Raw genomic sequence first — 123,902 nt, forward strand, 5'->3', positions numbered from 1 at the left:
AGAAGGCAGCCAGTGTGGTGCGGGGGGGAGGGGGGGGGATCACGGTTTGTATCCCATCTATCCCAGTACTTTGACAAGAATGATGTTCAGCTTTTCCATTAAACATACTGTTTCTCAACCAAGCACACTATTTATGCTCCTAGACTACAAAATACTGTTTGTATAGCTAAAACTCCAATCTCCAAGCGGGGTCCTCACTATCCATTCATGGCGAGCTGCCAGTGAGGCTGTGCATGTGATCCTCAGACTGGGAGTATATAACCCAGACATGATGGCCTACTTTGTCCAGGTTTTATGCACAGAACCACACAGCCAAAGAAGAAACTTACAGCAGTGAAGCTTGGAGTAATGTCTCACGCTGTATGTAATAGTTTTATATGATTGATGGGTAGCATATGGTTAGAAAATGTATTGATTCACCCCCCCAAAAAAAATCAATAAATATGCATGCAGCACTTATTTTGTAGAGAACATGCAATGTTTTAATGAATAGTTTTGTCTCATATATGATTTAAAGATGGTATGTGGGTTGTGGTTAACATTCAGAACACTTGCTTATAGTATCATTTACACTTGAATATAATATTGTGCTGCGTAAAGTAAAGTGAAATGCACATGGGATTTACGGCTTACTGTACATCCTGAGAGAACAGTGGAACTTCCAAGCTGATATTATCAACGAGACTTGGCATGGACGTCATGATTTTCACAGTAGGCTAACAAAGAGACCAAACTCAACATGAGGAGTGGATCAGATTCACACTGCGATGTTTTCCGACTCCAGCTGTGCTTGAAGAGGGACTTAAGTCAAAATCTTTAGAACAAGCATCATATTCAGGTGCGGCCGGGGTCTCGTGTTGGATCCTTGCTGATATGGAGCGATAGCACACACACACACATACACACACACACACACGTATAGACTTACAGTCGCCCCTGTATGTACACGTCGGCAGTCACTCCATGTGAACACACGCAGAAAGACCCACGTGGTCAGCCATAAGATCCAATCACAGAACAAATATTGTCCGACAGGTTACTACCCTGGAGCACAGCAAAAGGCCTGTGATTTTAATGGGCTTGTGTTTTGGGGAATAATTGACACTTTAGAACCACTATGATGAAAGAGAAAACAGATAACAAGGAGTGCTCCGTGTGCATTATACAACTTGTGTCCTGACAAACTCTATTGACGGAACAGAGATTAATGAGTCTAAACATTGTGAGTTTGCGAGGTGTGTTGCTTAACCGTACTTCGAATGGATTCATAAAATCTTGCTGTATCATCCCTTGCCCATAGTAAGACTGCAGATATAATGTATACTGTATGTGGTGAATTTATGTTAGATCTATACTAATTCAACTTTTTAAACCAACAAGAAAAACTGTTTAATTACAAGTTGATCGCTTCAAAATAATGAATTGCTTAGGTTTCAAGTGAAATATTTCAAACAGACTACAGTATCAGGAAGGGATATGGCTTTGACTCCATGACACGAGGGAAGACAACAATGTCTGCTTTGCCGGGAGTTATCAGGAGCTGCAGGGTCCTCCCTAGGCTCTCTGAGTCCAAAAATGAGAGCGATATATCAAGCCGGGAGGGAAGGGAGGTAACGATGAAGGGAGGTTGCAGGGAGGGCTGTTAGCCAAGGTCCAGGTTCACTACCTCTACTGTTTGCCTTGGCCTGCTCACAAGAACATCATGGGGATCAACAAATCTGCAGAACGTTACTTTGCTGGCAATTAGCACTATCTGGTCTGCTCTTAAGAATCAAGCTGTCCAAATATCATGTTTAAAATATGCTGTTTTGGAGTCAAACGTCTTCTCATAATGCCATAAAAATGTGCTGAAAGTCAGGAGATTAGCAACTTTGTCTCTTTGCTATGTCTGGGGTTTTTGAACATAAACTCACAGACGTTTTGGCTCAGCACTTCTGTCCTGGTTTCCATAGCTTAAACCACAATCTGTTTAATCCAGGAGAGCTTTGTCCAATAACAAGGTCATATCTTTTTTTGTCAGAATCATTGCACTTTTTTGTGAGGAATCAAAAGAGTATGAACATATCCCACCACAATCCATAATCACAGTTCCACTGTTAATTTTTATTCCCACAATCCCTGTGGAAATCTGGGAAAAAAAAAAAAAAAAAGGTTTCTAAGCACAGTAATTTTAGATTGTTAATCCAAATTAAACAGGTTTCTCATTGACAAACAAGATATATTGCTCGACAGTGGATGCAAATTTCTAAAACTGCCTTTAGGGAGAGCGGGACAAACCTTTAAATAAGCAATTAATTGTTTCCAAGATGGCTGATGCTGTGAGGTGTTTTTTACTGCACTTGGTGGGTGGATGATAGTGTCTATATTTGGGGTTGCTAATTTAAAGAACAGTGACCCCTGTCGAGTTTTACTCTCCCAGATGTAAAATAAATCTAGGTAGCTTCTTTCAGGATGCTAATTTATGTGTCCCCGCTGGCAGCTTAAACTCTGCTCCCTTTTGAGTTGGCAACACCACCAGCTGGCGTGCCCTCACTCCTGCTGAAAGCAACATTGTCTGTGAAGCTTTGAAAATGCATTTCTAGTTTAAGAACCTGTCCCTGATCCTGACAGAAATGCATGCATATCGGGTCCAGCTTAAGTATTTTCCTAATGTGTCTTTACAAGCATAAAGACGGTCTTTGTCTTTTACACTGGAGGCTTCACGAAACAAGGTCTTTATGCTATAGTCGCTAATCAGTGGGTCATCTGCCTATCTTACCAACTTGGTTCAAAACCAGCCCCAGTCATGTGCTACTTTCTTGGTACTCTTTTGTGATTGCGATTAAGATTATTTTCCCAGAAAGTGAAAAAAGTAGTTCTTGTTTTAACGCATATGCATCCTTCCACAATAAAAGCTTGTGACATATAAAGGTCTTGACTTGAAATATAGTTTTTGAGAATGCAGTCTCAGTGAATATGGCAGGGCAATCTCTAACTATGTGTGTATAGAGTTGGCCCATTAGGCAAGATTGGAAAATGCTAAGGGAAAAAATTTAATTCAATCTGGAAAAATATTGCTTTCAATATGATTGTTTTTATGAAGTCTTGAACTGGAGAAGCTCACATTGATTCAAATAGTAGCAATGCCATTATGTTATTTTGATCAGTTTTTGGATATAGTTATTACATAGGGCAAATGTAGCTTATATATCAAGTTATTGTCTGCAAACTGTAGGGTTATTTAGGTTGTTTTATGATGACTGTTGTGTAATTAATTCATTACTATTATTTTTATTTCTGTTGAATGACTTATTTACAAGATTTGTATTTTTTGGTAAGGTATTTCGGATTATATTGTATTTATTTGTAGTTTGTTAGGCATATAAATAAAGTATCTTCTACTCTAATGAAGTACATTCTACTAAATTGTGTAACATGATATTTTAGAAATGGTGAAAAACTATTTCATTTGATTGTAAATGGCCGGTGGAGGGGGCACCACATAAAATCTGGCCTCAGGCGACTTTGTACCTATATACCACATTCACTGCGGTTTTACAATCAAGTAAGCCGGTGTGGCTTTGCCTCTTCTCACACTCGCATAAACAAGCTTTGTTTTCAAGCTGTTGTAAAAAATGATATTTCTGTGCTGTAATTTCATACAGCAAAATCCATACAAACATAATATTTAGCTTTAGTTATCACAGCTGCGTTTTAGAAGGAGATTAGTAAGATATTGTATTCCACTCTCAGGTATTGTATTTGTCTTTCATTGCACCCTAACTTAAAAATTGAAAGCAGCCCAGGTTAGCTTGTCTTGTTTAACGGTGGCTTTTGATTAGCAATAAAACATAACATCGAGCAAAATATCTTTGAAGAAAAAATAACTAATAACTGTAATTGTAAAGGATTACTACATTCGGAAACTTAAATACCAATGATGTCTACATCATCAAACAGTGTGTGTGCTTCTTTTGTCAGTGACTCACCTCTGTTCGCATGAGAACCACAGGAAGTAATGCAGTACCCTGCCTATTGGATTAAACACTAATACCAAGAACCTTATGCCATTCTTTTTTTTTTCTTCTCTGTATTGCTACTACAGGGCTAAATTAAATACCAGGCAGATTTATTAGCTGTATAAAGTCAAAATAATTACACAGTCAGGTACAAAAGTACATCATTGAGCCTCAAACCCTTCTGGGAAATGATACTCAAGCATTTCGAAAAAACAATCAACCCAAAATACTTTCATATGGTCTTACCACTTAACTCACTGGCTCACATTTCAAAGTCTATATTAAACGAAGTAAAAACAAAGAAAGACAAAGAAAACAGATTCAGATTTCTAAGATCTACAAGATGTCCCACGTGGATTCACGGAGGATTGAAGCAGCAATTACCTCCAAGAATAGCAGTAATTATACAAACTAAGTCATGTCTCACTAAAGGAAGTATGCCACTTTATGATAGATTCTTCCACACCGAGTCAGAGCTTTGAAAACTGGGTGGAAATACTCTGAGGCCACTAAAGTAAGGGAGTTTAATATCCTTTACCTGGGCTGATGATGACTTAGTCTGCTTCCCTAAAGCAAGAGTTTATCTGAGCCAGAGACCTCTCATGTTTCATGTATCTAAATAAACATCAGAGTTTCTTTCTTTGACAAGTTGATAGCCACAAAATAAGACAGTGACAGTGACAATAAGTCGACAAGAAAACATAGAATAACTCTTCACACCTAAAATGTATGTATATGAAGAGGGAGAATATTTTCAGAAGGACAATTTGAAAGTAGCTCGACCAGAATATCTAATAAAACCATGAAAAGAATGGTGTCCAATGGCTGGTCACAGTGGATGATTGGGCGAATATTTGGCATACCTGTTTGTAATTACTTTGACAGACAACAGCTTAAAAAGTCCAGACGGTCATTAAGGGGACCCTGTACTTCCACACCATCGCTAATGTGTCCAAATTTAGAAGAAAGGCCTTGTTATTTCTTGAAATCAAATAGAAGTATCAGTCTAACGTCTGAAAAGTACAATTCTCAAACAGAAAACTGTATCTCAAACAGACGATCGAGTGGGATGTGCTCGAACCAGCATTTAGTAAAAACATCCAGAGAACAAGTGGGAGCTTTAAACACTGCGTGATTGTTTGGAAGCTTTTTGTCCTCAGGCAGCTGCAGTAGGGGAGCATCTACTTAACACAGATGTATGCATGTCTAAACAGGCCTTGTCCTATCTAATGTTATGCTAGTATTCTTCTCGACAAGTCTGCAAAACACTGAAAGGTTAAGAAGACCCAAACCGTTGTGGATGTTTGGCTTATCCTTTCCTTGGAATGTTCTTGTTTCTTCAGCGATTTCACAAACCAGAACAGAATATATGGAGGTCCATATGAGGGTGATATCATGAGGTAACACTTATTTACTGAAGATGTTTAATTATTTTAGCTGAAATTGCATCTTGGTCTGTGAGGCAGGAGGTATCCATACTATGCAATGTGTATATCGCGGAATGTTGCTAACCTGGCCTCCATCTATGTCATCTTCAGCTTTAACTGAGGAGAGTGTGACGTTAATGGATACATGACATGAGAGGACAGCGACTGACAGCAGTGGGAAGCCATATCTCGGCAGTATCAGTATGAAAAGCAAACGTATCACCGCGCGTGCGTGCCATGGGGCTGGAACAGCAAAGAGAACAATCGACAAAGAGTAAACAAAACAACAAAGGACATCATACCACAGAAAACCGCCGTGATTGAAGTCGTTGGCAGGAGGTTTCTTTGTGAAGTGAAACAAACAAGTTCATGAACTAAAAAGATAATGATTTTTTATTGACTCATCCCACGTAATGCTTTCAGGGTGATCAATTAGATGAATGTAGGTCATGATACAGCATTAATATGGATTAACATGAAGAGGAAACGTATTTTAACAACATGCGTAAACACCACACTCCAACCTTGATCTTGTTTTTACATTTTGAAACTGTGTCTTATCGTAAAAGAAATGTTTAAGCGCATACCTGCATGTCTCCACGTTTTAGATCGGTATCAACAAACAATTTTATCTCGCCTCGCCCCCACCCCTGTTCTTTTCAAGATCCATTTCTTCTTTGACCCGCATCAGTCAGTAAATCTCTCATCACTGTGCAGTACAGTAGCTATGTGAAAGAAAAAGAGAAGGCGGGGGTGGAGGAATGGATGGAGCAAGAGCTCAGAGGTCCGCAAGAGTGATGAAGGCTGTCCACACCTGTCTGAGATTACTGCCGTCATGTTTACAGGAAACCAGTTTGACTCGCCGTTCAGACATGTGGCTCACAAACACTTGAGGTAAACAGTCTGGAGCAGCCTAATTTCTCATAGCACCTTTTCTTTTTTTTTCTTTTTTTCAGGTTGTCTCATCCTGGTATTCCCACACATTCATCACCCATATGAGGGTGAAGTCAACAGTACAATAAAAGTACTAACGTCTGATCTGTCCTTCCTTACCTTTTGATCCATCTATCTATCTATCTATCGATCTATCTATCTATCTATCTATCGGTCTGAAGAGAGAAGTGAAACCCTTCCATATTCTTCCACCTGTAAATCACTACTGAACCACGCTGTGCTTCACATTAAGCCAAGTGTTTTATTCAAAAGTCATTTATTGTTCTGTAAGCAGAAATTTAAAAAAAAAAATGTTTGTTTTAATTTGTGAAATGATCCATTTTTATTTTGATGGAAACACAATACTAGTTGTTTAGGCTATAAAATATCGTTTTCAGGATCAAAATATCAGTTACTAAACTCCACTTGTATACCCGCTCATTCCCTACACTGTGTTTCCTACATTGTACACATGAAAGGGACTATATGTCATTTTTCTATTACTGCATGTTTAACACTATGTGAAGATCGCACGTCTTCATTTATCAAAAGGTCTCCTGGAGGCATTTTGAATCTTGTTCCTCAGAGGTGGAAAGAAATGGCATACAAGACACAGATATGATATCCTTTATCCATCAATAAAACTATACCTGGAATTGATAACAATCACAACACATCTTTACTCTTTGTCGACAGCCACTATATCTGATTTATTGGTCATCTTCTACTTATTGGTCTGTTAGCCATGCAGTGTGTATCTCATAGTATTATAACTCATATGTATTGATAATATTTAAAAGAAAATAGTTTGCCAACATTGTCTTTATAACTCTTATGTATAGCACTGTGCTAACTGATATTTTCAGATCATGGAACGTGCAGGGTTTAACTTGCTGTAAAAGACAAAAAGAGTTACTCTAATTGGCAAAAACCGCAGCATTTTGTTGAAATCCCCGGTGAGCCCAGTGCAGCGTTAGCAGAAAAAGGAGGGAGTTGAAAACAAAAAAGGCAAAGCAAAGGCCTCAAAGCCGGGAAAAGACAACGAAACTGATTTACTAAGACCCGGTGAAGAGCGTGCTAAATTGCGCGATATTACAAACAGATCGCTTTTTCAGTTTGTATGCGTTTTGCAGGTGATCAACCAAGCGTCACACCGCGAGTGACATCCCAAGTAAACAGGAGTATTCAAATCAAGGTTATGCATGCTATAAGCCCTTTTTACACATGAACAGAAATCTGCTGGGGACAATACCGCTTCCAAATTCATTTGCCTATGTTCGCCATGGAGCGATTGATATCAGGGTAGAGTGCAGAGGAACCACAAGCACAAAAATGAGATGCAGTGGACACGGACAGGATGGTCAAGAAAGTTATGAAATGTATTGCACTGTTACAAAAAGTTTATCTAAATTGTCAAACAAAGAAAAATGCAATATGTAAGATGATACATAGCTCACGTCTGCTGAAAACTGAGCTGATTTGCACCTTTTCTTTAAATGCATTCCAAACACACACACTCACAAAACTCGCAAGTATTTCCAGGCAATATAAATCATTTTAAGGGTTGTTCATTAACATATTGGCCCAAATTCCTCCCAGTATTTCATGAAAATGTGGAACCCACGGCCGATATTCTATATTCTTGAAGGCAAAGATGGTAAACATTATTGGATGCTACCTTGCGTGTCTGTTAGATGTGATCCTCAGTGCGCGATGTGCATCAGCTTCCCCACGCGCGCATGCAATATGAAGTTTACTGTATTTTTTTAAACATGCAAACCTTTAGCAGGGCACAAAATAGTGTGAAATAAGTGTGTATTCCTTCAAGTACATTCTGCATTCTACCTTCGCTTTAAGTTGACGTAGTATAGAATTTATATCTCAGTTGGTGGGACACTATACAGAATAATGTAATTTCGTTAAATCTGTGAGCGGACTCCATTTTTGGTGCACTTAATGAAACAAATTGAGAGTTATTACTTTCTTAATATCATCCTAATACAGAAAATAACAGAAAACAAAACATGTTTCTGTCGTCTAACCTTAACAGTTATGGTTATAGACATTACCGACATATCATACCCGATAATAATCCAAAACGTCTTCACGATCGATATGTCAGTATGACTTCAGAAACACCCTCGTTTCGTGAACAATTGAACTGCATCTAAGTTTGAGACACCCACCCGTGAGTTGCTTTGTGAACTGTTGAAAAACATGCAGCGATGATAAATGAGAGCATTTCAGATTGTCGCTTTAAATATTGACTTTCTTCCCTTTGGCTATGATTTGAGTTTTCCCTCAACTGATTTCTGATTTATCTTCGATTGAAATTCCCCTCCTCAGTATACCATTTGACATATAAATACATGATTTATTTCCCCACTGTGCTTACTCTATTCGGATAATAACATCAGAAAAATGTCTACAGTATGAGATAAAAAATGTAAGACGAGTGCCATTTTGTTGCAGCTGAGAGCACTACACTGACTGTTAAGAGGTTAATTTGTCTCTATCTGATGGCAGCGTTTTCTGTTTGGAGAGGATTTAAAGATGCTAGGCACTCTTGATTTGCTATTTCATTCAAAGGATTGATTGGAGCTCAGTCAACAGTGATTCAAGAGTTGCCTTCCAATGTAAGTGTCATGATGATTGTTATTATTGTTTTTAGCTGCCACACAAGCCAAGGGCAGTGATGACACAGTGTAAAAGTATAAAATGAATCACCAAATGTTCTGTTCACCTCTGGTTTGACAAACATTTATGTCTGTGTGTGTGTGTGTGTGTGTGTGTGTTCATATATAGGCATACTAGATGGGCCTATAATTCAAATAATGATATACTAAGATGTGTCAACTAGATGTGTCAATGTGAGTACTCTCACCTCATATCACCAAGGTTATGGGTTCAAATCTGGGCCAGGTTTTTTCTGTGCAGAGTTTACAGGTGCTGCCTGTGCGTGAAAAATTTTTCCAGAGGTAGACCGGTTTCCTCCCACAATCTAGAAATATACACATGAGGTCGATTGGTAACCGAGACTTGCTCATAGGTGACGATGTGTGGTTGTATTTTCCTTTGTGTTTGCGCTGGTGGACTGATGACCCGTCCAGGGTGTTTCCCTCAGTGGTGTCAGTGGGCTATCCATCCCAATCAAGATTGCATGTGGCCCTGATCAAAACCTGCACTGTATGAACGAATAATACCAAGTTGGATTGTGCCAATATGAAATTACACAGGCTGCTTCATTCACCTGATTTTAAATAAATGTATAAATGGATGTGTAAGAAGAAGCACGAAGCAGTCCAATAATCAGGACACATAACTGCTAGAAAATGTAAAAAAAAAGAAACACATGAATTGACTGATTACAGTGAAATTTTAGGCCAAATAATAGAAGTACCGTTAAGTTAGGCGTGACAGCGAGACTTCCAGACCAGCGTTTTCATGGAGCCTCCGAAAAGAAAGCAGATACGGGTCCTCTATTTTCAAAAAGTCTATTGATCAGTGTTCTGCTGCTCTCATATACGTGATTTATGTGTTACTGCTCAAATTGTTTTGTTTCATTTTTAAAGTCTTTGTGAGGAGGTAAAGCACTTTGTGCTACAGAACCGTATGAAAAGTGCTATACAAATATAGCTTGATTCGATTTACTTCATGCGGCTTAAAAAATGTTTTCATTCAAAACTATTAAATTTGTGTCATTTTAAACAAAGTGTTGTCTTTTGCTCAACCGAACTGAAAGAGAAACACAATCGCACAAACAGCAGCATATCCACCCTGGGCACATTAATCACTTTACTGACAGATGCGTGTTTCTTGGTTACTGCCACTGCAGGTTACCCTTAAATATACGTTTCAACGCCACTGGACTCTAGGCGTGCCAACAATATTATCAAAGCCTGTTCATTCAATTCTTTTGTGAAAATATGTCCAAAAGGAAACCGGAAAAAAAAAATTGATGCGAGCTGTCTGTTGAGGTTGATCCATCTCACTGGTATCGGCTGTTTTCATCAAGAAAAAAGTGACAGCAACAAAGCAGAAAAAAAACCCAGAAGAAGGGAGGGTTAAAAAAAAAGAAAAAGAGAGAGAGTGTAATACATAGTATCTTGTACCGCCTAAAGCACTACATCTCCTGGGAGAGGTTACTGCTGACAGCAAGACATAAAGATAGAAAGAGAACGACCGAAAAAGGCGAGAGGGAAGTTTGAAAAAGGTAATCACCTGATACAAACAGGAGAGGTATGGCGACGGGAGGGTTGCAGTATTTAGAAATGTCATTTCTAAATTTCCAATTTCACTTAATTAGTCATCCTAAGTCAACCCCAGTGGCCTAAAAGATGAGCCGCTAAACACCTTTTACCAAGTGGTCAGTCAATGTTATTCATAAAGAGCCCTCTTTTAGAAGGACAAACATTTTGATTTTAAAATGTGTTCAAATGAGGCGCTCGCCACCGGAAAATGTTTTGACTCGGTAACAATCAATAGCTTAAATCTAATGTCACGTGGTCATACAATAATGTCTTCCCACAGACTGCAAAATAAATAAATTATATAGGTTCTAAGTTTAAGATGTTAAACCGGTCTGATTCCTTAAGAGGAATGTAATCATGAGTTTCAACTGCACTCCAGGTTCAGGGGCATTTCAATTTGCTTTGATTAGAAAAGTCTTAAGCATTGTACTCATCTCATTTCTGCCCTGTCCTCACAATTTATTTATTTCAGTTTCTTTCCAAACAAAGTTGCATTTTTTGGGGTTATTTCCTACTGCAACAGATCGCAATACCTTGAGTTGTCTTTAAAATCTGTCATGCCGTTCCCAGTCATATTAAATGCATCTAACCTACAGCCACTGTACATCTTAAGACTTCTAAATTCCTTTTGTCATCTTAATATGAACAATAAAAAACAAATCCAAGTTCCCCCCCCCCAACTTCACAAACAAATTGTTTTGTTTCCTGAAGGCATAAATGTGCAAAGATGGAACAAAAACACCAAGGGATTATTTTTTTTCATCATTGACATGATGAAACACAAAGAAGACGTACATTCCTGAGCAAGAGCCAGGATAAGAGGAACACTTGTAACCCATTTGTCAAAGAACGTTTTAGGATTCTGTTGCTTGGGTATTGGCTGGACCAGGGAGAAGACACTTGCTCAAACATCTGGCAACTCAGCAGTTTAGTACATATCTCCTTGTAAATACATCTTAAAGTTATGTGAAAGAATCAGAAACTGGCAGAGACACGTGTTTTGTGACCCCGTGTATGGAGTTTAGCTGGAAGGTATTGCTTCAGCTTGTTCGTTCCTTTCGAATGGGGCCGCCTGTTCATCTACAACAAACGCCTTGCTTATTGGGTTGGTTTCCAACTTTGACATGAGTTCATATACCACTGGCTGCATGTTGCGCAGTGGATCTGGATTATACTGCGTGCATGCTTCATCGATGTGCAGGATTTTCTTGATGGCTTCCCATCTGTTCACATCCAAGGTGTCCTGAGACACTCAGCTGGCTTGATGACAAAACATGCACGTGGCTGGATGTTCATACAATGATATGTAGATCATAGTACCCCGGAATTGCTCCAGTTCTTTACTAGTGAGGTTAAGGGGTTTGTCAGGGTTCCACTGTATAGCATACAGATTTGGCTACTGACATTAATTCAAGGATATCTTCAGGTGGAAAAAAAAAAAAAAAAGAAGCATCTTATTGATAGAAAGATAGACTATCTTGTGTTCATGGGAGGCTTAACTGCCATCATATGGTTGTAAATCCCTACATATATTTTTTTTCACCAACTTATTGCTATTCAACCGCATAAAAAAGTAGTTCCGATCCTACCTTTTACAATCACTGTGTGACATGCCGCGTTGCCCCATGAAATGGTCGTCCAAACACCACAATTTAATCCACAAATTTGTGGCACATAAATGTATCCCGTGGCATTTTCAAAAGATATAAAGGCAAAAAGAAATCAAAAGGGACAGTGTCAGGGCCACAAATGTGGTTTGTTGCCCGTGGGCAACATTATGCTGTCGCCCCTTGAGGAGATGCTGTTTGGCTTCCAGGGAGGGTTCTGGATTTAGTGGTGTTGTTCAGGGCTTTGCCTAGAGTGGTGGTGAATAGGGTGGGAAAAAGCAGTGTCCTTTCACTTTCCGCACTCGAGAAGGTTCACGTTTCAAACCAGCGACCTTCCTATTACAAGATCACTTTTCTAAGTGCCACCACTGCTGTGAAAATATTCACTAATATAATGGAGTGCTTTAATTCCCCTCTAAATCTCTTTCACTAGGTATTTTATAATCTGTTTAAGTAAATGTTAATAGCTTAGAAGGCTTCAGCCTTCTCAGATACTAAAATAGCTCTTTCCATCTTTAGGAATAAACCACTCAAGTCTTTACTCTTAAATGTGTTTTTTTGAGCTTTGAGACGGCAACAGGTTCTGAGGAATGAGAGCAACTGGTTTTAGTTTCCGCTGCACGTTGTGAGATGACACTGGCAGATTGACGCTGACTGACTGAGCCTCAGGGAGACGACCAAAGGGTGTGAACCAGTGAGAGGTGGCGTGCGTGAGTGTATCTGTTTGAGCATGCGTCTCTAGTGACACAAGCACAGATGTGTGTCAGATTGACGGAGCATTCTTGTCCATCAAAACGGTTGGTTATCCTTGTCTCGAAGCCCGTCAAACTTGATTTCCCATTTTTTCTTTACAGAATGCTTGTTTCTCAAAATTCATATCTCATTGGAACTGTACAAATTCAATGACTTATTTTAATTCATATTTTTGGTTACAGATGAATATTCCTTTAATTTTCCGTCTCCCTATCAGTAAGACCATTGTGAGTCTGCATTTTTAGCAAACCATCGCTAACTAATGCAATGGAAGTCTGATTTGTATTTTTCTTGGGCTGTTTTAGTTACTGTGGTACAAACAATTTAAAAAATATAGACTGCTGAGAGACGGTGTTGTGATTTGAAAAAGTCAAAAAAAAAAAAACAACTTTGCCTTGACATGTTTGTACCAAGACAAAGCCTACCACAAGGAAACTAAAGCTTTGTTCTTGTGCCAAATCTCTCAGGTAAGTATGCATGCACACTTAAACATAAACAGACCTTGAACAGGCCCAAATACAGACACAAGTCAATGTGGCGACACGGATCAAAGATCAGAGGCTGATCCGCTGCAGAACGCTCAACCATTTGAAAAGCAGGAGAACAAAAGTGATAAACTCCGTCCTAACAACAGAGGAGAAGTAGTAACAATATGGAAAAGACATCAGTCAAACAGACATTAACCATCTGTGGTGTATTTGTCCATCTTTATAAAACAGATGTGGATATATAAGTGGTGGACACATTTGGAGGAACAAGCATATCTGGGAGTGCTCTGCAGAGAGACTAATCATACCTGAACAAACATGGACATGTATTATAAACCGGCGTGAAGTTAAAGGGCTTGAAATACAAAAAGGTTTGTGCGCTGACATGATGTTTGGTGGAAAAAGAAAAGGCACAAACAAGTAGCATGAAAGTTAAACGTGACTACAATGTAAAATGAGCCCCAATGGGTGAGAAAGCTACCCTGTATGCCTAATGTCTTATGACTGGCCACTGACTCGGTACGTCGATAGCCAAAAGAGAAAATTGACTGAATTGAGCATTACACCCAAAGATCCAGACATGTCAAAACAAAACTAAACTAAACTAAATAAAACAAACTCCTTCAAAATATTCTATGAATAAAATTATTCAGGTATACATATATATATATATATATATATATATAAATGTTTTGGAGCCTCATAAGGATATAGATCTCAATCACATTTTATAGGATGTATATGAATATATGAGACATATTAAAGCTGTTAGATCATTGCAATTCTGAATTTGTCAACACAACAGACTGTGTGTGTGTGTGTGTGTGTGTGTGTGTGTATATATATATATACACTCACATACTCCCACACAATCATGCTTGGACATACACCTTGCCCAGAGCCGGAGTGGTCCAATTATAGAGAGGGCCCAAAGTCCTGCTACGTCTGAATGAGGAGGGAGAGGATTAGGAGTTGGGAAGGAGGGAGGGCAGAAGTAAACTGGCAAGCAAGTGGCTGACAGACCCTTCAAGCAACAGCCTGAGCTGCTTGCCTGTGCTGGCACAGCTTGTGTGTGTGTGTGTGTGTGTGTGCGCGTGTGTGTGTGTGTGTGTGTGTGTGTTTGCGGTTGCCTCATCATGGCCACTTGTCATATTCTGCTTCCTATGCTCTCTCCTGCCAGACCTACATTTATTTGGGCTTTCTCGGTCACCAAGGTTCAGGAAAGTGGCAGTTAGATGAAAGCTGTCTCTATGTCAGCTTGTGCAAACCATGGCTGGCTGTCCCAGAGCCGTACATGAATGATACGAGAAGGGATAGACTCTGATTGAGCTTTGCTTTTTTTTTTTTTTTTTTGTCACCATTAATGTGTGCTATCAATACAATACACATTTAATTTGACAGGGTTTCCTTTGACAGATGTTATTTATTGTTACTTGATTTACGGTGTCTGAAGTTACGGACACAAGTAATCTTGATTGAAAATGGGTCCACGCCCTGCCGTCTGAGTTCAACCGAACCAATTTCTTAGAGAGCAAACCACATTACGGTTGCTGCATTTTAAACATACTCACATGCATGTGGCCGGTGCAAAGGCTATCGCTTTATTTCCCCTCCTCAATCACATACTCTTCAACACAAGCAAGTGCGCGCACACACACACACACACACACACACACACACACACACACACACACACTTGCACACAAACCTATAGTTTATTTATTAATTTTTTCTTACAAGCTGTGCAGAGAACAGATGGCCAGTTTCACGGGCGTGTTTGTGAACTCTTGTGGTTGGGTCAATCAAACCGTTTTATGGGGCAAATAGAAGGAGAGAGGCAGTGATGGAGGGACAACATGAAAGGGGTGCACGCTTATAAAGGTAGAGGACAAAGCACAAACAAATAGGACTGTGTTGCTCTGCTGTGTGCCGGCCCCGCAGACTCTAAACAAACACATTGTGTTCATAATATGAATTCTAGCGAGTTTAAAGCAACACAAACACTTTATGTGCTTCCGAATAGTCCCTCCTTTCTCCTTTCCTATCCACTTTTCCTTAACCCCCGGAAGTGTTTAAGTGATAAGGAACGTTGTCTATAAGCTAAGGAAAGGAGGCTCAATGCTTCCTTTATAACCTCCTTTAGCCTAGGAAACACTGATGCATCCTTTACCAAAGGAGACGAGATAATGCTGCCCCACAATTCCTTGCGTTGAACTAGGAAGTAGTTACAATTACCCACGTTTCCGTTTGTGATAAATGTAAACAGTTGGAAAACTGAAGTCCTGGTACCTAAAGCAGCAGTTAGCCAGTTTGAGATGTGTAACGCTGTCTTAATGTTGTTAGTTTAACTCAGCCATTTTGTTTCTGCCTCTTCTCTTCTTCTTGTTTTCCTTCACCGGGTCTTGCTGTTGGAAGGACTTGACTCATAAATAAATGATTAACTCAGATCAAAATAACATGTATGTCAAGATGTGACTTCCAAATAACTGATGGAGTTTCAGCTTAAATCAGTGAGTTGATCAGTCGTCAGACTGACCCGCATGTAGCTGCTCAGCTGATGTGTCACAACAACACAACCATATGTACACTATTAAAATTAGATAGGAGCGGCAATCAAAAACACTTAAATAAAAAAAAAAGAAGGTATACTTATGTGTTGTTACTTTTCCAAGTAACTAGTATTTTCAGTTTAAAGGGGACGTGATGTTTAAAATGTATTATACTGTATAATGTGGTTTTTGGCTTTCCTCTTGGCTCTTAAGCTTCTAAAATGAATGACAGAACCAGTATTTTGTGAGCTGCCTCAGAATAAAACCATGAGCTGTTCCATGCTGGTAAAAAAAAAATAAAAAATGAGCGAGAGTGACTGTCACTCGTGTCAGGATAACTTGCATCACACCTCTGAGAAAAATGTGGTATGTGAATTAACTTTATTTATGACAGAAATCATCCAGCAACTCAGGGCAAAAGCCAATGCCGTGCCGACTCGCTTAGTTAGTCCAGAAAATCTATGCAAACAATTTAATGTTATAATAATATTATGTTCTATTTTTGATTAGTGAAATGTAAATTAAAATATTAAATGTAAAATGACAATAGCTTTCACACTAACTTGTTGAAAATCTATTTAAAAAGATCACTTTGGAAATACCCTTGCATTAGTGTGTACTGTGTGTGTTTGAATGTTTTTAGTAGCAACTGTATCATCACTCAGCACGTTGTGCTTCAGCCTGTACTATCTGATAAAAACTTGTTTTTTATCAGATAGTACAGGCTGAAGGGTCAAATGCTATGGGTGCCATGGCCTCCAAGGGTGCCACAAAATTGGGAAAAAAATTTCCATTCAATAAAATTGTATTAAAACTAGTTATTACTATTAACTCTTGAAATGGAAAAGACCACATTGATTCAACTGTAACACAATGCCTGCCCCCTATATTATTACCATTATTAATACTCCATAACTTCATCGCGTCTGCTAATCAACATTTAATTTCAATGACAATAAGGTTGTATCTAAGATAATATGCACATCAGAAAAAAAAACATTGTATATTATACATGCCTATCACAATATGTATCTATTGGGTTTTTCAGGTTTTTTTCTAGGAATCCTAATTTTCATAGAACAGCTGTGACACGCCTCGCTTCCGATGCATGTTTGAGATTTATAAGTCCAATGTGTGCAAATGCTGGGCCATCAACAATAATATGAAAACAAAAAAATATATATATATACGTATCTTATTCAGCTTTGTATATACTTATTTTGGTTACTTTTTATATGTAGTTAATGCTTAGTGTAAATGTAGTTTTTGTACCGAGTTGTTGTGGGCTAACTGTGTGGTTATTTAAAATGTTTGATGTTGATTGTTGTATGTATAATTTATTACAATTATCGTAATTTATTCACATATGTCCAGGATATGTATTGTGTGACAAGGGTATTTATATACTATTTCAGATTTTTCTTTATGTATTTATTTCTAATTTGTTAAGCATCTAAATAAAGTATATTCTACTCTCATAAAATATCTTCTGCTAAACTGGGTGAGATGTTTTCTTAGAAATAAAGACAATGGTAAAAACAATGCTATTCGATTTATGTATTTATTTATTTTTGTATGTAGAACATCAACTTTTGCTATGGGTGACACATTGTGTAGATTTGTATTTTTATTTGGTTAACAGCACTTTGTATATGAAAGTAGATGATAATGAAGCCTCTTTCCCGTTTCTGTATCTGGGTCTGACTCAAGGTCAAACATATAAGTTTGCACCATTGCTTGCAGTCCTGCAGCCATATTTTCTGATTTGCTGATTGCATTGGAGATGGTAATGTATATTAAGGTTAAAGTTATTCTGGTAAGATTTATCCTTTCATGCTTTGGATGTAGCATACTAACATCTCATGAAGACATGCAGGACTGCAATGGCTGCTTAAGGCCTTGTCCACATGAGAAAAAATAGTATTTTTTCTCCCGTCGTCCTTAAAACAAATGCCCCCCCCCACGCGTCACACTATGAACGTGGATCAAAACAATTTAGTACATATGCCAAGCCTTTAGTTGGCGCTGTAATTTTGCCACAGAAAACACAAAAACGTCGAAGGCATGGAGAGAACACTCCAGTGTTCAAGAAATCCAACATATCGCCTTATTAAACCGACAAGCATCAGTAGCTTCCGCAGCGCGACCTGGAGCGGGATGTTGTTGTTGTTAAGTGAGGTTGCGAAGAGGGTCGCAGGGTTATCGAGTGGAGACATGGGGTGATGACATCATTGTCTTCCGCAACTGTGCGTCTTGCCCATCCACACCTCAAAGCCGAGACGGCTTTTTTTAAAAAAATTCCTCCACTCTGGAACCCATTTTCAAAAAAAAAATGTTTTGGGGCTCCTAAAACGCCGTGTGGACGATCGGCCAAAAGCGACACAAATACAGGAAACAGCGTTCTCGTGTGGACGGGCCTTTAAAAAAAGAGGCAAAATATGTCACCTCTAAGTAATTAGTAAAGTAACTCCGATGCTTAGATCCAATAGTCTGGCCATAATTTGGGCAAAGTTGCGAACCACAAGGGATCTTATCTTTCACGTACCGTCTCGCAAGACTCAGACCGCAAAAACTGCCTTTGCTACAAGGTACATGTCTCAATGATAATGATGTTTTGGCTCCATATCTAGCAGGGGGCGTGTGGTGCATGCAGACCCAAGTGGACTCCTTGAAGATATTTACAAGTTAACTGCAGAAAACAAACCGGGGACAGCATCAAAATACCACAACATATTACTCTTTTATTTTAGTATCCCAGCTTTCTCCCGGTAAAATAAGATCCCCCCCCCCCCCTTAAAATATTGATGAATCAGCATTTAGAACAATATTTTTAAATCAGGAAAGGAAGAATGTGAACATAAGGTGGGAAATAGATTTTGTTGAGATGGAGAATACCTTTTAGAGTATTTTGTGGTTAATAGATCGACAGTTTGGATTGGAGTATACCTTTTGGTGAGAATCCAGCGGTACTGCCTGACATCAAGGAGAACTTGCTGTTCACCAAGTAATGAAAGCTTTCTGTAGCAGTGCAGTTCTGTTCTGTCCTTTTTAGAAAGGTCAATTTAAATTTGGCCTTTGTTATTTGAATGACAATAGCTTGTTAACGCTAACTCTGTCTCTGCATGTGCATTTCCATACTTTCAAACTTTGAGACCACCATGAGAAAGAAAGTGCAATTATTGTACACAGTTTGAAAATGTACCAGGGGATATAGGTCTTGTTTTAAATTGTGGTGCCCAGCACCTTATATTAGGATAATGACAAGCATAGCATGACTAAGCAGACGAGATACCCCGTGAGACCTAATCTAACAAACCTTAGCTAAACAATTCTCCCATATTTTGACCTTGTTATAATATCCATGTGGTGTTTTCATATGCAAGAGGATGCATCATGGGCATAAGCAGGCTATCCCATGGATGGGAGATGAGGAGAAAGATGACAGTCTCAACATATAAATTCAGTGAGCCACGGATTTGCACAGCCAGAGAACCAGTCCTGTCAAACTGAAGGCCAAATGTTTTTGTTTTCCGTAACAGCAATTTAAAAAAAAAAGTTTGAAATGTAAACTAAAGTATATGGACTTGAGTGCACTAGAGGACTGGCAATATTGCATATCTCATAGAGAAGAAAGATATTGCATAATTTCATTAAAAAAAGAGCTCATTTTACATTTTCTTTCCCACTTCAATCATTATTAGAAAACACATTTTTCATTAAAGAAAATATATACAAACTTAAAACCTAACAACCAAGTAACCAATGCCACTTGGGATCTGCCTTCATGATATGTTTTGTTTATGCAATGCTCATTGTTCATAATCCAGTATTGTCCTTTTCAGTTTTGTATACAGTCCATTTACACCTCATTTTATTCCTGGATGTACTTCTTGAAGTACATCTAGTCTGAGAAATGTGTGTAACCTCTCCCATCGAGAAGATGTGTGGGTTCTTACCCTGATTTCCCGTCATATCTTTCTTGCTTATGACTAACATTATTCTAACTTGATAGTTTTCATTCTGTTGGACAATTTTCCATAGTTATAGGACCAAACACCTATATCCATATCAAAATATTTGTCTTAATTCTTTACTTACACCCCTCCCTACCAAAAAAAAAAGACTTTTCTTTGACATTTCCTTAAGATATGCAAATGATCCGCATTAAAATAGTTTGTTTTGTTAAAGTACAATAATAAACAATTCTCTCTAAATTTGTGAGTTTTTCATCTGTAACTTCCATTTAAAGCTTGTTTTCTTTTACAATATAGTTGTTGATTTGTAACATGAATTCAATCCTTTATAAAGTGATGATACTATGTTTCTTTCATTATCTGCTTTACTTACAGTTTAAGTTACATCATTTAACTATGGAAAATTGTGACTCGATGTCTCTCTTGTAATAGTCCCTAAGTTGATGATATCTGTAAAAATCAGGTTTTCCTAAATAATGTGTCGTTCTCAAATTTTCAAAACTCTGGAGCTGCCTGTCTTTTATCAGGCAACACAAAGTTGTTATTCCCTTAACAGCACACTGCTTAAAGGCTTTTTTAAATCTTGCAGTTTTAAATTATTTAACATACACTATCCATTTCAGTATTTTAACTTCTTTCTGACTGTTATTTGTTTGGACTATTTAACATCACAGTACTGATGTGTAAACTCTTATTGGGTTCATTACAAGTCTATGTTCCTCATATAGTTCATAATCTCCAATCACACTTTAAATGAGAATTTAATGTAATTAATTTTCTCCATTTTTCCACTTTGCTGTGTAATATGATTTACACCAACAATATATAGGTCTTAATTGAGCAGCATTGAAGTTGACCCATTGGTAGACCCATGTTACCTTTGTATTTGGGGAGCTGGACTGTCTTGTACTTTACTCTAAGCCCCCCATATAAACCTAGAAATCCTATCATTTTGTATTTCAGTACCAGTGACATCTCAAAATACTTACTATATCGTCTTTGTGTTGCACTACTTTTCTTAAAACAGCCAAAACATTTGAGTCAGAATATTACAAAACACTGGGTCAATATTTTTACACGATATTTGGACTGAGTCAGAATTGGTATTGTATTAGTGCTCCTTTTCTAATGTTTTGCAGAGTGATATAAAGCTGATTATACATTGACATTAGGGCAACTTTAGTGTGATACAGACAAATTAGTCATTTGTAACCAGTGGCATTATTTAATTGTATAGTCATGAAGCTGTATATATTGAATCGATGCAAAAACGGTATATCACCTCTCAAATCTTTGAGATTTTTTAAAGCAATATTTTTTATCCCATTGGGTCAACGCTGCCAAGATTTGGCAAGGGTACTTATACCAGTTACAGTATCTAGAAACTGCAGGAAAGCAGAGAAAGAGTGCTTTAGGCTTATATGAGTCAATAAGGTTGTCCCTAGGACTTTTGCAGTATTTCAGTTCAATCAAGCAAAAGTTTCACCATCTTCCCACGCATACGTAACATGCACGGTCAGACACAATAATTTATTCTACTGCCAGACAGTGAAAGTTTAAGTTGTTTTTAAAAAAAGGAGCTTGAACATTCACCCACTGTCCATTTTTCAACAATCAACCTGCAAGAAAAATCAAAAGTAGTCATTATATATATATATATATATATATATATATATATATATATATATATATATATATGTGTGTATTCATTAATTAGTGGTCAGCTGAGTTATATATTCCATATATATTCCATAATCTTGAAAATCAAGATTATAACAAGTAAAACAAGAGTTTCAACAAGAAGTCACATTGTCTACAGAGAACTTTATTGTCACAATATGTCTGTTTTGTGTGCAACCAGTCCCTAGTCTTGACATAAATGCGTTTCTAGTGTTTTAACGTGCTGTTTGAATGCAACCTAGGATGAGTCAGTCGCACAAGGAGGAACACTGTTAATTGGCTCTCTGTCAGTTACAGATGAAGTATCCTAGCCAATTAGTGTGACATGTTTTTCATTCTTTTCCAAAAAAGAGAAAAGTGCGATCCATTCCTGTGTGAAGTGTATAATAGAATAGATTAGAATACAATTTGTAGACTCTATCACAAAACGTAAGTCATTTTGTGGTCCATCAAATCTTGTTAAGTGTTGTGTTTCTTTTCTTTATTTTTTTTTTAACTTACGGTATTGACACACAGTATCTATATTTGTAAACTTAGTTGTTGGTTTTTCTTTTAGCTTAATTTGATTGATTTTGTCATGTCTAATTTATTGTTTACATTTGTCATGGTACAGGTGAGCTTTTATGTTTTGGCCCCTGAGTTGTATTCAAAATAAATTCAACACAAACAAATAGCAACCATTAGATTTTATTTTAATTAGTCAAAAGAATAATTATTACAAAATCAGCCATTAAGTTTTGTTGCCATACATATTTTGTTGTATATCGTGTTTCATGGTTTTAGGGCAAAACAAATTTGGTTTTTTGTGTCCATCCCAAAACTGTGGGTGTCTAAACAAAAAGAAAATTGATAGAGATGGTGCGTTCTAATGCTTTCTGGACTACTAAATACTACATTGTGACATTTAGATTTTGCTTCTTAACAGTAATATATTTCCTTTTCTCCTTGACATTTTTGCTGATGCTTCTAATTTACTTTCTTGCTTTGTTAAAAAGTTGTGTTTTTTCTTTTAAGGAAATAGCTTCTTTTCAATGGTGATGGTTTTCACTTGTACCTGTACATGTACTTGCACCTGACTCACCTCTCTCCAAACGTCACTAAATGTTCTTGTTTATGCCCCCGGTAGTTGACACATTGCTTCAATCTGCACCTCTAAACTGAGCACCAGTGTACTCTAAACTCTGAAATAATATCTATTATCCTCTTATAAGTTTTTTTCTATTATAATATAATATTTAATATTCAAATATTAGATGCTTATTTGTTATCTGCGGGCCTCCTATAGCTCAGTCCCAAGACCTCAGTATGTCACAGTCACAGATAAATTGGTGATGGAACAAGCATGATTGTCAATACTTATATCAAAATCAGCATTTCCACACCAAAGGATATTTTATTATTCAACGGATTCTGCAGATATCATTCCTCAGCATTTTAGAAAGTAAATTCATCCAAATTCCTCCCCTCTGCCCCGGCATCTGAACGCATCAGGATGAGTCAGACAATAATGAACCAATCAGAGACTGCCTATCAAAACATTCATACCACATGGTATCAATTGACCAATCACGTTGCTAGTTACTGGGCATAATACTAAACTGGTAGTCAGTTACAAGTTGTGTACTCAAGCCGATAATTCGCTATATTTTGGCGAAAAAATTAATTTAAGCAAAATTAGACGGTTACTAGTAGTAATGGCCATTATACACATATTTTAGACGGCTTTGAGCAAGCCGTCTGCTATTTTGTCGGCCATCTTTTCCGAAAATTGACCGTCCCGAGTGAGGTCGCTACAAGCTTCAGCGGGAGGAAAGTCTCATATGGGGCTTTTTTCCGTAAAATGGGAGATATTTGTGATCCAGATGGTGTCAGTTGATATGTGAACATCAATAAACTCTCTACTCTCTCTACTTTCGGCCCACATATGCCGAGGTAACTGTTTGCTAACCAACCACCAAATGAAAGATGAGTCCAAAAATGGGAATTTTATAAACGTTTAAAGAAAAAAGAAAACGCAACTTATTACAGACTCTGCATCTGTTTACAGCTCATTTTAAATTGTTCTCTTTATTTTGTACTCACAATGTACCGCAGTCTAGTGTTTGGCTGTGGAGTGTGCTTGTCAGAACTAATGCGTGCTGAAAGCTTTCTTGCAGATTGTCTCTCTGAAGAATGTGTCTATGGGGAAAACACTCGAGGAAGACAATCCCACTGAGGCCGCCTTGCAGATACTTACTTGGCGACACTAGCTGTCCTGCTCTTAGGAATAAGCACAGGTGGCACATTTACAAAAAGTTTTCTTCAATTGCAATTTCTGATCAAAGTTTTATGACTTTGTGGCAAGCACAGACCGAGAGAGAGAGAGAGCTGATCTCTCATAACAAGGACACAATGCAGTGATGAGCAAAGATCGAAATCCAAAGAATAACAAAGGTCGGTAAGGTAGTAAATAGCCCTGAAGTTTTATGATCCCGGAGGGCTAAATTTACTAAATGGAAGCTCTTGCAGCAATACACGGTGTCTGGGAAATTGCTTCCTTTGAGACGTGATGGCTGCAAATGTCACTGTCCTCGTGGGGCTCACGTCCTCACTCAGCGGGAAGAACCTGCCACTGGCTTCAGGTCAGACCTCGGTGGAGATGACCTCTCTGTGTTCGACTGCTGCTGCTCCTCCTCATATTCCCCATTTGTCTTTTTCTCTTTTTGTCCACTTTCATCACAATTTTTTTTTTTTCCTTTATAACTTGCTCGGGCCTTGCACCCCCCCCCCCCCCCCCCCCCCCCCCAATTCCTTATCTTGCACACTATTTTCTCATATACTTACGGTTCACTCTGCCCTTCTTTGTCCTTGTTGCCATGGCTACTGCCATCTTCAAATGAGGTGGGCAGGCATAAGGACTGATGGAAGATACAGAGGTGTGTGATACTCTTGTCATTCATCATTTACATTCTCTCTCTCTCTCTCTCCTAAAATCTTTATCTCTTACCACAGAGGAATATCATGCCAAACAAGTGCCTTATATTTGGTGAAGCAGTGCCACGCAGACATGTTTTCCATCAGCTGGATTACCAAAGTTTTGCATCCAAAACTTCTCTGTTGAGAAAAATACTGCATAAAGACGTTTATCGGTGATGTTGATGGGATACGGTCCGTGAATAATGTGAGGATTTATTTCTCTGAGGTGACACGAGAAAGTGAGCGAAAGATCAAATATGGATAAACAAAGATTTGTAAGATGTGTGTAAAAGTAAGAAAGATATGCAGCAGAGGATCAACAAGAAAGAGGAAAGGGGCCGCATTCATACAGAGTGTGATGCAGATCAAAGTGTCGGTGGTACGCAAGCAAGGAGAGACGGGAAAGAAAGACACGCACACATCATGCTTGTGTTTTCTGGTGCCACGTAAGGAGTGAGGCCTGTGAAAAGAAGGGGCAGTGATCAAAGGAAAGATGAAGCGATGGAGGAGGCAAGGGGAAGACGCGGGGTGGAGTGGGAGGTACAGTCGGAGCCACAGGACCTGTGTGCGCGGCAACTTTATTGTTCCTTGTGCTATCTTTATGGGAATGTTTTCCTTTTATGATGATCTTCCCTATTTTTTTTTGCCTGGCAGATGCATGCATGCACCCAACAAACACACACACACACACACACACACACACACACAAACTGTCACCACCTTTCATTCCAGTTGTGCATCTGCCGGGCAGGGGAAGCTCCACAGCCATAAAAGACGTGGTCAAACTGTGCCTCACAGCTTTTTAGTTGTTATTCCCACCACGGAATATCTACATTCAAAATACGGTCATCTGATGTTCAGACGCGTTGCTGCCTCCCTGCATTACCCCATGCGCCGTGTTCGCCTAACTAATGAATAGGAGTGGTGGAGGCCAGAACGAGGAAACAGCAGGAAAGTTTAAATACACATGACTCCCGTGCAGAAGCAGAGGAAGTTATTTACATAATGCCCCTCTTATTACCCGCCTTCCTGCCAGCTTGCACTTTTATGTGTTGGGCTTGTGGGTGAGAAGAAGAGAAAAACGTGTGCAAAGATCGTGATTTCCTGCTCAGTGGTCCAGTGGCTAATAAGATATTAATTTGAAAAGGTTGACTCTCATGGATTTGGACTGCATACATAAAAAGGAGCAATAGGGAGCATGTTCCTTCTACTTCTTTCCTCATTTCTCTTTGTTTTAATACTTTGATTAACGCCTTACATTGTTGAAATGTGAAACCAAATCAAATATGTGGGGGCAGATGAGTCACAGCAGTAAAGAAAACAACCCACGCATTTATGTTGACAATAGTTAAACCACATTAACAGTAAATGCACAGTGTTTTATTGTTATGGGCCATAAACTATTTACGGCCCTATTTGAGTGAGGCTGTTGACTTTCACCTGTGATAACCCGCATATGTATTTCCTTGTTCCCAGGAATATATCCGAGAGTTTCTGTCTACTTATAGCTTCCTAAAAACATACAGAATAATATAAGTACCTTTTTGTGACTAAATTGTCATTAATGGCTATTGTAGGGAAAATGAACCGCTTATACAAACATATTCACTCTTTTCACTGCCTTTGCTCATTTTGTCTCACATTAAATTATACAGCCTTGCTTCAAGGGAGACATAGCTGTCAAAGTGTTCCTTTAAAAGAAAGATTTATTTATTCCTTGCATTTGGGATTACTGCAGCTTTCTGTTTGATACAATATTTCAGAATTGTGCTGAGCTCGTATTTTCTCATCTATGTGTGTGTGTAACCACACACACTGTATATCCGTATATCACAGTGAAGTTTGCACCAACAATTCAGACAATAGTTTTACTGATGGTCCAACAAAGGTGGCCTCATTAAATAGTAAAACCAGTAAATACGACGAGGTACTTACTAAAATCTAATTATACAAATAAGCACAAGCAGTTCAACATTTAAGTTTAATAATTTGGCGATGCTGGCTGACCAGGCACGGGCTCACTTTAGCTTGACCTTCTGGAGCGTTTGCAGCAACATCCACATCAGGTTCATCACAATTAGGTTATTGTGAGTACTATTTCCTTCTGAAATCCGGCTAGCATGTCTGAAAAGACCATTTAACCAGGTTTCTAATGATTACACATACAGTCTAATCAGGTTGTGTCCTAGTAATGACATTTACAGTGCACGCAACACCCCCAGTCTCTTGGGTAACTGAGTTAAAAACAGAGCTCTCACTAGTTATAAATAGAAAAAAAAAAAAAAGCTAAAATAGATACAGTGATTTACATTATTTGTGTCACATATGATGATCCACCGCCATCACCAAACCCAATCCACCTTGAGTCACTACATACTGACTGTGGCTCACCCGAGAGGCACCACCGCCCAAGCAACTGAACACCTTGTACGTTTACATACAGGCAGGGGAGAACATAACTCACAAAGGTCACGGAGGGGCCGGCAGCCTTGGCCAAGAGGTTAGAAGGCTCCAGTGTTGCTGAGAATCTCTTTAACTCTGTATGAATGACGCACAGCTCGCGGACTATCTGTGTAGCGGAGCGGCTGAATTTTGGTATTGTGTGGAGTGAGAATCAAGTATGAGACAGCAGTTATAGAGAGGCCAATAATCATTGATCAACTGGGCTTTTAGGCTTACCCGGGTGACTTCATTCCTCATTTTAAAGTCAACCAAAGCTGTGGAATTTTCCTTTATTCTTAATTTTAGGGCCCATCATTGTTCAGATTGCAATGTTTTCACTGGTAAATCAGAAAACACAAATATGACTATCATGTTTTATATTGCGCTTTTCAGATAATATAAGCTTATTACGTGTGTGTGTGTGTGTGTGTGTGTGTGTGTGTGTGTGCGTGTGTGCGTGCCTGCCTGTGTTTTTCTTTCTTTTTCTTTTTGTCTTTTTGTTGAACAGCCACAACACTCGTTGGCCATACCTAAAAAAGGACTCGGAGTAGGTGACAGGGATGAAGTAGGATAAGGGGGGAGCTCGGTGAAAGAGAGTGAGCGAGGTGTGAGATAAAAGGAAAGGATGGGAGGAATGCAAGAGGGAAGAGGAAAGGTGATATGGTGGGCTGGGGAGTCGACAGATTGATGGATGGCTTTGCTGCAGATGGATACTGAGCAGAAACAGAGCTGCAAAAACACACTTAATCGCACACACATATGCTCACACATTGCAGTGCATTTATCCACTCACGCACACACACCCACACACACACACCCACACACACACACGCGCACGCACACACGCGCACGCACACACGCGCACACACGCAAGTCCTGAAAGGACTTGCAAAATGATGCTGCTTACACATGAGAAAACAATTACAATGGCACATAAACAGCAACACCAATCCAACAGAGGCATTCTGGAGTGCATCTTTAACCCATAATGTTTCATTTTTGCCCTTCCCCAACACACACAAACACACACGTACACACTATTAATGTGCATCATACAGCACGGGGCAGTGCACTGACTAATAACTGTAAACAAGTATCACCATGGGGCCTATCACACGGCCCAGTAATGGTTATTACCATCATCACTCTTCGTATGATTATCTAAACCTGCTACATAGCTGGAGCATCGCTCCAAGACCAAATGTTCCATCGGTGTTGTAGAAATACACCAGTTCCCTCCCTTTTTTCACTTATTTACGTCCCAAGCACATCTGCTCACAAGGTGTCGCCGCCTTGCAAGCTGCGTTAAAAGTTTCAAGCTGATCCTCTGTCAAGGACACAAAATATAACACTTGGTTTCGTGTATCTACAACAAGCAGTGACTTACTTGACACAGTGGGAATGGTCCCATCTGGTGATGTGTTGTATGGCACAGTGGTGGCAAACTGCACAAGCTGAGTGTACAATAACCACATAGGGAGCAACTGCTCGAATGTGGTGGAGAAGTGTGAACACTAACTGAACTGAAGTCAACTGTGAAACGCTCTACGGCGCCTGATATGAGACCAAATAAGAGCTGCAATCTGTTTCCACTAAAACACATAAGCTGTTATTGGTCCGTATTTATAAAAATCTTTTCTTTTTTTTTTTTTTTTTGGTCTTCAAAGACGTGTCATTGCCTTATTGCATTTGTTCACACGATGAAGCTGTAAGCACAGAGGAAATAAGTATTTTTCTTCTTAAATAGGTCATCCTGAAAATTATAAGCTTATTCTTATTTCCTCTTTTTTTTTAAGGGTTTTCAGATGATAGGTTCAAATCTCCCTTTTGAACGTTTTTTTGATATAATGTATCCGGGTGGATTAATAGTTCTCTAGTACATGGACTAGAAATACTTTATTAATCCCAGAAGAAAATTCTCGAAACCAATGGGTGGGGCTGCCATGTAAGGCGGCACTCAATCCAATGGAAGCGGTTTGGGGTTCAGTGCCTTGCTCAAGGACACTTCAACATATCCACAGGGGGGTTGAGAATCGATCCTGCAACATACTGATGGAGGGACGACCACTGTCCCAAATGGTTGTATCATTACTTATGTTATTTGGTTGCAAAAGGTACATTAATATATGATTATTATATTGACTTATCATGAGTCTTACGACAGTTACTTTGCTCTCAATCGTCCAGGAATTTGTAGTATTATTTATGTTAAATATTTAGATACTGATACACTAACACTTGACTAAAAGAGCCATGATACGCAGAAAGTAGCCGACATTGTTGTCACATTTTTGTTGTTCAAATAAGATGCCTCATTCAATCTTGCTCATCATAAAGGAAAGTCTATTATTGGTTCAAAGTAGCAGTTTTAGCATAACGATGATGCTGGCAAAATTTAAAAAAGGTCTTTATAGGAAAATAATGGTGTTGAACAAGAACAAAATACACACATGTGCCAAATGAATCTATGCTAATTAAAAAGAAGATGTGTTTAGTGGTGTGTGCTTGAGATGTACGTGTGTTGAATTGAATCTTCTTCAACTTATGTGGGTGATACATATATTAATAAACTCTGACAAAAATAAAACACATCCACACACAAGTTGGGATGCACATATTCACTGTGCCAACTATTCCAAGTGCTAAATTAAAACTGAAGAGAATTACAGCGACGTAAGGAAAATAAACAAGCACAGCAATGATGCACAGTGTCACGTTTCGCAGTGTATACTGCTGTGTTTGTTTTTGTGTGTGTGTGTGGGCGTGTGTGTGGGCGTGTGTGCGTAGGTGGAGCGGACGGCGTAGGAGGCTCACCTGAAAGAGATGATTGAGGCCACTATATAGGAACCGGGTTTCCAGGCTCTCATCGCCAGATCGTCTCGTTTACCCCCGCGGTACTTTGACTCGGCCCCTCGAGCCTTATTGTAAAGCCAATTGTTTATCGTATACTACGGTATTTTGAGTAATCTGTGTAACTCCCCTCCTGTGCAGTCCCGGTGTGCGCCGCGCTGTCCAGCTCGGGAGATCGCTGTCCGGTGACGTCAACCTCCGCCTTCACGCCACTCTCCGAGGATTGTCCGCCCGCTGGAGAGATCGCCTAAATAAACTCTTTTCTTAAACTCAGCTTCCTCGTCCTGTCGGCGCCTGAATCCTCCTTACACCTTACATGACAGAACGATCTGGCCAAGATGGATTCAGCCGACCCGGAAGTCCTCCAGCGCGCCATATCCTCCCACGGCAATCTCTTGTCCCAACATCAGACGTTCCTCCGGGAGATTGGGACAACGTTAAATGAACTGACCGCCAAGATGTCACTCCTCACCAGCCGCCTGGACGGGCTCGCCGTCGGTCAGCAACATCCCGGTGACGCGGCTGCGGCTGTGGCTCCTCCCCCCGGGACAATACCGCCGACCGCCACCAGGGAGCCGCAGATGCCCACCCCGGAACGTTATTCTGGGGAACTGGGAGGTTGTGGCCGTTTCCTCCTCCAGTGTGAACTAGTGTTCAAGCAGCAGCCGGCTACTTACTCCACCGATGACTCTCGTGTTGCTTATTTAATTGGATTATTGTCTGGTAAAGCGGCAAAATGGGTGACGGCATTGTGGGAACGGGCATCACCCATATGTAGATCAAGCACTCGGTTGATGGAGGAGATGAGGCAGGTCTTCGATCATCCTCTCCAGGGCAAGGAAGCAGCTCGACGTCTGATGTCTCTCTCCCAGCAATCACGGTCGGTTGCTGAATATGCTGTTGATTTTCGGATCTACGCAGCGGAGAGTGGCTGGAATGATCCATCGCTCCAAGGAGTGTTCCTTCAGGGGCTCTCCGACGAGGTTCATGATGAAGTGGCAGCCCGGGACGACACGACCAATTTGGAGGAGCTCATCTCCTTGGCGGTCCGGATAGATAATCGACTCCGGTACCGTCGCAAGAACCAGAGGAGCCGTCAGCCCCCTCTTCGTCCTGGAACCCTGGTGGCCACCCCTGGTAACTCTATTCTCTCCCATCCAGCTCTTCCGGCCCCAGAGGGTCCCGGGGAACCGATGCAGCTCGGGAGAGCCCGCCTGTCCCCCGCAGAGAGGAAGCGCAGGTTCGATGCCCGTCTCTGTCTGTACTGTGGGGAGGTGGGACACCAACGAGCCACCTGTCCCCATCAGCCAAAAGCCTAGGCTCATCAGGATTGGAGGTGGTCCTGATGAGCCATAACCCCAGCCCTCAGCCTTCGGCTCCCTCACGCCTCCAACTCCAAGCCTCCCTTGTTGGTGACAAGGGCAGTTTCCCCCTGCAGGCCTTGGTAGATTCTGGGGCGGATGACAATTTTTTGGATCGGGAGTTTGCGGTCAAGGCTGGCCTCACCTTGGAGCCTCTTTCAAACCCCTGGACCGTGAGTGCCCTGGACGGCAGGAGGTTGGCTAACCTCACTCATCGCACCGTCCCTCTCCGTCTTCTGGTCTCTGGGAACCACAGTGAGGAGATTAGGTTCCTGGTCCTGTCATCGCCCCACGTTCCGTTGATCCTGGGTCTCCCCTGGCTGAAGAGACATAACCCCCACATTAACTGGAACCTGAACACCATTTCTAGTTGGGGTACATTTTGCCATACCCACTGCCTCCAATCAGCTCCAGGGCGCCCCCTGACACCCCCCTCCACAGACCAGGAGGAGATCGACCTGGGTTCCGTCCCTCCTGAATATCACCATCTGAGAGAGGTGTTCAGTAAACAGCAGGCTACCTCCCTTCCCCCCCACCGACCATATGACTGTGCCATTGAGCTTCTTCCAGGGGCGCCTCTTCCCTCTAGCCGTTTGTATAATGTGTCCCGTCCAGAGAGAGAAGCCATGGAGAAGTACATTCACGAGTCCCTCGCCGCGGGTCTGATCCGCCCCTCATCTTCACCCTTGGGAGCCGGGTTCTTTTTTGTGGCTAAAAAGGACGGTACATTACGGCCATGCATTGACTTCCGAGGTCTCAACAACATCACGGTGAAGAACAAGTACCCCCTGCCGCTCATGGACTCCGCCTTTCAGCCGCTCCATGGCGCCACAGTGTTCTCCAAGCTGGACCTCCGGAACGCTTATCACCTCATTCGGGTCCGTGAAGGTGATGAGTGGAAGACGGCGTTTAAGACTCCCCTCGGACACTTCGAGTACTTAGTGATGCCGTTTGGACTCACAAACGCACCCGCAGTGTTCCAGCATTTAGTCAACGACGTGTTGAGGGACATGCTGAACAGGTTCATTTTTGTTTATCTGGATGACATCTTGATCTTCTCTCACAACCAGGAGGAGCATGTTCTACACGTTCAAGCAGTTCTACAGCGGCTTCTGGAGAACCGGCTGTTCGTGAAAGCAGAGAAGTGTGTCTTCCATGCGACCTCTGTGAGTTTCTTGGGTTACATCATTGAACGGGGACAGGTGAAGGCGGACCCGGACAAGGTCCAAGCGGTGGTGGACTGGCCCAGACCGATGACCCGTAAGCAGTTGCAGCGGTTCCTGGGGTTCGCTAACTTTTACCGGAGGTTCATCAGAGACTACAGCAAGGTCGCAACCCCCCTCACTCGACTCACATCCACCTCAACCTCTTTTCTGTGGACACCGGCGGCCGAACAGGCGTTCAGCACGCTTAAGCAACTGTTTACCCAGGCTCCGGTGCTGTGCCATCCCGACCCCCTAAGACAGTTTATTGTGGAGGTCGACGCCTCGGACTCTGGCGTGGGAGCAATATTATCCCAGCGTGCCGAGGATTCTAGAGTGCACCCCTGCGCCTTCTTTTCAAGACGCCTCACTCCTGCTGAACAAAATTATGACGTTGGTAACCGAGAGTTGTTGGCGGTGGTGCTGGCGTTGGAGGAGTGGAGGCACTGGTTGGAGGGTGCTTCCCAACCTTTCGTGGTCTGGACGGACCATAAGAATCTCTCTTACCTTCAGACCGCGAAAAGGCTAAACTCTCGGCAGGCGCGCTGGGCGTTGTTTCTGGGACGGTTTAACTTTACTCTCACTTACAGGCCAGGGTCCAGAAACACAAAGCCTGACGCCTTGTCCCGGCAGACCACCGTCGAGAAGACTGAAGTGGAGCCAGAGAACATCCTCCCCTCCACCTGCATGGTCGCGTCCTCTTCCTGGGACATCGAGAGTCAGGTCAGACGTGCTCAACTCACCCAGCCCGACCCGGGTAACGGTCCGACTAACTCTCTCTTTGTCCCTGAGCCTATGAGGTCCAAGGTTCTTCAGTGGGGGCACTCTTCCCGGTTAACCTGCCATCCCGGTTTCCAACGAACACTTTCCTTCCTGAGACAACGTTTCTGGTGGCCCTCCATGTCTCAGGACACCCGAACCTTTGTGGCTGCCTGTGCCGTCTGTGCCCGAAGCAAGGCATCTCACCAACCTCCTGCGGGGCTGCTCCGCCCATTACCCATCCCTAGTCGACCCTGGTCCCATATTGCCGTGGACTTTGTTACTGGTCTCCCCCCGTCCGACGGGAACACGGTAATAATGACTATTGTTGACCGCTTCTCCAAGTCTGTGCACTTTGTCCCTCTCCCGAAATTGCCCTCAGCGATGGAGACAGCGGATCGGATGGTCAGGGATGTGTACCGACTGCACGGGATCCCCCTCGATGTGGTGTCTGACCGTGGCCCGCAGTTCACGTCTCAGGTATGGAAGGCTTTCTGTAAGGCTCTTGGAACATCTCCCAGCCTCTCCTCAGGGTACCACCCTCAAACCAATGGTCAGACGGAGAGGACCAACCAGGACCTGGAGACTGCACTGCGGTGCATGACGGCTCGACTTCCATCGTCCTGGAGCTCCCAGTTGCCTTGGGTGGAGTACGCCCACAATTCCCTCACCTGCTCAGCCACTGGTATGTCCCCGTTTATGGTGGCCCTGGGTTACCAACCCCCCCTGTTCCCCACCCAGGAGGAGGATGTTGCTGTGCCCTCAGTGCAGGCCCACCTTAGACGCTGCCGACGGGTTTGGAGGGAGGCTAGGGCCGCCCTGGTCCGATCATCGGCCCGAAACAAAAGACTGGCTGACCGTCGGAGGGCTCCTGCCCCCTCATATCGCCCTGGACAGAAGGTATGGCTCTCCTCCCGTGACCTCCCACTCCAGGTGGAGTCTCGCAAGCTGGCGCCTCGATTCATCGGGCCGTTTGAGATTGAGGAGATCATCAATCCGGCGGTGGTGAGGCTGAAGTTGCCAGCATCCCTAAAGATTCATCCCTCATTCCACGTCTCCCTGGTGAAACCGGTTCACTCTAGCCCTCTTAGCCCCACCACAGAGCCCCCGCCACCCCCCCTGCTCATCGATAACCATCCTGCCTTCACAGTTAACAAGATCTTGGACGTTCGTCGCCGGGGTCGGGGATTCCAGTTCCTGGTGGATTGGGAGGGTTATGGGCCTGAAGAGCGGTCGTGGGTGCCGAGGGGCCACATTCTGGATAGGAGTCTGTTGGTCGACTTCTACCGGGAGCATCCGGAGAAGCCTGGTAGGACGCCAGGAGGCGTCCGTTGAGGGGGGGGTCATGTCACGTTTCGCAGTGTATACTGCTGTGTTTGTTTTTGTGTGTGTGTGTGGGCGTGTGTGTGGGCGTGTGTGCGTAGGTGGAGCGGACGGCGTAGGAGGCTCACCTGAAAGAGATGATTGAGGCCACTATATAGGAACCGGGTTTCCAGGCTCTCATCGCCAGATCGTCTCGTTTACCCCCGCGGTACTTTGACTCGGCCCCTCGAGCCTTATTGTAAAGCCAATTGTTTATCGTATACTACGGTATTTTGAGTAATCTGTGTAACTCCCCTCCTGTGCAGTCCCGGTGTGCGCCGCGCTGTCCAGCTCGGGAGATCGCTGTCCGGTGACGTCAACCTCCGCCTTCACGCCACTCTCCGAGGATTGTCCGCCCGCTGGAGAGATCGCCTAAATAAACTCTTTTCTTAAACTCAGCTTCCTCGTCCTGTCGGCGCCTGAATCCTCCTTACACCTTACATGACAGCACAGTGTCATTAAAAACTCATTACTACCGCTGCCACAGCAATCTCTTAATTCTTGTCACTCATAAACCACATGGGTGTCACATACCACCCATTGCCATGAACATTACATAGAGTAATTCAGTACTGCAGCGAAACCAATGTGGTTAGGGGGGTTAGCATAGGTTAGTTAGCTGTTGACCAAGATGCTCTTATATTGAAGGGCAACATGTGTGTGCAGCTTTGCCAAGAGTGGCTCATTTTGAGGAAATTATCATATATCCTTTTTCAGCAAGAGTCGAAATAGTTTGGCAATCTATTTTCCCGTGTCACAATGTTCTTGTAAATAGATTCAAGGCACATGAGCAGCTCCGATCTACAGTTTCGTTATTCAGGTGTTTCGCCTATCTGACGTAAGCATCTTCTACAAATCATGCTTGATCAAACTTCACAGGAGTTTCACACTCAACAAAGCACAATTGGATGGAAATGTCACATGAGAACAAATGCTTTTGAAACCATTTTCTGTAGATTGCAGCAACCACAAGCTTTGCAAAACAGTCAAATTATGGTTCTTTGGTCTTTTGGGGGTTTTGATTGTACAGTGGACCAGGGGCAAAAATATATTACAAATACAATAATCATCGTACCACAGACAACGTGGTGATAAGATAGGAAGCAGCGTGCCTCCCCTACATGAAGTATCCCCTGCTGGAGCCTTCTGGTAACTGCTTCTACAGGTACCATAGGTTTGACATAACAAAGACATAAAACACTAGAGACATAAAGGATAGAAACAACAGAGCAAAACCTACTGTGGTCTAACTGTATTACTGTAGAATTGTAAGCATATCATCTCTGAAATCACAAGAATTCAAATCAATCCAATAGAATGTTTTCCAGCGAGGCATTTATTTATGTTTTCCCAGCTCCCTGAGATGAATGTATTTTTAAAATGTTGCACTCTGGGAGCCGTTCTTAAGAAGTGCTTTTTCCCCGAGACTCTCGTAAACGAAAAGCCATAATGCGACACACGGTTGCAGTTTTGAAATGAAAACGTGTAAACAGTCCTGAGCTCAAGGTACCAAGCCGATTTTGCTTCAGGGTGCTTTTAGATTGCCTGTACTAGAAACAATGGATCCAGACTACTTTGCAGGATGCATTGTTTTTATGTCACACTTAGTAAAGCTATCAGTACACTGTTGTTTTTTTTTCTTGATGAACATTTAATTTTAAGCATGACACTGTCAGTGTGGCTTGTTCTACCGCAGATACGACATGAATGAAACCTCCCATCAAGCCTCACTGAAATGCTTTCATCTCTGTCACAGCTTTGGATCATTCGAGCTTTAATGACAAAATTAATGTCCCTTTGGCCATGAAGACCCAGAAAAACTCATTCACTGCAAATTAATTACCAAACACAACAGTAGACAGTTTATGAGAATACTAATTATGGAAACGTCTGCATGCATACATAACAACATTTTTATGATTGCTAAAGCTGCACAGCTCTGCCATTATGCAGCTAATGCACAGTTTTGTCCTTTTTATGTTGACTGTTGGTGAACATTTTGTCCCTACAATAAAGTGAGTGTCAATTACAGGAATGCTGTCTCTCTGGGTCGGATTCATGCACGTTGGAACTCCAGTGGTTCTGCCTGGCAAACCTTGGCCTTTAGTGTCGTTCATCTGGTTCAGCTTCTTTGAGGTAAGTTCGTGGGAAGAACTCATGGAAATGTAGCAACGGCTATGAGCAGGACATGACACACAACATTACATACACAAAGTATTGCCTCGCGCTCACTGAACTCTTCTGCTTCGCTCAGCAAATAATTTCCTAACTATTTAAAATGCAATTCTTCTACATTTTCCTGGACACCTCGAATGTCCTGTTCTCTCTCTCTCGTTAACTGGACTGCCAGAGGTTTCCTGGAAATAACCTCCCACAGAGTGAGGATTATGAAATCAAGGACATATTTAATATCCAATAGTCATTTTGTTGTTGTTGCTATACATGATTTATTATGTACAGATGTCATCAACATGTTTCTGATTTTGTTTTATTTTTATTTTTATTTGTATTGATTATAAAATATATAGTCCTCAGCCAATGTTTCAGTGTCGAATTGACACTGTGCCAAAAATGTCTTAAATATACTTGTTTTGTGTTGTCTTGTTTTTATACTTGGAATTGTCTAGTCCTGCATGAAATAGACTATACTAAATAAACTTTGACTGGACAGATGGTAACATGCCTTAAACATGTGACCGTACTTTGAATATTCCACAAAATACAGTAGATTAAAAATGTTTTAGTCTACTCAAGTATAACAAAATGAGTATGATACATTTGCTATTAACGTCCATTTTCTCCCACTTATCTGTTTCCGGGTCGCGGCGGTAGCAGTCTGAGCACTGTCACCCTGATCACATGGCACCGATTAAGGACTTTTCCTGCGGGTGGTGAGCCCACGGGAAGGTGACGCCCAGCGTCGGACATGTACCGACGACCTTGAGATTGCGAGTCTCATGCTCTACCAACTGAGCTAGCCGGGGGTAGCTATTAACATATATTTATTTGTTTAAAATAAATCAACTTTAGACTTAAATTGAACCTGAAGAAATTCCCATCCACAGCTATTGTCATTGTTGCAATGTATCCAAACATTGCGGTTCTCCCTTCCTTCACTTTGTAATGGATTAAAATGCCAAGTGAACCAGAAAATACACTTACTCAGGATGATGAATAACAATAGTTTTTACTTGACATAAATACACAAGATAAAATTAATTGCATATATGAGCAAGCCCCTGAGAGGCCCAGAAACACCAAAAACCAATTACTGGACAACAGTGGAAAAACTAAACATGTGGGCTGTTTGTTTTTGTCTAATGAGATGTGTAAGTACTCATATTGCACATGCATATATGTTAAAGATTTACAGCAATAAATGAGCAGCTACATGGGCACAGAGAGTTGCAATGTATAGTCAATGCTATATAATGCACCAAAGGACATGTTCAGCAAATCATTTCGTTTTAGATTCCAGGTTGAAGTAAGGTAGGCACCATAAAAAAGGCTATACGCCGTGCAGTAGTAAAAACTTGAATTATATAATGTAATCTTTTCAACTTGAACTATAATTAAAGGTCAGGCAAGCATTATTGGCAGTGGATTAAAATAATTTGGGAATGAAAGGCTGGTGCGACTTTACAAGTCCATTTTAATCTAATAACACATTACTTGACTCATAATCACTAAAGTAAAAAAAAAATTAAAAATTAAGAAGTACCGTAAATTCAGGACTATTGAGTGCACCTGAATATAAGCTGCACCCAACAAATTTAACAAGGAAAAAAGAAAAGTCAAAGCACGTGAAAAAAGTAGTGGCTTATAGTCCAGAAATTACGGTAAATCAGTTATAAGAACTTACACAGTAGTTGCTCAGCAGGAACCCCTATTCCATGCAAACTCAAAGTTGTTTCCCACTGAAAAATAGTAGTAGTTGTAAAAATAGTACAAAAGTTATAAATAATAACTAAGAGCTAATAGTGTAAGCCTCCATTACTGAATATTCAGGTCAGCCATAATGGTGGAGAGTTCATTATTTTTTCAAGTGGTCCACACTGTGGAAATTTGAGATCCACTATTTGAGACCATCATACTGCTTTTTTCATCATCTATGTCCTAAACTATTTCAACCAACCTGCTGTTTGTTAAATGGGTCTGACAGGACTGGAATTTTGCATTTCAAAACCTCTTCTTTTTGAGACTTTGACAGATGTTTTTCTGATGAAAAAGGCTATATAGCATTGCTATCAAATATTTCTATGATAGTCATTCTTTCAATCATTTGTCGCACCAAGAACATACGCTATAGAAAAAAAAAAACCTGACATTTCTTGGTCTTATCACTTAGTTTATGATTGTAATTTCTTCAACCCAAAAGGACAAAACAAGTAAAAAAAAAAAAAGAGACTCGTCGGTGCATGCTTTTGCAGTAGTTTTCATCATTGACCATATATAAAGTATGATAAATGCCTCCTGGTTAGTAATGTTAGCTTATCAAACAAATTTGACAGACAATATCTATGATGGACAAAGCATATCTGCAGACTATTACACTGCAGCTGTTGGAGTCAGTTTCAGACCACCTGTGGCCATTTGAAAAAGAGAAACACATGAAGGCTTTAGTTACGGTGCACACAAGCTGTGAAGAAGGTGCTTACTGCTTTTGTGGAATCATGTGCAGAAGAGTTTTTGTTAGTCTACATTCCATTGTGTGATATTTTCAGGGTGAACACACCTGTGCATACACACTTCTTTATCTGTTTGTTTGATTGATTATCCAGCAGCCTCTCAACACCTTTATACTTTCCTATCGATCACTTTTTTTTTCTCCCCCCTCTCACAGCCAGAAATGCATGTGTACACAAGCTATGTAGGGGGTGAAGGAGGCCCTGCTCATGGCAAATTAGCCACCTGTGGGCAAGCCAAGTGGTGTGTAAATACCCAGAGGAGAAAAGAGATGAACCATGCTGCCCCATCCGCCATAATCTACGAAGACACGTAATCCAAACAGTCACCCAGAGAGTGGAGCATTCTCCATCACTCCGAGATTGACAGAAATAGTTTTGAAGAAGTTAGATGATATCACTGTGGAAATTTCCAATGAATAGCCTCGTGCACGCACGCACGCACACACACACACACTCAACTAAGAGTTCAAGTTGTTGAAGTTCGAAGAAATTGGAGGCACTCATATGCACATTAAACAAAAGCTACTTTTTATTCATTAATCCTTGCATCACTATTCTACAACAAGATATGGGCTGCACTGGACTGTACTACTGAATACAGTACACTTGAATACAGTAATTTGAGCTGTACATCTGTTAAAATAACTAGGTGGAAATGAGAAGTGAGTTGGATTACAATTTTCCTGTGGAAAAAGGCCTGAGCATAACCCCCACCCTAATCCGTTTACTCACACAAATGTTACGAATAGGCACAGCTGCACTTCAAATGGTACTTGAAAGGTGATTGGTGGAGGGGAGGGAAAAAAAAACAACAACAACAAGCAATTTGCATTTTTCAAGCACTGCTCTGGCAGGTGGAGTGCTAATGAACAATCCTATGATCCATTAATCGGGATCTCGTTTTCACATGGCTGTCATTGCAGAGTGGCACTTGAGTTTGTGTAGCTCCATCAGAAGGGCTAATGGAGACAATGGCACCAATCAGTCCAAAACAAATAGTTTTTTTCTCCCATTCAAATCATCACAAGCAAGTCGGGTGGGTAAATGTATCACGTAAGTGGCCTCCAGTGGTTGGTCCGCTCAATGGTTAACACAAGCAGGAGAGACCAAAAGTGTGCCATAATCCAGTTTTCGGGACCAATGTGGCCAATAAGTGGATACTCTGATGTGCATTACTACTAAAAACATGATGATTGATTTGATCTTCTTGTAGAATTTTTATTTTTTTATTTTTTTGGCATATCAATATATCTCTCATGCATCATATATATGGAACCAAATGCAGTACCTTATTCCTCCTGTCTAACTCTACAAACTCTCCCGGTTCCTCGGTGCTAGTAGCCCTCCCTTCTCCCTTCTTCTGAGAAAGCATGCTGACAATCAGACCAAACCGTGTCTATTCTCTACCTATTGTGTAGGCCAACTTTTAGCTGGTGTTGGGAATCGAGGCGTCAGATATTATTACAAGGGGAGCCGACAATGGCAGATGCGAGTGAGCAGGCACTCACATCAGTGTCTTGTTGCTTAGCGTAAACGGAGAGCGCAGTGACTCATTATCCTCGACATGATCTCTGTTAGGTAACTTCTAGTCAAAAGAGGTGAGTGAAAGATCGTAAAAAAAAATGTAGATTGCGGTTATCTTAAACAGCGGTGGCCTAGAATATTGGTAATCGTGTTTGTAACCCAAAACCTTTCCTGGTTTTGAATACCACTGACTGGTCATTGGTCACCACTGAGCGTGGCTCTTAACCCCCACCTGCTCAGGTTGCATCAAGAAAGGCATCTGGCGTAAAACATGTGAATAAACAAGATGCTCTCTGTGATAAGTGTTCTTCTTGGTTTGTTTGTTTTTTCTGTCTTGCAAACACACCATTTACCCAAATCATGCTACCAAGGCAGAGGACCATCTATATTTATATCTATTTATCAACTCCAGTTGTTAACCTTAGCAATGTTGTCAATCTTAACCAAGTTAATCTCTAAGTGGAAGTAACAAATGAATTTGGAATCATTTTAAAATATCAAAGGTTGTCAGTCTGATGACAGCATAGTAAACAACTATTAATGTGAACAAACTAAGCTAATACTGCAATTGCACCACAATGTGCTTCACATGGATTTCACCCTCACATAGTGAGCTATATATTTATGTCAGAACCATAATATAAACACAGTAGGGGGTACATCCTAATTAGTCATCATGGGGCGCTGTTACCTGTGCAGCCATAAATGATTTATACTCCTTGTAAATATTAATACCAGTGAAATTATCACAGTAATCATCACATAGTCCAGTTTTTCAGACTACCATTATTCTGATACATTTACATTTTATGAGTCTTGTGGAGGAAACGGATGCCAGTGATCAAAATAATTGTAAAAGTGTGAAGGCTCCTTACACATTAACAAACAACATGGAAAATCTACCATGAACCAATGGGTGCTCATCCAATTTCCCTATTTCGTAATTAAAACAACGCAAATTCCCTGTGTGAACAGACCAGATTTTCTGCATCAGTATCTCTCTTCACCATTCTGTAAAAAAATACTTGAAGGGGTAGTTATGCATCGCCTCAAAATAATGCACAGTGATATGCAAAATTGCACCAATCTAGTCAGGGGACAAAAGAGGAGACAAAGCAGATGTCAAACTCTGTTTCCCTGAACAGAGACCGCGGGGTGGCACGTAGTGAGACACTCTTTGTGTGTGTGTGTGTGTGTGTGTGTGTGTGTGTGTGTGTGTGTGTGTGTGTGTGTGTGTGTGTGTGTGTGTGTGTGTGTGTGTGTGTGTGTGTGTGTGTGTGTGTGTTGGTGTTTTGAAAGGCGCTTAAATGTGTAAGCACATGTGCACAAACACATATCAATGTACTGAGATATTTGTGTGTATGTGTATCTGCTACATCAGTACTGTCCACCCCAACCCAACCCGCCAAAGCACACACACACGCACACACACGAACACAGACACTCACACACACACACACACACACACACACACACACACACACACACACACACACACACGCACACACATACACACACACACACAGAGGGCTTGATACCTTATGCATGAGGGAGAGAGGGTGTCTGGTGTTACTGTGGGGCCCTAAGCCGGTTAATGACGCCGGGCACCAGAAGCCCCACAGATGGCTAATCTAACCATTGTCTTCCCTACCCAGCCCCTTCAAGCAAACTCCCATCCCAGCGGCCCCCCATGCAGCATGCTACTGTTTACCCTATTCCAACTAATTCTAATCCTGTTTAGCAACATTCTCAGAAATTTGAATGACCCCCTCCCAATACCCTCTCCCCTCTTGATTCCCTCTCTCCTCTCTTTTGTCTTTTCAGATGATAAAATGGGGGATGCCTGGTTGAAGAAGGGTCATGGTTATACTCACTTCTGTATTAGGAGAGATAGGTCCACTGGGGAAGTAAGGGGAAAGAATGAAAACATAGCAGAGGGTGGGAAGACCTTGGAATGTTCTGGGTTTCTGTCAAGCAAAAGTTCATGCCCCAGCTAATTAATGATTATTCTTCATAGTTCTTGCATTGACTAATATGCAGAGATGATGGATATGGTGCTGACATTACTGGCCTCCTGATTCTGCTTGTGGAGCCTCCCTTTCTCCTTAATCATATTGTCTGTTACTGCAAGCTGACTGTCAATCCGGGCCCCAACCGGCTGACTGATACTCCCAGAATTCCTTTTCCCTATGTCTGTAGGGAGGTTTCTGAATGTGAAGAGGACGCTGTGTATGACATTAAAAAAAAAAGAATTCCACTCATAAGCCGATCAATCCTTTATGTACATGTATATGACAAGACAAACGCGCACAGATGCATGCATACACAAACAGGCACACTTGCCTGCCTGTAACCTCTACCGAAGCAGGAATGTCACAAAGCAGCCTACAGAGGATCAGTGGATTGGGCCTGCATGCTCGCGTTGCCTTTTTGCTTGTCTTTTCACTTTTGTTTTCATACATATCAAAGCATTTTGAAGCTCTTTTGCTCACTGTGCTAATATGACACACTGCCATTTATACTGATTTGAATAAGTGGATAAGGGGCACAAAGGCCCACAGAGAATAGGGAATGACTTGAAACTCTTTCATCGCCCGTTGAAAAGGACATTGTTACTGTCCGACCTCACCGCCGAGTTCCAGAGGCATTTCAGCGGCGTGCAGAGATTACGGGCGACGAAAGAATCCATTTAACACGTTTTGTTTTGTATCTCTATCTTTTCTTCTCTTCCTATTTGTTCAGCAGTTGGCATATGAAAAGCAGGAATTACGCACAAATGGGACCGCTGTCTATCTGTTGCACCTCAGTATTGGCACAGCACAACTTCAAAGGCTATTGGAGAGCTTTGAAGTGCAGCTTGAAGAGAGACACCTGCTTTTTTTTTTTATTGTGTCGTTATAATTGTCCAACACACTGATACTTAACACCGAGCCAAATGACAAGCTTGAATTCTGGGTCACAAAATTCAATGACATCGAGTGGCGTGGTGGAGAGAAGATCACAAAGGGCACCAAATGATACCTTCCTTTGTTGATGCTAAGGACACTTCCCCTCTTGGGAGTTCATATTTTACTTGACCTTTAGATATTTCAGTCCTACCACTCTGAGCAAGTGTGAGCATACAGCTTTTCAGCAATTCTACATGGGTCCAAAAACGTTGTAGTCAAAGTTCATTGCCCCAAATCCAGCTTTTCCTTGATTTTCAGCCATTTAAATATTTGATCACATGAGCTGCATTCAGAATCTGCTGTGTCTGTGTGAGCTGGACTGTCTCTGCCCTCACATGTCCATCTTGGGAAGAGGAAGAAGTACTTCCTCTCATGGTGCCATGCTGGCAGAGCTGCCTAATTGTGGAAGGGTCAAAGGGAGAGCTTACCTTGATTGGGATTGACTAAACCCCTGATGACACTACATAGGGTTTGATTTCTGATTGGCTCATTGTAGCAACACACTTTTAACAAAATGAAAGAAGCCAGGGAGAGAGATGACAGACTTTCTTCACTTCTGGGTTGTCATTCCCAGATATGGGGACACATATTTACTTTTGAAAAACCATTAGAAAGTGAATTTTGCATACAATGACCCCTTTAATAAAGTTTTTAAAGCTTTTTTCCCCCCTTTTCTTATGATGTTAATCAACTTATGATACAGAGCATGAATATAACATTTGAAGTGATCAACTACTGTGCTTGGGCAAACTACAGATCAGTCATTCCCAATGCAAAAGAACTATAAACAGGTAAGCCTCAAACCCAATACAGATCATCATGAATGCATTCAGCTACAAACTGTGCTGTAACATCCAAACTAATTGAAATCTCTTGAATGTCAATTGTGCAGTGCATTGATTCTTTGTCATCAGTTATCTGTTGTTATCATGAGCTATCATTACTTTATCAAATGTCCGGAAGAATCGTTCAGGTAAATAAATAAATATACCGTTAGTTTAGAATGGTGCAGTTTTTGCATTCACTTTTTTTTCCACTTAGAAATATCCACCATATCCTGAGGCTAGTTAAAAGGTTTTTAATGTGAAGATGATGCAGAAGCTCTTGACTATGACGATTGACCCGGTGGAGCGAGTCCACCTCAGTTAATCTGCAGCCATACCTGTAACTTCTCAGTCTCGCCTATTACGATGAAAATAAAAAGAAGTGTTATGTTTCTGACCTCAAGCCAAGCATTATACACCCTTTCACCATCTCTCTCCTCTCAAATGAAAACTCTGAGCAGTTCCCACATTGCTTTTTCAATCACCTTGTCTCACCTTCATTTCATACAGTGTGATATTTTACCCAACGAACATTACAGTGCTAGATGTGCATGCCTTTTTAAAAAAAAAAAAATTTTTTTATCTCGCTTGGCACATGTTGGAGACACTTCACAAATTTAACCTCTTTTCAGTTTTTCAACAAAACATTCAAACTTAATTTAGTGACACTTTTCTCATAAAATCCTATGTCGGCTGGATCAACGTGGATACTGTGACACTCTTAACAGCACAGGAGACAAAGAAAAATTAAAGATAAAATCCTTGAAAAGAAGGTCCTGGTAAATATGCTGCCAATTACTTTTATCTGCTTTTAATCCTGCAGAAGCAAGCAGGAACATTCAGGTACTGTCATGGTCACTTGGTTTATTGAAGTCTAACATCAGTCTGACTATCGCTTCAAATAGTGTGCAGTGTGCTTATCAAATTTCACTGTTCTAATGACATAAATTAGATTTTCAGTGTTGTTCAAGAGAAGTGCCTGGTGAAAGAGAAGACAATTTTCAAAAAGCACCTGTGTAAAAACTGGCAGGATGATAAATCTGACTGAGTGATTAGAACTGCAAATTGTTCTAATTTTGTTATTGTAATTTCGGAGTTACATCCATTTGTTTTGTTCTTTTTTTTAAAATTTATTTTAAAACACCCTACTCACTAATTTTCCCAATAAGCAGGTATTACATCTTACGCTCTGTGAAAGTCATTGGCGGGCTAAAAGCACCAGTAGCACTGAGCTACAATGTGGTTTCCATGCTGAGCAATAGGAAGACTCCAGCACAAAGAGAAGCTCTGTTCCCCCTCTGATGAGCCAGCACAAACTGCCAGCCCCCTCACTGAATCATTCCCCTAGTAAATGTCCTTCACCATCAGCTTTTATGCAGCACAGCTCCCTCGCCCAGACTTCAGGCACTGTAAACGGCGAGCAGGGTCAGGGTAATTGAAATCATTAATCGTGTTTTATTCCACTTTGGGGCAAAGTAAGCTTGAATTGAAAGAAGGAAGGTAATGGCTTTGGATAATGTACTCGTCTTTGAGGGAGGCGAACGAAACAATATTGAGTTGCATATACTATTGAGTTTCAGAGATGGAATAGTTGTAGATCCTGTTATTATGTCATCTTAATAGAATCCCAGATTTATTTATTTAAATGGCCATTGTTTCGTATTAATTCATTAGGTTGAATTAAAGACCTGAAAGTGGTGGAGGAATACAAATATCCATTTTCCTATATAAACATTGGTGTTACAAAACAGAGAGAAAAAAGCAAAACAAAAAAAAGATCACAATTTTATCCAAATTAACAAATCATTACCACAATGTGTTGGCATTTAACTCAGAGGACATAGTAAATGCTTTTATAATATACTTTATAATATCTCTACACCATGCATTTAAGCTCAATGCAACAGAGCACCCTGGGGTGAAAGAGAACAACATACCCTGCAGCCCCATGGGGACTCAGGCACAATGCTGGCAGTGGTGGTTGTGACCTCGACATGTTCTCTTGCTGGTTCAGTTTGTGTTGGATTTGTCAGCGCTACCACCAGTACTGCACATTGTGTTCTTTTTGTGTTTTGCCAGGCCTACCATTGACCCATGTTGGGATGCATGATGATATTGGCACAACATCGGTATCTGCCGACAATTAAAAATATAATATCGGCAATTATCATATGCCGATATTCTTTTTCTTTTTTTGAGGCACACAGAGCGTACTGATTACGCACTGCCATAGGAACGTAATTGAAGTTTGCTGTGTGCCACAAAAACACATTCTGGGTCGCTGTGAATGAGTGTATCAATCATACTTTATTCATGTTTAGCATGTAGCATCACGAGTGTGTGAGCCTTGAAACCCTTTAGCATGTAGCATGTAGAAAGAGTTACGTGCTGCACCTGAACGCATCGTCTCGGGGGATGTTTGTTCCGGGAGTTCAAACAACATGTCGACTCAGTTGCAAACTTCCTCTTTCATTACTAGAAACCTTCAGGGAGAGACGAGAAATAAGCTGTGCAGTTGCTGAGTCTGTCCTTGTTTTGGTTCCACCACTGCTAGTTTTGACGTTTTATGAAAGTTTCCCGATGTGTCGGACCTCAGCACCCTACGTTTTATTTCCCAACATTTTGCTGAATTCGACTTTAAGCTGAGGGCAGCCCCGGGGCAACGCCGAGCAACGCGGCTCGAAATGCACCGCACTGTACCCAGCATGCACAGTGGTGTGTTTCACAGTGAATGGGAAGCGGGAAATTGACGGATCCTGTGGACACGTGATTTTTTGTTGTGCCCGCGCATCTGTCAACTCCAGATTATATCAGTATTGGCATCGGTAATCGGCAATGTTTGGTTGTTTGGTTTTAAAATATTGGCGGATCAGATACCGGCACATATTCAATATTGCGCCTCACTAACTCATAATATGCTTGTACTTCTATTGGATATACTATCGAATGAATGGAGGAGGTATTTCAAACAGCTGTGTTGACATGTTGCTTGTTTGGCTTGTTTTTATTAACCATTAAAGACTCATTTTTGTTTTCATATTTCTCAGGTAATAATCATAAGACAATGAAGCATTTTATTTTTCAGGATCTAGATTTGTTTGATGCTAACTTAGCTTCATGCCTAAACCTACAAAACATACCGCACAAAGACATGTGATGCAATGTTGGTTTGCCCAACCTAAAACCAGAGCGGCAGCAACCCTACTTTTCAAAGTCCAAAAACAAAAAGAAACCACTGCCTCTGACTAATATCATAGTGTTGCGTGACCTTCTCAATCAGGATTCTGGTTCCCATAGCTTCCAGTCCTTGCGCTGCAGATTCTGCAATGGTTTGTTGGACTCTTTAGTACTCGTTGGATGAGATCTTTCTGAAGATGTCGTCGGTGTCATCTGCAGCAGCCCGGCTCTACTTTGAGTCATAAGCTATTTTGACCGACTGTTGTCTCTCATTTCCCTACTTGGCAGGTTTTGGGGATTTCTGAAAGTCACCAAAGTGGCAGACAGTCTGCATTACTGCTAATCCTTCCTGGTGGGACTTTCTGCTCAGTCCTTGTTTAAACTCTGTGAAATGTCGATTTACTTCAGCTTTCTCACAGCTTTGTCACCCGCTTCTATTCAGAAATAGTTTTATTAGCACTAGTTTGCCTGAGGTGACTGCAATTTTGTTGTTATCCATTTCATACGGATACAACACTAGGATACAATGTCTTGTTGTTAAGCACTTTGCTAAACCTGCTTTGCATCATGAGGAAATGTTCGGTCCACCATTGACACAGACAATTTGCTAAATTGCCCACAAATTACTACAGATTATTATATTCAATCCGGAGTCAGCTGGGGGATTTGAGTAATAAAGCATACAATGACTTTATAATAAAGTTTAAACAAATTAATGAAAACACAACTTTACCTGAGCTTGAAATAATTCTACAGATTGATTAGCACTATTCTTTTTGCCAAATTCTCAGTCAGCAAATTGCTTACTCCCCTCGGGAACTTTTGTACCACGCACAGATTAGGTTTAGCTTTAACCAATCTAAGGTGAAAACTAATTGTTTCCAAAATGTGTCTTAAAAGGCCTTCCATCTTCCATGGGGGTAATTTTTTTTGTAATGCTTAACACTGATGAACCTCATCAGCCTGTAATTAATTTCCTATCAAGTAATTCAAATAGCTTTTCCACTGAACAGCAATTATCTGACTTAACTAATTCCAAGAGGTGTACGAACCCATTTTGCGCCCTGATTGAAAGCTATTCATCACGGTTGGCAATCTCTTTATTTCATCAGCGTATATGTTCTCTTACTTCTTTCGGTCGACAGAAAAAAGTCCCTTACATTTCATAACATGTATGTCGGACTCAAGCAAAGTGAGTTCCCCATATTTAAAGTCGGTTTTGCCCCCCCCAAACCCCACACCTCCCCACCCATGAAGAAACAGCTGGCCTGCCTCTGTGAAGTAGCGCTGCAAGAAGCAAGTTTGTCATGCTGGAGTCATTTTCAGTGCACCAATTCAAAGGGCATCTATCAAGATTTCAGTATTATCAGTGATTAGAAGAGGGCATATTGATTGACAAATCAAACTTCGAAATTATTCACGTTTCAACGCTGTGACTCTGTCAAATTCAGCCAGGTGACATTACCATTTGGCCAGAGATGCCATGCTACATGTGATGCGTTGAGTGAAACAACCGATTTTTAAGGGGGAAATGAGTAGACCTGCCTTCGGCCACGCAGATAACAGGCATGTATACAGCACACGTGTTATGGTCTCGTGCTTAAAGTTTTCCTTGACGCACAAATATATACAGGAAACGATGTTTTGATGAATGTGGACCGTCCGAATACAAAGGTGTTTCGTTAAAATGAAAACACTATGAAATGACATTTTCCTTCAAGTCGTTTATGTAATTTGTAAATAATTCACACGTTCACACACAAAAGAAGCATTCAGCTGTCACATTGGTGGTCGGTGGAAGGGTATGACAGTGACACAGTCGCCACGGCTGGAGTGTTTCCGATAGGACGCGTTGATAGTGTTAGCTTTATTTTTTACAGCCACGAATCCATTTCAGCATGAAGGGCAAATGAGGCGAAAGGCTGTGCTCGAAGAAAACAGGACTGTGGAAATAGATGTCACATGATTGCATTAAACCTGCGGTAAGTCACATTTTCCTCACTGGAGCTGAAGTCAGTTCCTCAAACTTGACCTCTCGTTGACACTGAAAGCAGGGGGTGGATGGCGATGGGGATTAAAGAAAGGTATCAGACAAGTAGTGGGGTGTTTATATGAAATAGGGAGACGAGAAAGAGATGACTATTGAGAAATCCTCATCCTTTTAGAGTGCTGCTGTATTGTTTTGTTGTTGTTTCTTTTCCGAGAAGCCATAACAAAGACTTACCACTATAATCACTGCTACTCCAATGCCATTGAATCGATTCCCTTCCACTCTTCACAAAGTCTTTTTAGAGAAACACGAGGATCTTTGTGCTCAAGGTGAAGCATGTGCATGTTTGTGCACAGGAATGTATGTTTATGCATGCAGATAATGTGTGTGTGTATGTGTGTGTGTCTGTGTGAAAGACAGAAGGTGAACACCAATTGTGTGTATGTGAGCATATGCAGAATGTCCCTCGCAGGGGAAACCGAGTCTGGTAATTATTACCAGTCCAGTGGAGGGTGCACATCCTGAGGGCTCTGTCCGTAACTACAGCCAAAATAACCTCAACTGCAAATGCCAGTGAGAGTTACCACTGAGAGTATTGAGCTTCTGGCCTGAGGAGGTGGTTAAACTTAATTTAGAAAGTCGAAACATCGAGTTGCACAAAAAAGAAAAGAAAAAAAACAAAACAGGATAATACTGCAAATATATAAATAATATTTCAATCAGAGATCACATGATGATGCTGAAAGGTTTAAAGTGTACCAATAGATTTGAATTAAAACCTAAGTTATGCAAATAAACACCACCTAAAGGACTGCAATCAAATATAACTAAACTCAATATCAGCTCCTCAGAATCAAAGCAGATAGATTACCCCGACTGCAAAAAAAAAAAGATGTGCAAAGTGCAAACAAACACATGATGCAATTAAATGTAATTCTCATGCAGCCATATTTTATTCACAATGGGACACATGAAATGTTGAAAATGGAAAAAAAAAACTTTTCTGGAAAACACATGAGCTCATTTCGAATTTGAACTCAGTGAGACTTACAATAAGACCATGATTTTCAGACATATAAATCATAACATGTTATAAATCTTATGAACAAAATTAAAACATATTGACATGTTTACATTTATTCATGTATTAAGTAGCCACACCCTCAAAGCTATAGTGCATATAAACTCAGTCAAACTAAACAAGCACACCAACAGTTTTTATGTCTGACAAGAAGAAAGAAGAGCACAGACTGATTTGATCCTACCCACATTTCTATCTCAGTTACTGTTTCTGAGGGTTTTTTTTTTGAAAACCTGTATGCGTCACCGTTTACAATATTTAGTCAAAAATATTAAATAGATAATAAAGTCACACAAAACTGTAAACTTCATTATTCATGCAATTGTTTTGTCTCCAATAATTCAACTATTGGGCACAATCAAATGACCAAAAAATTCATTCATTCATGTTTTTATATCAATGATTTTATTTAAACAATTATTAGAGATTTTTATTTGTTCGGATTCAAATTATAATTGCATGTTAGTGTAATTTGCATACGCCATTAAATTCCCATATGTTGTTTGATGATTCACAATTTATGTGATGGTTTGAGAATATGTGGGTTTATCAGTGACAATGTAATTAGTTTCTATACTATTGAACTTGTGAGATAGGCAAACCCTGACTGTTCATTTCAATTACAACAGAGAAGAGAATTATGTATGCAATTAAATTAAAGAATATAAAATGTCACATTTTGTTTTCCATGGGGGGGTAAAAAAAAAAGAAGAAGGAAATTCAGTAATCTTCCATGTTAAATGTATTTATATACCATTATATGAGGTGCAGGTGCCGCTTCATTTCAACTCAGTAGCGTTTGGTGTGCCAGGAGAGGCGATGTGTGCTGGGCTGTGCTGTGTCTGAGCATGTCTTCCAACTGTCTGCCAAGCCTCTCAGCCTATGTGATGGTTTTTATCACATCACACGAGACCACTGAAGCATGTGTGGTAGGAGGTGTGCTTGTAGAGTTGTTGTCGAGCATGTCTAGATTTTTTTTTTTTTTACTTCAAACCTGCAGCTAATCCTGTTTTCTGCTCCCGTCAGGCTGGGATGGTTTTCATATGTCAACACAGCAAAAACACCCTCTCTGAAGACACGCACACTTTTGCAGCTGAGTAGGAAAACATGAAAGCCACCAGAAATGTGACCACACACAGTCTCGTTCCCCAAACAGACGCACGCACGCACGCACGCACACACACACACACACACACACACACACACACACACACACACGGAGCGGTCCTCAGTCAGGTGTCGACAAAACCAGCTGAGCGTGGGAATAGTGAAGCATGTGCAGTTCAAGATACTCGAGATGGGAATACATCACGACACAATTCAAATTGAGTTGTGATATAAGATTGACTGCTATAAAAACACATTTTCGGAAAATCGCTGGCTTTGTAATTAAAGTCTCCTCTGTAATTGCTCACCGATACACTGTGAGGATCAAGTGTGGGATGAATAGGAGAGACATTAAGCGCAGAATTGATGAGCAGAACATATCTTCCATTAAAAACGCTGTTGAAGCAATTTCCCCATAATGTCTGACAGATTCTTTGTCTTCTATCAACACTTGCAACATAACACTAGATAATACTGTTCCACAAATTAGCACATTCTGATCTTATTATAGGAGCAGAGTTTTATGGGCTGCCTTTGATGTGTGGCGCATTGCTTTTATTTCACATTTTCCATGTGTTTAATATGACGGCTCAAACAATCTTGGAAGTAATGAGAGGTAATTGCCAGCACTAACTATCCCTCTATCGAAAGGCTTTATTGTTCTTTATTGGACACCATTTACCCCCAGATAGTGCACTCTGCTAAATTAGGCTTGATGCAAATCTTTGTTAATGAGCAATATGTGAGCACAGTGTGTTTAGCTGTGCCTCAATACAGCGATTAACTACTGCGCTTACTGGTGTAGCGCGACAACAACAGCTATCCTTGAAGCCGCAACGTCCGATTAGTTCATTTAAATCCGTGTCTAGTTTAACAGAGCGATGGCGTCTCTGTTTACCAGCTGTCCTACATTCTCTCCTGTCACAACTGTCCTCCTCATCCTTCTTTAAAAAACGAGGACACACTTTACCCAAGATGCATCTCGACCTGGCCTTCGTTTGACCCCATCCGCCATGTTGCGAATGTCTGGCTGTTGGCGGGGAGGGGGTTCACATATCACTCATTTTTGTCCAATCAGAATCTTCCGTTTACAACTGGGTGGCTGTTCCCGCTGCTGAGACGCCCATCGCTCAGTGACGCGATTGGAGTCGCGTCGCGAAACAAACTCACCAAAACCCTAACAGAAAAGGGGTCTCTGAAACTGGAAAAAAAAAATCAGACAATGTCCCACTTTTCAGAATACTTTATTTTTTATTTTTTTTCCTCCACAGGCACATCGAATAAAAATTTCTACTTTCCGTCCACATTCAACCAGCGCTTCTGTCTTCTTTTACTCGCCGCCTTTGTTCCGTGACAACTCTCACTGCTTACAGGTCACTGGCGTTCCAGTGAGGTGATGTTGAGTTTGTAATGAGTTGACACTTGGTTCCTCAAAAAAACACTTTGCTGGCCTTCGAACTCACACAGCTGCAAGAGCGTTAGCACATTTTCCGACACCCCCCACCGCCTCACCTTTGTCCGCCTGCCACCTGACATTAGGCTGCCTCGCACTGGTCTTGTTAGAAGGCCACAGCGAGGTCAAGGAGTAAGACTGGACACCTGATGGTAGATAAGAATGGTCGATAGTTTATGTGTGAACAAGAAATTAATTTGCTTCTTTTGATCTAATTTTTTATGGGTCGTTTTAGTCCCGCGTCGACACAAGGTTCTCTGACTGTTTGAAAAGTTGCTGTTTCTTTAATGCTGTTTCTATTAACGCACACATTTTTATTTCATTTATTATATTTTTTGTACAACATTTTAAGTTTTTTTTATTATATTTTACAATTCTTTCCCTTCAAGTTGTATGCTATTTTGACATCATGTTTTACATCCTCTCTTCGTCTGGATCTCTGTGATCAGTCTGGCGTCTAAAATAGTTCAATCGTTTATTTGTGGGGTCATTCCTTAACCCCGAAAAATCCTACTTGACCCACTGGACAAGTCATGCGAGCAATTATTGTCTTAAAAGAGCAACAGCGAGCAAGTGGTGTCACAAAAGAAACCGATGGAAAAAAAAATTGGAATATAACGTTCTTGCTACATTTTGTTTCGAATTAAATATTGGTTGTTTCCGTGGTAGCTCTCAGAAAAATGGAAAATAAAAAAAAGTAATGAAAAAAAAAGGTATAAAATGACATTACTTTACCCTTCAGTGGAACACAAACTGCAGATAATAATAATAATAATAATAATAATAATAATAATAATAATAATAATAATAATAATAATAATAATAATAATAATAATTCTTAATCTAATTTCATGTGGTCCACCTGTTTGGGCTTCATGTTTTTTTTTTTTTATTCATTTTTGTTTGGTTTTTTTGGTGTTGTTTTTTTCAAAAGAGAATACAAATAGCATGTTTTGTGTTTTTCTTTCCTAGTTTGGATACCAATGTGTTCGGTCTCGAACAGTGTCTTTGCAGTATTGGAGATAAGGCAGAAGCTTCGAACGTGTGCACTCTTCAATTCATTCTTTTTTTTTCTTTTTTTACACAGCTCTCAAACTTCTTCAACCATGCCAGGCTGTTTTTTCCCTCCATAAATCAAGGACAGTGGGGAGGACGAGGTGTGATTGCTTTCACACCCAGGAAGTAATCACACCAGACCTGCCACAGCTCTGATTAAGACTGATAAATATCGACGACCAGTTAATGAGATGTCAGGCAAGAACAAGGCCCTTCCCTTCATGCCTTCCGATGACACCAACGGAGAGGAAAAAATGACCTCAACAATGTCATGGTGTCTTTCATGACTACGACTCAAAAGCTATAACTGATGTTTAGTTGGCGCGAGAGATCATTGATGGCTCCAGCAAGATTGCGCACATGAAAGAAAAACACTGACCAGCAGATGTTTGTGGGTAAAACTGTATTAATAATTACATCAAGCAATCAGTTCAATTTCATCCGGTAGAGCAATCCTCTTTATCCCTTCTGCTCACGGCTCAAGACAGATGTGTCGATAACAAAAAGTCACAATTTGCTGGTTGACAACCTGCTCCAGTGGCCACTGCACAGCTCATACAAGGTTGATTCCCATAACGATGAGTAGTGTTTAGTGCCGCTTTAGAAAAATCCATTGAAATATCTTTTAAAAATCTATCTTTTCTAACTATCCCCCCCCCATACATTGGGGACACCAAGTTTGCAGGAGACTAGGAACAAGTAAATTCATTATCTCACCAAGCAGTGCGAACGCACCGCGTTATCTGTGAGCATTAATACCCTAAGTAGCAGGCCCACGTCAAGGCCTTTTTATTTTTTATTTTTTTTCACCATGTGATTTATGCATCATAGAAGTAGTATTATGCTCTGTTTACAGTAAATTAGGGCTCCATCTTGATAACTGCAGCAGTGAGGACATCTTATCTCCTCACAGTGGCGATTTGATGTGCATGTTCAATGGCCTTGCAATACCTGAAGGTTGCCATACCTCTCGCATGTGACAGATTCCCACCAATTGTCCAGCTCTGACCGTGAACTCCAGGTCACCTCATGGTCCCTGGGTGAAGTTCTGTTGAATATTGTTTCACTGGCAGACATGCTCAACCCATCAGACGGGAGCGACCACGCAGCTGCACCCGATCCCCCCAACAATAGGATGCTTGTTCAGGGGCAGAAAAAAAAAAAAAAAAAAGGTGGGGTACTCTCTTTGGGGATAGGGCAATGTGAGCTGGTGGTCAAATACTTCAGGGGTGAGCCATCACTTAATCCTTTGTGATGTCTCTTTATTCAAAAGCAATTGTCTTCAGGTCAGGGGAATATTCAATGAACTGAAATGAAGTATTTATTATGTGCTGCTTTTAAAGATCATTTCTATGTTCATTGAAAGACATCATGGATGTAATAAATGTTTCTGGGATTGCCCTCATGCGATTTATTGATTTGTAGACATGGTAAATAAAAGAAAACAACAACGACAAAGCTGCTAGAATTAACCGTGAATACAAGTCCTTATATGTTTTTGATATTTCGGAATCCTGGGTTCTTCTTTTGACACAGGTGCACCCACATGGATTGTTTTCTTTGTTGGAAGTGTTTCCCAATTAGTGAGTTGTTGGGCTGGAATGGTAATTAGTCTTTCCAGTCGACTGGTGTCTGTGTACAGCTCGGCTGAGACAGCTAAACGCCTCGCTATTTGTCCAGCAATTATGTCAGGTCCCCATGTCACCATACAGACGTGACCAATTAGCTGTGCCAAGCTGAAGTGAAAGAGAAGGATTATGGCAGAAAAGATGGGAGAGGATGAAAAAGTAGACAGAGAACGGGTGTGCGGGTGTTAGTGTGGAGCTAATAGGGCAGGGGGATGGGAGTGGGAAGTCTGCAGGGGCTAAAAAAGAATAAAGACAGAGTCTGGCTTTTGAAATAAGGGTAAGGATTGGGTTAGGAGGTTTTAATGTATTAATTCTCATTTACATTTTTTTTGTTTTTCATCTGTTGCCTTGTGATCATGTTTTCATTGATCCTTTTCCTGACCGATATGTGGCTTAGACATGTAAATACATCATTATATTCATGCTAATTCTGCCTGCCTGACTGAGGAGGGATAAAAAAATTAATCTTTATTGACATCCTAATAATTTCCCTCTGCATTTTAAGACAGGTTTTGATGAAACTGTATTGCCGACAATCAATTTTCTCCAGCTAAAAGTAATGTGACACTCTGTCAATAGCCCTTGAAAGCTATACTGATTTTTAGTTCATCTTGGCGTTGGCTCATATTTATTTTAATCCGACAAGTTATCTGTCGCCAAAAATTTGGGATAAGGGATTAATATAAAAAAAATAATTTCCTTTGGCAGTAATGCACCAGTATTTAATACTACTATGAATTGAGTAAAACGGCTCGTTACTGATGTTTCTGTGAGCTTGTTAATCGTTACTTTTGTTTTTAAACAGCTGGAGCTGTGTCTCTCTCTCTCTCTCTCTCTCTCTCTCTCTCTCTCTCTCTCTCTCTCTCTCTCTGTTTTCTCTTTGTTTGTTTGTTGCCAGTCCAAAAAACATGCACCATGGGTCCCTGAGCAAGACCCTCGGCCCCCATCAGTTCCCCTTGAGCGCCGCGCTGTGTGGCTGCCGACCGACGGGTCGATTCTGTGAAGAAATCTCCCCAGTAAAGTAGGAGTCTTGTTGTTGACTGAATTAAGAAGGAAACCAAGTAACTGTTTACAGTATCACTTTCTAAGAAGGTCAGTGCATTCAGAAGGCAAAGCGATGCATTCACAGAATTGTCTTATTTATGACAACTGATAACACGGTTCTTTAATCTTCTGAGGTGGTGGGATACAATGTGTCCTATGCTCATCATGCAGAACCGTTCATACGGGCAAAGTGACAACGTTATGGTTTTTTTTCCTGAAGTCACATTATTGATAAAAATGAAAAAAAAAGGTTCAGAAAATTACTGTGAGCTTAAAGTGTCAACATTTAAGGACAATGTATAACAAATATCAGTGATATTCTACAATAGGTATTGTGAGCTCTGAGTTAAGTAACAACTCTGTGAGACTTTATCAACATTTTTTTTATATTTATACATTTATATCATAATACAATTTTGAGGCTATGAACTGCATTCGCTTGCTGTAAGTAAATTGTCAGGGGGAAGAAGATGACCAACTTAAAGCATCTCAACTGATTATTTGCACAATCAAGCAGCCACTGTGGCTTGATATATTTGTAGCAACGTTACTCGATCTAATTTGAAACTCAATCCAGTAGGTAACATGATAAACAACCCGTACCTTCAGATTCTTCTTCTTTACCACGGGCTTATGTAGATTATGCAGATGAGTGTATGACACATTACACCTGCCATCGATAATCCTTTATGAATCTTATTATAATTTATAATTTATAGACATGCCCATTTGTAGCGATTTTGAAAAAGTACTGTAAATGCATTATGCATTAGACCTCCATAAAGAGTCTAATATAAATTCTTTTTAGCTCGTGAAGTAAATCCCAACTTTTTATAAGAAGTAAATATTGATTAGGGTACAGTAGGCAAATTATCAAGCTACAGTACACGGTGAGAACTGAAAAAAAAAAAAAAACTTCCTCTCATTGGGTGTAATGGAATTATTTAGATTAATTTGAGTGAATAATATGTCACAGGGTCTATACTGTGATTGATGCACTGATTTATTATTATTATTTGTTAGAATTAGAAAAAAAAAAGATCTCATTAGTGCCACAATGGCAAAGTAAAAGTGTATGATTTAGACAAATTGGAACTGGAAGAAGATTATTTTCAGGCTCTGTTGAACCTCCAAGAAATTGCAATAAATCCATCATCTGACTCCAACACTTTAAAACCCAAGTCGTTTAGGTGATAAAAAATCATTATGCCTGCTGCAACACAAAAACAATCCTACATAATCCCCTGCTGAAATGTAGTGGTGACTTCAGTGGTGGAGCATTTTGAAAATATCTTTGCTTTGCCGAAAACAAGAGAGACGGGTACTGGATTTATTTAATTGCATGGTCGAAAGCGGGGAGTCATGGGACGAGGCAGGGATCAGATAAGGTGGAATCTATGATCTGAGCATTTTTATCCTTTCCACAGGAAAATAAGACCGTAGGCTCAGTGCCAGCAGAGATGAATTAGTGGGTTTGAAAAAGAATTATGAGAAGTTATTGGAATGTCCCCACTGTGACAACAAGCATATACGACCACACGCTCACATCCACACCAGTGGGCAATTTCGGTTGACCAACTAACCTCGAGGAAAAACAGGCCAGCATCAGAAACAGCTACAGTAAATGATGGTGGTGCTGATGGAGTGTTTTGTCTCAATTGAAACCACTTTACCAAAGAAAACATGTTGCTGGGATCGCTGATTAGAGATACATGAAGGAAAGATTATAAATGATAAGAACTGACAGCCAGAGTTGGTACTTTTATGCCTTTTACTTTTATTCTACACAAGTTAAACAGAAACGCTTGCCGTTTCTACACCTTGCTTCATTAAAACCGGCTGGCCACTTGTTGTAGAGAGGATCATTTGATGGGAGAGACGCGCGGACTCAAAGAGAGGAAATCGTTTTTGATGGATGAAATTGTGATACATCATGAAATTAAAAGCCCTTACAATGAAAAGTTAGTCATTTATATGCAGTCCAATTAGGTTAGATTTATTTATTTTTTTGATAAGAAATCCATTACATGAATTCAGTGCTAATTTATGCCATTGCTGGTGGTTGCTGGTTAATCCATGCAGATATCTGTAGTATTATATACAACAATGTGCATGTGGGAACCCGTATGTGTGCACAAAAAAGCATGGATTGAAAAACATCCTGAGAAATGTTGTTTATCACTGAAATTTTTAATTCATTGCTTCTTTTTGTTACTTTGATTTTTCTGATCAAAGTTTCTTTACTTTGAAGTTCAGAACCTCCACTCCTTTGCTTTTAATGAAGTAAAAGAATTGACTCAAGGTACTGGTAATGGTATCGTTTTCCTAAATATGGGAGTGCCTTTGTCAGCTATTGAACGACACGAGTGTGACTATCAACTGTAACACAACACAAAGACTCAGTCGGGACCTCGGTACACATTTCTTAAATAATTTAATTGCAAAAGGGTCTTTAAAAAATATTTCTACAAGAATGCATCATCATTTTTAGTAGTTTGTATCGTATGTTTGCACCATTAAATACATCTCAATGCTTTTCAGGGACTCAAAAAAATGGCATATCCTGGATCTATAGTCGCTCAGTTTTAAGAAGACTGGTTTTTTAAAAGTGACCAAAAATGTTTGTGTTCTAAGTTTGTTATAAGACAGAAGAAAAAAACAGTACTGTATATATTCAATTAAAACAGACAACTAAAACAACAAAAGCACAAGAGCTGGGTGTGAGGCGTTTTCCAGCAGGGTGAATGTGTGTGATCCGTGAATCTGTTGAGGACGCAAAACATGGAAACTGAATTGTAAAGAATGTTTGGATATTTCAAAACTTATTGGCACACACACTTAAAACAACATCTGGCAGCCAAAACACAGCTGATCACACTGATTCAGTACAAAACAATGGTTTTCTTTTAATTCCATACACTCCAGCCTCTCTGTCTCGCTCTCTTTCACTTACGCACACACACACACACACACACACACACACACACACACACACACACACACACACACACACACACACACACACACACACACACACACACACACACACACACACACACACACACACACACACACACACAGCAAAGTACAGTTGCATGAACAAAAAGAAAAGCACACAAGAGCAAGTTTCTTTCCCCTCTCTGACTTGGAAAATATAAAACGGCCTCATGAATGTGTGAAAAATCCACTTAAAGATTAATCGTTTGCAGTTGCAGTGGCGGTGGTGTAATCTTTTAAATATGTGCAACAGTGCCAGTTGAGCTCATCACTCATGGCTGGTTGACTTTGGTGAACACGACTCCGGATCCCTGAGCACCATGTGCACCTCATCAATAGTTCATCCGAGCTCCAAACTGCCATTTTTCATGAGCAGGCATGTCTGCCATCTGATTGTGTTTAGCCCCATTCATCCTCCCCCCTTTCTATGTTTGTATGCTATCAACTGTGTCCCATTTGGTGCCACATGCAAGCTTGCAACCATGGGGCTTAGCTGATTGGATGATTGAGCTGAGACGAGGAACAAGGAATAAACTTGTGTATTCATGAGAAACTTTAAATAGAAAGGATTTTTGATCATATCAATTCTGTTAGCCCGTCATTTTCAAATGTGTTCTCTGTCATTGTTTTACAATTAAAGGGGCCATATTATGCAAAAATCCTCTTTCTAATGGTTTTGCAAAAGTAATCATCGTCCCCATGTCTGGAATGACGCCCCGGAAATAAAGGAAGTCTGTCCTCTCTCTCCCTGGCTTGTTTCAGTGTTTAAAAATGTGTTGCTCCAACAAGCCAATCAGAAATCAAACCCTATATAGTGCTATCGGGGGTTTAGCCCAATCCCAATCAAGGTAGGCCCTCCCTCTGTCTCTCCCACAATTAGGAGGGTCCAAGTACTCCCTCCTCTTCCCAAGATGGGCATGTGTGGGCGGAGCTAGTCCAGCTCACACAGGCACAGCAGATTCTGAGTGCTGCTCCTATGATCCAACATTCAAATTGGCTGGAAAGCAAGGAAAAGCTGAATTTGGGGCAATCATCTTTAAAGACAATGTTTTTGGACCAATGAGACCATGTGCAAGTGTTGAAAAGCTGTATAATACGACCCCTTTAAAACTAAGGGTTGTTATGGCAAAAGAAGTTAAAGTCGACCAGAAAAAGACTCATCCTGGTTTTTTCACACATCTGCATTATGTTAGGAAAACAAAGTGTTACTTATGCAAACATTTCTTACTCTGAGACGTTATTCCCCCGTTCAATAAAAAACTATCAAACTATTTTCACTCGTGTATTGTTCTTTTTTAAAAATGTGGGTTAAATTTTCACTTAATGGAATACTACGCTCTTTCACCTCAGGAGTGTAGCCAAGGGGGTTAAATCAACTGAAGCTGACATCAAATAACAAAATACAAAACAGGGAAAACATTTTGTTTTGCATAATGTCGCCCATGATAGCTTAAGGAACTTAACAGAGGCTGACAAACTTCTGAGACACATATTAAGGCCATTGCCATCATCGGTATAGACTTAAAACAATATATTCACATATTGCATTGATCAGCTCCAGACCAAATAATGTTTAAACCCTCTGGAAGATCACACCAGTGATGCTGCCCCACTCCTAAAAACCACTATCATCAAACACTGCTTTGTAAGGAGCACAAATTGCCTGGTCACAGTGATGCAGCTGCTATCATTTAAAAAAAAGATGAGGCTACACGCTGTCTGCATGACACAGTTGATGATCCTACCCTGTACTAATCATGCAGCGGCCCATGCTGGGGACGATCACAAGCCAGACAGGAAATGAAGAGAGACGGTGATAGGTTGACCTGCCTTATGCCTCTCTTCATATCATTGCAATGTCAGATTAACAGCTGCATTAATTGACCTGACAAGACAAAAGGGCAATAGGTTCCTCTTCTGACATCTCTGAGCGCTCTGATGAGGATCCTGTTGCGAAGAGGGAAACTGCAGGTGCTGCGATGAAGCCCCACGTCTCGGGGCAACTGAAATGACTGGCAGGCCGACTAATTCATCCGGGATCTTCTCACCAATAAGCTTTTTAACAGTCACACATCAGATGGGCCGGATTATATTAGAGACGGTAAAGGTTGAAACTAATGTGCCTGATAGACAATTAAGAACAGCTCTGTGCTTCATATTTGCTGTTTGTATTAAATTTGGAATAGATATGGGGAAAGTCTAATGGACACACAACTTCAACATACTCACACTAAGTCAACACTCAGACAACGATGTATGCAGGATAAAGAGATGTTTCTTTTTTTTTTTATATATATATATACTATGATTTAAATAAGGGTGGTGTTCATCGCTTTCACTCAACCTCCAGACTTTCAGTCTTCTTTCTTTCTCGTCGTCCGTTGCCACCTGGTAAATTCACTCCGAATCAAACATTTCACAACACTGCATTTTTGTCAAAACACAATTTTTCTTTTGTTATCTCATTTTTGTTACAAAACATGTACAGGCTGTTTAGAACAACAACAAAAATACAATATCCAATTTATATGTATTTTTTTTTTTTTTTTTTTTTTTTTTTATAATCATCAATTCATTAGGTGAATCCTCATGGAGTTTCTCTTCCTTCTGATTGTTCCAAGTCCACTGTACCAATTGGCCTGAAGTCCTTCTGGGTATTCGTAGGGGAGGGGTGTGGTGGGGAGGAGGGGTTTGAGTGTGAGGTACAAATAAATACATAGAGCAGAATGTCAAGAAATTAAAACAAGGACTTTGATTATTTCTAAATCCAGATAAGAGTAATTAAAAATAAGGTGTCCATCATGACTCGTGTGTGTGTGTGAGTGTGTGTGTGTGTATGTGTGTGTCCAAAGTCCTATCAGGGATTCATCAAAAAAGAATGTTTAACAGTTGTCCACATAATATAGCATAATTGTTTCAGATATATTTGCTCCTTATCACAATTCAGTTCATGCGTTAATTCTCCACGGTGGCAAATAGCGGAAGCTGTATTGTACAGTATAATTGTGTGCAACTTGACTCACCCACACAACCAGGCACACAAAATCACACATGCACACACAGACATACCTGCACACAAAAATACAAAAATGCACACAAAAGGCCAAGTTGTCTTCCCATATTGTTGCCCAGTCCTCATCTACCCCTCCCGTCCTCAAATCACGTGAAGCGTCCAGTAGGAGGGAGGAGGGGGTACTTCAGTTTGACCGGCCAATTGAATCCACAAATTTTCCAAAAGGTGTAACAAAGCCAAAAAAAAAAAAAAGAAAGAAAAAAAAAAAAAGAATGAAAAATCAAAAACAAACAAAAAAAAATAGTTGTGTGGACAAATAAAAATAAAAATATTTGTATGTGTAAAAACACAATTGATGAACAGAGGGTTCCCAAGCTGTGAAACTATCCTGAGTCACTTCAAGTCAGAATGAAGAGTCTGGATATCTACTGAGGCTCCAGCGGCCAAAACAAGTGTCCACAACTGGGGCTGGCTTCCTTAGTCCTCTTTGACCTTTTGTCATCCTCTTGACCTTTGAACGCCGCCCATTATATGTCCTTCTTGAACCACATTCTCTAGTGAGTGCCCTTTAAAATGACACACCTTCAATATGAAGATGGAGAACAACACACGTGCACAATAATACAACTTCTGCCAGCGGAGACTTAGCTCTTATCTCTGGTGGTCTGATACACATCTGATTTTTTTGATGTGTGTGAAACTTCTCTTCTTTTTTAAGTTCTTCTAGTTTGTATAGCCAGCAGAGCTGGCCTAAGGGGTCAAGAAGAAGGGCTCTTGAACGGGTATCAGAGAGTGACGACTCAGTTACAGGACTAAGGCCAACTTTACTCAAAAACACACGTGCATGCAGACATCAACCCACTCCAGAGCTGGTGAGGCACGCATGGGATATAACTCTCTTCTTTCTTTCAAAACACAAATATTTTTGGGGGGCATGGGTGGTGGGGGGGGAAACATGACATATTAAAAAAAAAAAAAAAAAGGCAGGAAGAGGAAATGTAAGTGGTAATGAAATAAAGAAAGAAAAAAATATTCAGAGGCACTGCAAGCCAGTTTCATACTGTTCGATCAGCAGAGATGGGTCAGGCAGCAAGGGTTTTCCAGTGGCCCTCTCTAGCAGTTTCTCCCCCTTTTCCTGTCTGGCTGTCCTTCAACTGCATCGGTTTGTATATCCTGCTGCTCACACCTGGACAGGAAGTGTTTGGTTCATCTGTAGTCTCATGTCCTGAATGCTACCCAGAATCTTCTTTTGGTGACCAGCCAATGTTACCCCTATCCGCAGCAAGTCCCTGTGTAGTGAGAAGAAAACGGAAAAAGGTGAGAACAGATGGCAAAGTTATAAAATCAAACAATTAAAGCATAACTGTAGACGAGCATCACACTTTCAAGGCAGAAGTTTAAATTTCCCTTTCCATCACTGGTGAGCACACACTCTACCAGGTGGGTGGGAACTGGAACAAAGGCATCACCATGGCAATAACCCATAAAATAACCCCCCCGAGAGCAAGTCAACAAAACATCCTGCTATAGCCAGTGTAACACACACACACACACACACACACACACACACACACACACACACACACACACACACACACACACACACACACACACACACACACACACACACACACACACACACACACACACACACACACACACACACATTAACACACAGTGTCACAGTATATTCTGTCAAGTCTTAGGTCTCCATGGGTTGTTTACCCACTGTGTTATCATTGTGCTTTTCATCCTTAAGGTTCCTTGTATTCCTTGACATTTTGTCACGTCTGTAACCTTGTCTTTGTTCATGTGCTTTACAGTTTTTTTTTCCGAGTCCAGTTATTGCAAGTCTGGTTTTATGCAATTTCTGTCTGATTTGTCACTTGTGCCTAAATCTGTCCCTTGGTCTTCTCCACCTGTCCAACTTTTAATTGCTCAGTTGGTAACAGCCCCTGCCTGACTGCACCTCAGACAAAATTCCCAAAACTCTGTCTTCTACTTGTGCATTTGGGTTCTTGACCTGTGTTCTTAAGAGAATTTCCTGGTCTTGTTGGAATATATTCCTGAGGATGCTCAGGGTTGCCACACCAGTCCCCACTTGTCAGCTCAAGTCCAAGCCAGGCAAATCCACAGGCACTCAGCCTGGTTTCTCATAGTTTGCTCATCTCAAGGGGGATTGATGCAGGTTTGTCTTTGCAGGGGTTCAGAAATGACAATGCCACATTTTGTGTCCGGGAGGATCGATACTACTGAGCCCAGGCTCAGGACAATTAAAGAAATTCCCCAGCATGTACCGAGAGAGCTCCAGGGCCTCCAACGCCACTCCACATCTCATCTCTGGTAGGTTTTGAGCTGCCTCATACCATGTTCCCAGGCAGGATTGAAGCTGCAATGGACTTAAACCATACCATTGACACCATTTCTCACCATTGTTCAGGGGAGGTTTAGAAAGGCCTTTCTCCCTCAGCTCTTCTGCGCATCGCAGAGGGAGCCCTGTTGGACCCAACTATGCCTTATTGTAAGAGGGCTTGTAGGAGGACCAATATTTGCCAACTTATGTGCCCAACTCTGAGGGAGTCCTGGGGGCCTGCCTCCGACTGTTCCTGTGCCCGCTCTAAGGGAATCCATAAAGACATTTACATCTGTATCTCTGCTGTTCATGTCCACTTTTGAGACTGGATCAAACCGCCAGGAAAATGTCACGCAATTACAACACCCCTGGTTATTTGGGGGCGCTGTCGTCCGAACCAAACAATGACCAGAGAGGGAGTAAAGAAGAAACATGGCTCATTAATTGGTCCAGCCCGAAAGCAGAAGTCCCACCGCTTTAGCTCAAGCTGGATAGGCAAATGAGTTCATGGCGAGGCATACAACAACTGCGATATATAGTCTTCAGACTAGATAGATCCACCTCTGTCTGTTCCTGTTCCCATCTCATGGGGTCCAGGAGGACCCACGTTCATCTGTTTCCATGCTTGTCTTTTAGAGGGTCCAGGAGGACCCTCATCCATCTGTTCCCATGCCAGTGTCAGAGGGGGTACAGGTGGACCCACCTTGATCTGTTCCCATGCTTTCCTCCGAGTGGTCTACGCAGACCCTCTCATCTTTGAGAGGGTCCAGGATTGTCAGTGGCCAGTTTGTCATTTCATACATGTTGCATGTAAATTACTATGTGTTCATGTGCTCCTGGTTTTTCAAGTCTAGTCATTTCAAGTCTGGTCCTATGTAGGTCAGGTCTGGAATAAAAATGTACAAAAATTTTGTAGCGCACGCACACATACACATACACTTACACGTACACACAGAACAGCCATCTTCTCCAAAACACTCTGAAGCATCATAACAAACAAAAAAAGTGCTGCATTTTTTAAATATAATTTTCAATTGCCGTCAGCACAGCAACTGAGAAATAAATGATAACAAATGGCCACAATTAGAGGAATTACTGGCCATTAAGGGCAACAGAGAGGCCCAATACGCCACATCAGTCAGCCCACCCAAATTAAAACAAATCACCTCAACCTCTATTACCTGTTTCGCTGATAATGAAGATGATTTATTCATCAGTACATTCATAATTCAATCATTTGATTGTATGTAGCCTCTAATCTGTAGGACTCCCATTATATCCTGTGTTTAAATACGACCAAAGCTCTACTATCAGTAAGAAATTGCATATAAGCAGCTTTACTGCTATGAAAAATTGGGCCGTTTTTGCATAAATTTTTTTTCTTTTCCTCTTTAGCTGGTGGGAGTGAGGTATTAAATCAGCTAATTCAAGGGATTTCCATCCAATGAGGTAAGAGTCATAGTCCATGTTACTGAAAGTCCTGTAAATGTATTTTATTTGGCCCATTATGTATTTGAATTATGAGGAAAACAGAACCGTTTATTTTTATTTTCTATCTGAATAGCCCAATAAACTTTCAACAAAAGTTTCATGACCATCGATTTGGACATTTTACCTTTGAAAAATGTGTTTCTATAGTGTCTGCGCATAAAAAGTGGCAAGCAAAACATTTAAAGGGCTTGACTATAGTACTACAAGTCATATCTTGCTGTGTTCCCTATAAACTTTTGACGGCACACACCAACTGTTTACACTGAGTCTCAGATAAATCAAAACACAAAATTTCTTTGAAACTTTAGTTTTGCATTTGTTTTTCATTTGAAATTTGAATCTACTTCTCCACATATAATAATGATAATGTCCCATTGGTGAACTGCCACACTATGGCGCTCCAGGGAGCTGGTCGGGGTCAAGGGCCTTGCTCAGGGATTGAACTTGCAAAGTCCCAATCCCAAGCAACCCTTTCTAGCCCACCACGAGGCCACCACTGCCCACTCATGTCGAATTTAGACTTGAGAGAATGTTATTCCCTCAAGGTCATATTTTGACTATTAAGCTCAGAGAAGTCAATCACATTCGGCCTGATTAGCTCCACTCACTCTGCTGTCATCTGGGCCACCAGGTCAAAAGAAGCAAATCCAGCGTTGACGAAGTTGTCACGGTAGCGGCTCATCTTGATGGCATCCAGCCAGTCCCCCACAGTGGTGAAAGTGGTATAGTCTGGCACACAGCGGTCAAGCAAGGGCTGGGAGACCCTACATTGGGAAGTGGGGGGAAGAGATACAGAGAGAGAGAGGGTTAAGGTCGTCAATCTATTGCCTCTACTGGCCAACCTCACCCCAAAACGCACCCCGCTGAGCGCCACCTCTCCATTTCTCTGTGTCTCTTTCCTCCCCACCACCCCTTTTTTCCTCCACATGTAAGAACTTGTGTACAGGGGGCATGGGTAACAAGTTGAGTTTGGACACTTTTAGGACTGTGGAGAGACTGGCTGGAGGCTTAAGAGGTGGATATTGGCGCTGCAGCTGGTGAGGCGGCATACTATGCATTTATAAAGCAGATATCAAGCTAAATCTTAATAATGACCCCCATCTATTCAAATTTCATGCCAACTGACCAGAAATATTTTGTTGAGAGGAAATAATCACAAATACAAGTGTTAGAGCCATAGACTGTACATCGGAGGTCAAGAACATGCATCGTCTGCAGATTAACAATAATCCATTTTTGGATGATTTACTTTCATGGAAATATCTCGTTGCCAATTATATTGTCATCTATCTTGTTGCCTTGAAATGTTTTAGGAAAAAAAAGACAGGGAAAACAATACTATTGTATTTGTGTTTTTACTTTTGTTGCACATTTCAACCACCAACAAATGTGTTTTAAATGTAATCTAAGCTTGGATTTTTTTGTGACATTTGTGACAATATCATGTCAAATAAGATTTGGGCTGTTTGTATGAACACGGTTCCCACAAACTGGCTATATGCAATATGCCTTTTAGCACACAGTTATTGCATGTACAGTACACTCACACAGGGGTGGCTTTAGATGTTTGGGCATACGGACTGGATCCTGATCTACAAAGTCGGATGACAAGACCAAAAGGGACTCATGCAACTCAATCCCACAGAAAAAGAAAGACTTTTTTTTTTTTTTTTTTTTTTTAAATGGGAGCAATATCAATGGAATGTAAACACAGATGTCCCTCACATATGCCTGTGGTGGGACATCACAAGTGACTCACGGTAGTGTGGCGTGTGGAAAATATGACTCACATATCTGCGTGTGCATTTGTTGTTTCTTATGTGATTTTCTTTATTTTTCTTAATCCATCCTGTCTGTTTTTGAAAAACCATCCGGGTGTATTTTGCACACCTGTTGACAGCTCAAGAACACTTTAAAAAAAAAAAAAATCTTGTGTTGATCAATGCAACAGATAGTGAGGCCACCTTGGGAGTTTTAATAAAACTGTGCAACAACTCAAAGTGAAGTAGAGCGGATGAACAAGAGGAGGTGGAGGTGGAGAGGATGACGGGGAGGTGCGGGGTAGAAGGTAAAGGAGAAGAAACAGATGAGGGAGCAAGCCAAGAGAAAGAACGCCACTGTCTCCCCTCCTCTCTGCTCTGTTGAACCCTGTCATCCTTTTTGATGGCATTAGATTCATTAACAATTAAAAGAGGAATGGAGATAGAAAGCGGGAGCGAAGGGAAAAGGCATGAAGGGGGGAGTTAATAACAGTCATACAGAGGCTCCATTGAGTGGTGTAGATGGAGTGATTTTTAATAAGGCCTGTACTTCAGAACCTAAGGCCTCAGGCTGTTGTTAACACCAGGCTCTGGCTTCTCTTAATGGAGCATTGTTGGTGCTCCTTCTTTAAAGTTGGCCTCGATGTTGGCCTTCAAGCAGAAACAGTAGGAAAAAACTGGAACAGATTTTAAGCGAACTGGAGAGAAAGCTGGTTTTGTCACTTTCTGTGAGGTGCAGCATTTTTTTAGAACACTGGTTGTGGTTCATTTCTAATGTGAGACTTTTCATTTACATAAGAGCTTAACATGGAAGTAGTCAACCATCTATAAAGTAATTTTTCTCCATGCATGTTATGTTGACTGCATATAATCTTTAGAAGCCAAAGACAGACCGTGTTAGCTAACCTCCAGCCACCCTTCAGTACCGACCAGGATGGCTGCATCATTTCTCAGTCCTCCGTTGTTAGGTTTGTCGGCAGGAGGCCACCTCTCCGCTGGCCCGTTTAAAATCTCGTTAGTGGCTAATTAAAAGGCGCTCCCATCTCTTTTTTGCATCGCCTTAATCGAGCTAATTAACCGCAAGCCTAATCTTCTAAGAATGTCAGTCTGGTGGCCAACCGAGACCCTGGTTTCCCCCATGAGCCAACCCAAGACTGTTTGCAGCCCTCCCTCAGGACAGAAAGACCCTGATGGAGGGATAGGTAGGTCACCCCCCCCACCCCCCGTTTTCTGTTCCAACTCGATTCACCTTCTAGCTTCCAAATTCTTTCAAAGAAACAGATTGCGAAGACAGATCGTTCAGCTAAATGTAGATGATATCATTGATTGAGCTTACACTTGGTGGAGAAGTGGCATCAAGGGCTGTATTGAGCGATGGTAATTTGGATTTGCATAATGGCTTAACTTGCATTCATTACAACTAAAAAGTTGTATGAGCCGAAATGTGGATGTTTCAGCAGTTAAGAGATTGTTAAAGCTTAATCAGAGTGGCCCAAATACATTGGATCAACTATTTGTACTATTCGTACACTGGAACTGACTCCCTATCCTCTGTCTCGGGTGAAAACGAAAAGGCTCAGTCAGTTCAGTACAAACCTGAATGACATCGTTCAATAAACTGATCATGCGTAAGAACAGTGGTGTAGCGGTTGACGCTCTTGCCTCAAGGCAAAACGTTTGCCAGGTTGTGCTTTGGGAGCCTATCTGTGAATTTATGTTTTTTTTTTTTTTCAGGTGCTCCTTTTTACTCCCACAGTCTAAAAATATGCTTTTGAGAATCTAAATTCTGACTCTGATATGTCTGCATATTTTATCTGTCATTTTCTGCCTTTCTAATTGCAATGTGATGGACTGGCGACCTGTCCAGGGTGTACCCTGCCTTTTCCCACGGTCAGATGGGATAATTTCAGTCTCCCGCCACCCTGGGTTGGGTAAAGGTTTTGAATATGGATGTATATTATATTAAAACAGCCATCAGATCCTCATCAACATAGGAATTCAGAACACCAAAATGAACTTTCAGAGGACAATGGTCACACCTATTCATATGTTCAGTACAACTCTTGGTAAGAAGTAGCACTATGGTGTCATTGCAAATTTCACAAAACATACAAGAGCATATACCTTAAGTGACTGCTGCTCTTTCATACTGATTCTATATTTCATTGCACAGAATGAAAAATAAGTTCACTTACCCAGTGGACTGTGTGCTGTTGGTGACCACCTTGAGGCTGGCAGCGTTGCGAATTAGCTTATCCAGCGTGGCTACAATCTGGGTGAATTTAGGTCGAAGATTCCTCTCTTTCACCCAACAGTCCAGCATAAGCTGGTGTAGAGCTGTGGGGCAGTCCATGGGCGGAGGAAGTCGATAGTCCTGCTCCACCGCATTTATCACCTAAGGAATTGAAACAGAAATCACAATGACTTCTAATCCCGAAGTGTTGAATATAGAGGCAGGGAAGTGGATGCAAGGATAGGTTCATGACAGCATAGAAATAGATATCAGAGTGGGTATGAAGAGGGAATACAAAAGAAAACACGTGAACATGAATGAAAGACATTTCTAAAATGGTTCCTTATTAAATATAATGGCATGTGTATCGTAGACAGGTTTAGGGCTGGTATAGAGCAACAGAACTGTGACAGTTTGGTCAAAAATGAAAAGTATATTTTCATCACTCAATACTAATTGCAGAGTGTATCAACAAGACTGACATTTGTGTTTGAGGTGGTCAACTCTGCCTACAAAGCAGCAGGAGTTCTCTAGCATTGAGTTTTCAGTAGGACACACTGAGGTTGTCTTCAAGCATCTTTTGAGATACAAGCAAGACTTTCTGTGTAGCTCCTTAGATGTCTTCATGTAAACCCTGACTCTGTGGGGACGACACGATCACCTCCTGGACTGCTTGTTCTTCTTCAAGCGGAAAGTAGCTCCTAATAAATGTCTGTATTTTTTGGAGTCGTTTCCCCACTGCTGCAGAAAACATTTAGAGCTAAACACGAGCCTTCTTGCTGGTGCTACATGATGGATAAGAAGCAATATATTACACCTGCCTCAAACTTAACCACAATACTGTGCATGCGTATGTTTGTGTTTCCATGTGACTATATGCATTGCTTCATTAAAGATTTGTCTTTTTATTTGTTCAAGCTTACGTCTTGATTGCTCATGTCCCAGTACGGTCGCTCTCCATACGACATTACTTCCCACATGACAATCCCGTAGCTCCACACGTCGCTGGCTGAGGTGAACTTCCTGTAAGCAATTGCCTCAGGAGCCGTCCAGCGGATGGGAATCTTCCCTCCCTGTGGATATGCGAATGAGTAGGTGAGCATGAAATACTGGAGGGATGGAGCACAAACAGTCACACACATACGAGAAGGAAAGAGAGGGTGAGAAAAACCATCTAAGGGAAACATTGATGCACAACACATGGGTACATGCTGTACAACGTAAACGCCACATACATGGAGGGCTAATCAATCACACATGTACAGGAAAATGATATGTACAGAAATATGAGAAGCTATAATAATATTTCATAAAATAACAACTGTATTCTGTAATATTGTTATAGCTGTTGTTGGGACTGCTTTAGAAAAAATGAAATGAGAAAGCTGAACTGTAAATGAGATGATTGGTATCCCATACCATCTGTGTCTCTCCAAACCAAATATCACACAATCTGACACCATCACTTCCTGTCACAGAGAGTGTTATTTCTCACGCTCAGTGACATTGCTTTGGGTGTTTTTCCCTATTTTGCTTTTGCTTCACTAAACAAGATGTACATGATGGAAGCAACGACCACGCTTCGCACAGAAGGGAGAGAGCCTCCTTTGCTGCTCAGAAAAAAAAATGTCAAAATGTACACAAACAAGCTCAATCTTTTCAAAGGAAAATCATTGAAAATTGAACAAATCCTTTCAGAACTGATCTGAACTTGCTTTGTTGGCATTGACTCTTGTGAAAACAGGTATTCCTGGTCTTGATTTTGAATACACTGGCCTAAGTGAGATTGGCCAAACCAGAAAACAAAAACCACTAAACCTTTCCGAGCCAGATTGACCGTGTCGGAATTACGCCTTTAATCCACATGAAAAAGGAGCTAAGATAAATGTGACACATGGAGGGTAATGTGTTGCTTGGGGTATCTCTCAATTTTGATTTGAGACATGAACACAGAAACAAATAAGACACATGTAATCTACACTTTGACTCACCAGTGAGCTGGTGTAGGTCGGGTCTGTGGGGTCGTCTTCGAGGAAACGAGACAGGCCAAAGTCAGACACCTTGCACACCAGATTACTGTTAACCAAGATGTTACGTGCAGCCAAGTCTCTGTGCACATAGTTCATATCTGAGAGGTACTTCATGCCTGCTGCGATACCACGCAGCATCCCAACGAGCTGGATCACTGTGAACTGCCCGTCATTGAGCTAACAAAAGAAGAGAGAGGGTGACAAAAATAAATTAGATTATAGATCAACCTCGCACGTTGACATGAAAATATGCATATCTCTTATTTACCTGTCTTTCAACTTTCAGTGTCCCCTACTTTCTTTGCAAGTTCTCTTACCTGCATCTTTTATCTCCCTCAATATGACACTGTGATGTCCCTTTCTTTTCTATCCTCCCAGTTTTACATTACCTCCAGCTCTATATCTTTTATTACTCCTTTTTTGCTGCCAGACAATGTGTGATGTGACTTTGTGCCAAAGATTCATACGAGATTACACTCTTTGTAAATGTCACCAACTCCTTGAGTGCAGAATTTGTCAGATATCCACTCTGGCCTCTGCTGCTGAGCTTAAGGCTTTTGTCTGATTGTGTTGCATTGCTGTTAATACCACATATACATGTTTGTAAGGTATACCTTATGAAACATACAATTACTGTGTGTAATGCCTTTGCTTGTCAAATGTCTTACCCGTAAAAAAGAGTCCAATGCCCCATTCTCCATGAACTCAGTCACAATCATGACTGGTCGACTCTTGGTGACCACACCTTCGAGACGGATAATGTTGGGGTGGTCAAACTGGCCCATGATGGAAGCTTCGGACAGGAAGTCTCGTCTTTGGCGGTCAGTGTAGCCCACCTTCAGAGTCTTGATAGCTACAATGATTTCCCGGCGCCCAGGCAGCTTGAGCCGGCCACGACAAACCTCCCCAAACTCTCCTGTGAGAGCCCAGGTAAGACAGACAGAGAAACAGCAAGAGAGATAGAGAAAGAGAGGGAGAGATTTATAGAGAGAGAGAGAGAGAGAGAGGGAGACAGAGAGAGAGGGGGAGGGGAGAGAGGCATGATGGAAGAGTGGAGGAGAGTGGGGGGAGAAAGGGAAGAGGGGACAGTTAACTGGTTAGAACCAAGGAGCCAGGGAAGGGTAGCAGGACGGGTGAGACGGGGGCAACTGCAAGGGAAGCCAGGACTCTAGGCCAGTCTCAAAGGATGATAGTGAAAGGCGGGAGACATACAGTGGCGTTGTATTGTTAAACTATGGATTAAAAGAGACAATAAAGTGAGTGAGAGGCATGGTGGTAGAATGTGAAAAGTTGTAAAACTGAGAAAATAACACTGAAAAAATGAGTAAAATGGGGTCGTGGGGGGGGGGGGGGGGGGGGCAGAGGAGGAAGGGGTAAAGGATCAGGGGTGCTAAGCTTCAGATGGACAAGAGAAGCGGGCGCAGGAGGAGGACATTGGTGGAGAGAGGAGCTTGGGGGTTCGTGGGGTCGTGGACGCTTTACGTTTAGAGTCTACACGAAGCGTGTGCAAGAGTAATTAGGCAATGAGGCAGGTATATGTCAACATAGGTGCGATGGTGACAAAGTGAGGGAGGTTGGGGTAAAGGGGTAAGGGGGCAGAGGGATGGATCGAGGAAGGGGTAGGGGAAAGGGAGGGGACAGGGAAGACAGGGGTTGAGGGTTTGTCACTTTAAAGGTCAATGCTGGGAAGCGACGGGTTTCAAGTAGTAGCTTCAGCAGTAGAAGAGTTGTCGTAGTAGTAGCAGTAGTAATGGTAGTAGCAGCAGCAGTAGTACGGGTTTCCCATCTCTGCCTTCACAACGTCTTCCATTTCATTCAGACACAATTGCTAAAACAACTGAAGCTTATAAGCAAATACATTACTTTCAAGTATAGCACATACATAAAATATTTCACTGTCTTCAAACAATATATCAGACATGTTTTTAAAAACGGAAATACAACACAACCACATATGAGGTGTGGGGGTCAGGGAGGGGTCAAATGCAATAACTTAGCCGATGCTCTCTTTTTAATTTAAGAGATTCTCACAAAATTAAAAAGTTGGCATGGTTAGAGAATACCAATCCTGGACAAGAAGCAATTTTCAGGTGGAAAAACCCTTTAACTATGGAAGCAGTTGGCAACCATAATCCTTAGGAACTACATTTTTTGAACAACTAGACACTTCTGATAGGCCAAATAGAGCAATCAATCAAAAATAGTTGAAGACAGTCATAATTCCTTCATAATCTTTTAGCATTTGTACTCAAGCTCCAATAACAGTTGATTGGCCAAATGAACATCTTCGCACTGTGTTCGAAATACATCAAGTGGGTGCAACTGCTGGATATAAAACAGAATAAAAGCAGAGTGTCAACAAGTAGGCAAAAACACCCATGTCTAATGGATGAATAAATTCTATCTAGAAAAGCACATGCATTGCCAGAAATGTCTCTGTGTATTCTCATTTGCCCAGGTCGGAGGCCTCTCTAAACAATCAATCAGGTCAACTGGACGTGGTCATATATCTTGAAAAAGGTTTTTGCCACTTATCGAAGTGGCTTGATCATTGCTCTCTTTCCAGGATTAGACTCTGATTCTTTACTCCTTGTCTTTTTTTGGGGGGGGGGTGAGGAGGTGGGGTGGGTGTGTGAGTAAATGATCATCTCACAACATCAAAGGATTTACAACTACTCTAAATGCACATGGCTTGATAAGAGGCAAGGTAAACGAGGCAGGCTAACTAAAAGAGAAATACTTTAAACACAGGACCACAGAGACATCTAAAGACTGAGAAAGGTGTTCCTAAGACGAGTGCGGTAAGGGAAGGAGCAAAAAAATAAAAAATAAAAAATAAATAAAAAAAAGGGCGAGCGATGAATTGAGTGAAAGTACCGCTTGGTGTGAAGTCCTCTAATGGTATGGCCTGGAGGTGACTAGCAGTCTTCCCCCTGTAGCTCAGGAGCTTTGGTGGGTTACCTGCGCCAATGACCTCCTCGATCTTCACGCAGGACACATCTATTTCCTTTGCAAACTCGCGCACAGCCTCGTTAGGGTCCTCATAGGTGAAAGGGTCAATGTAGACCTTCATTCCTGGCGTTACTATTGGGGATTCTGTAGAAAGAATAGAACAGAATTTAAGTCCCTTTTAATCAAGCATACAAAAAAAAAAAACTTTAATAGTACTTTAAAGCTGAGCTAAATACTCAAGGCATGTAGGTCACAAGGTTTATTCTTTAGTAAACTCAGCCATTGCTATGTTGAAGTTCTACATGGAAATACCGCTGTTGGAACGGAGAGAAAAATATAACTCTTAGCAAAGAGACTTACTGTACTGCTGCAGTTTCTCTGTGTACTCCGATTCTGAACCATTTCTCTGTTTTCTGTTGAGAGAGTTAAAAAAACAAACTCAAATCACATGGACACCAGACAGCAAATTGCAAATACAGGAAAAAAAAAAACCAAACTAACCAAGAGATAAATGATTGGTTGTCCCGTGAGATGTATTCACAGTGTGATTTGTCTCGGGGAAGATATTTACTTCTTTTTGCGCCACAAGCAAGGAACGCTTTGACCGGGATTGTATCAGTGTCTCGTGATGAAATGATTCATACATGGAGACAGTCATGCATGTCTGAACAAAAGGATATGGTACCATTGTCTGAATCATCGAGTGAAAACCATTCACTCTCACAAGACACCAAAATGAGCAGCTGAGGCAAAAGCAGACTCAAAGAGCAAACTCAGCTGTTATGCCTTCCTTGCCCCGTAGACATAACACTGTTCATTTTAATTCCGCTCGAATCTTATTTCCTCCTCATGGAATCTCACACTCTTACTGGCATTCTCGCGTTTCCCCTTAATTAATTTATCTACTGTCTCGTTCTCCTTTGTGCTCCACTCTCAGTGTCTGCACCATCCTCAGCATTTCCCTCAGCACTGTAGTGGGGGCGGGGTGGGGAGACAGACAGGGGGCTGGGTTGTTGAAATTACATGTTAATGTGCTTCCTTTGTTGTCGAACCAATAACCAGGGCAAAAATACCCGATGGTGCATCTGATTTCAAATTCAAATGTATTCTAGTAAAAGCATTGCTGTGTTTAGTGTTATTACTATTTTCTCTTTCTTTTTTTTTCTCTTCTTCATTGGCCGTCAGAGCAGTGGCTTAACCAAAACCCCGAGAAAGACACAATGTAGCAGTGTGAAAATAGAAGAGAGCGAGAGAGGCAGGAGGGAGAATAAGAGGAGAGGGCGGGAGGGGGGGTCCAGGGAGATTATTATTCAGTCTAGTGTGACCGATGCCCACGCTTGTCAGGCACTGCCTGAACTGGCTTGTGGAGGGAACCCGGTGGGCGCCAGTCAGCAGTGAGTGCCAACCTTTCACACGCATTCACTCACTCACACTCAGACGCGTGTGCACACACACACACACACACACACACACACACACACACACGCACGCAGACTGTATTTGCTGCCTGACAAATGAGTGGTACAAAGATGAATGACTGTGGTTAGACCCAGCTGATGCGGTGTCAGACTTTTCGAAACGTATGAGCAACGGCTTGCATCTTCCTAGTCAATTGAGCTCGGTAGACAGGGGCACATCTGGGTTCTTTGTGGTCAGGCAACCACACAGTTGATTCTGAGTGCTGGGCCATGAGGGCAGGCCTATCAGCCCTAACAGCTGCTCCACCATGCTGTGTCCGGTGAAAAAAGTAGCATTTTGGCCAAAGCTGTTGACAATTCACAGATTCAGCGGGCTAATCTGGCGTTCAGTGGCCTCACAGGTGGCGCGGCAGTCCACCGAGACTATTCTAGGAGGGTTTGTAGGATGTTTAAACAAAGTTGACATTTGAGGCTATCTCAGTTTATAACACTTCAGAAAGAAATGGTGAAATAATTTAGTGGGTGATTACTGTGTGAAGTTTCTATTTATGATCATTTTCATACGCTTTAATGCACTATCCTTTAATATATTATCCTTTAATGTATATCCTGCCGCTGATCTTTTATGTTTGGGTGTTATATTCTCACCTGAGGCAGACAATGGCAATGACCACAACTGCAATTATGAAGACCAGGGTAGCAGTGGCCGATCCAACGATGAGCGGCAGCTGCTCCTGCCATGACTTGGGAGGGTCAGCTTTAGGGAGTCAAAACAAGAAAAGTGGTTATGTAAAGAGCTTGGTGCAGACCGACACCCAAACTGCAGCTGCAACTCAATTTAAACTTAAAAATTGTGTTATCCTATCTGTCATAAGTAAAAGATCTTCAGAAATCATCAACTCAAATAAGTAAATACATATTATGATGTTCCTCATGTGTTACTAAGTGGAAAGAATTACTATCAAGGAATAAATACATACAGAAAGACTGCAAATTGGACTTTTGTTTGGCTTTACAGTTTGTGATAAGGTGAAGCTAGTTACCGGTGAGTGATGCTGATATTGTAACTGTTGACTAGGCAATAGTAGATTTTAATTTGATCAAAAGTTGCTTTTACTCTGTAATATTTCATGAAATTCTTCCCCAAAAAATAGACATATTGGTCCCTTAATCTGTGAGTATTTGATCCTCTGTCATACTTATACACTTATGCACATCTTTATTGGAGAGGTACAACTGATAAGGCACCAATATCCCAATACATCCCTTGATGATAAAGTACATATGGAAGTCACGTACTTTGCAGATTGGTGCTGAAATCAGCTGGGGTGCTGTAACGGCCATAGCCAGCCACTGTTCGGGCGCGGACTTGAACCACGTAAGGGGTGCCCGCTTTTAGACCTTCAATGCGGGCATTGCTCCGTTGCGCTGTCATTGTGTGAGCAATTGCTTCACCCTGATCCTGTACACACAGAAAAAAAACAAACAAAAAAAGAAACAATTTGCTTAAACCCTGTATGCCATTGTAGTTTACTTGAACCTTTTTCTGGATTCGGTTTACCAATTTAAGTAGACTTGCTTATAAAGAAAACCCCACAGCGGCATAAAAGGATAGAAAGATGGACAGAAACTTATTGTAGCTGCTGTAGAAATGTGATGGTACTGTAGTTCCCTTCAAAAGAAAAAATTGTAAAACTTTAAGGACCTTTAGAGAATGCTGAATATTCCATAGGCGTAGAAAGGATATAAGATAAAAGGAAGGACAAGCTGGGTTTAGAAAAAGTTAAAGCGCAGTAGAAACGTAGGTAAAGACTGAGACGAGGTGAAGAAAAAACAAGTGAAGAGCTAGAGGGATGGAAAAAGGTGAATAAGTAGATAAGGGCGATCACATGAGAGTTAAAACGGTGGCTTGTCTCACAGATGCCATGTGTTTATCAGTAGAGGCATTGTTTTCACATTTGCAGAGACACAGATGAACCAGAGAGAACAGTAGTCAATGAAATTGGATTGAATTAGAGGAGTTCACTTACATTGCTGCTTACCTTCTCATGGTACTTAATCTCATAATCCAGAATGATTCCGTTGGGTTTCTCAGGCGGCAGCCAGGACAGACTCATGGTGCTTGCCGTGGCCGCCATTAGGTGAACGGTTGGCACTGCTGATGGAGCTACATAGGGAAAAACAAATGAAGGGAACCATGTTTTATTTATTGTTTTTCTGTATGATGCCTTTTGAAGTTCTATGGCCTTTGTGTTTCCACAGAACACCAAATACAAAAAGCCCTAAGCTGTGAGCTTTGTGAGAAGCTTTTGGCCAGTAGTTAGTATGCAGAACCATTCCCCACTAATGCCAAATTCTCCCTTCCAGACCCCTCGGGGGAAAAAGAGAGGATGTCTAATTCTTCTGTGACAAGGGAGTCAGACAACAAAACTGATGTATAAAATCTCCGGTTCACTCTGTCATACCCTGCTGTACTCAAGGTAAAGGAGCAAGCACAAATAGATGGATAGAAACTTTATATGCATGTATTGAAGGCAGTTTTAGCTCCAATTTTGGAATCATTATATATGTATTATGTGTTGTGCTTTCCTCCTTTATAAAAATAGAAGAAGAAATACACACACACACACACACACACACACACACACACACACACACACACACACAAACACACACACACACACAAACACACACACACACACACACACACCCACACGTCTATGGACACAAAATCAGTTTAGAAAACACACCAGCACTCCACCCACCTGAGCTTTCCACGGTTTGTTCACATGTGCCTATTAACGGCCAAGCACTGCCAGGTCTGCCTCCCTGTATTTCTTTCTTATTTTCTAGGTTGAGGCTTGTTCTGTCCTTCTGACTGAGCACTCTCCGTTCAGACTACAGCTTTTGTTTCATAGCTTCCACAGTTAACCTCCTGTGCCATATTTCCTTCATAAATAAAGTTCCTCCCTATTTCCTTTCCTCACACAACCTTAACCGTGGGACAGTGCTGGCCCAGAGGATAGAGACAAAGGACTTGGGATTGGAAGTTTGCTGGTTTGAATCCCACAGCTGGCAGGTCACCGCTGTGTCCAACTGAGCAACCTTCATTACCATCATCTCCCCGGAGAAACCTGCCCGGTGTGGCTGCCCACCACATCCAAGACACAGGATGGACGGTTAAATAATGTGGTAAAAGGAAATTCCACAAAGGAATTAATACAGTTTTACTTTTATTATTAATTTTCTCTTAAAGCCTTGTACTTTTTACTTTTCTTGCTACTATTTTCACAACAATGAATATATAACTTTTATTTCCAGTTGAGATTAAATATGTGAAGCTGGTTGGAAGACATGGCGTCAAAACCAGTCAAATATGTCGATACAAGTTTATAGAGCTGACCAGTAAGAAAACGTCACTGACAAAGTATTAAGCGTGGCACTTTAGGTTGCACAAAAAGTTGAGTAAGAAGCTCACAGATCATGGCATCGAAGAGGTGTTCACCTCAAATAGTTTCCTGTTTGTTTTGCTTTTCACACGCAGACATCCTGCATTTTCAGTTGGAGAGGTTTGTTTGGCCCAGTGTAATTCAGGGTTCCTTGCTACATACTATAATTCTGAGTCTGAGCCATGAATTCTGAGGGAAGGTTTCTTCCTTCCTCCATATCCCAACTCTCCCTGCTTTCATTAAAATCTCTCCTATACCCAGATTTCAGTTCTTTGATCCCCTCCCCTCACATTTCCTTTCTCCCCCTGCTGCTTGTGAGTGTGACCAGACAACCCTTCTGTTTTCCTCTCTTTCTTTCATGCCCAAACCTCCTCTTCCGTGTGTCTCTCCCTCCCCTGCCAGCCCCATCCATTCCATCTCTCTGTGTCTCTCTTTCTCTCTGAGGAGACAATACTTCCTATGCAGATCCCCTGGTTTCGCTATCCAGGGGATTAGGGGCCCCCCTCTGGGAGGAGCCCGAGCAGTAACCATGGAGGTGGCCCCTGGGGCTTATCGCCACAGCAGTATTTATTTTGCTTCTTAAAAGGTGTGTGCCCATGCAGGAATGGTTTTTGGGTCTACACGAATGGATAATCTGATAACACTGGATGCTCTCTTGCCCCATCCTTTCCCTTCACTGCTCTTTCTCTGCACTCAGCTGACCCCAAGAAACCCTGAGTGGACAGTGGTGTCCGTGTCGGCCCAGTGCCAGACCCCTCATAAAACAATGAGGCCCTAACATAAGGCTCTGTGAGGTCTTTGGTCCATAGGGCCCCAAAGAGAGGGCATTCCTTAAGCAACTTCCAGCAGCAACCCCCCCCCCCCCCCCCCAAAGGTTTAGAGGTGAGGAGGAGAAGGCCAGGGAGAGAAGAAAGAGATGACATGGGGAGGAGCAAGGGATAATCCTTCGTGTTGTCTAAGCCAGGCGAAAGAGCAAATTTAACATAGCGACTAAACATATCCAAAGCATAACTTAAAAGCCCTGTGAGATCCTCTGTAGATTACGCCTCGCCGTGCTGAAATCATCTGAAATCATTCAGGGAGTGTGCAATGTAAAATAGTTATTGAATTTTCATATTGTTAACAAAATCCAAGAAAACTGGACATCCAACATTTTTTTGGACTCTTTTTTGCTACTACTTAGTGTCAACACATAAAGTACCCAGGTTTAATGTCTACATAAAATAAAAAAATAATAATAATTTCATTGCAGCACCGATTGCTACACTGGCCTAGTTACCATTGTTGCTCTGAGCTACAAGAGCAGTGGGATGGAACCAGTGGGCAGCCATAGGAAGGTTCAACACTTTGAATACACACAGCCTCGCTATTGCTATTTGCAGCAGTGTTAGTACAGAGCATGATGTGGGCGTGTGAATAAGGCCCCTTTTCTGAGCTCATTCAGGAGAATGTCTTCCATCTCAATCCTTGTTCAAAGCAAAATATGTACCACACTCCTACATGCATACAAGAAATTGATCTCTGCTTCTTAGGCTTGAACACATTCTCTGACATTGTGATGTTTCTTTCCCGGCTTTTGAAAAGTTACCATTGCCTACAAGATCAATTCTGGTCTTTGACAGGAAGACCACAGTGGTACCTACCAGCCTGATTTGTGGTGATGTTCACGGCAGAGAACTGAGGTGTGTAGGGGCTCTTGTTGGAAACGCCGTTGACTGCCTGGATTTCAAAGCTGTACTGCGTGTGGGCTTGCAGGTTACGGACTGCTACACGGCGTTGGGTCAGGCCCAGGTGACGTGGGGAGATGTCTACATTGTCGTCGCATCGCGAGCACATTCCCCTCTCAGGAAGGCACTTCTTGCAGATGACATTGTAGAAGATGTCGTCCCGACCGCCGAGGTCACGCGGGTCACTCCATTCCAGCACAAGCGAAGTTTCATTCACACTGGAGATGACACTGCGTGGGGCTGATGGAACAGCTGCGAAAGGTAAGTGTGGATGAGATGAGGAAAATAGGTTTGGAATACGAATGAATTTAATCTCCACCCGCAGTAGGTGTGAAGAAATTTGTCTTGGTGACAGTAGAGAGACACTCTGACAAAAGACTATGATTCAAATTGGAAAACACAGTTTACATATCATTATTCAAAAATGCATTCCGTATTCTTTGGCTGCTATCAAATACATAACCCAACAATTTTCATTGTGTTGGGGTCTCAGTACATTTCTCATGCATTAACTGTAGCATGTTATTCTTCCACATAAGAAAAGACTGTTCCAGCAGTTCTTTGGGACAAAAAGACAACAGGAGTTGAAATTCATATTGCATGCTTATTTCAACTGTGTCGGTGGGTGTGTGTAAAGTGCTAGGGGGAACGAACAAGACAAACTATTGGCAGAGCCTCGGCAATTCTTATCCAATTACCGGCGCCTTATCTCTCGCTGCACTGAGGGAGGATCACCCCCATCCCCCCAACCCAGCAACAGAAAAAATAGATCTGCTTCTTTCTGCACTATTGCATGAATCGTTCTTATATACAGCATGTATGCATTTTCTCCGTTAACACAGGTGTTTTTTATTTGTTTGTTTTAAATCCTTTTCTCCTTGTTTTTAACGGAGCAATAGTATTGAGAACACATAGACTTCAAAGAAGGTAGGATGATGGAGTTTTGCTTGAAGTTGGAAAAAACAGGCTTCATGTGCATTCATGAAAACATGCTACCACTGGGACATTTTACATTTTGAGCTACATTTCGGATAGAGAAAGATCAGAACAGATGAGACATTTGAAGCTGCTGCATAGTATCATAATGGCTTTATGACAAGTTGATATTGTGCAGTCAGTTTAAAGATGTCTTCACTTACTTGTGCAGGACGAGTCAGGGGAGTCTGTGTCTGAGCGGTAATAACCGTTTCGACATGAGCAAACACTGGCTGCTCCTGAACTGGCACGGCTGTTGGCCGGGCAGGGCACGCAGAAGCTGTCCCCTTGTTTGGATTTGAAGGTGCCAGGGCTGCAAGCTGACGGCCAAGAAAAAAAAAAGAAAGAGAGAGAGAGAGAGAGAGAGAGAGAGAGAGGGAAGAAGAAAAGCGTGAATAACAACTTAAACTGTTGACACTGAATTTGGCAGGATTTGATGTTACAATTTAAGTGAAAAAAATTATCTTTTGCTACCTGTCCAGTACATATTTAGTAGGCGTGCAGAAACAGCAGGATGTGTAAACCTTAATTACACTCAACAATTTTTTGGGTTGAATGGCCTACGTTTGAAACCCTCCACGTTGTATGGTTAAAAATGGACTGATACATTTCAACGTCTGCCTATGCATATGTGGTCATGTCTCTGATTTGTGTTTGTGTTCTGAATCTCGTGTTTTTATAGCATGTGGCGAGTGCATTTTCAACAAATTGTTGAAGAAAAAACAAGAGAGGGGCTTCTGAGCAGCATGTATCCATGGAGGACATTCAGGAGGACACTGTCAACTTAAATTACATACTCAGCTCCTTATGACTGAAACACAGGCTGCTGTTGACTGAATTCTGAGTTATATGAAAAACATACACACCAGGATTCGGAAAGCACACACGCCACATGCCAAATGTGTAAACACTCTGACAATGACTGAGCAATGAAGCAGCGTGCCGAGCCACATGAATGCATTGAGTGTCTTTCCTTTATAAGTGTGCACGCAGTATTTTTACCTCAAAGCCGTTATGAACCAGAATGTCACAGCAGCATAGTTTTACCTGAACTAGCCTTTGATGACACGAAGCCTGGATAATCTGATGAAAACAGTGCTTGCTTTTGAAAACTCTGCCTCTCCATTTATAGCTGTTGTTTGGAGGTTTGGTATTTGGGTTATAAGTAACAGACAAGCATGGAAACACTGACAGCAGCATTGAGCTCCAGAATACTTTGGCACGCTATGTATCTTATATAAACTGTCTTGTTAAAAGATAAATGAGTTTGCTGTTGCCTTAATAAAAAGAAAGGAAAAAAAAAACAAGAGCAGGTAAGACAAGTGAAGTTTATATGGGCCAGTTTATTGGCCGATCCGCCAGTATGCTAGCTTGTCAGTGTCAAGGACACACTGCAATGTTTGTTCCTCGAAATATTAATTATCAATACAGCCCCTTTGTTCCGATTAAAGCTCCTGGTTGAAAAGAGCCACGACTCGGGGCTGAATCTGCAGCACACCATTTACTGCTTCTGCTGTTTTTCCCGGTCTTTGAAAGTTCAATATTAGCACACAAGCAGTTCACCGTGTACATTAGCACTGAGTGTATTTGTTCTTCCACCATTAATCAGAGTCATCCACTGCACAGGCTAATAAGAAGCGCTTTGCGATAAACAGATAGGAAATGACCTCCAGATTTATCAGGTGTGACAAAAGTTGCCTTTAGTTTGGTGTCAGAATCCATGCAAGTTAAGTTAAGGTCATCCAAACGGCTAAGTACAGATTAACCCACAGAGGATAAGACATTAACTTTTGTCCAATAACTCATGTAAAGACATTGAGAGAAAATTCATTTTAGAGCATTTTTTTTTTTTTTTTTCAGAAATGGTTTAAAGTGTTATCAATCACTTCCACAGAATAACGTGGGCATCCACTTAATTTTGTCTTAAAGGGACAAGGAAAGAGTGATAAAGAAAGAGAAACAATAGGAGAGAAAAGAAAAGGGACATTGAAGAGGTAAAAACAGCCATGCTAACCCCCCCCAGACACACACACAAACACACACACACACACACACACACACACACACACACACACACACACACCCTGCGTTATATCCTCTCATGCAGAACATGGAGTTTTAGGAGTTCATTTGAATGGATGCTGAAATTGAAAAATGCGGGACATGAGAAACGAAGGAATACTGAGAGTGAAAAATGCACATCAACAGAAAGAAAAGCGAAAAAATAAATAAATTAAGGCTCATCGATTAATATTAATGCTGACGTCCCTACTGTAACTCTAGTGGCTCATTAATGAGAGCAACGGCCTTCAGATTAGGAAGGAGTCGGATAAGTGAAGACTAGAACTGAGAAAGAAACCGCTGGAGGATGCCCTGCTTGTTGGAGTGGGAACAGAAAAGCTGAGAGGTGTCACAATGAAAGGATGAGAAGAGAGGGTGGAAGAAAAGAGTGGGAATGGAGAGAAACGACAACATTACTTGAGAAGAGGGGGTGTGAAAAAATAGGAAGAAGGGGAGATTCGTCCCATGTGGTTTCCACTGATTAGAGAACATTTTATCAGGACCCCATTCACCAGGGCTTTAACCTTGAGCTGGCAGGAACAAACAAATAACTTTTTGAACACCAGGCTTTTCCTTTCTAAAACATACAACACACATTTGTATTCAGCATTCGGTGTTTTCCAAAAACTGCCCAGGTAAAATATGCACCAGCTCTGTGGCCCATCATAAGTATGGGTATTTTAGAAAATGTCCCTCTCATCCACATGTTCATCCGCAGCAAGTGAGGGTGACACACAAACTGAAGATGGACCAGACACCTTGCGATCAGCCCTGTTGATCAATAACCCGGCCAGCTCTTTCTCTCTGACGCTGCTCTTTCCATTTGACCTACACACCCTGGGCCTAATTTTACACCTCCATTCCCCTCAGCAAACACACACATATGCCATTTATCCTTCACTCCTCTCCCGCTGTCACCTGCACTCCATTTCAGTCGAGACCTTGCTGTTGAAACTCGCCTTTCTCCCAACCTCTGTGAACTTGCCATGTTTCCCATCAGACCTGGCTCCATCAGCCTCCCTGCCTTTATAAATAGACAGCCTAACCTGTATTTCCATTTATTTAGCAACCAGCTGCAGGCCAAACTGAAGGTCGGTGTAGTGAACAGCCGCCTGCTGACAGTGTCATTTAGTGCGCACTATTCTACCCTGTAATCACTGGGTTAATGTGTCAAAAAAAAAACTGGATGAAAAAACGGCCCACAGAAAATGTGAAAGCAGGAATGTCTAGCAATCAAGACTACCTGTAGCTGAAACAATTTACATTCAATCTTTCCAACAATCATTGCATGTCCACGGCAATCATTTGTCCGGAGGAAATGCCCTTCAGCAAGTCTTTGACCCCTTATTACTTACTCATTATGATTCACACTGCATATGACTTTCAAATACTGGGTGCCTGTTATGCAAATGGGAGTTTTCCCTTCCATGATAATGGGATATTTTATTGATTGTCATAAGGAAATCCCCTCCAAGACAAATTATTAGCTTCTAGGTATGCATACAATAAAGCTTGAACCTTGTGTGCCCTATAAAAAAAATATCTACAATTCTAATCAACCATCACAAAGCAAGAGAAATGAAATCTTGGACTGGCGTAAACATATCTGCGGTGAAAATATTCACCTTGGCATTGGGTTTCCTTCATGGCGGGTTCAAACCCAGCCGAGCAGGTGCAGGCTCCTACAGGAACCATCCATTCTCCATCTCCATTGCAGTAAAGCTTCAGCGGCACAGACACCTCCACGGCATTAGGGACACAAGTTCCTGGAGCAATGACCAACGACGTCGCCTCAGCCCCAGTGGCCGTTTCTGGAAATACTGCAAAGTTGGCGATTGTGGTGGAGCACTTCTTGTAAAACACTCTCACTGAGATGAGTGACATACAAGCTCCAAGGTCCTGGAAGGCCAAGTAGAAGCCGGCTTTGGACAGTGGCCCGAAACTTCGGACTTTTGTGTTCACCTGTCCAGACTCAAGCATAGAGAAGCTGGCATCTGGGGCAATGGTGTCCACCTTCACGTAAGGATTCTCCATCCAGAAAGGGCTGGTAGCTGTGGCTGAGTCCGAATCAGATTCATAGTAGAAAAGGTTGAAGGTCTCTTTGCAGGAACCCGGTATATTGGGAATGCTGTTGCAGTCGCGCACTGTGAATTTCATCTCCACGTAAACCCGCAGCACATCTTTCCGTGGGATGAAGTCACTGCGTAGCCAGTTATTCTGGTTGAGCTCACGTACATTGCAGACTTGGTATGTCCGAATGGGGTTCATGGCATCATCATAGCCACTCACTTCCTCCCACTGAAAAGAAAGAAGGTGAGGAATGTTAACAAATCAGAGGCTGTACATGTATGTTGATATATTTGCAAGGTATCAAGCAAGTTCACACATAAAGATTTTGATTTGTGCAGTAAACATTCAACCAATCCCCCTATGTATAATCTCTCTGCATAGCCTCCATATTTATACTTGAGCAGTTGCATTTACTAACATGACATATGCATAAAGGATGGAATACAAAAGGGCAAAGGTTGGGACCAAAAAAGAAAAAAAAAAAGAAGCAAAGGCATAATAACATTTTCACTAGTGGTCGGTTCCCTCCTCTTGCTTTCCTCATGATGACACGTTCATCTCTGATTAGTGTAGCGAAAAGCCGGGGACAAGGACTGCAGATTCATCACAATTACAGCACCCTGTCACCTCCTCACCACTGAGCCACCGCTGCATGTTTACCTCATATCTGTTTGGAAGTAGCAGCCATACTGCTTCACAACCAATTACGCTTCAATTATAGTGCAATGACTGCAACGTCCTCTAATAAAGGCAGGAAAAAGGCGCCAGTTAACCTTCATGCTTTTCTGTTTTTACACTCTTCTACATCTTTCAATGCTACAACAGTACCCAGGGGGTGAATTACTCAGGATAAAATGGGATTACATTTTCTAAACTTTGATTACGAGCTCCATTAAATGAGTGCAAGCAAACTTGACTATAAAAGCTTTGCTTAGAGACGCGGTAATCTAATGCATTCTTCAATCTGGAATGAGGACACTATGATTAAATTATTTCACTTCAAACAGCAATTCCTGCGTGTATAATACGTCTATGCATGCAGAGGGATCTGCTCCCCTTTCCTTTCCGATCAAACAATAGACTGGTTGTACTTTTTTCTTTTCTTTTTTTTTAATCTGAGGTTAGACTGGATAAGTCTAATTGTACTGCATCTTCCCAATCCAACTGTAATTCAAACTGTTTAATACAAGGCCCAAGAATGCAGAGAGACTGTCAAAGGCAATAAGTATGAAAACAACACTGTAGTGCAGTAATAAGTAACAAGGTATTGTGCATTGCTTCTCCAATATATACTCATTATAGCTGCTTCACTTGCTTAGAAAATCTCTGCTATTAAACCTGTGAGCTTTTGACAACAGGATGTTTCTTTCTCGGTCGCCGTCAACCCCCCCTCCCACTTAGGCCATCATTAAGGGATTGCTTTTTTGTTTTTATTTTCCAAGATATCGCTTCAACAAAATGTTAGAATTGTTAATGATTGCACTCTTGGGATCCAAGTTTGCTTTAGAATATTGCTTTTCTTAAAGCTGTGGTAAACAGGAAACAATTTATTCTTTAGAGCCAGTTGTTTCCCATCAGCGCTCCGAGCGTCTTAATTAAGGCTGTGATATGGATGTGGTGGAGACAAGGCTATTCATCCCAGGCCCTGGAGGCCAGAGAGAGAGAGACAGAGAGAGAGCGGGAAAATGGGTGTAGTTTGGCTGTGGCATTAAAATGATGGCCTGATGAGAGCAAGGGAGAAGGAGCAAGCGACCAGTGGGAATCAATAATCACCAGCCAGGTCAATGGGATGACTAAAAGCATGAGGTGTCAATGGGTATTTAGTTCAGTGTAATAAATCACTTTCTGCAAAAGAGCAATGCAGCCAAGTGTGTGTGTGTGTGTGTGTATGTGTGTTTGTGTGTAGGTGTAGGAGTGAGTCTGTTTGCGTAAGTGTGCATTTAGACAGAGGTCATCTCCCCAAGACATGCACCAGTGGGCAAACACTCTGAGTGCCTGCTTACCAAGCTTGAATGAATTAAGCAGGTCGTGTGAAAAAGGGTCAAGTTTCTTGGCATCGATTTTCAGCAAGATGAATCGTCACGTTAGATTGGCGATCCACCCTGTTTCCACCCTATTGTGCCCCGTTTAATCAAACTTTCAAATTTCACTTCCAGGCGACAACAAACAAAGCTTTTGTGACGCACCTCCACCCATGATCTAGTGCATCATTTTTTCAAAGCTCTGAATCTTTAGATCAAGGGCACCGGTACAAAATGAGGTAACGGCTTCCTGAAGACGCTTCTTTATAGTTCGTCTTGACGACTTTCGTTCAGTCTCTAACTTGTTATAAACTGAATGTGAGTATCACTTTTACAGAACTCTGTGTAAACTTTTATTGACATATTAGCTTTGGGAACTTTGGGGAATTAAAAAGCCGGTATTCCAACAAGCCCACTACGAAATTGCACCCTTAATTAAAGAGGCTCAGTGGGGATCATTTTATGGAACTTTTAGTTTTGTTTAGAACATGTTTTAACATGCTAGGGGTATGTGAACGAGTCACCGATGCGCCAACAATAGTTATTATCCCAAAACGTAATCTAAGCTGGTCTGTTGTTATCAGAGTTATATTATAAAACAGCCCTCTAAGTATCATGCCAGGTCTGAGGTAAGTCCTGCTTACAAAATGTGGAATTTCCCCTTTATTCTCCATATGGTTTAGAAGATAAATAATATGCTTTGTTGACATAGATGTGCAAAATACAACAAACTTATAGCAAGGGTTAAACAACCTTGGACAGCGCGACTGCTGGCTGGGCTGGAGGTGCACATGATTACAAATACCAAGCCACAGACAGGTACCTCGCATAAAAGCGACAAGCTAAACAACCGGAATCCTTGAAAAAAAAACCTACATGTCAAGAAAAGAGCTAAAAGAACAAGAAAACATACGTGTAACAACTTCACACAAAATAAAACACAGTGGTGTAGTATTTTAAGACAATTACTCATTAAATATATATATATGTATATGTATTCTCTGTGTAACTTTGAGACCTGACTGAATTATTCCGAATCAGATTTAACTGGACAGTATATTTGTGTGAATGTGTTTACTGTTAGTGTGTGGCGCCCCCTCTCTCTCTCTCTCTCTCATCCACTGCCTTTGTTGCACTTTTTTTTGTGGTATTTGACCACATATTTTATTGCATTCCTCCTCCCCTCAAACTTGGAGTTTGCTGCTTTGTTAGTCATCCCAGTCACAGTATCAATCCCTCATAAACACTCAAGGTCCTTAACTAAAACAAGCTGCATTGTTTCCATCGCAGCACTGAGAGATCATAGCCCATCACCGCCAACCCCCATAAAAAAAAAAGAAAAAACTGTAATAGAATGTCTATTAATATAGACACGGTACAACAGGAAAGATTCTGTGTGCGTGTGCATGCGTGTGTGTGTTTATTGTACAAGGGAAAAAAAAAAAAGGTAAGATAAGACAAAGGAGGAAAGCTATAGTAACTACAGAGAAACAAGAACCTTCTATGGCATAGTCTGCTGCGAACCCAGAAGTTAGAAAAAAACCCGCAACAAAAAGCACCTCTCAACCCTTTTAATTGTTAATGTGGGAAATCTGGAGTGTAAAAGGCTCGCCACTGTATGTACATCTCCTGAAAGGGAGCATCTGTTGCAGGTTCTGTTGGAAAAAGAAACTGGGAGGAGTCTTTAGGCCCCAAGTGTTTTAGCTGGTTGAAGCACCAGTGCTGCATTTTATCTTAATAATAGAACTGGGGCAGAGGGAGACAAGGAAGATGGACGGATGGGAGGAGGGATGGGGGAAGTTGAAAGAGAGCATGGCAGGCTATGAAGGGGTTTTTCATGTGGCTTGTAGTGTCTGGCTCTGTTACTCTTTAGTGACTTTGAAGGACAGGGATTGAGAATAAGGAGGGTGGGTGGGTGACTACGAAGGGCTGAGGAGGAATCTTCCTGGAAGTGTAATTGAGTAGAAATAAAATAAATATATATAGATGGAAAGGGGGGGCTACCATTCAAAAAGCAAGTGCTAAGTCAAAGAACCACACAAAGGCATCGGGAGGAGTGTTGGTGGTCTTTGAAGTACAGCTGAGGAGGGGTCAAGCCTCTTTTTACTCCTCTTTAGCCCATTGTCAAGACCACATGGGAAAGCAAGATGAGGCTTGTCACTGGCACTCATGTGAAGTAGATATGGCTGCACAGACATGCACTGGGTCAAGGTCCAGAAATATTTCAGTGTTTAAAAGGGTGATTCACAAGAAAACGGATGCCTTTCACGTGTTTGAAGTGCACCGAGGCAGGAGGGAAAGAGCCATATGTGACTGGGAGGGTCAGTGAATTTAGATTGCGGTGAGTCTTTTATCTGCTCCCTGATAAGCTAATCTATCGAGTTGAGCGGCACCATATCCTGAAAAGTAACTTGATGGTAATAATGCATAGTTTATCGTATTCCCACATCAATTCATAAATGCAGTATATATGCATGTTTAAATTCACCGCTTGTGTCTCCATTCATACATCCGTCTTGATTTTCACACACACACATGTCCAGTAAACTCACCCCAGTCTCAGGGTGTGCAGTCCAGGCTAATTCCGTTGTGGCCCACTTTGTGTCCATCAGCGTCTCTGTGAACGGAAGCAAGGAGAAAAAACAATCAGGTCAGACAAAGAGGAACAGGGAGACCGGCGAGATCAATAGAACTTTCAATAGTTTTACAACACTGTCATAAAAGTTGTAAAATGATCCCAGGAGCCGATAAGAGGCTTCAACCAAAGCTTGTCTCAGATAACAGGATGAATAACCCGGCAGAAAGGACAGGCTTCGAGCAAAATTCAGTTCAATTAGACAAAGAAGGGCTGTGCGCGTGTGGAAACAAAGATCCACAGATTTCAGGTGAGTGAGTCAGTCACTTGAGGTGAAAGATGTTGTGAGACCTTTTATTGTGACTTCATATTCGGATAATTAGTCTCAATTAGATGCTCGCTTCAAATGAGGGAAAGGAAACGTCAAGTCTCACCGACAAACAGTTCCGCTTCCCACAGGGTGTGGGACTCATAAGCTCCCTTGATAACACTTGCACACACACATATGGTTAGTATCATGTTGCCCCACAAGATATACAACCCACCAGAATGCCAGAATGAAGACGGAGCCATAAATGTAACAGAAGAGAAGCTCTTAAAGGGGAAAAAAAAAAAGGTCAGTTTGCCTCATTTGGATTCACTCCACATCAACACTTGAGCATGTACATATTAAAGTTTTGTCGCCAAATTCTTGACACACATGCAAAAGTATGCGCAGAGTATGACAGGAAGCTCTCCAAGCAAATCCCTTTTGCCCTCTCCACTTTGCACTCTCTTGTCTCTACTGCCAAAGATGCCACCTTTATCAGAGCAGAGACGGAGGACTATAAATGTGTTTTACTGCCTGGCGCTCAAGGCACAATATGCAGTCACCATTATTATCCCAACCACTGCGCTGTTCTACAAGATAGTAAAAGATGATGAAACAGTGGAGCCAGAAAGTGAGAGCACACTGTCCCTGGTCATGGAAGCAAGTGCAACATGTTCCAATTTAACCATCTTGGTTGCAAGGGGAAACTAAAAAAAATAAAATAAAAAAAGATGAATTATGACTGAATGTATAGGCAGCATGCTCCGACAGCTCAAAATTCCCATTGACCTCCACCCCTACAGACTTTGAATGATGGCATCCGTGACAGGTACGTGCACCTTCGGAAATAGTACTACATACAACATCCAAGAGGTCTCCAGCCAAAAGGAAGTTATCTTCCCATCTGAACACACACACTCAGATTACATATGTAATTTATGCTCATTTCCCTGAAGGGAAATGGTCTGACAGCTTGGATGTGAGCTGGCCCAGTGAGGACTGTCTGTCTGGGAGCAGAGTTCCGAGAACTAAAGTGAATGTCATGTACGCACAGCAGCACAGGGTCAAATCCATCCCACAGCCTTCGTCACAAACAGTGCCATCCTTCTCACCTCTGTCAGGTTCCAATATCGTCCCTACTCTGATCCTGTTAATGCTTTAAAACAAATCATGAATGCAATCTGCTCTTGCAAAGCGCTGTCTTTAGAACCAGACACACGCCAGAGTTGTCAGTCTCGCAAATAAGGGCTGACTTGTGTTTTCGTCTCGGAAAATATGCCAGTGCATATTAGCGGCAGGACTTCCCCCTGACTCATACTGTGACAGTGTATGATTTGGGACTTGTTAGTGACAGCTACGCAGGTAGGAAAGCTGGTATGGCAAAAATGATGCACCTCTCTGGTCTTTATTATTACAACTGGGCTTTGTGCGCTGCATGCTGGATTGTCATTAGAGCTGACCTTGCTGAAAATGACGACATGGTGAAACACAATGACAGACAAGGAGGAAAAGTGAGAGGAACCTGAGAATACCATGGAGAGAACGAGAACCATAGAATACAAAAAGGGATATGCAAAATGTGTGCGTGCGTGCGTGCGTGCGTGCGTGCGTGCGTGCGTGCGTGCGTGCGTGCGTGTGGGTGCGAACACAAACACACATGCACCTGTGCAGCCTGACTCAGTGGTTTGGACAGTCAGGAGTGCATGTGCACCAGTAGCTCCGCCTTTCTCTGTGAATCTGCTTTGTCTGACCAGAACAGGATTGTGTTGCATGACAGTGTATTGGTGTGTCTATGACGGAGGGCAATTGGTGTGTGTTTGTGTTGTGTGTGTGTGTGTGTGTGTGTGTGTGTGTGTGTGTGTGTGTGTGTGTGTGTGTGTGTGTGTGTGTGTGTGTGTGTGTGTGTGTGTGTGTGTGTGTGTGTGTGTGTTTGCGTGTGCACGCATGGTGAAAAGCCCTGTATTGTGTCCAAAGTGGAGCGCCAATCCTGAATCAATGGGCCAGAGCCAAAGCACTGGATGACCCCGACCTAACCCAGACGCTCCCCCATCAGTCATGTGTCAGCGTGGGTGCGCATGTGTGTTTGTGTGTGTGTGTGTGTGTGTGTGTGTGTGTGTGTGTGTGTGTGTGTGTGTGTGTGTGTGTGTGTGTGTGTGTGTGTGCGTGTGAATGTGAATATTTTCTTTTCTTATTTGTTCCTGCACACTATTTGTGTGTAAATAACAAATAAGGTAATGCCAGCGTATCGCAATATTCAGGACTGCGTAGCAAATTCAAATTCCCATGGAGCAGAGAAAACACAAACACAAAGCAAACCAGGGAATGAAGTGCTGCATGCTGTCGCACAAAACAACCGCTTTTGGAGCCAAACCGACAGACGAAGGCTATATAGATGATAAAGGACAAGAGGTAGCCGGAGTGAGACAGATTAAAGAGAGAGAGGTATTTTTTTTTTTAAGAAAAAGCAAACAACCTCAGAAAGCTTCTAAGACCATACTGGCAGCTTGCCTAATGGGCTTGTGTGAGAAAAAAGGGAACGAGACAAAAAGGAAACCAGAAGGACAAGTTAGGGTAGAAACCACTACTATGAACATATAAGACCTTCCCGTGTTCAAAGAAAACGTCCGTTTGCCTTTTAGCCCTATAACTTACATTTTACTATTTTAAATCCAGGAAGTTTGAAAAAAAATAAAGAGGAAATGTCCTGAAAAGTGTGGGAATCTGTCAAAGTAACATCCCGATTATCTGCTGCAAGACACACACACACACACACACACACGGGGTGAATGAAATTTGCGGACATGGGAAATATCTAAGTAACAGGAAACAGAAATGTGTAAGGCTATTTAATCCACTTCTTTGTTCTTACTGTGTTTTCCAGCTGTGCAATGATGGATGCGACCTGCCATGTACAAGGGACTGTTTTTCAATCTCCCACTGCTTAAGGAGACTATTCAATTAGCCAGCGAGCGTTTGAGAAACCTGAGGATTGCTTTGGTAAAGTGCTATTTATGATAGAGGTCAAATGTACCTGGGATTATCATAACAACAACAGGGGGAAATGGCAGTGACATTTGTTTGCCCTGCCTGCTCACAACGTGTGAGAAAACTTGTAGGAATACAAACAAGCTTGGGGAGATCATAACGCAGGGAAATAAGTGCTTACACGCACATACAAGCAGGTAAACACACACACACACACACACACACACACACACACACACACACAAAAGAAAAGAAAAGAAAAGAAAAAAAACACCCCTGCACTTTAATCCCGTAATGACAGGGCAGGCCTAATAACAGTGGAGGGCACTGCAGTATTCGTCCCTATAGCCGCATCCACATACATGCACACTAACACACACACGCACACACACACACACACACACACACACACACACACACACACACACACACACACACACACACACACACACACACACACACACACACACACACACACACACACACACACACACACACACGTACACACATAGCGGCCAGAGAAGCAAGCCTCTTAAAATATGCCTTTGTTCAAACAGGCAGACTTCTTGAAAGAAAAACAAAAAGAGAAGAACTGAAGGAGGAAACAGAAAGAGAGACTATTATTGAGAAAGAGGAACGTGTAGTTGTTTCACAGGGCTAAGTCCGCAGGTCGCGCGGCGCACACAGACGCGGGGTTGCACTTAGATCTTGCCGCGACTACTTTCAAAGAGCGGCATGCTTTTTGCGTGACTCTTTCGGATGACAACTTAAGAATACTACATGTCACGGCCGCCTTGGAGATATTCGCATCACAGACACACAGAACAGAAACGCTAACTTGTTTGAAATGTTGACTAAATGCTTTTTTTTTCCCCCAGAAGTGACAGCCTCCAGTTAGGTGAGTTTTCTCCTAAAAGTGCATCTTAAAAGTAAAATGTTGTATCCAGTCCCCCCCCCAAAAGAACAGGACACAGTGAAATGTGGAAGAAAAAAAAAACTGGATGTGAAACCCATCAGTGATTCCTTCCCCAAAAATCCTTCCCTTCAGGCTTCTCCACTAGTTAATTATCTTCTGCCCACCTCTTCTCAGAGTTTCTTTTGTTGTGCTCTTCCTCAGTCAAACAGACGAAGCACATGGCAACCTGGCATGGGGCAGCCACTCCATTAAAATACTATGCTGTCTGGTTGCCAAACACTTGAGCCTCTGTTTAGCCACAGAAACAGTGAAAAGTGTCAACACTGAGAGCGAGGACCCCACGCTCAACTTATTAGCGCTATTAGCCTGATTGCTTTGTGAGCTATCATTGTTGGCCTCACTTTTGTTGTCCGATGTGAAGCTGAGGCAGAGAAAGAGGAAGAGGGACACAGGAGAGAGAGAAAAAAAAAAAAAGGAGAGCAGGAGGAGAGATGCCATTCAAATTCAAATCTTCTGAGCAGTCTTTTTGCCATTGTGTGGGGCCAGAGGGCGATGATTAGGAGAAGTCCCCCTCCATTTTATGGCAAGACCTCCCCTTCATCCCCCCCCCCACCCCCCACCCCCACCCGTACACACTCACAGTCACGGTAATTGGTTGCTGCGACATGGACAAGCCAAGGAGTTGATTCCTCTGAGGAATTCCTGAACGGACTCGCCTCCCATGACAACCCCTCCCCATTAGGACATACACATGCGGGGGGACACACACACTCCGTCCTGCTACCACTCACTGTCAGTCATCCCACAATGGCTGTCAAACAAGAGGTTGGTGTCGTGTGTGCGAGCGAGTGCGTGTGTGTGTGTGTGTGTGTGTGTGTGTGTGTGTGTGTGTGTGTGTGTGTGTGTGTGTGTGTGTGTGTGTGTGTGTGTGTGTGTGTGTGTGTGTGTGTGTGTGTGTGTGTGTGTGTGTGTGTGTGTGTGCGCACGTGCTAAAGTCTCCAGTGCTTCGGAAATTATCTTTTAAAGTCTCTTTCTGTATTCCACTTTCATTTTATTTGTGAACATATATCACCGCCACAAAAACTTTGGGCAGCATGATCCTTTTTTTTTTTTTCTCTCTCTGTCTGCCTTGCCCATTGTGTCTCCAGTGGCTGTTTCTAACTAGCAGCTCATGCCCGATGATGCTGCAACGTTGTGATAAATAAACAAAAAACAACCATGTTCTTTTTTTTTTCTTGTTGTTGGAAACTTTGGGAAGAAAGCAGAGCGGGGCCAAGAAGTTGAGAAAGAAAAAAAAAAAAAAGAAAGAAAGAAAGAGCTTTGATCGTAGCAAGGAGCACATTAAGACTGTGCAGCTGCTTTTTGAAATTACATATAAGAGCGTATGCATGTGTATGTGTGTGTGTGTGTGTGTGTGTGTGTGTGTGTGTGTGTGTGTGTGTGTGTATGAACGTGTGAGTCTACCAAGGAGGGCACTGCCTCTTTCAAGGGCTCATGAAGTCTGGTCTAGTTCCTGTACTGCCACTGGAATGGACTCCTTTGTCTCCCCTCCCCACCTCCCTATTCTTGCTCTGGTTCTCCCTCGTCCATTCTCCCTGTCTTCTTCTCGTCTCTCGCTCCCTTTATTCCTCCGCCCCCCCCCCCCATCCCTTTTTTTTTGCTCTACTAATTACAAAGCACAGAGGATCTGACGAACAGGTAGCCCCGAGGGCAGCTGTCTACAAAACCAGGTGTGCCTCGCTGTGTGTGAATGCATGTGTGTCAGCAGACATGTGTTTGAATGAGTATGTGCATGTTCGCGTGGATGTTTAGTCTTCTAAAACGATCTTCTCAAACCTGTGCCGCGTTGTTGTTGGGCCTTTTCATCTCCTGAAGCCAGAGGTGGAGGTTGTGGGAGTTTTTAGTCCAGTACAATCTTAAATTGTGCTCAATCACAAATATATATATATTGATGTCAAATGATACTGCAGCACAAGTACAGAGTGATCTGTTTAAATACTTAAATACAACTTTAAATATATATATTTTTTAACCCTCTATAAGAAACTACCCTTACAGCCATTTCTGGAACAAGCAGAAACAGTATATTAGTAAATAAAACGGCCTAATGCTTATGAAAAGTTCTGTTAAAAGAATCAACGTTATGTAAAATTGTAATTGTAGTCAGCAACTCGAATTTGCAAATCATCTAATGATCAGTATTGGTCAATACATGACTTTGCCTCCACTAATTAGTTAATAACCAAACACAAGCCAAGACCCGGCAGTCAAAGCTGTCTTCATTGTCTCACACTGTCATTGAATGGCTCAGTGTTTGGGTGGCTACTGAATAACTCGCAGCCCCTTCAACAATCGTAAGGAAAACAGCACATCGACACTCAAACAGGCACTGTTGTGCTTGTTTTATTGGCTGAACAAAAGTCTTTTTCTTTTCCTTTTTTTTTTTTTTGTCCAGGGAGAATCCATAGCTGTGCCGCTTGCCCACTTCTTCAGAAGAGCTCTATCTATTTTTATCTCTGTACTTAGATTGAATGCATTTTTTATTTATTTTTTTCTAATTAATTGCTCACATTTGAATTATATGAAACAATATACTGTAAATTACTTATCGAGTACAAACAAGCGACCACGGGCCAAAGACACTTACTTACAAGAACAGACTTGGTATTTTCAGCTGAATACTTTCAGCGTTTGGACCATATAGTTATCACTTCATTTTCCATACCGTGAGAGCAGCACTTAGCATTTTGCTCTCGGAGGGGAATGTTAAAGCTTTTGTTCCAACAGCCATTTATCTTTCTGTCGCTCCCTGCCCCCCCCCAGCCCCACTCTTACTGAACATGTACATAGTCATCATCACGTGTGTGTACTGCTCCCACAAGACTGATGATGCCGACTGTCGTGACTTAATAAGCGCAGTTCTTAGCCTTTGCCTGAGAAGACCGAGCTACCTTTTTTTTTTTTTTTTAAAAAGAGATACTCCTTCCTGTGTGACAAGAACTCTGCTGGGGTTTATTCCCTTGTGAAATATTTCTGTGGAGGAGTCAGCCCGGACCCTACAGATTTATGACACTGAAATGTTTGGCCTTGCCATTTGAAATCTAATTAGGGCTGCCGGGGGCTTCAAATCACCTCCCGCTGAAAGCTTTTGCATCGGACCACGTGCTTTATACCGAGACGACACGTTTCTTCATTTACAGTAGAGGAGACAGCTATCATGGGAAACAATTTCACGTGACGCACACGTGCAGCTCGAGCTATTGTTAGATAGCATCGCATTGATTGTAGCAATGAATTGTTTGACATATTCATCATTTCAACCTAATTGTCAAATGGTCTGGTCCTCAAATTGAAAGGAATGACTTTAAGGGAATCGCCCTGCCAATGTGAAATGGGCGGCGTTTCTGGAAGGACACAAGATGTTTACATCACCTATAATGGAAACCATTGCCTCAAACTTTACCATAAATGAAGTAATTTTACTGGAAATTCTGCACACCTTTCCCACTAGGTTTTTACAACATTCTACAGCATTTTACAACCCAGTCTTAGTTTTCAGGGGGGTTTTTTCTCCTCCGTCCATTAAAATCAGACATCAAACGCAGTTTAAACATAACACTAGTCATGTATTAGGTTTCTAAATGCAAAGTGCTGTGTGCTGCCGCGCGAGACGCTGAGATACCATCATGCGATTTCCTGGCAAATGAGTCAGCCAACTGCGACTGAAAAAAAAATGCAAACAAGCAAGAGAGTCGCCGGTTGGCTTTTACCTCAAAGGATCTGCATATGGAAATGCCGATCTCCTTTGACTGTGTTTGTACGCTTGTTTATGCTTGTATTAGTGAGAGGCAGCGAGGAAGCCCGATAGAACAATTTGCCTGTACGTGTGCATGTGGTTATGTGTGATTGAGCTCGCGTGTCTCACTACAGCTGTCACTTTCAATTCGCCTCACGATACCTGGGATACAATTTGTATTTAAAGCGTGATAAAGCCCAACTGCCACCTCGACGGGCCGTGATTGATTTGCCGAGGTGATGAGCGACAAATACAACACACATCGAAACACGTGAAGTCGTGTTGTTGCGCTCATCAAAGTTTTAGGAAAAAAGCTTATTTGACACACCTGGCAGCACCACATCTTAGCATCGGCTCTCTCGTTATCTCTGAACTGCACCTATTTTTAATGCATAGTATGCAATATGCATTTTACTCAGGGACAATTCCCCTTTTATGCAAGGTTTCAAAGTCTTGCTCAGGGGCACCTCAGCAGAACGTGTGTGGATAAAGGCATAGGTTGCTATTCTGAAAAGTGCTGTATGTATATGAATAATGAAAGTTATTGAAGCACGTTTTCCATAGTATCTCACGTTTTGTTAACGAAAGGCCACACAAATCCCCCAAAGTATTACCCTTTAACACTGATACATACCAACAGTTACTTTTCCATTTTAACCAAAAAAAAACATTCATAAAAATCCATGTACATTGATGTCTATAAATATTTTGAGTTTGTTATTGATCGATATTTGCTAACTTACACAGACAGGAACATAAAAGCGAGTTGGTGGATGCAATTCTTTGATGAGATAAGGCTTTGCTGATACCCTTTGATTTGCTGCTTCGCCTGGACAAGCCCTCGAACCACTCCAAAAGCTCCTCAGTGGATAAGCCTAATGAAAAAAATGGCACACCAGCCACTAATAAATACAAAGTGCCTCAAAGGTCAACTCCAAGAGGGAAAGATACATTTTGATTTAATCGGTCTTGAAATAGGTCTTGTTCTTACAAGAGACTTGAAATTCGAACAAGGTGTCAAGACCCTTAAAAATGACAATTAAATTCAGTGTAATGGAAAAACGCGGCGATGACACGAAGACACCATTGGTTATGCATGTCTCCGAGCAGAACTTCACCTAATGCATGTAAAGGATTTGAGAGTCTTAGTGGGGGAAAGCTAATATAGTGGCAGGTGAGGATCAAACCTCTGTGATGACTTAATGTAGTTGAGCATTGAGTGTGCCAGTAAGGTTGTGTGGGGCATCAGTCTGGCTCTATCTGTGATCAATAGGTCCATGACATTTCTACAGATTCTTTTTGTCCTTCCCTGACACCTGAGACATCATTTGAAGATGGTCCTTGTTGATATAAAGACAATGCTGATGCTAGAACTTTACAAATGTCATAGGCAGAGTCTGGGTGTGTCCATCAATTAACTTTTTAAATACTGTTAGGAGACAAAACGAATCTCTATTTGGTTTAGGTGAAAGGATATGAAGAAAGACAGGCGGAGACAATAACATAAATTGAATGAAGGATCTCCTGCATTACCAGCATTGTACTTTCCAGCCAGGAAAAAAAGAAAAGAGCACAAAATGGGTAACTCCTGAATATGGGTTTATTTGTCAAGATAAACCAGGGAGGGGCATGTGGGCACGGAAAGAGAAAATGATTCCCAGCTTTGGGTGTGGCTGCTTGTGAATCAAAAGAAGAAAAAAGCAATTCAGTGCTCACTCATTCATGCACACATTGCTTGTAAGTCCCGTTCGGAAAGAGCAAAAGTAGAAAACGGGGACGATAAGGTGGAAAGTAGCAGTCAAAGAAAGAAAGACAGAAATGGTTATAAGAGACGAGTGTGCAGGCAAACATGTGATATTTAAGATGGAAACAAAAAAGGATGGGGCTGCAGAGCAGACAAGTTGGAAATGAAACGCAAGAAGAGCCAGTGAGGTAACAAAGAAGGGTGGGGTGGGCAAAAAAAGGAGGGCAGAACATAGAGCATACCAAAAGGAGGGAGAGGAGAGGATGGAGAGCTGGTACATGCTCTCTTGTATTCCCCACAGCCCCGGCGCTTCTTTCATTGCCACTGTGTTTTTGGCATGCTGACATGTGGAGGCCCTCAGAGGCTAAGTGTGACTGTGTGTGAATGTGTGAGTGTGTATGTGTATGTGTGTGTGTGTGTGTGTGTGTGTGTGTGTGTGTGTGTGTGTGTGTGTGTGTGTGTGTGTGTGTGTGTGTGTGTGTGTGTGTGTGTGTCTGCCTGAAGTGTCTGTGTTTAACATGCAGCCTAATGGGAACTGTTATTGCTCATTGCCTCACTGCAGCCTAGGGAGCCATTGTCGTCTTCGCTGCCGTCCTTTTCTGTTTTTCTACAGTCTCATCTTTTTTCTCCTTTCCCCTCTCCACTCCCCTTGTTTCATCCCCCTCTATCTTCCTGTCCGCCTCCGTCACTCTACTCTCCTCGGCTGTCCCTTTGCTTACCAAAGCATCCATTCATAACAGCTCGATAGTTCTGGCAACAGACTCTGTAGAAGATAGCAGCACAGATTCCAAGGCCAAATATATAGAGACTGTGATAGCAGCAACTTGTCCTTGGGGACCAGTGAATTTCAATGAAAGTGTTTCAGCTGTGCCGAAAATCATATTTGCATGTGCACACATACATTCACCTGTGTGAATGAAGGAGTGTTTGCTTGTATGAGTGGAAATCGCTGGTTAGTGTCTCAGGGATACTGAACGCACGCACGCACGCACGCACGCACTCACGCACGCACGCACGCACGCACGCACTGTTGTTCAATAGGAGATGAGCTATTGTGCTGCCTGTGCAGTCAGATTGTGCGTTAGCAGTTACCTCACAGCTCTAATAGCAGGTTTCAGACAATTTAGTGTGTCAGCAATGGCTGACTCAACAAACAGGACTCAAACACAAGGGAACAAAAACTCCTACTGTACACTTACTAATGCTAATGCATACACATTATGCATAATACACACAAACAGAAAATGAGACATGCTATTAAGACTCTTTCACAAACACGCACACGCACACGCACACACACGCACACACACATACACACGCACACAGAAATCCTGTTTGTTCATCCCGGGTGTCGCGTAGAAAAAGCTGGAACCGGGCACTGAATAAAAGCCATGGCTTTTTGAATGGCTGAGCACCACAAGAAAAGGGCTTAGCACCCAGCTTTGCCATTCTGTTTCAACAGCCACTGAGTCCCCCCTCTCACAAACACATGGCCTCTCGCTCTGTGACTGCCTCTGCTTTTCACTCCCTCTGTCCCTTCTCCCATTGTTTCTCCTTATACAGTCACTGCTAATACAGTCATCTGCCAACATATCAGATCACCTTACAGCGCACTTCCAGAGGAGCATGTAATCATTGCGTTGAATCTAATTAAATATAGCTACTTCCTGCTACACCCGGAACAGCTGCCCTAGCGTCTGCAGCGAGGGGCAATGCCCCAATGCGGTCCACATTTTCCACATACCAGTGGCTTCCAATTACTTTAAAACAGTTTAAAAAAATACTGTGGTGGGAGAAACCAAAAGTCTTTGAGGTTTGCTTGTTTCGCTTCTGCTTCTCCTCAGAAACTTGCGCAGACAGGATAAACAAAATAACAGAGCTAAAATAGGAGCCGGGGACTACCCTCCTCGCGAGGACTCCAGCAAGACATGTAAGGGACGTCTTTCGGCTCATCAAGGAACCACCGATGATTTATGAAGATGTGGTACGGTAATTATCAAGTCAATTATCACTGCCACTCATGTTAATTTCCCAGGTATGCCCTCATTTACCTGTGAAGAAAAATTGAAAAGAGGGAAAGGGAAAAAGAAAATGGTGAATGGGGAATTTTAGTGAATGAGTAATTACAGTGTACTATGCCCCACCACCACACATACACATCATCACACACACACACACACACCCCTCTACTTTATCCTCTCTTTACAAATTAAACGATGAGAAATACTGGTTCAAACCTTGACTGGGCAGTGGTTTTTTTTGTTTTTTGTTTTTTTGTTTTTTTGTTTTTTTCCACATGCACTTGTTAAGCAGGCAGCGGGCTTGTCACAGTTTACCCATTTGCCCAGCAATTAGCCATTCAGGTCAAAGATACAGAGAACAAAAAGGAAGGTTAAGGCAGTTAAAGGCAGGAATGCAACCTGCCAGGTCGGGGATCTGTGGGTCCGTGTCACAAAACACATTCACATACGTACACACCCTCTCTGGAACAGCAGCACAAATCCATAAACACAAAGACAACATTAATGCCTCTGCCTTCTCCACCGCTCGTCCGCTTTACCCTCACGTACAGGGTGGGGAGTGGTGCCTCATCTAAAAACAAAAGGAAGCTTCATGCAACATGCAACTTGCTAAAACTAATGAAAACGAGAACAACACCCGAGTTGCACCGAGACACAAGAAATGCTGTTTATATATAACACCATGCCAGGTGAACTGGGCAGGTCAGACGCATGGTATTGTCTTTTCACTTCCCGTGACAAATCCTTTCTTCCTCTCGCTCCTTTGTTTCTATCTTTATGACAGTTTCTCTATTTCATTCATCTGCCACTCCTTTACGCTCTGTTTTATTTTTGCTCCATTGGTGTGGGTGAGTCAGCTGTAAATGCCTAACCACCTTCTAAAGTAAGTATTTTCCCACTACATAAAGCCGAGATAGCAACACTATTCTCTTGCATAAGACAACTGGAAACAGCCTCACTTCTGAAAGGCTTTTTTCATATCATGCAATATGAACAATGAGGAAATGTGAAAGAAATACCCTTGACTCAACTGATTGCTGAAAAAAAACCCACTTTATATTTATTTCAGGGCTAAAGCAAGATGTTATTTCTGAGGCTAGAGGTAGCAAATGTGTGTTTATTTATGAATTAGCCTCATTAAGTTAGGGTAAAAGGTGCAGTGAGACATCGGCGTTGAAGCGGAAGCTTTCTCTGTTTCTACCTCTGGCTCTCCCTCTGCATGCTGTCACTAAGATTCTAGTTGGAGGCATCTTCTTAATCGCCACTGAGTTAATTAATCTCACACTTGGCTGCTGTAATAACTTGACTTATTAGACCTCCTTCGTGCAAATGGACTTCCTCTCTTTAGCAGCTGAAAGCACCAGTAATGAACTGGCCAGGAGAAAAGCGGTGGAGAGCATCTATTAAAAAGAAAACTGAAACGTGCCACAGTTAACTCTGTTATCTACGCACATGTATGTCTATGCAATTAAATGTTATCAGTTCATCTTGAGTTCTTGAAGTGTGACTTCCTGGCAGGTCAAGTTTTCATATAACTACATAAATATGATGACAATTGATGAGAAATGCATGGGAAATTATGTGAATATACAATAAGTAAACTCTCCTTTTCATTTCAAAACATTAAACCACCATATTAAAAACTCATATTTACCTTTTAAGCTAAATCTCTCTTTTGTTTTCATATACATTTGTGAGCATTGATAACCCCATGAGAACATAATCTCCCTTACATAAAACATTTATACAGTAAATAAGTTTCACAAAAAAAAAAAAAAAAGAGTGCAAAAGCTTCTTGTTGCCTCTTATTCCTGAAACTAATCCCAAAAAATACATTGTTTTGTGAAAAGTTGTTGGTTGGTATGACACCTTCGAAAAATAAATGTAAATCAGATGCAATTCAAATGCAATTAGCAAGTAGTTGCCAGACGAGAGAGTATACCTGCTCGTTCCCCCGATCGGCATTGTATGGTCAAGCTCATGATCGGGGATTAGAAAAGTCCCAACCCTTATTATACATTAATGTATTTAACCTATGGCCAAACTTCTCAATAGACAGTAACAACCCAAAATCCCAGCTCTGCACAATTAAAAGAAATTGATGGACGAACAGACAGACATCCAAGGCTTCTGAGGTCCATATGGCAAGGGGCTTTCAGAGGCCCACTTCAATTATATAAAGACCTCTGTGCATTGGCATGACACACAGAGGACCCAAGACGGCAACACCAGAGAAAGACAGAATCAATCATACAGCAGTTAGTAACGCACACACACCAGGGAACACACATGCAGGATATGCACGCGTGCACACAGAGAGAGAGAGAGTGAGAGAGAGAGAGAGAAAGAGAGAGAGAGAGAGAGAGAGCGCGAGAGAGAGAGAGCGAAAAGATCATCCCAGGTGCAGACAAAGTGTGCTTTCTATTTTCTTCCAACACATATTAAAAGAACAGGAACTCATCCTGTCATCGCTCCATGATGAAAATGAATCCCTAAATAATCGCAACATGATAACAGAACCGACGGCATCATCATCCACACTCAAGGACCTTCACACACTCTACCAAGTCCACTAATCCCAACGCGGCCCACCGGGACTCGCCTCCTGTTGCGTCTGAAGGTGCCCGGCGGTGTAAATCTATGAGACACTGGCCAGGACAGGAGAGTACATGAGAACCGGGGAGGAGAGGCACAATATCTGAAGTTATAGGAAGATTGAGGTTCGTTGGTTTTCGTTAATGGCCTCATTAACAAATGAGTTTAGGAAGCGATTAGGGAGCTTCTCTATCTTTTTTTTTTTTCCATCAAAGATATATAGAGTAGATATTTTTAATTTTGTCATCTGTCTACCTTTTTTTTATTCCTGCGTTTCTCTGGGGATATATTGGAGGGAGGTAGGCTACCCTGGCTAATGTATTATTCACCCTTTATTGATGTGTCACTAGAGTTAGCGGTTTGGAGGGAGTGGGGTGTCACCAATTACTCTGCAATACACTACCTTCATATGCATGCACACACACACACACACACACACACACACACACACACACACACACACACACACACACACACACACACACACACACACACACACACACACACACACACACACAGTAGCTCTAGCCACAGGGCCGCCAGGCAGCCATCGATTAATGTGTTAATGTGCTGACACACAACTCATGTTAGCACACACACATTTTACTGCATTTGAAACATATATATATATATAAGCCATTGATTTATCTGGTTGAAATAATCATCATCTCAGGATAATCAATAATCATTCTGCATATTATATGTATACCTATATGTTTTGACAGCTCTTTCAGTTTTAACATGATTATCTTGTTATCGTTTGTGACTAAGACACTTCAATACAAGGATGAATCTAGTCCGAAGGCAGCTACAATCTGTGGTAACATGCGATGTTGACCGTGGCTCACAAATAAAAACAAGAAGGTCGTCCAATTCAAGCAATGGTTAACTTTTTCCATAACTAACCTAGAAGTTTCCCCTACTTACCCACCTGCATTTTAGTGGCACTTATAACACCGCCTGTGGCAACCTTAGCTAGTTAAAAAATAACAATCCCAGTGTTTATGCCTAAGCTCAGGCATTAGCACATGTGTTCAGCAGGGTTCAGTTTTGTTGTGGCCTGTGGCAATAAAATCTGAAGGGAATAAACAAAAACGAGGTGCCAGTTTGTTTTTCCCCTCCACTTGCGACATTGGAAACGAGATGCACCAAAAATATCAGCATGTTTCCATCCAGCTCAAATGTGTTCCATCTACAGTACCTTCAGAAATAAAGAAATACGCAAGTTGAACGACTTGGTGGTCCAAACGATCTAGGTGGGGCTGGTAATGCTCCAGCGACAGGGCGTGGATCAGCACCAACCTGATTAGTCATCAGCCTTGACCCTGGACCAGCCATAGCGGGAAGAATACAAATGAATCTCCGGGGCTGCCGGCCAATAAATCTTACTCAGGACCAGTGTTTATGGGATTCAAACCGCACCACACAAGGCCGCTTCACTGACCCTCAACAGTGACTTCATCATTAAAAGGAAGGGAAAAACGCTTTTGGACATAGTGTTGACTAAATGGTAGTTTCAGTAATTACAAGAAGTGATGCAATGCTGTTGGCATATACCAATTATTAAAGGTGTTATGGAGTCAGCAGTAGGCATCTGTTGTGTTTCAACACTTGGAACAAGCCACTGATTAAAAGGCAATACTCCCATTAATAAAACAACAAAGGTAATTCTCCGAAGCCCATGCTTCTTGGATAAAGTGTTAATATTGGAACTATGTGAAACTTATTGTTGCTTTTCTTCGTTTAGATGTCATCTAATGACTATTGAGGCTGAACAAATCCAGGCTGCTCTATTATTGGGTTAATGAACAGGTGAGGAATTACTTAGACAGATGGAGATGGAAATTGATTTTTTTTAAGTGTTGCCTCATTATCCCATGTGGGGCACTTTATCCAGTACCACAGAAACACAACACCATGCAATGTTGACCGGCTGAAGTCAAGGTCAGGTAGGTGTTATAGTTTGTTGTGTGCATAGACCAAAATGGGGACCGGCGTTCTAGAATTGTGTGGATGCTAGGCCATTAGTGAGGGACTAATTAGGGGAACCAAGTGGTTTCCAGTACCGGTCGAAGCCAAGATTCATAAATAAGTAAGTGCAGGGGCAGCTTGGTCGCTTAATTAACAAAGCGTGAAAAAAGGGCGTGAATCCCGAGGGACACAGACCCAATCTGGTTGCAAGGATGGGCTATCGGCAGCAATCCTGTCTATCTTAGTGGCATTGATTGATAGCAAGCCAAATTGAATCTCTAATCATCGCCGTCCTTTTAGGTCGTTCAACCCTTGGGATTTACAGAGGCCAAAAGTAGCATGGAGGGTAATGCTTTTGTATCCCTTTTCTGACACTGGTGGCATAAACACACCACCCCCACAACCTTTCTCTTGTGCTCACTTGACCATCCCCATCTGGCCAGGGGTTATATGACCCCGGTGTGAGTTCTTGCTCTCGCTTTCATGTCTCTGCTGATTGTTTTCACACTCGAAGCTGCTTGGCTAGGTATTTAAAACCCAGACACCCCATGCAACTCACACTTAGACACCCTCTGCCACCTAAAGCGACATATTAAGTTACAGCCCACTGAGGCACTCTTGCCTTTCTTTATAGTCGCCGTTCCTTCTGAACTAATCTTTCATATTGTCCAAACTGTCAAGCGAGGAACATGTTTTGTGAAAGAGCAACAATGGCTCGTTGAAAGAAAAGCACATGTCAGACCTGTCAAGTCAGTCTGTGCTTTTTCCCCTCCGTTTTGGATACAGAACACCATTTGGCTTTTTCTGAAATACGAAAATCAATTAAGTCAGTGGAACGGGAGGAAGTCATCTTCACAGTCAAATGACTATCAAGTGGATGACAACAATAGGTCCAGTGAACACATCTGTCTCCCAGACGTTTATTGTCATTGTCGCAGTTTTGATATCGTAAGGGAAGGACATAACCAACAATTGGAAATAACACACCAGTTTCAATTTACCGTAACTGTAGTGCAAGAGAAGGGAATTAAAGAAGTACTGGGCAAAGAAGCATTGATAGGTAAATAGATAGATAGATAGATAGATAAATCAATAAATAAACAAACAAACGAGGGAGTCAAGAGCCGAGTGGGGAGTAGCAGTGTGGGGAGATCATATGCTACAACCAGACAGGTAAACGGTACAAGGCAGAAAGCTTTTAAAGATAAAAGATTCCTCCAGGCAAGTTCCTGTTCAAGGAATAATACTTTCTGGTTGACATGCATGCAGGAAACCTAATGAATTTGGATCACGATTAACTTGTGCATCATCATTGAAAGTCTACATTTGTACAATTCGTGTTTTTATACCAATAAGAATAGAAACCACAGAAAAATCATGGCTCTATATGGTTGAAAACTGACACCATTTCTGCCGATTTCAAGCAATTTTAACTACATGAATAAAGAAAAATCACATTGCTCATCAATTGGTAAGCTTTAGATCACAACTCATGAGACTTGTGTTTGACTCACTTAGTCCCTTTGCTGCTTATTGAACTCTGATTTATTTATTTTTTCTTCCATCTGCCATTGACTCCCCCATTCTGGCAATATCTGAGACTGCATCTTGAAATTGTCACACAATGTTTCCATTGATTGCCACTGGCTTGGTTGTCAGCTTCATTAAAAAGCCACAGGCAGATTCCTTCCAGACTACATCAAGGCATGGGATTTTCATGTGGGTGCAAGGTGAAAGTGTGCGCGCAAGATATCGAGACGGAGGGTAAGAGTTAGTGAAAGGCACTGGTGGAATGCAGTGGATCTCCCTTCTCAGGTGAAATCCTGTATTTGGGAGGAAGCTGCATGGTGTGAAAGTGAATACTTGGACGATAGACTGGTGGCAAGACTCCAAGTCAGGAGATTACAGTTTCGCTGCTCGGATGGATCTCACAATTTCAAAACCTACTGCTGCTTAGCACGCCACGCTCCTTCCGTCTCTTCTTCCGCTTCCTACCTGTCTCTACTCATTCTCGCTTGCCTAACGTCAACTCAGTTGACCTTGGCTCCCCGCAACCTCTGGCCTGAATAGTTGCTTCGCTCAACACCTTTTGAAATTAACTGGCAGGCCAATAAACAGAACTGAGTAGTTTTTCAAAGTGAGAACCCCCTGAACCCTCGGTACTCTCCCTCCTCCTGTATCTCCGTGAGCTCCAAATTCGAGGGGCTTAAATAAGTTATGACCTCTCTGACTTTGACTCAGTGGGAGGAGGCATGGAGCCGAGCAAGAGTTGGACTGCGCGTAGACATGGCTCATGCAGCCAAGTTAGTCGCTCAAACTCTAACTAAAGCTTGGAAGGTTCATTCATCCTAGCAGAGAGAGCATCCCGTGACCTGAAATCCACTGCCAGATATCTTTTATTGTCATGCACAGCATTTCAAATCCATCGTGCTCAAGTGTGAGTCTTGCAAAAGGTATAAGGAAGATCACCATATATAAACTTATTAAGATAGATATACTGCTTGGTTTTTTTTTTCTTTCTTTTTTTTAATCCCTTAACTTCTCTATTTTGACACACATGCAAACACAATACGACACACCATCAGGATGCCACATTTATGGGGATCCAAAAGGAGGAGTCTTTGAACTGTCTGAATTTTTAAAGCCCCTTCTTCTCCTCACAATCTCTGAGCTCCCCTGCTGCTCTCTCGGGACAAGGAGAAAAGCGCTGATCGATTGGCTCTGACAGGAATGAAGCAAATGGAACAGGCTGATTGATTCATTAGCAAAGAGGTGCATGGACATGAGCGTTACTGCTCAGAAATGGGGGGCAAGGGAGAAGGTTTTTGTGGGTGATTGTGTGAATGCATATGTACTGAGAGGAGGTAATGTCTCTGTGTGTGTGCCTCAGGAGAGAGAGGGGGGGGGGGGGGGGGGGGTCAGAACGGAGTTCCATAGGGTGTGAGAGGGGAAAGGGAAGCTGTTTATGGCCTGACTTGGCACAGAGGGAGGGGGTCAACCAATATTGTCCGGCGCTTTCATCTGGCTCATTGCAATTAGTCATTCACAGCACTTCTTGTCAAATCCCTACTAAGATTACACCTAACAAGTACCATGTCAATCCAAAATGGACAGAAATGTATATTTGAACAAACACGATTATACTTTCAACCAGGAGCTGAGTTTACATGGACGTAAAACCAGAGGTACTGACAAACACGTCGAAAGTAATACTACAAAAATACGGGGTACAATATAAAAATAAAAGATACATGCAGTAAACAGCAGCTGTCAGGAGATGACACTGTTTTGGAAGAACAGACTTCCTAGCAACAGGGAAATGACACATCTGTGAACTTAAAGGCAAACCCACAGGGTGGCCTGTCCTCCCCTCCTCTGTCTGCTGCTGAAAACACACATCATAGGTGTTATCTGTGTTGCATACACACACTAGTTTATAGCTGTCTGCCATCTACCAAATGGGCAGGTGTTAGGAATGGCTAAAAAGCGACACGCAAAAAAGCAACACCTCTACATTTGCTAAATTGCCCTCATGAATTGCCTTGAAAACGGCCATTAGGGCTTTTTCGACCCACCTCGCACTGTCCTCTAAATATTGCACTCACTTAAACATTAAAGCAACTGTGTCACTGAATCTCGTTTTGGGTGTTAGCTGAGGTTAAATATATGCCCCCCACAGCTGGCGGTGTCTGGGGGAGGCTGCCGCGTGGAACCGTAGAGATTATGTAAATATCTTGACAAAAAAGGTCACATTTGATTGGAGTTCCTGTCACTGAAATGTGTTGGATTCACCGAGCTCAGCAGAAGAGTGCGTTAAAGACGTTCCGAGTAAATTTGGTGAACTGTTGATAAGAGAGCTGGGGACGCTTAAATCTGCTTCTGTTCTCGAGGAGACAAGAAGAAAAAGGGAGAAATATTTAATAGAAGTGGGGAGCACTCCTCTTGCCCGCCGGCCTTTTGAAGTGCAGATGAAGTGCAGGTGGTGAGTGTTTTTGACACCGTGGATGAGAAGTGGGACAGAATAAGGTGTAACGGTGGGCTGCTGGAACACTGTATTCACTGTGAACGGGAACACTCAGCCACAGATCCCTTACCAAGTAAAATATACATCATTTAAACACTTCTGTCCTTATATGTGCATTATGGTTAATTACGGTGGACACGTGGGCCCATCACATCAGTCATGACTTCAACTTTTCCTTTGAGGCAGTGCCTATCATCACACATGCGTTTCCTCGGGACGGCTGCTTGAAAATTAGCAAAAGCTGTTGGCCTGCTTTTGTCAGAAGCAAGGCCTGGAGCTACGCTGTCCGCCTCAAAATGTCTAACCATTAACTACCCAGCTATGGTGAAACTCAACAAAGAGCTTCCTTTCCCTATTTCCTGCATCTTTCTTTTTTTTTTTTCTTCTTCTTATATTTAACAAGAGCAGTGAAGTCTAAACCCAGGTAATGTGTCCTTTCTTCCTTCCTCGCGACACACTGTTTTACAGCTGTGTCCACTCTCCTAACAGATGTAACCGGCCACTTTTAAAGACAAATATCAAAGATCACTTTCTGCTCTGTTGGCAAAAAAAAATTTGTCCTGAGAGTTGGTGGCTCGTAAAGAGCTACAGACCGCTGCAAGGAGAAGTCTGCCTTCCTAAGCTCCACCCTTTAAACCTTTTGAGCTCCTTGAACTGTGCTGCCTTCTCCTGCTCACAAAGTCGCAGAGCAGGATAATGGCTGCCGTTTGTTAATAGACTCTCTTAGTCATCTTTCGAAAGCTACATGCAAATACTGCACAATGCAAGTGAGGGCAAAGATCCTTCAAATGCATGTCACAAATCGAGGCTGACAGTGCTTTTGACCTGATGTGTTTGTTTCAGTATTTATGTGTGTCAATGAGCCATGAAAAGTTGCACAGCTGGTCTCTCTAAATATACTCGTGCCTTTACAATATATTCTTTTATTCACCACTGGAGCTCAATGACCCATGGAGGCTGATTAGATGAGAAAAAAACTATTGTTAAGAAAGAAAAATACATATTTTCATACACCCCTCCCCGCACACACACACACACACACACACACACACACACACACACACACACACACACACACACACACACACACACACACACACACACACACACACACACACACACACACACACACACACACACACATCAAGATCATCCGAAGAGACTGTGTCATGACCTCTAGACGGGGGTCACGTGACGTGGGTTGAGCATGGGCGTGTATTTTCCAGGCACGAACTCACAATCTCCTACATTTTTGCAAGTGAAAATTTCTGCTGCGCTCTATAGACGTCCTGTGCAGACAGGATCTATAAAATACCCACTCTGATGGTCGTTAATATTACGTCAAACATGTCATCAGTATTTTGGTTCAGCTCCGCTGCATGAAATACCCATCATCAATCTCCACACTCATACAGCGGGTATAAGCCTTATAAATTTTTTTCCCAATGCGAAAACACCTAGCAGGTTAAAATGGAGTAATATACATGCAAGAGAGTGGATATTAAATGGTTTCCCCTACGCACGGCCTAAAATCTGAAGAGCTGAATTTGAAAGATGTTCGCTGAAACTTTGTGAAATGAATGTGCGTATGGACAAACTACTCCACCATGCACACACACTACACACTGCAAATGCTCAACAGCCCCTTTGCAACCTCTCACACACATGTACAGACACACGTATACGCTTTAACCGCACTGCGCAGCTGTATCACCCATATTGCTCTTCCTGTAAGTGCAAAGTTTCTCCCTTACTCTCTTTCACTCCCTGTGTTTCTGTTGGTCTCTGCCTCTCTCTTGTTCTGCTTGGCGAACTACCGACAGCAGCAGTGTGTGTGGGTGTGTGTGTGTGTGTGTGTGTGTGTGGTGGGCAGGCCCGGACACACTCGCCCTCCCCTGCTTGCTACTCTCTGACACTCGGTGTCATCCCACAAGGCCCCGCTGGTGGATGCCAGCCGAGACGGCACATATGCCATATCCAAAACTGCCAGATAAGAAAACAGTTGCACATCGGATACAGACCCTCCAGTGTTTTCTGTCCATTGAATCACATTTTTTGAACCACCTCTCATAAAGCTGTGGTCCGTTTACATTACTGCCATAGGCTCGTTTACATTAGCATTAATATACAGCTGAGAGCTCATTACATTTAGAGAACAAATAACTGTAAAAGCATGATTATGTCTATCAGTGTCTGAATGCAGTAATAAAAAAAATAAAAAATAAAAATATATATATATACATATATATATATATATATATACATATTCAACTATGGTTCAACTTCAATTAATAGGCAACTAAATCAATGTTATTTGTTGTACATATTTATTTAACTTTAGTAGAAATGACGACAATAGTTTTACATAACCGAGACTAATGGCTTGAACAGTTACACACAGCGTCTCTAAAATGGTTATTTGTTTTGAGTAATAATATATGCTACTCAGATGTAGATCTTGATACCGACATACACTGTATCATTGAATTTTGAACTTAGAAAGGATTTTACCATACAGCAAGATGAACAAATACAATCACAGTGTATTCTGATGTATTTCTCTCGGCAAAACGGTTAGTTACTGCTCATTAATCTTACTTCACACAGAAAACGCTGAGCTTTCTTTATACTGTTAAGCATAAAACAAACACATGAAAACTGTCTTGATGACATCATATGTCTCAAACTTGGATTTCTCTTCAATAACAACCTCGTCGGTGCTGTGCAACAGAAGAACCTGCTCTGAAAACCTGTTCAGGCTTTATCCCTGCTGCTATATTTTCATCGTCATCTTCATCTGCTCCCTGCAGTACAGAGGCTCTGGAGGGCCTGACATGGCCGCTGCTTGTCTACATGTGAAATTCCAGCTCATTGAATCTTTCCATGCCGCCATTTGAGCCATGAGCCATCAGTTGGTGTTGCATGAGTGCGCCTACAGGCCCGATGCATCTGTAAAGTCTGTCTGCTCCGTTGCTCTGTAGGTCCCTGATCCAAATCCCCCCCCCACACACACACCCTCACACACACACACACACTATGCCACCCCAACTCCCAACATATCATCATCCACCCCCCTCTTCTTCCTGAGTGCCTTACGCCAATTTGAACCTAAGTCAGAGTACATCTGTTCAACATGGCTGCAGCCTTGTGTATGACCCAATGACTGGCTGGGATCCCTGTCGAGGTCGATCTACCAGGAGACTGGCAAGAGTGATGGATTGGCACAGTTGTTGTCGCTTATGTCTTTATAGGTTCTTTCATTAATCATTGAATTGAGTGTTGAATTCCCTCAGCCTGCATTGCTGTACTTTAAACTTTGTAGATGTTGGAAATTCTTTACAACATCAGGGGCAAAGTTTAATCATTCAATAAAAATGATATTATTATTATTATTATTACTATTATCATTATTAATATAATAATAATAATAATAATAATAATAATAATAATAATAATAATAATATTAACACATATATATTGTTTTAAATTTAAATTTGTGTTATTTAAATTTTTAGTGGCTAATAATAATAATAATAATAATAATAATAATAATAATAATAATAATAATAATAATAATAATAATAATAATAGTTGTAGTAATGCATTACTGACGTTAGTCCTTGGTGCATGGCCATATTGCAAATGAGGCAAACTCATCCTTCACCCCGACAATTGATTCAGGAGGCATTGATAAATATCCTTATGAATTGGTAATTGCTTCGAGCCAGAAGACCACTCGGCAGTCTCCTGAATCAAACCTGATTCTGCGCTTCAAAAGGCTGAGCAGGGCTGATTTACTCGATCAATAATTGTGCATTAATTGAGACTTTTAATGTTCTCTGTGTTGTGGCTGCCCCTCTATCTCTTGTTTCATCTTTACCGTCATTATCCAGTTACCGCGGGTGGAGCTCGTGAAATCGGCCACTTCAAAGTTTGAAACGTTAGGTAGATTAAATTCTATTCTATTCTATTCTATTCTATTCTATTCTATTCTATTCTATTCTATTCTAGATAGATAGATAGATAGATAGATAGATAGATAGATAGATAGATAGATAGATAGATAGATAGATAGATAGATAGATAGATAGATAGATAGATAGATTGATTTCGTGAAGATCCACCAAATACTACATCGCCCCATTAGTAGAACTGAAGAAGTGGGTTTGCTATTATTTTGCAAATTCACTTTCACGCCTCTTCAGCAGTTTCCACTTGCTTTTGAATGGTCCGTGTTATAACCACTATAGAGTCACTAATACTTCCCTTTGTCTCCTCAATGGCGCTCTTAAATACATTTGTTCGGTAATTTGCTTGTGAATGTCATTCAGGGGTGCTCCTGAAGTCAGGTTTGACAAAGCAGCTCCAGTCTGACTCCCGTTCGGGCCACACAGGCTGAGGCTGCGCCCTCTCACCATAGCGCCGGCAGTGTATGAAGGCCCCATGGACAGAGAGTGCGCCGGGCAAAATGGCCCTATTACTCCCTTTATCATGACGGTTAATTGCGTTTTCGCGAGACGAGACCGAGCCGAGCTAGTCAATGGGTCTAAATTGGATCTTGTAGGGGCTTTTTCTTAATATGAAAGGGAACAAATATCAATCATGACTCAGACATGACTATAATTGCGCATTAGTAGACTTTGAAAATTAAGCATTTGCACTTTTTTTTTAAAATAATGGCAGGACAAAAGTTCCACAAGCACACAAGCTGTCACCTTTTGTAATTCCTCCTGTGTCCTGCAACATTTCAGTTAACAAAGTAACTGGTGTGCTCCTATTCCAAAATTAACTCGCTTTGCGCGGATGCTGTTTGCTGTGACGATCACCCACTGGAAATATTAATTTCATAATTTCATAATGAGTACGAAGGCGAACAGGGGACCTCCCCTGCCGGTGGAGGAGCGAGAATAAATCGAGAGCGAGAGAGTGAGTTTGATGAGAAATGTGCCAATTGAAAACAGGCACAGGAAAACTCCTGTGGAGGTGTGATCTCACCCACATAAAAACATAAACATGTGCGCTACAAAAGCCCCGCTTGTGCGTAAGCGCTCGACGAAATATACAGCCATAAATAGAAAGGATAACACGGAGCCTGAGCGGGGGGACCCTGAGTTGGAACTAGTAGGTTTTCGTCTTTGAAAGCAAATTTAGAATGGTCTGGGTGGAAGCTTAATGTTTAAACTGCACCCACAACAGTCCTTTTCTTATGATAAATTTAGGTGGCACACACATTAAACTAAACTCAAGTAACTTAATTCAGTTCAAACTTATCTCCAAGAGTCGAAAACCAGCAGCTTTTCAATAAGAACACGTTATTAAACGCAATATAAAGACGTGATTGCGTTAATGTAGTCCGGTGCGTTAAAAAATACCCTCTGGGAGAGACAGTGGGCATCGGAGCGCACTGCCCATTCAGTCACACTGCCTTAAATATCATTAAGGTACCCGGAATCATACGTGTACCCCGTTTTTTCTTTTCTTTTCTGTGCTTAAGTGCCTCCATCACAAGTAATTTACACCGAAGGGTAAGTAACGAGCCTTTGCGCCATACGGGACTGTCATCGACGCAATCTGTCTCCACAGCACACTGACAAGCAGCACAAAAGTTCACCAGCTGAAGTATTTCTTAAAACTACTGGGGAATACCAGAGCCACAACTGTATCAGAACAATCATCTTTATATTAATTAAAAAATATAGAACATTTTAACTCGATTCACCGAAATGGGAGAAGAGCTGAGAACGTTAGAGACTTGAAAGAAGCAAAAAAAAAAAAAAAAAAACAACAACCAAGCAACAAACTTCTATTAGATTATTTTAGAAATAAATAAATAAAGAGCTGAGATATCGCATTGATTTGCGCAAGTCAAAACACTGGTATGAGAACAGAGTTTTCTGCCAAAGTGTTCTATTCTCTTATGGGAGTCATTGTGCCACATTGAAGGCGCCTAAGTTATTTGGGACAAATTCACATTTCACAGTTTGGAAAAATTTTTTTAAAGTTTCAATAGAGATCAGATATGGAGGGGGCAAACTGAGAAAGTGTAGAGGAAACTAGAGACAATTGAACTAAAATACTGAATAAAAGGGAAGCAAAACATGAATACGTAAGGAGCTTCTCCCTTGAGTTGTGTGACCCGGAGCGACGCACGGTGGGCCCGGGTTAAGAGTCCCTCGCAAGGTCGCTTGTTTCTCCCTAACTTGACATAAACCCAGATATCCTGGAAGAAAGTTCAAGCGGTGACCATAAATCACTCTGCTGTATTAAAAGCTTAGGTTACCCCCCCCCCCCCCCCCCCCCCCCCCCAGCCAGGTCAGTTGAGTAAAATTTATTGCGTCACTTATGTATAGAATAGATTGCTGTAACGAAAAAATATCAATTTCCAACGAGTGCGTATTGAAAACTTGCCACTGCACTTTTCAAAAAACACCCCACCTACACACACACACACACACACACACACACACACACACACACACACACACACACACACACACACACACACACACACACACACACACACACACACACACACACACACATCTTCCCTTTCTCTCTCTATCTGTTCGCTGTATGTGTATATTTCACTCAAGCTCTTATTTTCAGCACAAAAATCCTCTTTCCAAACCAGTCAATGAACAGTCAGACCATGTGTTTTAAGTCAGCGGTTCCCAATCGGGTTCGGTGACCCACAGGGGTCACAGGGAGCGATCCAGGGGGTCCTTTGGAAAATAAAGGGGCTACAGTTTTGCTCGTGGGAAGCTTGGATTTTGGTTCTTCCTCTCGTTTTCCACTTCAGGATCTGGGACCAAATAAGTCACCTTCGCATCATGGCAAGTCGAAATGCAGCCGACTTCAGACGCCTGTTATCTATAGGAACTAACAAAACAACGAACCTTATCAGATAAGCTTTACACTATTTTCACCCTCTGGTACTCGTTTGTTTCCACGTCTGGTACCGACAGAGGAAGCAGCTGCACGGGGCGCAATTCAGTGAGGATGGTGATTTCAGGAGAACTTCAAAACGGCGACTGACGTTTTCTCAAATATGGGATCAAGAGGTGTAAGGACACATCTGACTTCATCCAAGATTAGTTTTACCAGTGTCATAAATAACACCTCACTCTACAGTAAAGCTTTATTTTTTTTTTGACAATTGTTCTTTTTGTCTTTTCAGTTTCTGAGTATTTAGTGGAAAATGTTATTTCCTTTTCAAAACAGTATAGCAAAGCAAAAAGGATCTTACTTTAAAAAATGTTATTGTCATTTGGTTTTGTTTGTCAATATGCAAATTTACCGTAGGGGGGAAAACACGTAGACAAAGGCATTGTACGAGCACGTCGTGAAATAAGCTGAGAAAGAAAAGCGTTTCCTGAGCCACTGGCCCACTGTCCTACTTTCCTACTGGCATCACAGCCAACCGGGAGCCTCGCGTGCACTCCAGCACTTACAGTTTAAGCTTAGGGCCTCCTTCAACCTTATTAACACTATTGCTTGTGCCTGTTTGCTAAACACAGCAGTGATATATTCTCACGACTTAATGGGGGGAAAAAATCAGAAAGGTGTTTCCCTATCTCTCTGGAATGAAAGACAGATTGAATTTCTCATTGATTTTACGCACTGCTGACATCGACACGCAGCTTAAACAGATGCCTGTCAATGGAAAGAACTGCTGGAAAAAAAAATGGAAATAACACTTAAGGATGTGTGGGAAAAGATAATGACGCCTTAACATTGATAAATGAATGGGAACTCGTTAGGAATTGAAAAAAGGAACGCACTAATCTACGCTTACAGGCGTGTTGGTTATTACACTACATTTACAAAGCATGTCTTTTTTTTTTTATGAATGTGGTATCGTGCAAGAAAAAAAATGTATGCTCATTTTGTTTTCATCAGAAGTGCAGTTAAACCCATCCGTGGTCCAGATGTCAAAAGGCCACACACACGCAAACAACCCTAAAATACACGCGGCCGACCTGAGGGAAAGTGGAGGGAGGGAGCCGCGGCTCCCCGACGAGATCCAGCGGGCAGCTAATTTCTTTTTAAGTGACGAAGAAAGCCCAACAGCCAACAATACCTAATCGTACAAAAAAAAGAATACACAACTATCATTGAAAAGGATGAGCTCCCGTTTAAGCATGACAATTGCGCACTGAAAGCCTGTGCCTGCCACAGCTTCTCCGCAAGCCTAAAGCCAATAATGCCATTATGGATCCCTATAAAACAAGCCAGATGGCCACTTTGAAACCTAAACGTTAGTTTTAATTGTGAGGTGACGGGAGACAAAGAATTTGGCGATTCTGGTGCTCGGGCTTGGGGGTGCCAAGCCTGCGAGGGGCATGGGTGCAGGATTGCATGGAAACGCAAGGAATACAAGCAGTTTGCAGCGGATCACTGAGCGGTCTGGAGAAGGGATTTCTTACCTTCAACGGCGGACACCACGCGCAGCAAGAGGCTGCATAAAAGCAGAAAGTAATCCATTGTCATAAAGCGGTCAGGTCGGACATGTAAATAGACCCACGAGAGAGAGAGAGAAAGAGGATGGGTCCGATCAGGCGCTCCACGCACCCACAGTCCCGTCCCAGTCTCAGCTGTGTCAAGTCTCCAGGATCAGAGTTGCCCCCATTCACCAAAACAAGTATAAGGTGAAAATTGGGGGTAAAAAATACCCGTGGTGTATAAGAATATAAAAGAAAATATATAAAAAAAAAAAAAGAATATGGAAGCCCTTCTTTCTCGTTCAGACGAAGAGCATTCTTAAATCAGAGAAAATACAACGGACACCAGTCTCCCAGTCCCTTCCTTTCCCGGTAAGCAAATAAACTGGAAACGTGTAGTCCGGTCAGTGGTCACCATCCGGAGAATATTTCCAGCAGCCGCCTGTTTCACTGATACGCAATAAAAAAAATAAAAAAATAAAAAAAACAACAGCCTTCTCATAGACTTTTCCTCTGTCTGTCAAAGCAGAGACGGAGATCGCCGGACTGGTGTCAGAACCATAGTGTTTAGTCCCACGTAGGCATGTGCACGCTCGACGTGCGTCCCAACATCGAGTGATATATTCCTGTATAGAAACCCCGGCGGTTTGACGAAATTTATTCCCTGAGCGAATTTTGTCGGCTTGGTGCTGCTGCTGCCGCGTAAAACGCGTCTGCTTTTGCTTCGCTCGGCTTGTGCACTGGAATGAGGCACACGGCTGTAGAGAAATAAGAGAGCACAGTGAGAGAGAGAGAGAGAGAGAGAGAGAGAGAGAGAGCGAGAGAGAGAGAGAGAGAGAGAGAGAGAGAGAGAGAGAGAGAGAGAGAGAGAGGAGGGGTTATCGCTGTTACCGCTGAAGCAGCTGCACTGAAAGAAAAAATGTCTACCTTGACAATCACTTGGTCCCACATTTAATATAAAACAAAAATTCGTGTGTCTGCTGCCTGAAACAAGGAGGTATTAATACATTCTTACTCGTCCAAAGTCATCCGACCCTGTATCTACCAGCATGCGATCAGCTCCTTTCTTTTTATTCATGCATTATAGAGTTGTTGTTTTTTTTTTTTTTTTTTTTAATTAAATAAATGAATGAATTCGGCAACACTCATTTTTGCTTAATGTCCTGTAAACCTTAACATAATACAGAGTTATTACATCGCCCTGTATTATCACCGCAATCAGTTTTATTAATATATATTTTGGGGATTATTTCAGTAGTCTGTCATTGTTCCATACCGAGGGCTCCCAGCCTTCTGCAAAACACACGGACGCACAGCGCCCCCCTGCGGGTCGCTTTCCGTGGAGATGGGAGGCAGGACTGAGGTTTTTTTTTTTTGGTTTTTTTTTCCCCCGATTTAATTTAAAACTAGTTTTAATTCATCTGCTTTTCATCAAGTTCATAAACACCACGCAGGAGCAGCCCGTGAGGATTTTCGACCCTGTTTTTGAACCCGCAGTCTTGACAAAGACGCTCGTCGACTGTGAGTATGAAAGTGACATCACCTCATCCGACGCGTTCACGTTTTAGTTTCTGTAAGAAAAAGTAAAAAAAAAAAAAAAAAAAAAAAATCACACGAATGAATGAAATGCAGGTTCGGTACTGTGATTTTAGAGGGGCGCACACAGAAAAGCACGAGAGGTTTTCCTTTAAAATCGATTTAGAAAAACCGTGGCATCGAAGTGCTCTTAAAATGTCTAAGTAATAATAACAAAAGCAAGAGAAAGAAAAAAAAGTCACAAAAGCGACGCCCTGAGTTGGGAGAAACATTAAAGCAGCACACTTATTTGAGTCGCACCTTACTATTTCTAATTCACTGACTCATTGAGCTAAAAAAAATATATCTAAAATTAAAAAGAAGAAGAGAGGGAGAGAGAAAGAGAGATAAGTTCCCCACAGTGTTTATTTGCTCCAAGACTACAGACATACAATTTGCTTTCTTCTGCCCTGGATGAGTCGACGAAGGGCTGACATGTGACAACCAGGTATCTTCTGCCTCTCTGTCCACTCACTCCGCCTTTAAGGTCGTTGTATAATGTCTAAAACTATCTCAGTGTATCACTATTAAGTGTATAACTATTTCAGTGTATAAAAAGTTTTTTTTGTGTGTCAAAATATACGCATTTGGTTCGAAAAAGTTACATTGTATATATATATATATATATATATATATATATATATATATTCTGTAGTTGTAAGGACTGTGTTTTAAATAACCTTACACACAATCTTGTGAACTGAGTGGGCACCACTGTACTGCTGACATAATAGACGCATAGTAAATATTATACTAACGTCAATAAATAATTTATTGATATTTTATCCAGTTGTTTTGCTTAGCAGCGGTAACCTTGTGCAGTTTAATCAGGTTGGAAAGGTATAACAGTGCGCGATGACAGGCAGACTCCTGCAGCAGCTGAAGTGGGAACAGTCCGTATGAACACTGGGCGACTAAATTGCAGACGTCAAAACTTATATTAATCACGTTAAACAGTAATGTCGTTTCTCCCGTATCCGGGAAACAAGAGGGGGAAACTGCAGCCGATCATTCTTCAAATAAAGTTATAATTGCTGTTATTAAAGTCGCCCGCTTGGCTTTATTCAGCTGGAAAGTAATGGTGCTGCGTTAACACAGCGGCATTTGTCGATTATTCTGCGGGGATATAAAGAAATGTTTTAGGTGTTTTATAAGGAAACTGTGAAATGTTAAAGTGGAGCCAAATGACCTGTCACCGTTGCTGTAAGGTGTAAAAGTGATTGTATGCCATATCCTGAGAACTGCAAGCAGGCAGATAACCATATGGACTGTTTTCTGTCTCCGCATTA

At 41.7% G+C, this 123,902-nt stretch overlaps 1 protein-coding gene across 1 annotated transcript; it reads right to left on the reverse strand.

The window, feature by feature from the left end:
• Nucleotides 1-59,524: 59,524 nt before the first annotated feature.
• ephb3b (eph receptor B3b) lies at nucleotides 59,525-121,087 on the reverse strand (the record flags this gene model as incomplete). The annotated part of the gene is made up of 16 exons (XM_080473707.1): nucleotides 59,525-64,409; nucleotides 67,573-67,728; nucleotides 70,920-71,119; nucleotides 71,881-72,030; nucleotides 72,949-73,164; nucleotides 73,656-73,903; nucleotides 75,949-76,071; nucleotides 76,300-76,352; nucleotides 78,006-78,114; nucleotides 78,657-78,813; nucleotides 79,400-79,524; nucleotides 82,450-82,785; nucleotides 83,673-83,828; nucleotides 87,195-87,867; nucleotides 92,213-92,277; nucleotides 121,024-121,087. 16 exons carry the CDS (start codon nucleotides 121,085-121,087, stop codon nucleotides 64,301-64,303), a joined length of 2,940 nt encoding a protein of 979 aa, XP_080329833.1. The 3' UTR covers nucleotides 59,525-64,300.
• Nucleotides 121,088-123,902: the final 2,815 nt, after the last annotated feature.

The sequence above is a fragment of the Lipophrys pholis genome (genome assembly GCF_963383615.2).
Source record: "Lipophrys pholis genome assembly, chromosome: 10".
Lineage (NCBI taxonomy): Eukaryota > Metazoa > Chordata > Actinopteri > Blenniiformes > Blenniidae > Lipophrys > Lipophrys pholis.